This window comes from Lutjanus erythropterus, chromosome 9, assembly GCF_056507025.1.
Source record: "Lutjanus erythropterus isolate fLutEry1 chromosome 9, fLutEry1.hap2, whole genome shotgun sequence".
NCBI classification, from domain to species: Eukaryota; Metazoa; Chordata; class Actinopteri; order Lutjaniformes; family Lutjanidae; genus Lutjanus; species Lutjanus erythropterus.
In genome coordinates, this window is record NC_139325.1 from 33266495 (window position 1) to 33410673 (window position 144179).

General features: G+C 41.7%; 4 protein-coding genes across 5 annotated transcripts in view; 2 read left to right on the forward strand and 2 right to left on the reverse strand.

Annotated features, from left to right (window-relative positions):
* Nucleotides 1-20445: 20445 nt before the first annotated feature.
* Nucleotides 20446-93464, reverse strand: LOC146321896 (poliovirus receptor homolog). Its single transcript, XM_084727199.1, has 7 exons — nt 93060-93464; nt 46117-46226; nt 43883-44132; nt 40232-40525; nt 38553-38670; nt 37741-37889; nt 20446-23713 (listed from the first exon to the last, which is right to left on the reverse strand). Exons 1-7 carry the CDS (start codon nt 93145-93147, stop codon nt 23127-23129), a joined length of 1596 nt encoding a protein of 531 aa, XP_084583325.1. The 5' UTR covers nt 93148-93464; the 3' UTR covers nt 20446-23126.
* Nucleotides 93465-100210: 6746 nt separating this feature from the next.
* Nucleotides 100211-118510, forward strand: g6fl (g6f-like). The gene is made up of 11 exons (XM_084727200.1): nt 100211-100432; nt 102977-103309; nt 103906-104172; nt 104485-104520; nt 104884-105213; nt 110093-110347; nt 115610-115732; nt 115963-116036; nt 117201-117227; nt 117596-117642; nt 117948-118510. Exons 1-11 carry the CDS (start codon nt 100360-100362, stop codon nt 117967-117969), a joined length of 1587 nt encoding a protein of 528 aa, XP_084583326.1. The 5' UTR covers nt 100211-100359; the 3' UTR covers nt 117970-118510.
* A 1575-nt stretch (nt 118511-120085) lies between these two features.
* On the forward strand, nt 120086-134799 carry abhd16a (abhydrolase domain containing 16A, phospholipase). 2 transcript variants are annotated; one of them, XM_084727201.1, is made up of 20 exons: nt 120086-120220; nt 122916-122975; nt 123063-123129; nt 125264-125350; nt 125624-125709; nt 125867-125940; nt 126119-126226; nt 127744-127858; nt 127951-128052; nt 128172-128235; nt 128878-128927; nt 129245-129368; nt 130752-130856; nt 130948-131011; nt 131177-131233; nt 131398-131460; nt 132694-132770; nt 133628-133726; nt 133852-133898; nt 134519-134799. In XM_084727201.1, the coding sequence occupies exons 1-20, from the start codon at nt 120119-120121 to the stop codon at nt 134600-134602; spliced, it is 1635 nt and encodes a 544-aa protein (XP_084583327.1). In that variant the 5' UTR covers nt 120086-120118; the 3' UTR covers nt 134603-134799. The 2 variants fall into 2 exon arrangements, with proteins under 2 accessions (XP_084583327.1, XP_084583328.1); XM_084727202.1 differs by having other exon boundaries at nt 120093-120220; nt 122919-122975.
* A 1510-nt stretch (nt 134800-136309) lies between these two features.
* The window catches only part of vars1 (valyl-tRNA synthetase 1), a 23161-nt gene continuing 15291 nt past the window's right edge, over nt 136310-144179 (reverse strand). Inside the window, exons 20-29 of the mRNA XM_084727203.1 lie at nt 143836-143961; nt 143620-143724; nt 143040-143187; nt 142697-142824; nt 142252-142407; nt 139608-139832; nt 139347-139458; nt 137074-137249; nt 136589-136738; nt 136310-136502 (exon numbers count right to left, since the gene is read on the reverse strand). Coding sequence (XP_084583329.1) covers nt 136434-136502; nt 136589-136738; nt 137074-137249; nt 139347-139458; nt 139608-139832; nt 142252-142407; nt 142697-142824; nt 143040-143187; nt 143620-143724; nt 143836-143961 — 1395 coding nt within the window. The 3' untranslated portion in view covers nt 136310-136433. The remainder of the gene's footprint in view (nt 136503-136588; nt 136739-137073; nt 137250-139346; nt 139459-139607; nt 139833-142251; nt 142408-142696; nt 142825-143039; nt 143188-143619; nt 143725-143835; nt 143962-144179) is intronic.

The following is a 144179-nucleotide window of genomic DNA, read 5'->3' on the forward strand; positions in this document are numbered from 1 at the left end:
ATGTCTTTCACTGTCCTTACCACTACTTTATGATCATTACAGCCAAAGGGAAGAGAAAAATAATATAAGCGCACCCACACATAGACACACAGACGGCCACACACATAGGGAATGTGAGGACAGGAGAAAAAGAGGATGAAGAGAGAAATAAGTAGCCAGTGATGCAGATATACAGCTTTAACTCTTCCTCCAAGGCAGGAGACCACCAGCTGAGCTCCCCAAAATGAAAAACTACACTATTAATATCTATGCAGAGAGCTGGCACCAAGACACACAGAAAGTTGGGCTGTGCATGTGCATACACACACACACACACACACACACACACACACACACACACACACACAGAAAAACTTCGCCAATAAGGCAGCAACAGTTGCATAAAGAAGTTTGATATTCTTTCATTTTAAAGCGCTAAGTTTGTGCTCATGACCTTTAAGGTTGAAGGGGTGAGTAATGAGGAGCGGGGCGGCTCAGCCAGGCCTGCCTGAGAGGCTGCTGAATGAAGGACGGGGATGGAGGGATGAGCGAGAGGAAGAGAAAGCAAGAAAGAAGAAATATGAGGGCACTGTCATCTCATTTTTCCTCCCTCCGGCTCCCCCAGCTGTTGTTCTCTCTCCCTCTCACAATCACTTTTCATTGTCACTCATCCCTCCAATCACCCCTAACCACTCGTGCTGCCCCCCCCCCACCCCCGCCCTCCCCCTCATCCGCTCGCTCTCACCCTGCTCTTCTTCCCCTCTCTTTCTCCATCCACACAAATGACTCAGTGAAACAGGTCAAGTGTTACAAAATTCCCCCTGCAGCTCAACCTGCCTAATACAAGGCCTGGCTCATTGCACCAAGACAAGTAATACGCTGCCTACTCACTGAGAGGGGGACTCACACACACACACACACACACACACACACACACACACACACACACACACACACACACACACACACACACACACACACACACACACACACACAGGGCTACCACCAACACACAATGAACATAAGCCCATAAAATGCCAAAAGAATTTACATACTTATGCATTATGTACATGCACGCCAACTCACATCAATAAACATTAAAAGTCATCGAGTTATAGCCAGATTTTTTTTTTTTTCCTTATCAAATTTGTTTTTGTGTCTCAGTCAAAGGTGTCAAAAACAAATTTCCATAGCTTCTAGCAAAGTCTCTCTGAATCTATTTGGAGAACATGTTTCTTCCTGAACACAAAAACAAACATCACATCCATATCCTGTCAATGGAGCTGAAACGATTTTGCAAGACTTAACCGACAGAAAAATAATCGACATCTATTCTGATAATTGATTAATCGCTTGTCATTTGTTAGACAAAAATGCATGCAAACATTTCCTAGCTCTGTTGTCTGCATTGTGAGGATTTAGAGCTTTTCTTATTCTTATCTTAAGCCATGTTTCCACCGCACAAACCCTCCCCGGGGAACTCTGCACTGCACAGACCAGGGTCTAAATTAGTTTTCAGGGACATTATTTTACACCTCAAAAAGTCCCTGCTTCGGTAGAGCTGGACGATATGATTTTCTCCTGATAAGATACCATCATGGTACTGCTTCACCAGCCCAAAGTGTCGGTATTTGACATCCTGGCATCTTTCTGGTGCGTTTGCAAACAGCTCAGACAAGTCCGACTGATTCTACCTTTAAGTATTGCAATTCATATTACAATTGATTGCAAACTTTTGTTGCTTTGTGGGAAAGTTGAATGAAAACCTTCTAGAGATTGTATATAACGAGTCATATTTCCAAAAACAATGCACATTATGTCATTCACTCTCAGCAAAATAATTTCTATATTGCATAAAAAAGGCAGTAAATAAAATACTTCTTGAAGTAAACTGCGTCATTTGGCTGTTCCTTCTCAGAAAGGTAGTGCCCTAAAAAATAAGATGCTAGGACAAAATAATGGAGCCCCCTGGTTGTATTTTTGAACCCATTTGTAATTTTGAGTTTTAAACCTTTTAGGATGCTGTAGCTCTTCAGTGTGTTAGAAGCCACAGTAAAATAAAATGGATCTGTTTGTTAAGATGATATTACCAAGACAGTGATGCTAATTTCCGTGTAAATGGCAGTTCCCATTATGTGTTAGCATCGAGTTAATGGACTAAGCACTAGTTATTTATTAACATATAAAATTGATTCAGCAATCAAAATCATCATTAAAAAGACAATCAAGATCTTCCTCCCACTGCTGCTCAGGGTGAAGTATTTTTCTAAAGTGCACTGAACATTTCTGATGGTCGAGGAAGCCTTTTATTTCAGCGACCATTTTTAACATTCTGCAGTTGCTAACCAATTTGTTTTTCGTTCATTACGTGCTTCGACACATCAGCATGGAGTTACAGAAGAAAGCCTTTTTTGAGCATTTATTCTGAGAATAAAATCCGGTGAGAATTGGAAACAACAGTGACCCGAAATAATAAGGTCTACGCAAAACTGACGTGTAAAAACTGCCTCTGCAGTTTCGTACGTCAGCGGACTTATTCGGCTAATCTTCACGAGTGTTTAGACTGCAGAGGAAACGCAGACAACAACAAGCTCCTTTTAGGTCCTTGAAAAGTAGTTCCTGGGACTAAATGTTCTGGGTACTTTGAGTGGAAACGCAGCTTCAGTCTCAGTCTGGCAATAAACTGAATATAAAGACAACAAGAGCCAGGAAGTCAAAGTTATGCAGACAACCATGGACCCTGGTGAAGACCTAGAGTTGACATGCGTAGGACTGTTTGTTTGCTTCTGCTCGAAGAATAAATTTAAAATATTATTTCACCAGAAGACAGAGTGCCTTAGTTTTTTTTTCCATGGTTGTCTGCATAACTTTATATTAAGAAAGACTCCCTGGATCTTGTTGTCTTTTTGTAGTTTCACCTGCCTCAATAAAGAGCACCTGTCGGATCAGCCATCAGAGGCATGCAGCAGCTCCCTCTCCCATAATAAACTGAATACATTTGAGTGATTTAAAAAATGTGATGAGCATTTTTTACCGTTTTCCGATTCTTGTTTAATCGACCATATGATAAATAAAAAAGATAATCTGAAGATTATCAGTAATGAGAATAATCATCAGTTGCAGCCATACATATTAATGCTGCAGTAAAGCTGGTATAAAAATGAGGAGGAAGCCACATTAACACACTGCCTCAGTCTCTTTCTACCTCTCCCACCTATCCACACTAATGAATAGCAATTGGGCGAAAGAAAACCCTGAAGCACTGGAGTAAAAGTGGTATTAAGAGGAGGACAGCAGAGTAAAGGGCCTTAAATAGGATAAACGACCAGGAAAAAGTAAAGTCACCGCACACGTTTGCCCTTTAACACACCCGGACACACATCAGGACGAGGCTGGTGCTCGACAGTCCGGTATGCAAGTAAGTGTGTTTGCTGTGCGGGGAGAGTGTTGTCATATAGAAATGTAACAGCTCCATATATCAGCGTGGTGGGGACCTGTGGAGGATAAACGACCTGCGAGCACTACCTGGACAGTGTGTGTAATACACAGATAAATAACTGGGAACTGGGACTCCTGCGATGACACACAGGATCCTGGAGAGAGCATGTAAACCACGACGATAAACACACCAGAAATATGAAGATTGGACCACAGCACGCACTTGTTTATAGGAGGCTTGTTGTTGCCTCAGTCTCCAGGGAAAGGCGGTCGTTTGGGAGGGTAATGACTTAGGAAAACTGAAATGTACTGGAACATAAATTAATCAAAATGTGAGACCTGCTTTCACGCAGCCAGTGAATGCTCAATGTCGTCTTTCTTTTTTGCAGTTTAAAGCCTGTTGTTAGCTCACAACAAAGAAGTTTCAGCTCTGACACACAGCGAACAGAGCGCAAATCTGCATCGATGTGTCCGTTGACGGCAGGCCGGTCAGATTAGAGGTCTGAGGCTGTGGATGAACCAGTTATTACTGTCAAGGTGGCAAAGATCACATCACATCCGCGTTTGTGGAGGCGATAATCGACTCGTGTTTATAAACATTTCACGTAGAGCCCCGGTGATGCCAAAAGCCAAATCTGAATAACATTTAATTTCCTTCTCCGAGATAAGACCTTTTGTCCATTCAAGACTATTTTATTCTATCACTGCCCTAAGCTGACAGTTAAACGCACGGGGGATGGTGCAGCGTGGTTGTGCCTCGCATGGCAATGCCGAGCTATTTTCTAAAGTCTCCCTCCCTCACATTATACACTGTAGTGCACTTCGACTGCGAGCCGGGGCCGTTACCCATGATGCCTCGGCTGTGGGGTGGCTGAGTGACAGCCGACGTTAGATGAAATCACCACCCTGAAGGAGAGGAGGGGTTAACAAGGGGCCAAAGACATACAGGAGACCCCGGCAGGTACTTCGCCGCGGTCGCAGATCCACACAAACACATGTAAACACGAGTAAAAGACGTCGTCTGAGAGCTGTCACTACAAAAGACTTAACAGCTTGAGGCAGCCTGATGTCTTGCATACAGATCTCCGTATCTTGGAGCAATAATTAATGGGTTAAATCAATAATGAATTTCCTTTTTAAAATGATGCCTCTCGCTTCAATAGAGAGTGATTAGAGATGTGTGCTGGAAAAGAGAAAAGACGAAGGCGAACGATTTGAGAGGATTTTACACCCCAGGCCTGGTCGGACAGTCTTGGTGTTGATGTTAACGCCAAAACATTAATCACCGCTAAGAATTTAATCGATTAAATATTCATTTATTCATTTTTCAAATTTACACTTGCAATGTAAGATTTCTTGTCCTTCCTGATTAAAAATTTACCAACCAATAATGCAGCTATGTTTTGTGTATTGTGAGGTTTTCTCTGATCTGATCTGCCTTGTTAGTCTAGAAATGGCAGTAATTGAGCCCCATTTGTTTTGCTGGTGGAGCCATTTGTTGATTATGAACAGGTGGACAAGTTTAGCCATTTTGAGCAAGAGCCATATTGTTTTTATCATTCTGTTGGTTAAAATTGCACATGCACAAAATCTGCAACCCTATCTTGTACAAATCACAAATACTCAACTGTAATTAAGTCGAATTCTGGGGTACTTTTATGAACATATTTTGAAGTCTGTACTTTTACTTCTAAATGATAATTAAGCACTTAGTAGAATTTGAATTAATACCCAAATCTTTCATAACCATATCTTTTTATAACCATGAGATACAGATGAAAAAATAAAAAAGCTGCAGCAGACACAGGTTCGGAGAGGTGAACAGAGCTGCACACGCGCACACACACACACACACACACACACACACACACACACGCAGTTCTTTAAACAGATTCACAATGCTCTAACATTTAGTCCGCAGCAGACGATAAGAAGATAGGCGCGTCAGAGAAGAAGAGGACGGGGCAGAAGAAGTGATTACAGGAAAAGAGATGTCGAGATAAGATGACAGACAGATGAATGGGGAAGAGGCAAGTCTGTGGATGTAAAGGAGGAGCTGACACGTGCACGAGCAGACAATGACACACACACACACAATTTCGTGAGGTTCTGACAGTCCTCTCCTCACTATGGCTGTTATTTAATGTCAAACAAAGAAAACGGAGAAGACTTGAACCCTACAGGGGAAGCGGCCAGTGCAGATAACATCACTCTGGACTACTGATGAAGGCACACAGTCCAGTCGGCTCCATCACTTCACCACTACTGTACTGCATGTACCAGCAGACACAGGAGATGTTCTGTTAGCATTTTTAATTCCTGAAACAATTTTGATACCTGAACTGTATCAGCCAACACTGAGTAACGATCCAGTAACAGGTATGTTAAAGAAAATGTGTATTATTCTTATTTTTTAAGAGCTGTACGCTGCTAACTCTGTACGGACATGATATGACTGGTGTCACTGTTTCACGGCCTGGCTCAGGTTAAAATAAATGGTGAGAAGGCTGCTGGGAAATAGCAGGGTCTAATGTCAGAGGCTGATAAATTACATGATAATGGATCAGGCATAGACTTGTGTACTTCCTTTTTTTCCTCCAAGTGAGGAAATAAAATATTTGCTGTTTGCATAATCTGGTTGAAATTCATATTCATTTTTAAACGCCTGAAAAAATCAATCATCAGTAAAGCGCATATGCCATGCAGGAGAGCCAATAAAACAAATTAATCGTCAATAGGACTGTAATGATACCTAATACTCATTCGGAATGGTGTGATACTACGATAAAAAGTCCACGATACAATATTTATCGAAAATTGCAAATACAAAGTAAAAGGATAACTTGGAAAATGTAATAGCATTTTTTTATCCTTTGAATTTAAAGTGTTTCTGCTTTAATAAAATATAATAAAAGTAGTCAGCCATGACCTCAGCTTGTGCAAAAGATTGGTATGAATTGTCTTTGATAATGAATGCTTGAATTATGTAAATACAATTGGTCAGTAGCAGTTGGTCAGTAGCAGTCCTTTTGAAAAATAAAATGTAAAAATGTTTTTCATTGCAGCATTGCAAAATTCAATATATTGTTTCATCCCTAATGGGCAAAGTTGTCATATTGACATTTAAAGTGTGTTGATTGATTCACGATATCAACTCATGCATGGAGCTACATGCAAGAAAAATTCCACATGGAAAGTAGCCGGTAGCTGCTGTTAGTCTGTGAGCGGCAGAATGAATTAAATTAATTTTTCTCCGGTTAGGAAAAAATGTAGCTAGCTAGTTTTAACTGATAAAGATGAAAAGGCAGTGAAACGTACTTTCATTCATCATTCTGACACTGTCTTTATTTGTGATGCATTGCAAAAAAAACATTACAGAGTCAGCCTGTTAAACTTGGCCAACTTGTGCTGCCTCCACAATGCCTGCAGGATATGAAAGCTTGTTTAGCTACATTTTCATAGATGAGTTTGACTTCTGCCTGAACTGCAGCTTTTCCTCTGAATGGATGTTTTGAATGCTGCTTCATTTGTTCAGCACAAGTAAGTAAATGAAATCATTCAAAACACCAATTACCTACCTACTACATCCATGGTATCTAATACTACTCAGCTAGATGTTCGGCTGACTGCCGCATAATATTCTCAACACGAGTAAACTATTCATTAAGTCTGTAACATCTGATCATGCAGTCAGTTACATTTGACTAATGTGTGCAAACTTCCTCCATGGTAAGAACAGTGGTTACATGACCTACAAAGCTACACATGCATGCACGTCAAAGGTGCAAACAGCACTGCGCCTCCGGCTCTCACTGAAGCCCGATCCAGCTTTTTAGGTATCAAAGGCATTTCCAACACTGGTATAAGAAAAACCCTTAATTCATAAATGTAAATAGATGGTAATGACGGGTGATAATTAAATATGGTCACTTATCAACATTCAGTGGAATCTTCATGGGATTTTACTATTTACTTTCATCCAAATTAAATGTACAAAGCAAATTACAGCAGAACAGAGTTTCCAAGATGTAAGATTATACTACATCTTAACATAGACACACTTTCTGCAGCATTTATTCACAGTAACAGGTACCTCACACTGAACATATATAAAATATGTATAAGCATGAATAAGTACAATATAGATCATGTTAAATTAAAGTATATAGTCTTTTATATGTGTGTGCAGAACAAAAAATACACACACTACTCAATAATCATAGTATAGGGCTGGGAAATATATCAATATTATATCTGTATTGTAATAAGAGACCATCATCTTATATTCTGGATATCATTACAATAAAATCTTGTGATAGCCACTCCTACAATGTTGTCGTAATACTGATAAATATCAATAGCGAAGTGTAAGTATTGTGATATTTGATTTTGTCCGTATCGCCGAGCCCTAAAAACAGAGGCTTTCAACGTGGGAGACGGGCCTCCCCGGAATAGTTTCAGGGGAGGCTCAGTGAAACGAAAATGAAAGTGAAAAACTATTGGTTATCAAAATGAGATAAAAGAGAATATCCTAAATATGTGTGATTTGGTTTTATAGATTCTAAGACACAGTAATTTTGGAGGATTGTTCTATTTTTTCCCCACCGTCCCAGAATCAGAAACGAATAAATGCATTTTGGAACGTGGTCTGAAGTTATGTAAAATAGTAATATTAGGTTATCTTGACTCAATCGTTGGGGGATTATGGGATCATAGAACAATCGTGATCCCATAGACATCCAGGGAAAAAATAAATCATAATTTCTTGTATTAAAATATATTGGAATTTTTTGTTTTTAGTTCTGTGTGCATTGAACAATTACTAATATCTCATTTTGTTTACATTTATATGGTGAAAGCCATCACAAAATATTTAGATTAATATAATGCCAGTGAGTTCAGCCATTTATCGCTCTAATTACATACACAAAATGGTTTTATTATAACAGTATGGGTTATGATATAATTTAATTCAAATGAGATTCCTAAATGTTGGATGAGGAAATACATGAAAGAGCAGCACAAACTGTTGTCGAACAGCATTCAGAAAAACTCCCACACGGAAAAATAAAAAACATACATTTGCATGCACATTCTGTACCATCAGGACAGGCGAACATCTGCACAGCACTTACATGCACAAATGAACATGCACACAATCATCCAGCGATTTACTATGGACTCAGCAGTCCCCAGAAGACCATCTCGAGTCCCTAAGACCAAATATTTGTAGACTTATTTCGTTTTTTTTATCTCCATATTCATCTCCAGTTCGGTATGTTTCTATCTGAGGTTATGCGAACGTGCGTGTGCCAGTGCGTGCATGTACTTTGTAAGAGCTGCCTGTTGAGACGGTGAATTAAACAGCAAGTGCATTTGATCTGCAAAGCACTCCGGGGCAAATACACAAAATGAGACACACACGCACACACACGCACACACACAAAGGCTTGCATACAGCATCAAAATCATTTCCGTCACAGAATCTATTCTTAGGAGCAGCAACAAACCATTCTTTCCCTGATATAAATCTCTTTTATTCATACCCACAGTCACGCACACACACACACACACACACACAGACATACACAGACACGTGCACACTTAGCTCAAAGCTACACTCCCTGGTGGTCATAATGCATTCACATAATGTTCTTTGTTTTTGTATTTTCTACAACAGGATTTGTTCCAGGTAAGTCACAGCATGAAGACCTTTTGGGGCTTATTTAACTCACAAACATGCACGCACACACGCCAGATCTCTCATCTAGTGATGATGGTGGGTGTTTGTGCAGGTGCGTCGAGGTCACCGGTGTTCTGAGAACGTCAAAGGTTCTTTCTCCAACTCTCCATCACACACACACACACACACACACACACACACACACAATCTGATCTGTGAGGAGCTAAATCAACACAGCTGTAACAACTCAGCCCTCGCCGTCCTTCTCCCTTCACTCAGCCGCCGTCTCCACTCCATCTTTAATCAGGCCTCTCCTCCCTTTCTCTCTTCTAGATTTTGCCCTTTTGCTCCCTCCGTCCTCCTTCCCTCCTCCTCTCCTCCTTTCTTCTACTCCTCCTCTTTTATTCAATCTTGCATTAGTCACTGTTAAATTTATATGTCGGCTAGCTCTCTGTAGTTTTTGCCAATACACAGGGCCTCAGATCTCACCCCCTTTACGCCATCAGGCTCTCCCTCCTCTCCATGCTACCTCTCCTCCCTGCCCTTCTCTGCCCTCCCAGCAGTCAGCTGAGCATGTGCTACCCTCAGGGAGACGTGCCTCATCCGCCCAACAATGCACCGCAACCACCCAGTTACCTCCAGCCCTGTCAGCACGGGACAGGAAGAGCGAACGCCCAGCAGCCTCCAGGGGAAACAGGAGCATCCACTTCCCCCTGTCTGTCTGCCTGCCTGCCTGCCTGCCTGCCTGGATGTGTGTGTCTATTTAAATGAGTCTCTGTGTACAAAACTGAATGACCAGAAGCCAAAAGATCAGATGTTATCATCTGCCGCTTGAGGGACAGGAATGATTCAATTTCCAATTTTCTGTGACTATTTACAAACACAACTTCCTCTGCACTTCTGCTTTAACCTCATAACTCTGTTCAAGGAAATACATTTACAAGTCTGGTACTTAAAAAGTGCCCTTTATTGCTTAAAAAGAGACAATGTACATTTAAAGCTATAATCAGTAGGATTTGTCCAAGCTGTTTGCAAAAGCTCCAGAAAGTTAGTTGATTGTTGAGTCTCATTTCCAAATATATATTGATCAAGACTCATCATTCACAGGAGTTTACACTGTTTTTTGCAAACCCTCTACTTAAGCCTCATTTATTCTAAACATTAGATACACATATGGATGTGGAAGGAGCATTCTCAGTATTTCTGCACATTTACTGAAAGCTTGCGGATACAGATGAAACTGAGAAGTACCTCTGGGAGTCATGGGGGGCAGTGCAGCCAATAGTTCATGCCAGACACAATGCCAGGACATGATGAAGTAGTATTGGTAATGACGTTATGTTTGTCATCAACTAGTCAGTGAAAACAATTCTCTGTCCACATGTTGTAAAGTATTTAATGGCTGCACTGACTACTGCCGTCTACAACGGTGCCTCCACTTATGCGTCTTTCTCAAGAGGTACATTATTACAAACTCCTCCAGCGTCGCCATGTTTGTTTTGACAGAAACTTTTGAGGCTTCTTTTTCTTAGTCGTAACTTTTGACTTTGAGCGGCGCCCTCTAGGTGATGCTTAACATCCAAGCCAACATGGAGGACGTTCGAAACAGACATATCCATTTTTGTACGTAAAAAGGGAGAATAAATGAGCCTTTAGTGTTTTCACTTTTGACACTTTTTACGGCTGTAAAAGCACCAGCGAGTGCATTCTTCCTCTTGATCATGATGCCATGATGAGCAGCAGGGCTGCAGTGTACTGACTGCACAATTTGATTAAAAAAAGTCATAGTGCAATTATTTTGACTGAAACTGCAATATGCAATACAATTAATGGAAATGATCGGTTTTGCATTACAATCTTTATGTTCACTGAATTATTTTTTAATATTCACGATGTGACATTTGTTGAGGTCTGCACCAAACATCTGGAGAACAAGATTTTTAGGTCAGGTCATCTCTGCAGCACTACTGTACCTCACTGTAATGATGTTTTCTAACACATTTTTTCCCTTTACCTGGTTCTGCAATTTTGGATCATGCACTTGGCCAAATTGCGATTTTATTGCAGTCGTGATTAATTGTGCGTCCCTTGTACAGCGAAGAGACTCTCAGCCTCTCTGAGCTGCTAGCATTAGCACAGTAAGCATCAACACAGGTACAACACAGAAACGTTTTTCAAAAAGGGCCAAAAATGCTGCTTCTAGTAACTGTCAAAGCTTCAGCCCTTCTCTGTGTCCCCGCCGTTTCTCTGCGGACATGGAGAATGTGACTGTAGCTGCCCACGGTCGGTTAGCTCTGACATGTAGCTGTTACTGCTACACTGAGCGGTGATCAGCGGCGGTTGTCCTGTGCACCACCACACTGAGCCCCTCCTCACTCCCTTTGCCCACTTTTCTTTTTCAAAATCCTGCAGCTCGTGGAGTTGAGCTCAGACCTGGGGGTGCGTTTAATGTGGTCATTACTTTGACAGGAGTTATCTCTTGGGACAGTTTTGTTGAAATTGGTGCTGTCAATCAACCCAGCTCACCATTCTTTGATGCTGCATTTTTAGTAGTAGTAGAAGTAATATTTTGATCTGCATTTTATTAACTTCTTAACATTGTAATAAGGTGAAGCCTATTTCCAGAGTAAACAGTGGATGAATGGATGTTGCCTGAAGCCGCTGTCTTCCCAGAACCCACCAAAAACAAACTCCATAAGTGAAAACTAAGAGCAGACAGTAGATTAGAGCAGACATAATCTCCTTTCCTCAAAACAAACAGAAACACCAGCGGCACTATATCCTGTGGCAGTGGAAAGCACCTAATTTAACCTTCACAAACCGCCATAGTCAGAGACCAAATTGGTCTGTTACATAGTGACTCCAAAATTGTCAACAAGCTCCAATTTGTCACAAACTGGCTCAGACAGTGTGAAATTAAGAACTCCACACCAGAGAATCTAACAAAATATTGATTTAAATTTCATTTCAATAAAACAATAGAGTGTGAAAGTGAGCAATAGCAACAGTGGAGCCAATAAATGGGTGGAATACAGCACAGTCACTATCAGGACGACAGACTGTACGTGATAAGGACGGTGACACAGTGTTCATGTTTAGACTTTGTACAATGACTATGAGTTTCAACTACTGACTCACATATTTTATTGGACGAACAGTGCAGGTACTGTAATGATTTTAGTCATGCTAGCAGCACAGCTCATGAGATATCAAAGACACTGTCCGTCTCTGAAATACAACCTTGTTTCCAAAAAGGTTACAACTCTGTAAAACATACATAAAACAGAATGTGATAATTTGATAATCCTTTTTGACATAAACTCAATAGCAAACAGTACAAAGACTATAAATCTGAGATAAACTGAAGACAGCCCGTGCCCAGCAGTCTGCTTCTCTCCTGGGTGCCAGCTGGTGCATGGCAAACCACAGTAAATCAGGAGGGAGGAAGAAGAAAAAAAAAATCTAAGTTCAAGCACACACAGACAGAGGTTTTCAAAGTGGGAGGCAGGCGAACCCAGGGCTGCAAACAGATTCAGGGGAGGCTCAGTGAATGGAAGTGAATAAATATTACATTAGTTATTACATTACTTTCAAAAGGAGATCACACAGAATAGACCAAATGCGTGTGATTTGGTTAAAGAGATGGTTCAGACATACAGTGTTGGTCAGGTTTCCAGATTTCCGAGAGTCAGAAATAATAAATTCCTTTGGACAGACATTCCTTATGTATTTGGTGTAGTCTGGAGTTATCTAATACAGTAAGATTAAGCTATCTTGACTCAGTTGCCGAGTGTCTATGGGATAAATAAATATATATAATCATGATTCCTAGATATCCAGGAATAAATCTAAACAAATCAAGTAAATGAAGGGGGCGCACCTTTTTCCAAGCTTCGCCTGAGGGGAGGCCCACAGTCTCAGACGTTGAAAGCACTGCATTCAAAAAACAAGAATTCTGAATTTTGCTCTGAATTTGATGTCAGCAACACTTTTAAAATAAAGTGGGACATGCAGGGGTAACATAAGACAAAGTTAACAACATCTCCTTTTCTGCTAGTTTTTCTCTTGTTTTATCCTCACATTTTGTTATGAGTGTCTCAAAAAACTGTAATATTGAATTCTTTTTTAAAGATGAAAGTGTCTCTGCTGAGGGTGGATGCTGCGGTTATGCAGCATGTGCCTTAACCGTTTAAGCTATCAAGGCATTCCCTTAATTTTGGTGATCCCCACTTTTTAATCCAGCACCATCCTGAGGTCAAGACTTGGTTCATGACCAAACACCAGACTAATGACATTTCTGTAAGACTTAGTAAATATTAGCATGCTAACATGCTAAACTAGGGTGACTAGACATTCAGAAAATTCCAGGACAGTCCCAAGTTACGACCATTTATCCGGGTCCTGAAAATGAACAGTTATAGTCATAGTTAATATGAACAAAAGCTAAAATCAGAGTTGTCTGCAACCTTGAGACTTGAAGGCAAAAACGCTGAGCAGACCTGACTTTGTGACACAGTAATATTGAAATACGCTGCACTGAATGCATTTTGGAGCGCTGCCAAATTGTCATGAATAAGTAATAACAGATATGCACAACGAGCTCCTGCTATCACCAGAATAAAGAAGACTCTAAATTCAAATTAGAGAGCCCTTATGACTGAGTACACAGCCACCACAGTGGGAGGAATTGGTGATAAAAAATTTATTTAAAAAAATGCCCTGTCCTGAACTTAACTCATTCTTATCTGGTCATGAGAATGGTGGGATTTCCACTGTGAACATATTAGCATGCTGACATTAGCATTTAGCTCCATGCTCTGCTGTGCCAAAGTACAGCCTTGCAGAACTGCTCGCGTGGCTGTAGACTCTTCATGTTGTTGCACAAGACTTCAGACGTTGATAAGTTAACAAGAACTTTTTAAAAAAAGTCGTGTTAACCCTCAGACACCGCAAAACGCTTCTTATCTGCCTTTGTGATGTGCTGTCAGGCCTGTGCCTCAGCCATCATCGTGTCTTTCTTTTCTCAGGGGCTTTTCGCCTTCAGTCTAGTCTTCTAGAAATGGACCGAGGTCAGATGACTGACTTGGCCAGCGAAGAACATTCCAAAACTCCCTAATTACCTCGTCTCCATGCCGAGGTTCACTGTCCTAAAACTGGAGGACTCAGAGCTATGAGTCAAATCCAATGTGCTGGTGCACAGGACGAAAATAACGAGAAACTTATCACTGTCACTAATGAGCCAGTTAAAGGACAGTGTTTAATATAATTATTCCACTAACAGTGCGATAGACGCAGCCGGTCATTTGATGATTCACCACGGGAAAGAAAGAGAAAAACCAGTCGCTTTAAAGCCAATAAAAATAAGCGGGAACCCTACTTTCATAATTGAGGTCAGAGGCAGACATTTGCTTTAATCCCTGTGAAGGCTCAGGTCACCACATCCGTCACTCAGACACCCATGCAACCGTCCTGGCCATTCATCACTCACTCTGGGATTTATTAGTCAGGTCTGGAGCTCAAGGGGGAGAGGTTAAATGAGGAGCATTGTGCTAGCAGTTATCAGCAGAGAGAGCCCAAACTGGGTCTGTGTGCTAATCCACACACACACACACACACATACATACACACATCAAATGTTTAATCAACACTGTGGCTGTGACCACCAGAGCTGGAAGTTAAATATGCAGCCATGTACAAACATGCACGCGTGAAACAGTACACACACGCATACCAAACAAGCTGATAGCACTCAAGTTCAGAAACAATTGGGTTGCACTTTATTTTGCTGCAGTGAAATATGTTCTTTATCAGACAGTATTTGACCCCTATTGGACTTTATTTGAGGGTAATTTGGGACACATTATAACAGAACCGTAGTGTAAACTGAAGTGTGATATTTCTCATCATTACATCCTTAACTTCTTTCCTATGTTCTTTCCTAAAGTTCTTTAAAAGCATCCACACTTGGAAGATTCTTTCATGCATCCAAGAGTGTAATATAAACGAAAGTGAAATCATACATCTGTTTTTTGAGACACAACTGGCAGAGACCAAGACCGATGTCTACTTCTTTGATCAAATCGCATTATCTGCCTACAGTATTACAGTACGTCTGTGTATTCAGTTACTCATAGACAAAACATTCCTCTACTTCTAGCATTTTGGTCCTTACTTGGCAGATGTGGTTCACATATTGTTTTTAAAAGGGGAAGTAGCAGATATGTGATTTCACTTCAGTTTACAGTACAGTTCTGCTGTAATGTATCTCTAATTACCCTCTAATAAAGTCTAATAATTATCTAACAGTAGGAAATACACTTCAGGTTACTGTACGGTACAGTTCTCTTGTAACGTGTCCCTAATTACCTCTACGAAAGTCTAATAAGAGTCTAATACTGTTTAATAAACAGCATAATTTTTATCTATTTTATTGTCTAATGTGATAAAAAGTACAGCTTGTTACATCTTATTAGAGTACTGTCAAATAAAGTGCGACCAACACTTTCACATACAAGCATCCTGCAGAAATCTGATCAGTCTGCAGCCCAGCAAAGCACTCAGCGGGCGTCTAAACACATGAACATACTTCTTTAGCACGCTGCATGACCAAAGAACACACTCACATGCTCATTCTTTGTCTAATACACGCCTACGCACTCACACACTCACAACTTGGTATAAACAGGGCCACTACCAGCTCGCCGGACAGCCTGGGGGCCCCGCACCATGTCTCATCACTGTAAGCTAATGCTGAACACAGTGGTGGTGGTTGGCGTAGCTGCTGTCACTTTGGCTTCAGATCCAGGTTATTCGCTCGGAGCTCAAACAGGCCAGGTTCTGCGTTACAGGGTCACCGCTTTCACATGAGATGCATACCTTTTTATTCCTGTGACAAACTCAGACAGAAATGCAAGTGTTGCACGAGCTGTTATTACTAGCTGCGGCTTAAAAGCCTTTCTGCCGTGCTCCAGTCTTTTACATTCAGCTTGAAAACTAAAGGGAGTCAAGAGCGCTCGTGTCCGTCTCTGTCTGTCTGTGTGCGAGTGTGAGTGTGTGTCTCTGTGTGTGTGTGTAAGTGCTCTCTATCTCGCCAGCCTCAAATCCAAAGCAATTAGAGAGGCCAGATGGTGGGCTGGACTCACAGTAAATAGCTGTGCATTGACAGAAGAAGCCTGCAACAAAAATGAACTGTGACAAGGAGCCAGGATGACACACAGATACATGACGGCATCAAAGCACCAGGCAAACATCGAGGACATGCTGCCATAACCGCCATAAACCAACTGTCACCATCGTGCGGATGTTGATTATAATCATTTGGTAGAGGGGGTACACAAAGGAGGTACTTGTATGTAAACCGAATACAGCAGGTGCACACATACACACACATGCATGAACACACACATATATAAGCTTGTGCACGCACTCGCACAGCCCTCTACGTGCCCTTCTGCTAAAATTTGACCAAACCAGTTTGGTTTAGTCAGAGTTCAAACAATGCAGCCTTTGAGAGGCGCTCCATTCACCGGGTTTCAGCTTGGCCTGCACATTCCCCAACTGAAAACACAAACTGCCTCCCTCCAGGAAAACCACTGAAGCTACAGCACCACATTCCTCAACTCCATCCTTTTCTCTCTCGGCGTGTGTACAGTGTTTGCCTGAGAGGTGTTGGGCCCTGCTGAATATAATGATTATATATATACGCATCTTGAAATAAGAGAGTGCATGTCTGCTTTGTATCATCACTCTTCATTATCTGCATCGCTCAGGTGAAAAACCTAAAGAAAAAATTTGCCCTTTAAACAACTCCAGCAGTCTCCTACATACCTGTTACCAAGGCAGCAAGTTTACATCAGCCAACCAGGACACATATACAAATAAGACAGACTGGGAGGAGGTGGAGCTTCAGTTCAGGGCAATTGTAATCCACAAAATGGCTTCTCCCATTCCTGTGCTCAGTTTCCCATAAGCCTGTTATCACACCTCTGTTGACACACACACACAGATTTATCAAAACCGAAACAGCCAGACCAGGAAATGAGAGTGAAAAAACAAACAAACACGGGGAGGAGGAGTGGTGGTGGTGTGTCTGGAGTGTGAAGGATGGGTGACAAGGGACAGAGAGGCCACTTCATATCCCGATCAATTAATCTATAAATCTAATCAGTGAGAATCAATGACTGGCACTTCTATTCAATCTGGCTCCTCTGTCATCCTGCCCCAACCTCAAGTGTTAAAGAGACAGAAGGGAGAAAAAGGAGAAACGGACGCAGCAACACTGGAACATTTCAAAAATCAAGAAATCTTTAATAGCAACCAAATACGAAAAAAAAAATATATAGAAAGACACGACAAAAATGGTGACAACAATTCTAATTCAGTTTTTTCTTTTCTTTTTTTTTTTAAAAGACCCAAAATGAATTTAAAATTAAAAAATACAAAAAGAAAAACTTTTACACAGAGCAGTCAATAATGAAAAGCACATTTTGGGGGTAAGACTGTTTTGTTGTGTGTGTGTGTACAGTTCATTTGTATAGAAGAAGCACATTTGCCAGTTTTGGCAGCAATCACAGCGCAGCAGTCAAGAATAAAGCACTCAGAAAACATAAATTATAAAGCACTGCAAAATAACAGAAAAGAGGAGAAACTGTAATAGGAGAAAATAAATCCTTCATGCTTGCTGTCACTGAGAAATACACAAACGTGACACCATAAATTAGTAATTCTTTTTCTCTGCTACATATTTATATATTTATACTATGTACACACAGGAAGGTTTTCGCTTTTTTTCTTCTTTTATGCGAGGGAGATGGGAGATGTTAAGGCTTTTTATTAGTCATCAGATGTTTGGAGCCGAAGAAATAGCAACAGTATGCGGCTTTCTGGAAGAAAAATATCGGGTTATTTTGACTATCTAACCTTGTGCTAGACCCGGGCCAGGATCGTGGATTTCTCTAAAAGCATCTTGTCTGACAAGCCTTACTTGGGCGCTGAGGTGGGTGGAAACGGTGTGTGTGTGTGTCTGTGGAGGCGGTCATGGTGGTGGCTGAAGTGTGAGAGAAGTCGAAAAAAAAAAAAAAAAAAACATTTTGGAGATGAGTAGGAAGTTGCGACTCTCTAAAAGCATTCAACAGGAACCCGAGGAGGGGGAGGAGGTCAGCGCGGTGGCATTTTTATGAAGGCTAGATTTCCCCCGCTCAGAAACAAAAGCAGAACAGACAAACAGTTTCCTAAAAAGCCCGGTTTCTCTGACACTGTGGGTGAAAAGGTGTGTGTAGTTGTCTCTGCTCTACATGGTCATTGATTCGGGAACGGGTTGGACTGTTCGGGGAATAGAAAGCAGTGGAGCAGGGGACACATCACGCTGCGGCTCCTTCCACAGTAACAGGACACGGTATATGTCCTGACAGAGCCACTGAGCAAGAAGAGGAGAAAGAAGAAGAAGTGTTTTCATGTGTGAGAGAGTGTGTGTGTGTGTGTGTTTGTGTGCTGCGTTTGTGTGGGCTCATGTCAGGCGATGGCAGAGTTGTCAGGTATGAGGTGTCTTCTGCACAGTTTGGCTGTGGGAGTGAGCATAATGAGAGTGACTGAGGGGTGTTTGTGTGTGGGCGAATGTTTCTCTGCATTCTGCGTATATATGTACAGTATGTGTGTGTGTGTGTGTCTGTGTGTCTTCGAAAAGCACAATAATATCTTTAGTTTGCGAGTTTTCCATGGTGACAAAGGGTGGCTACTCAGGTTACAACCCCAATGGCAGTGAGAGATGTGCCAAAGCCCCCAGAGCATCACGAAAGTACACACCGACACTCGACAATACACACAGACACACACACACATACGCGCGCGCGGAGCTGAGTCAGACACTACACAGACCATCGCTTGTGTGAATACGCTCTACCTGATAAATTATGAGAATTGTGGGTATTTTTTGCATTGTGCAGGGTGTCTGTCAAGGAGGAGGAGAAGCCAATTGTGCAAAAAATGTTGTGTGCTTATTATGTGGAAATGCAGGCAATGCTAACTTCAACAAAAGAAAAATTATATAAGCATATACGGCCTCAATTCCAAAAAATGTTGGGACTTTGTGTAAAATGTAAATAAAAACATAATGCAGTGTTATGCAAATCATTTTTGCATAAGGATTTAGATTTTTAATGTTCAAACAGTTTTTTTGTAAATATGCATTCATTCTGAATTTGATGCCTCAGTTTCAAAAAAGTTGGGACAGGGGCAACAAGAGACTGTGAAAGTCATGGAATGATGCGTTTAAGGACGTTTCTCAGTGCAAAACTGCAAGGAATTTAGGGATTTCACCATCTCTAATCTATAATATCATTAAAAGATTCAGAGAATCCGAGAAATCTCTGTAAGTAAGGGGCAAGACTGAAAACCAACTCTGAAGGCCTGTGACCTTTGACCTCTCAGGCAGCGCCACATTAAAAACTGCATTAAAAACCCACATAATTGTATAAAGGATACTAAATTGGCTCAGAAACATTTGTTGTTGATTACTGAAAACAGCCGTCTGTAAACACAGTTCGTCGCTGCATTTATGAATGCAAGTTAAGACTCAACCATTCTTCTCTGGGGCCCGAGCTCATCTGAGATGGACTGATGCAAAATGGAAAAGTGTGCTGTGGCCTGAGGAGTTCAATTTTCAGATTATCAGAAATCATCAAGGTCATGACTGCTGGGCTAAAATGTAAAAGGACCTTCAAGATTGTTATCAGTGCTGTGATGGCATGAAGGTGTGTTAGTGCCAATGGCATCATGGGTAACTGTCACATCTGTCACATCTGTGAAGGTCCCATTAATGCTGAGAGGTACATACAGGTTTTGGAGCAACATATGCTGCCATCCAGACAACGGCAAGACACATTCTACACGTGCCACAACGGCGGGGCTTCGTACTAAAAAAAGTTTAGTACTAGACTGACATACCTGCAGTCCAGATCTGTCTGGTGTGGGAATGGGAAAGAATTTCACTTTCAAAACTTCAACCATTAGCGTTCTCGGTTCTCAAACACTTACTCAGTGTTGTTCAAAGAACAGATGATGTGTCACAGTGGCAAACATGCTCATGTCTCACCTTTTTTTTTTGAACGTGTTGCAGGCATCAGACTCAGAATGATGTATTTACAAAATATACACTACAGGTCTAAAGGTTTTTAAAATATCTGCATTATGTTATTCACATTTTAAACAGAATTTCTTTTTTTTTTTTTTTTGGAATTAGGGTAGTTTAATCCCCCCCCCCCCAAATATAAATCTATTCTTAGGTTTTAGGTAAACTCAGCTCGGTCAGTTCAGTGTGTCATAACACCAGAACCACCGAGGTATTCATGACATTAAAAATTACATTCTGAATGCCCTCTGAGATATTTGAATTTCCGGCTTTGCCAACCCAGAACGCCTTCCTCTTTTACTTCCACAACACTGGCAACACTGGCTCCATCGATCTGATATTTACATTTTCATAAATATCCACATTTTCACAAGAAAAATAAAGATGCTTACATATATAGTACACAGATACCTCACACCAAAATGTACATACAACAGTTTTTGTCCCTTATCGCTATTATTTTTTACCCCAAAGACCAAGTATTACACTCATATTTCTCTTTGTAGCGGTGACACACACAAGTGCAAAAATAAGTAATACATTTTTATCTTGAGTGGTTGTGACAAATCAGCTGTGTTCAGTAAATTTACTGTACCCCAGGTTGACAGGAGTTGCATTTATGTAGAGGAAGCTAAGGCCATTAGACGATAATCCTATTGAACACACTGGCTTACAATATGCTAGACGGTGCTCAAACACTGAAAGCTGTCTCCTGCGTCTCTCTGCTGTGCTCTCTCCGCCTCTCTGAAGGTTAACAGCCGTCGCTGCTGTGTGGCGAACAAGGTCTGTCGCAACCTATACACATACTTGTATTGTACGTGTTTCTCACATCTTTAAGTTCAAGGTTAAAAGCCGCTATGATAAGAAAACACAGGCGTGCGCAGTCACCCTCGCCCTTGGCGATGGGTCACCCTGCATTTGCCCTCATGACCTGCAGCGAACTGCAGCCCAAGATCTTGGCTGGACCTTACAGGAGGTCAGTACAGTCATCGAGAGCCACACTCGCCAGACTCCCCAGTGGGGTCAAAGGGGAGTTCATTAGAAGGCCAGGAAAAGCATGATTAGAGGAAATGCAGCTCTTTCCAAGATTGTCCATCACAGTCATCCAGTGGCTACGCAGATACAGCGATGCATTAAAATACACACACACACACGCTGAGCCTCACAGACAGCCGCGTACAGTAGCCACGAGTGATATTTGCCTGAGCAGGCCTCCGGTGGCTCGTTAGAAGGATAAATTAACAGTCAGGAGACAATCAGCCCTGAAGCTGCATCATAAAGGGCCATTTCGCCGCTTGTTGCCTGTTAGTCAATATGACTCCCATAGCTTTGCCGCGGACCTTTTATGTCTCCCGATCAATTTCACTACATTTAACAACATCCGCTAATGGAAAGAAATATTAGATGAAATTATTGAAAATCTATCTAAACTAACGCGGTATACTTTAGAGGTGGGGTTCTGTTACATCTGGCCATTTACTAAAGTATGGGTGCGCGCATGCGGTGGGGTGAACATGGCCACTCCAGGTGGATTAGTAGGTTCTGGCATGTCAGGGCAGGAATAGAGTAAGTGGGGCGTTTGACACACCGGGAGCAGTAAAATACTCTCCTGCTCTCTGTGGCCCTGACCTCGACACCGACCTGGATAAATCATAAACTCCCCATAAACACTGGGAGTGAGGGATGAAGAGACGGAGAGGGGGTGATGGAGAGGCAGAGGTGGCGAGGGGAGGGGGAGGGGGAAGGGAGGGATTCGCCACGTCATAAGCGATAAGTGGTGGCAATCTGTTGGTCCCGGCTAAGCGAGCGACTTCACGGCTCATTACCAATCAAGCTCCTCCTGTCAGGAGCGCTCTGAAGAGACGGGGGACGAGGAGGGAAGAGAAAAGAAGAGACGTGCTCCTCTTCAGTCCCCCCCCCCCCCCCCCCCCCGCCTCCTGCATCCCTCCTTCTCCTCATCCCTTGACCCTGTCAGATCAGCTACACCTCATTCCCTCATCTCTTGTTTACCGTCTCTTACCTCCAGGCACAGTACGAAAGTTTGCATGTGAGTACTTTGTTAAGAAGTTAAATTCAAACTCTCCACAAACTTACTTTGTTCAATTCTGCTGCTGTATTTGTGCAGTATATAAGGACCTAATGTTCTTTTGTACATTTTTTAAATTTAAGAGTGTTTGTGAGTTTCAGAGTGATGTTTTTTGTTTTAAGTTTGAGGAAGGCAGAGAGAGCAGAAATAAAAAAAAACAGCAGACATGAGCAAATAGTTTTCGTCTCTAAATCACCTGATGGTTACTGTCTGCACCTTCAAACGTTTTCATCCACCAGCTACTAACTACCCACCAGCTGTCACAGCACAACGCGTTACCAAAACAAAAGGTTTCCCCACAGGATGACTGAGAAGAGCAAGCAACACGTAACTGCTTGACAACCCCTTTCCACTTCTGCTGTTTTGGTGAAGATAAGAGTGAATATGCGAGTGAGAGTTGCCTCTATAAGCCGAGCTTGTATCATGATTCCATTATCCAACTCCCACACTACATAGTTTCTCTCTTTTAGTCTGTCTGTCAAGAGTCCTTGTCAAGGTCCCAGTGATAACGATAGCATGAGCAGAAGCGGTGGGAGACAGGTTGTTTGATTTTTCAGTTCTCAGGGACCAGATAACAGTGGCGATGCTCCTCTCAGAATATCCCACCACACCCTCCTGCTCCTTCAGTCCGTTCTGGGGCTGCACTGTGATTAATAATAGGCTATATTTAAAATCAATTTTCAAAAATAAAAGTGGTATTATTTTCTCTTCTCTATCAGACAGGGACAAGACCCCTGGAACCACAAAATCCTTGGGAGGAATCCTCCACCCCTTCCTTTTTTTTTTTCTCCTCCTCCTCTCCTCTCCATCCTCCTCTATACGTAGACAGCAGTCCGTGAAATGACGGAGCCATCCCGCTGGGACTCCATGTCATCATCCAGGTAATCTCCAATAATATCGTCCTGGTCGTGCGATGGACGGAGCTGAAGGATGGGCGCCCCTCCGGAGAAGTGGTCATACCTCTCCTCCTCCTCCAGCTCATCAAACTTCCTCCTCTCCGCGTCGTCTAACTCGTTGCTCAGCAGGATGTCTTGGGCGGTGGGCGTAGTGGCGACGACTTCAGGCCGACCCCCAATGGTGAGCGGCTGGTGGTGGTTGTTCTTCTCTCCGAGGCCCTGGTGGGATGAGCTCTCGTTGTAAACGTAGATGGGGCCGTTGTTGTTGCCGCCCCCGACGCCACCGCTGCCCGCGCCCCCACCTGTGCCATTCTTGCTGGCCTTCTTGCCGCCGCCGAATATGCGTGTCTTCATGTCGCTGCCGCCATTGGCGCGGTAACCCTGCTGCTGCCTGCGGCTACGGGTGACGAGCACAGCGATGAGAGCGGCAACCAAAAGGAGGGCCAGCAGGGAGCCAATCACAGCTCCTGCCACCACGCCAGCATTGGATGGGTTCACTGAGGGCTCTGCAGGAGGGAGGAGAGGCAGGGAGGGAGAAAAAGGAAGAAAAGGGGAAAAAAAGAGAGCAGTGTGAAACATGAAGGGGAAATAGGGACAGCATAAAAAGGAGGGTAAGAGCAGGAAAAAAAGAGAGGAACACAGAAAGGTAGGAGTTGGATGATGTCAGTGGTCTGAACTGTATCCAGTGAAGTGTGTAAGAGTGCTGAGGTGTCAGTACAGTCAAGTGTGTGTGTGTGTGTGTGTGTGCTGAGCCTCTTTTCTACGCTGACATTTCCTCCTCTCCCTCAGAGCTGCTCTTGTCCCCATTCCCACAGCCACGTCACAACAACGCCACAGCAATGTTTCCCCCCGTGTCGCCCTTCAACGGCGAGGGTCCATCCAAGGCCCACCACAAATCACAAGGCGAGGCGTCCGGGGGGGGGAAAGAAAAAACGCAAGCCACATACACACACTTTCTGGAGGAACAGAGGGGAACGGCGTGTGCAGGGCAGAGCAGGTGGAGGCCATGCAGAGGAGGAGGTAATGATGGATGGAGGAGTGGAGGGTGGAAATTAGATGAAGAGGAGGAGAAGGAGGAGGAGGAGGAGGTGGAGGAAGGGGTGGCGGCGTGAGTGAGTGACAAAGTGACACAGCGGAATGACAACTCTTCCTGGAAGCCATGAACGTGGAGCAGGGGGACAGATTGGCACCCCTCTCTGCCTCTGTAAACCACAGGCACTGCTCGAGTGAGTGTCCATTTTTACTCCAACACTACTGGTTTAGTCACATCTGCCATGCACACACACACACACACACACACACACACACACACACACACACACACACACACACACACATACACAAGTAGCCAGGGCTGACAGATATCGCAATTGTGATATGAGTCACAATTCTAGAGGTCATTTTGCATTTGATTTTCAGTAATACTACAATCACCACCTCGCAGTTGTACGTCTCTGCTAACCAGTCAAACTGCAGTTTACATCCATGTCTGTACACTCTCATATAATATACTGTATGTAGTGAAGACTTTGAAGAAATGTAATAAAAGGTCAATCAAAATCTAATCGGTTAATCCAAGTAGACGTTTGTGCCAGATGCAATGAAATTCCTTTCAAATCTTCCTGAGAAACTGCGTTCACAAGAACGGGACAGGCTTGAGGTCACAGTGACCTCGTACTTTGACCACCAGTTTATCCTTGTGTCCAAGTGGATGTCTGTAGCAAATTTTAAGAAACCGCCGCCAAGGTGTTCCTGAGACATCATGGTCACGAGAGTGGGAAGGATGTGAGGTCGCAATGACCACAGAGATCTAATCAGTACATCTTTGAGTCCAAGTGGACATTTGTGCCAAGTACAAAGAAATTCCCTCAAGGCCTTCAACAAATATCGCATTCAGGAGAACGGGACATGCAGCACAGACAACATGAAAACATCATAACCCCGGTCACATCAGTCGCTGGCACCAAGGAATAAAAAGTATAAAAATAGTGATGTGATTTTTGCTAGGATCCGTATCAAACAAGAATGCCCCCTCACCAGAATATGATTAGAAATAGGCCCGGGCATCCCTGCAGCGCTGCAATGCTTCATCTTTATCTTGTGACACATTATACATTTATCAAAAACTTGCAGCTCTTTGTATTTGAATATTGCTTTGGCTTCTTTGCAGTTTTGATAATATTTTTTGAATAACTGCCCAGCCATTTTAACTTTTTTTGAAATTAAACAAAGACATTCGTAGAGTTCAGCCCAGCTAAGGTGGATATAAATTAAAAGTAGGGCTCCACCATCCAAAACACAGTATTTCTTGTTTGTGTACCAAAACTCCAGAGAGACGTAGTGGTGTCTAAATCAGGGCTGTGAAGACGTCCCATATGATTTGTCAGCCACATAGTGCTCGTTCTCTGAACTCGCACTTCTCACTCCCTCGACATCCCTCTGCAGTGAGATTAGTACAATATTTTAAGGCAGGTGTTTGAGCAGCAACAGATGCAACTGCTTTTGCAGAGAAGGAGCTAAGATAAAGGTGGGGTTCTGTTTGAATTCGTTTAGATTTACGGTGGCAATAACAAACCTAAGTTTCAGTACCCATACCATCAATACCAAAGCTTCTTTATTCCTTACTTTGAGGAATATATTTCTTTCTAGATGAACCTTTTCTTCTATTACTCAAAATTAGACAATTTAAAGGTATAGTTTGGATTATTTGACAAGGGGATGTGTGACGTACTTATCAATAGTATTACAGCTTAGAGAAGCAGAGAGGAGGACCAGCACAGGAGCTAAGCAACATTTAAAAAAAAAAAAAAAAAAGCAATTTAGGTGTGTGCTATATTTAAAATGTACAATGCATTTCTTAACTCTGATGGAAAATTGCCAAATATCACTCTCTACAAGCCAACCAAACTCCATAGATGAAATCAGTGATTTTACCTCACAGAACACCGGGTTCCTAAACTACCACTGTCTAAATTTGTTAGATTGATTGTGCTCAATCAAACAAACTAATCGATCAGGGAGTCGGTAGACCAGCAACTCCTGTGTTCTGGGAAGTAAAATGACTAATTTCGCCTGGTTGGTTTGGAGGCAGCGGTTTCCTGTCAGAAAAGGTTGTCTGAATTAAGCTGTAGAGTAAAGTAAAGCTGTGAAAATATCCTAAATATAATGCACACTTAAACTGATATTGAGTTTCCTTTTAGGTGGAACGTTTTTAAGTGGCTAAAATACTTTTCGTCGCTGACATTGTCCACAGCAGTACATCGCTGTGCTGCTTCTCCTGACTGTGGGTGTGCCGACCAGCGTCTAGAGCGTGTAATACACTGACTAAACTGAATAAAAAACAGTCCAAAATCAGCAAAATTATGATTCAGATCAGGAAATATCTGATTAAATATAGAAAACCACACCAAGATTCTGATCAAACATTCCACGCCAGCTTTCAGTAATTGGCGCCATGGACACATTTCAGTCCGTTCATGGAGGTTTGAAACCAGGCCTAAGTTAAGACACTCCAGGCGAGCAAAGCCTGTAGGAGAACTATGACAGTTTTACTGCTTTGCATAGGCTTGGCTTGTCGGGGCCATGAGTTCAGGGCTCTAAGTGCTTTCTGGGAGGATGACAACTCCCCACAGTCTCTGTGACTGTTTTCCCCATGTGGTCATCATCTAGAGCTCAGTGGGCAGGGAGTGTGGCACTAACACTGCCCTGAGTTAAGGGTCAGCTCCACCCACGCTGTTTGTATTCACTGTGCTGTGAAGCACTTTGACTACAAAATGACAAAAGAAAATATGTAAAACACAACAAGTATAATAGCTTCTATAGGAGGGAGGAGACACACTTTGCTACGATGGATATATACTTTATTCCACAAGCTGTTTTCTTCAGAGCTTAAAAGAGTAAGCCTGTCAGGATGTATATTATTCTAACTTTTCCTTACCCTCAAAGCAGTCAAGATTGGTGCTTATGATGTATTTTGTATGAATACATTTATTTTTTTCTTATTCTCATTTACTGTAGCTGTTTATTCTGTTTGGATAATTCTGAAGCCCCAGAAGCAATAAACAAAATGCATCCGTGTTACTCTTACAATCCCTGAAGGAGGCACAAACATTATCTTACAGAATGAAGTCTGTTTTCTGGTCAGGGATGCACAAAATATTGGAGGGCACGTTCAATACGAGAACACTTTACCAGCTTAAAACTTTTATTTTTAGGGAAAGTTGACCTTCGCAAAGGGCACTTCAACAAATACTTATTTGGTGTTGTTATATCTGCTGTTAAGAAAACTACTACTTGGCACTGGATGCTTCCTGACTCCCCCACAGAAGAAGAATGGACAGATATCAATAATGACATACATATAATGTAAAATAGTTTTTCACTTCGCCTACAAATGAATAGATTTATAAAGTTATGGTGAATTTAAGGAGTTAACAAATCAATCAGAAAAAGACTGCATGGCCTCCAAACCAATTTTTAGTTATAAAACTTACATGTTTATGCACATCTTTGTTACTAGCCCCTCTTGACACTCCTCTTTCAGAGTGTAAAATAAAAACTGAAAATCTTCTAAGATGCATAGTGCTTAAAAACAAGGATAACAAGAGGTAAAGGTTCACACTTGTAATGCTCTCTGTAACTACAAGGATATTTCTGTGGTTGGTGAAATGTTCTTAACTGTCCTTTGAATAAAGAATTGCAAAAAGAGCACAGTTTGTTTATTATCCATCTTTCTAAAGTGCTGCTTCCTTCAAGTTTGAGCACTACACAATAAAACCAAACAAGCAGTGGTGAGCAAATGAATTTTTAATTTTAGTCCCTGGTTGAAAGTGATCAAGAATCCTTAGCTAAGCTGAACATCCTTTCTGCTTTCGTTTCCACTCTTTGCACTTTCACCAGCCGCTGCGGAGGATTAACCAGTAGACGCTGCTGTTGAAATCCCTGCCTAAATTTGAAAGTGGCGAATCAGCCTGATTCTTATTGTCATTCCCGTTTGAAAGCCAACAGGAGCCAACCCCTCTTGTTAAGTGTACAGAGAGCTGACAGAATTACTCTTGTAACACTGATTCTTGTCAAGAGAGAAAATGGTAGTCTACTGCTGTCTACACCTATGCTTCCACTCTTCTCGTCCTCTTTATTTCTGCCTCTCCTCTCCTCTCCTCTCCTCTACAACTCTTTTCTCCATCTCTGTCACCACTTCACCAGCTGTCTCCTGCGTGCACTCATTTCCGTCCCCTCTAAATCCATTTTCCCTGCCATCTCTCCAATTTACCTTTGTATTTCTGTCATATCTTACTTTTCTCCTTCTCAGTACTTCATTTTCAACACATGCCTAGGGAAAAAAAATCATAATTTCTTCTGGGTATATCTTCTTTTCCTTTCTTTCAATTTTTCCCACCATCCTCCCCGAGAACACAGTCTCCTAGTCTCCCCCGAGCAGTGCTAAACATTCCTGTTCACACACATGAGAGTGAGAGGCAGCCCTCAGTGTCCACTTGTAACAGGAACACAAGAAATGCATTATCACCTCGGGCTCCGTGGAGCTCCGGCACATGCAACCGGGGCAACAATCTCTGTGCAAACTGTGTGGGGGGGGGCTGCCACACGTTGCCGTCACATCAAAGGGAATTAGGCTAAGGAATTTAAAATGCAAAGTCTCCCTAAATTCCACTCATCCAATTATTTTTAATGCGTCGCTCAAGTCAGTTTCACAAGTGTTTCGTCTTCAGTCAAAGTCTACGCTGGTGAATCCTTTTGTGGGTGATAAGTCATGTTTTATTCTGCCCATCTGGAGAAAACACTTGAAAGATTCAAGAGAAAGATGTAAAGGAGCCACCCCAGGCTCCCAGTACAGGCCCACTACAGACCCAGACACATCCTAACAAAGCACCACTGGAATCTATTTAAAGTGGGTGAGGAGAGGACATCATATAAACACATGCTGTTGGATGAGCCAGCAGAAAAACTGCAATATGCATGCTGTGTGGATAACAAGAGAGGGGGGGAAAAAAAGAAAATCAAACATGCAGAACTACAGTAACTGCACCCCACACACCCCTCTCCCCTCCTCAAAACACACACACACACACACACACACACAGCATGCTGTGCAAGCCAAAAAACAGCTTCTTATGAAGTCATGTCCAGCACGACCGTAAGCTCCAAGTGACCGCAAGTAATGGGGGAGATGGAGCGGAAGTAACGTCTGCTGCAGCCTCCCCAAAAACATGCATGGTCACATACACACAGTCACACACACACGCCATGGTCATCAGTGGTCTGACGCTGGGCTGGGCTGCACCTAGAGCGTTGCTTCATAGTATTCTCTGTCAGCATGTTAACTTATTGAACAGAGCTGTGCGTGTGTGTGTGTGTGCGTGCGTGTGTGTGTGTGTGTGGTAATGAGGGGTGGGCAGGGGGCCAGTTGCAGGCTGGAGGGAGACTTGGCTCCATCAGACCTGTTCTCTGGCTGTTTTCGCATGGCCGGAGACACACACTGACAGACACAGACAGATACAGGCAGACGCGCACACACCCGAACCCAATGGAGGAAAATGGCCAAGGCTCTTGCCCTTGAACTGTCTCCTTAGATGAGTCTGAAAATGGGAAAGAATGCACCGAATTGAGAGGAACTGAACTGAAGAGCCCCTTGGACAATGTAGGGGGGATTCATCCGGGGACATTTAACTTTTTGAGGTTCAGCTGAGCCACCCCTGTAAGGAACAACGGGGGGGGGAGAAAAAACGAGACAGAAGATGGAGGGAATCTGGGTTAGCCACACAAGAACCCCCGAGAGAGGAAGCCTGGAATGGATAGAGGGATGGATGGATGGAGGGATGGAGGGATGGAGACTACTAAGCTGTGATTAAAGAAGGGCTACTGGTATTTAAGAGTTAAGCTTTTGAGGGAGAGGGAGATAGCAAAGGCCTGAGCTGGAGAGAGGGAGAAAGAATGCTGGGGGCAGGAGTCTCTACTCTGAGCAGGGAGATCAGCGCCAGACTTGCGGAGGCTGAAAGACAACCTGAGAGAGATAAGGAGGATGAGTAGAGAGCATATGCTAACCGAGAAGGATGAGAGATGCAATGAAAAGAGCAAACCGCATCGGAAAGAGATAGCGAGGGGGAGATAAATCGAAAGAAAGACGAGGGGAGAGCAGGGTAGGATGTGTGTGTGACTAAGCAGCAGGATCGAAGATGAGAGGAGGAGAGGCAAGGAGAAGAGAGGACATCCATCCCTCTCTCACTGCCTCCGGGAGCACAGGACAAGACTGAGGGCAGAGGACACAGGCAGGCACCCCCACACACACACACGCATACGCGCGCACACTCACACACACACACACACACACACTTGTGCTCTCAAAAAGAGGTCTGTGTCACTCTGGCAGGGGGTCTGTGAAAAGTTTTCAGTTTCATTCATTTAAATTATCATGGCTTATTACATTATCACAAATACTCAATTCTGATTGGTCAGTTATGGGATTCTAAGGTCTATTATTTCTATTTAGCAGAGCATTGCTATGAATAAAAGACCATTAGCATGGATACAGTTCTGATCATAGACTCTGGAGGAGCAATAAAATAATTTTTTAATCGATGAAACTTTTCAAAATTGATATTGTGTCCGATTATTCGTAAGTAGCTGTGTAATAAGCTGAATAATGTACAGTGAGAGGGTCATTATTGTGAAACAAACCTTGTCTGGGATTATCTTGCAATAATTACTTTCTCACTGTACATTATCCCTTACATATTATAGTTTCATAATCTAAAATACTTCATAGATTACATCCTAATCTAACAATTGTACCTCTTCATAAATATATACAGTATGCAGGTTTGTGTGTTTATTAATTGTTTGTGCTGCTACTCCTTCCTCATTTCAATCTGGAGCCGTTGTAGTGGTGTTGGCAGTATTGATATTATAACTGAATTTCTGTGTGGCTAACATTAGCTGCAGGTCTGACCTGTAAATATTTATCTAATTTACATGTTGAGTTTTTGGATGAAGACAGTATTTTCACAGCTGAAGGTAGAACTGTCACTCTACACTGTAATAATCTTAAATTTCTACCCAGTGTGCACTGCTCGTAGCAATATATCATTCTTTGTTCTAAAATGTACTTTTTTTGTCTTTTTACTGAATGTGTCTGTAATCTGGTTACAACTTTTTTAATTTAACTGAAATGGACACTGAAAAGTTGCATTCTTTTTGTATCCTAATTACAGAATCCTGTTAAATGTAATCTGTTACATCACAAACCTGTTAGGGGAAAAAATTGCACTCGTGTTCAGATTCGTGTGTGTGTCTGTGTCATGCAGCTGTGGGGTTGAGAGCAGTGGGGGGGTGGGACCTGCGATGTAGCAGGTGCTGGCCATTTCACGCCTGTCGGCCCCTCTTAGCCCTGTTTGTCTACACGCATTCACATTAGCCTCCACAGGTCTGCTCCGCATCCCCATCTGGAGTCATTCCACATCTTTATCTCGCTCTGCTTCAAACATCATCAACTCTTTCATTTCACTTCAACCAATACTGACTCAATCTTTCTTTTCTGAACACTTCTCGCCACCTCGCTGCCTTCTACCAACCTGCTTCGCTCTGACACTTGCCGGTTGCCTCAGTCACCTCTTAACTGCCGGCGAATTTAGCTCGCATCTTATCCTCCTCCTCTTCTTCTGCCAGTGAGTAAGAGTGGAGTGGGAAGGAGGGAGGAGGTGGTCGGGCCGCGAGAGAGCAAGATGAGATGGAGGAGGGCGATGACAAGAAAGAACAAGAAAAATGTGGGAAGTTCAACACTGGAAGAGACCAGAAAGAAGAAGAAAAAAAAAACAAGCAGAAGAGGGGAATAAAGGAGAAAGTGGGAAGAAGAATGGTAGAGGAAATGTAGGATAAAAAAGACCGAGCGAGAAAAGGCACGGATGGTGGAATGAGGAGAGAAGCAGCCAGGAGCTGAAGCAGCAAAGGGTGACTGATCCGCTCTGAGAGGCTTGGAGACAGGCAGACACACACGCTATGCTGAGAGATAGTGGAGGCCAATAGCAGTGGAGATAGGATGCGGTGGCACAAGATTCCCATGGGAGTTTTAAATGCCGTCAGCATCCGCTCTCTCCCTCCATCCCTCATGCCTTTGCTCTCTGCCTCTCTTAGTGTTGAGGATTGCACGCTGGCACTGATTTATCCTGGTGCACGTTCCCTGGCTTTTTAGTCTAAAAGCAGCAGCCTCCATCTCCCCCCCCCCTCCGCTCCCTGGATCTTTGTATCTTTCTTGCTTGTTGCTTGTAATACACAGCAGGAGATGGTGACATCCTTTGTGCTACAGACGGCAGTTACACTACTATGCAGCGGTACAGAATGGCCCCAGAGGAGTGGTGACGCATGCTGTGGCACCATAAGGAGCCAAGGGACTTGAAGAAAGATGGGGTGGGGGGGTGAGACTGAGCAAGAGGACAAGTAAAAAAAGAGCAAAGAAAATGAGGGCATGAAGTAGCTGGGTTGCTCTTAAAATGTAGCCACCAGAGAGGGATGCACTTTTTCCCCATTACTGACGAGGTTTACCCCCATGTCAGCAGGAAATAACTTCCGGTAAAGTGCAGGCACACGGCGAAAAGAGTGGAGGTGGATGTATTTTGTATGAGGTGAAATGCAGGAGTGAACCTTGTTGTGGGGTGCAGCTAAAATCTATTTAGGAACAGAGGGCAATGGAAGGGTGGATGTTTTCCATCTTAGCCATTCTGGATGGTTTCACTCCAAAACTTGAGTTGGTATACAAAGTTTCAAACAGATGCATGGAGACAGTAAAAATGTTAGAGAAAGTGCACCCAGTATTTCCCCTAGTGTACTGCAAGCCAAGTGACCCAACAGGCCTAAGTTGCCCCCCTCAGCATGGGGCAGTTTTAGCTTTCCACGACTGCACATTGTCAGATTCTTCATAAAACTCTTCTATAGTTGATGTTTTTAAAATGTGTGTTGAATAATTTAAGTATGAAAAACATAACAAATCTTTCAAATCTCCAGTCAGCTTTTATCGCCAACTTAATGAACCTATAAAATGTGTCATGACTTTTTTTTTTAAATTCTCAATTCCATGATTCTAGCTGTGATTATTATCACAGAAACTATAGGGTCCAACCTAAACGCTGCCACCAGTCTGTCTGAATTTTGACTATACCGTGCTGACCAGTAAAGCCTTTCTCTTTGCTTGATGTGAGAGCCCAAGCTGCTTTGTTTTGAAATTAAGAAATGTCTGAAAGCACCGCACAGTCAAGCTGCCGTGCTGTGCTTGTGTGAGACATAACAGCAGTGGATGAAAGGCTGCAGACGGAGCAGATTAAAAATGTCTTTCTTTCTTTTTCCCAACATAGAGAGCAGGAGAGAGAGAGAGACTGCAGCGAGATAATAAGCGATACCAAAACCTTAAAAGTATAGATAAAAGAACTGATAATGTCAGAGTTTTGCCAAATTTTATAATATGTGGCAAACTAGGCTTAACAGTTAGACAACATACAGGCAGCTGTCATTTTAGCTTTTTTATAAAAATTTACTATAGCACACACAACTGAGACGGGGAGGAGTTGCTAAAAACTGAGCACCTTAAACGTTCTTAAAACGTTTGGTGCAATGTGAAACATGTCCTAGTAGTGCATTTAAGAGTATAGCAAGAGCTGCCCTGCAGTCACAATATCAGTGTTTTACCTGCTTAGAAGCATTTATATTAGAATTTTAAGAAAAATAAATATACCTTGATATACAACATTACCATCTGTGAAAATTATATCACCATTTACATTCTAGGCCATACCACCAAGCCCTAGAGTCAGGACAATGGAAAGCAGCTGTCAAAACTTCTAGAATCACATCTAACCTGGCGAGAGACCTGGTCAAACACAAAATACATCTACAAGTTGAAGAGTGTCCCATATTCGATGGCATGAAGTCGCCCACAGCAGCTGCAGCTAATACTAGCATGCCTGCAGCTAGCTCCTAAAAAGTTTGCCTTAACCCTCCATGAACTATAAGCATATATGGATAAGGCATCGACAACTTCAGGTGATTAATTAGCACATTGGATAAGTTGCTGTTGGAGATAATTTTCCTTGTTGAGATTGGTTTGGCATTTTTGCTACTGTATTCATCGCTCTGCCTTACGAACACACTATTTAATAACATTAGTAGGGTTGTTCCAATACTGATCCCAGTATCGGTAAATGCCTTCAATACTGCCTAACGTGCTGGAATTGGTGAGTATATGAATCTAAGCACTTATCCAGTACACACAAACTAATTACCCCAAAAATGAACCCTGCTACTTTTCAGCAGCGTGCGCCTTTTTATTTTTCCAGGACAGCAAAGTTGTGTTTGTCATTCTGATCCATGTTATATTAAGGGGTTAACCTGAGCCAGGCCATACAACAATGACAGCAATCAGATCACAGGGTTGGTAGTATACAAACCTTAAAAATAATTAATTATATTGTTTTTTTTAATCAGTACTGGGATTCAGATGATATGCAAAGTTCAGGTATCCGTTCAGGCGTCAGAACATTTATTACCATGTCTGAAACTTTATAATGAGACCAATAGTGCGTGAACTGCACACCACTTACGGGGAAATATTACAGTAACTAAGCACTGTGGTGACAACAACAGAAACATAACAGAAGGGATAACACATGTGTTTGTGCATGGCTGACAGACTGCAGGTTGTAGGAAAGGAAGAGGGAGGTAGGGAGGGATTTCATTTTGTGTGGTGTGTAAAATGTTCTAAATAAATAACAAAACGTTGTAAATTAATAATAAAATTAAAATTGAGATGTGTAGACTTGTTTTCAACAAAGTGAAATTATATTTTGGTCACTACAGAGAGAGTAAAGTACAGAAAAGGGCACTAAATTCCAGGTACTAGTACAGTATCAGAGCAAATGTAAATGGTAGCCACCCCTACAGACAGATGCTGAACACATACATTGATATCACAAATACGAACCAGCAGCCACACAGACTGACAGACACACACACAGACAGTGTATCAGCACAAGTCTAGCCTCAGCTAAACCCAAGGCAACACTGACATCCACTTCAATTCAAAGTCAACAGCGTTGCTGTGAGTCAAATGTATCACTTTTAGTGATTGCGGCTTTATCTTCAAGACAGCGACTCTAATGAACCCTGCTCATTTGCTTTGCTTTAGTCTCTCCTGTCATTACTGATGGCCAAGGGTACCACTGAGAAGCCACTCAGTCGCTTTTGTGATCATGACTTTTGGGGGGCAGGCCGCTCTCTCGCTCACTCTCATTTTAGAAAAAATAGGAAGAAAAGAGAAAATATCAGCGAGAAGGGCCATCTTGTCTATGTGCATTGTGCACATTGTGAACCACCATTAAGAACCCTGTGAAAAAAATGCTTTGTAAACGCCATGTGATGTATGGAGTGGATAGACAGACCTTGGGTACCACAAAGGCTTAGACACTTTCATAATACAGTGTTATTGAGTGCATGCAAAGAAAAATAGAAAAGGTGACATGCATTCTTAATGGGGAAACAGAGAAAGAAGGACGTGAAAAGTTTAACCCGAAAGCCCAAAATGCACTCACACACACACTCCCTGAAACAGTCGCACACACATACATACATACACACCACGGACAGAGCAGCTGGACCCTCTAGCCCTACACTACACACCCAAGACAGTCCTCAGCACAGAGAATGCGTGTGTGCGTGTGTGTGTTCATGAGACTTGTGAGGCGGAACAAGGTGCATCCCTGGGGAGGACATGAGAGCGTCGAACACCAGGAAATGTGCAGCATGTGTGATGAAAGTGCACTTGGCTCCAGTTCATCAGTTCAGACGATATAAATGTTTTCATATACAAGGCAGGGGAGGGTTTAGGTGATGAACGAGACCCAAGTGAGCCACAAATGTGTTTTTCATTTCATATCTGAAATGTTCACTGCTTCCCTGATGCATTAACGGTGCACAATTTATCCGTGTTTTAGGACATTTGCGACTTGTGCAAATTACACTTCATTTTGGTTTTAACCTACTTAGAGCAGCAGATGGGTGGATTTGTGATGACAGGAACAATTCTAATGCTAATTCATCACATCACAAAAAAGAACATTTCTGTTACTCATTTCTTGTGGCAAAACACCAAACACGTTGTACTCCAAGCAGGTTAGATCAGGTTAGACAGTTCACCCCCAAAATCAAACACACGTATTCTTCCTCTCGCTTGTAGTGCTATGTATCCATCTAGATTGTTTTATTATGAGTTGCCGAGTTACTGAGACATCAGCAGTAGAGATGTCTGCTTACTCTCAAATATAATGTAACTAGATGGCACTCTTGTGGTGCTCAAAGTGCCAAAAAAATACATTTGAAAAAAGTCAACAGCAATGTCTCTTTTCAGAAATCATGACCTGGTTTCTCAAGGTAATCCACAGATTCTTGTGAGAACTATTTTCTTTCTGCCAAACCTGCACCTGCAAACCGCATCACTGTGAAGAATGAAGTAGAGCAGAACAATGAATCGAAATTCTATCAAAACTGCATGGCCTACTGCACTTTTCAAATCGCAGGAGACACAATATTTGTTAAAGGAATACCATTTTTAATTAAATATTGTCGAGCTGCAGAGATGTTCTGGCCTACACATTATAGTCTGCAGACAAACATATTTGTTTAGAACAGTTCCTAGTAAAATTCATAATTCACAATCATTTTAATGTTTTTCAGTGATAATGAGAATCATGATATAAAATTATCATTTCCTCTAACATTGCAAATCATGTTGCAATTGCAATATATGTCAAAATAATTGCATTTTTTTCCCCCAAGGAAAAGCTTGCATCTTTTCATGGACAAGAACCTTGTGCTTGTAATGTTAGCCGCACTGAATTAGCGACAGGGTTTCCATCAGTTGAATTTGGGACTTTTTGATCTTTAAGACCTTTATAAGCATAACTTAGGATCTATTTCATATTGGCAGAGTATGGACGGGTACAAAGGTTTTAGGTTTTAGTGATGCCTGAATTAGGGGGCTTTTATATAACTGTTGTTTAGCTTCCGTGTGTCAAGTCCACTATGTGGGTGAAGTAACGGTAATCAAAATTATATTTAAGACATTTTAAGACATTTTAAGCCCTAAACTCAGATTTTTGTACGTTAGACATTTTAATATCCCGCAGACACCATGTAACTAGCTCAGTGTAATCAGGTCATGATTTCTGGAAAGAGACATTGCTTTTTCAAATAAATGTTTTGGGCAGTTTGAGCACCACAAGCCACGTGCCATCTAGTTCCATTATATTTAAGAAGAGGTTGATATCTCCAAAAACTCACACCAAAGCCATCTTAATAGATAAATAGTACTACAGGCCAGAGAAAAATGTGTATTTTTGGGGTGAACTGTCCCTTTAAGTTGTGTTTTTAAGCATTATCTGACCTACATCTTGAGGACCGTGTGCTTGTGCACATGCTGTGTATATGCACATGTATTGGGGGAGGGGTGTGTGCTTGTTTGTGTCCTTGAACTCACCTCTGACCATGGCTGTGACCTGATCCCTGCCAACGCCAATGCGGTTCTTGACCTCACAGACAAAAGTGGTGTTGACGGCGTCGTCCACCTTCAGGACCTTCAGCTCGTTGCCTGTGATCTGCACCGTGTCGGGCATCTCTCCTGACATACTGCAGGGACGGGACATGAGCATATTGGCATGAGAAGGAAGAAAAATGAGAACAGAGTTGTGTGCGTGTGTGTTTTTTTTACTTTGGACACAATGAGAGCATTGAGACAGATGTGCATTTACAGAAATGTGTTGTATTGTGCAGTGTCATCAAATTCCACTAATCTTGATGGGCAGTGCAAAACCAATCAGTTTCCCTGTTCCTCAAAATCCATTATTACACATTGGAGGAAAATACGATGGGGAAAGGACGAAAATCAAAACTGCTGGATCCACGCCCAAAATCTCATCTCTCCCATTTTAAAGTTCCAGATTTTCTCTTTTTTTCAAATTTTGTCACAGTTATGTTAATAGCTGATAATACAAAAAGAGGGAGAGAGGGAGTCATATTGTATTTCTCATTATGCAAGGGTTAAATCTCGAGTCACAGAGTCCATTATGAGAAATTATACGGCTATCTCCATAATCAGAGCGCAGAGCTGTAGTGGCAATAATAAAAGCGCTGATTACAGCTCTGTGGACCCGGGACTGAAGGGTAAAGGAGAGAAAATGAGAGAAAAAGAGATAAGACAAAGAGAAAGCAAGAGACGCTGGGAAAGAGAGACGGAGCAAGAGATATGAGGGGGAAAAAAAAAGAAAAGATGCTGAATGTGCGGTTACTCACGTCTTCCACTGGACGGAGACTGGGACAGGGTTTCCAGTAGCCTGGCAGGTGAGCACCACGTTTGTCCGACCCACGTACCAATTATTGTCATAACCTACTATTGTCACCTGAGGGGCGTCTGGGGGAAGGACAGATGAACGGCAGGAAGGAGGAGGAAAAAATAGCAATGAGTTCAATTAATCACCTCAATCATGTTAGAGAGTGAACAGCAAAGGAATCTCAATTACAACTGAGACCTGAGTACAGAGCAAAAATTAGGATAATATAATAAAATATTAATAAATGGAATGACGTAGAGATATAACATAAAAAATAACAACGATTGGAATATATATTCAACAAATAATGCATTTTAAAATATCCTTGGCAACCATATGAAAAGAATAAAAAATAAATTTAAATAAATAATCTTATCTAAGAGAGTCACAGCTAAAAATCAATAAAACCTCTGTCCAAATTATTGAATTGCCCTTTCGGTATCAGTGTGATGAATTTCACTCCATTTTGTAAATTGCTTTAGACAAATGGAGCAAAATATCTAAAAGCTGTCTTTCCAAAAATGGCCATTTACTGTGCGCACATACAGCCAGCCAATCCTGAGAATGTGTATTACAAGAAAAATCTCTGAGGCACAGTAAAAATTACAAAAAAAGTTGGAGCAGTAAATATATAAAGGTGGTGATCTCGCCTGACAGGTGGGGCAGGTCGACCTTCTCATACAAAACGCACTGATGGTCGCCATATGACTCATCTGTGATAAATCTAAGAGCTGTGTGATAGTCAGCTTTAAGATATTTAACGGTCAAGAGCAGGAGCATATCTATACACAATACCACTATAGTCTAATACAGAGAAAAAAGTTCAACGTTCTACAACCCTAAGTCCAAAAAAGTTGAGAAGTTGTGTAAAATGTACATAAACACAGAATGCAATTGTCTGTAAAATATTTTCAGCTTGTATTCAACTGAATACAGTACAAAGACAATATTGTTGCAAAGACTGAATTGGGAGTTTAGGGATTTCACCTTCTACAGTTAAATCCAGAGAAATCCCTGCACGTAATGCACTGCATTAAAAATCCACACACTTGTATGAAGGACACTACATGGGCTCAGGGACACTTTGGAAAACTGTTGTCAGTGAACACAGTTTATTGCTGCGCCTACAAATCCAAGTTAAGACTCTTTCAACATGCAAAGTGAAAGACATATCAACAACGCTGACGACTTCTCTGGGGCCGAGCTCGTCTGAGATCGACTGCCGCAAAGTGGAAAAATGTGTTGTGTTCTGATTTTTATCAGCGCTAACTTCAAAAGCCAGCGTCCAGCGATGGTATGGGGGTGTGTTAGTGCGAATGGCATCAGGGGTAACTTGCACATCTGTGAAGGCCCCGGTTTTGGAGCGACATACGCCGCCATCCGGACAACTTCTTTTTCAGAGACGTCCCTGCTTATTTCAGCAACGGATCAAATTAAGAATGAGTTAATATTCAAAAAAATAATGAAGTTAATTGGTTTGGACATCAAGTGTCTTTCGTACTGATTTCAGTTGCATATAAGTTGAGGTGTTTTCGCAAATTTTATAGTTTTTTTAAGAGGATGGAAAATTAAATGGTTCCTATACAAAAAAAAACAAAAAAACAAGTTGCATATGTGTTTTGTGTGCGTGTGGTGTCTTACACTGAACTGCCAGCTTCAATGGGAAGCTCTCTGGTTTGACCTGGGTCCTGTGGGACACCACACAGCTGATGTCTTTCCCGTTGTCTGCTGCTGTGGGAACCATTTCGTACTGGCTGGTCATGGTCACGGTGTTGTCGGCGCCTGCCTTAGACGTCGTCGTCGCGTTGCCATTGGCTGTGGTCACCCAGGAGATCTGAGCAGCGGGGCGGCCATCCACAGACTCACAGCGTGCCACAACGACCGGCTTAGTGCCCGCGTCCACCGTCACGACAGAGGCCGAGTTCTGAGGCTTAGCTGATGGATAGATTGATGTGGGGTCGGAGGAAGAAACACAGAGAGGGAGAGAGAGAAGATTAAAGGATGTAGAAACAGATAAAAATGGAAATAAGACAGCTGAGGGAAAAGATAATGTGTACCATTATTGATAAACAATTTGAGTCACCACCAGCATGGCAGCAGCAAATCCAAAATCTCCAAACATCCTCTGTCCCCTCCTCACCCCTTCTCTCCCTCCTCTCCAGAGCCTACATTGATAAACAATTACGAGCAGCAGTGCAAACACACCCAAACCCTAAATCTTCTTCTACTCTCCCTCCATTTCTTTAATCTATCCCCTCTCTATCCCCCATCACCAGCCATTGATAAACAATTTCCCTGACTACTCTGGTGCATTTCCATACACTAATTCTCAATCACTGCATGCTCTCCGTCATCCCCCGCCCTGTTCTTCCCTTCTCTACCTCAGCCCTCCCCGATTGCCCTCTCTGATACTCGTGTGGGATCAGAGGCGAGCAGGCAGGACAGGAGCTGACAGCAGGCATGACAAGCAGCCAGATCAATACAGTGCCCGAGGGGAGGCAGGGAGGCATGATGCGTTGGAGGGGAGAAGAGAGGAACGGAGCAGAGGCACTGGTGCCGGGCCAAGGTTAGACCAATGGTTCCATTGCATTAACAAGAACACAATTGATCTGACAATACCACTTATAATAGCAATTAAGCCCAGCTGGACATGCTTTTAACCTGCGCGCTACCTTTGGGGGAGGGAGAGAGCTGGAGAGACAGACGGAGAGGGAAGTAGGCGGAGGGTAATTTGCATTAACATATATATATGTATTAGTAAGCAAGGTAAATATGCACTCTCTCACTATAGACAGATGGGTGACATACGGAAAAAATAACGAAGAGCAGCTTCACGTGTACCTTGGCATGGATTCAACAAGTCTCTGGAAATTGTACAGGAGAGACAAACACCAGCGAACACAGAACTAGGTTTCTGGCAAGAAAAACTAATTGAAGTGATAAAGCTACTTTAAGACAGTTGGCCTGTTCTCTTGTTAAACATCGATTTCACCGCTCACTCCATTCATGCAATAAATGTATGGGATAAACTCTATTCTACAGATCTTTCAGAAGAGATGAGTCGGAGTTGTGTTGGGTTGGATTTACTCTGGGTCTGACAAAGAGCCGGTTTGGACTTGAAAAGTGGTACTTTTCCTATAGTGTCTGGCTATGGCTTGTAAATAATAGCAATATTTTTTAGCCTATACTGCAATACAATACACACATCATGATAAACACATTATCTCTGAAATAACAAACTGTAAATTCTCAAACAGTGTAAACATATGATGATCTGAGCGGTAATATTAATGCAAAACCATCAAATATAATAATAAAACACTGACAGAGACAATTTGACTGCACAGTGACTACTTAAAGTAAATTTTGCTATGATAGCTGCATATGTTTACCTTAGTGAGGTTGCAGTGGAGTATTTTTCATAATTGGGTTGTTCTTAGGACTGGGTGATATGGACTTTGAAAACTATCACTTTGAAAAATATCCACGTGATGAGACGAAGACAGCACTGTGAGAGGGGGAGGGACTATGTGGGCACTGTAGCTATGTGGGTCAACTCACTGTCGAAGAGTAAACTAGAGCACAAAAGTGCACCTGGTACCGGGGTATCGAGACTGTGAATAAAGAGTACTGAATATCGAAACGGAAGCAAATAATAGAACAGCTGGAACAGTCTGATAAGTTCTGAAAACTGCATCACTTTACTGTAATGCAGCCTTTGAAATCAGGAAAAGACAACACATATGCATTTAACAATATGCATCACAATTTAACAATATATCTCAAATTTACCTCACTTTACAGGGAGCATTTAACAAGGCAGAATTCTGCGATGGATTTGAACTTAATAGCAAAAGTTGGTAAACAACAAAACTAAAAGCTTGGGTGACACGACCATATAACCACATTCTGATGTAGTGCATGATATTGAAAACCACAGAGGTCCTGCGAAACTCTAGGGCCCACTTTCATAGGTTTGAGGAGGACTTAATGCGTGCCAGGCTAGACCTAGTATTGTATATTATTAATACCAACATGAGCATTTCTTGTTTAAGTTCTCTGCTGCCAGATATTTGAATAAGTTATCTTGGCACATTAAAAAATAATCAGCTACCAGAGTTTTCAAAAGAAGATTAAATTATGGCTCATGGGAAGCTTGAATGTGTAATTTTAAGTTATCATTTGTATGTCATTTTAGATATTTAACATTTTAGATGTTTGACATTGAGTGATTTTATTGATGAAATGATACTAGGACCATATTACAGAAATCTTAGGGGGAGTGTAGGATAGGAATTTTCCCACTTATGAATCCTATGTTATTTTACTTCACTCTATTTTATAATCAGGTTGGGAAGTCCTACATACTCAACCTAACACTGTTTATCAACTTAAAGGTCTGTTATTAAGCAAGTAATGCTACTTTTCTCCTCATGCTGAGCTAAACAACTTTGTAACTGTTGTTTTTTCTTATTAAAACATATTCAAACACCGCGAATAAAACCTGTTACCTCTGTTAGCAAACGCCACTGTTATCTACTACAAGCGAACACTACCCATTAATACTGTTAGCAAACACTAGCTACCGCTAGCGAACAATGCCTCTTAGTACTGTTACCAAACACTACTTGTTAGCACTGTTAGCATACACTATTTTCAGCAACCGCTAGCAAAGACGATTATTAGCTATTGTAAGCAAACACTATCATCTGCTAGCCACTAGCTAAGACTATCATTAGCTACTGTAAATGAACACTACCATTAGCTAGCATTAGTGAACACTACCATTAGCTACTGTTGGCTAACACTTCCACCTACAGTTGGAAAACACTACCTTTAGCTGACGGCAAATACTTTTGTTAGCTATGATAAGTTAGCATCTACTACAGGGGGGAAATTGAAAATTAGGACATCTTAACTGTTATCCTAAAATTAAGAGATTTTATTTAAGATTTTAGGAAGTTAGGATGCTTGTGTAAAATAATTTTATGATTTTAAGGTTGGATAGGAACATTGGCTACTTTTTCCTAGTTACTTGGACATCTACGTCTTTTCCATCTTTAAATCAAAGACATGACTTTGATGAATGCTTTTTGATTTTGTCAAGTCTAAAGTCATCAAATTTCCAAGTCATGTACTTCAGTCAAGAATATCCCACAGGTGTTCAGTGAGGTTGAGACTGGGAGCATGCGAAGGCCACAGCACATTCATCCACAAACTATTCACAACGCCTCATGGACTGTAGGGAAACATCTGCATCCACTGTGTTTCTTAGATATGTTAGTGACCCACCCAGCATGACCAGGTATGTGATGCCTTGCTCGTTGCCGCTGGGGTAGGTTGCATACTCGCAGATGTATTTCCCCTCATCGGTCATCCTGACATTGCTGATCTGGATGGAGGGACTGGCCAGGTTTGGGGGACTGGGCGTGAAGCTGACTCTGCCCTTCACAGGCGAGTCGGGGTAGTTGGGGTCAAAGTTGGGGTGAAACACCGCGATGTTCAGCCTTTCTCCATCCTTGGGCTCGTAGATCCACGTGACCTGTGGGGGAGGCACGGGGTCAGTGGAATCAGGATGCATACAATGAGTGAGGGAAAAAAAAAAAAAAAAGGTCCTCGTTCATCATGGCATCGACAAGCGACGCTGGAAAGCATTTTAAGACATCCACATTTCGGTGTAAACTCCACGGGGCAGCGTACACAGCATCACAATCAAATAAGTGGAACAGGTATGAATATGTATGTGGAGTTTTTCGGGAGCTGTATTCTCCCTCTCTCTCTCTCTCTCAGTGGCTCTTAGCGGAACCAAGCAGAGTTGTGCACTTCCCACTTCATTGAGATGCGACTAAGAAGTGCTTCCATTACCATATTCAATCCCCTAAAGCAAAATGAAGCTTAGTATTGTTTGTTTGGAGTAATAAAACATTAAGCCTAAATGTGATAAAAACTTATTACTAGCCTTAGGATTATTTCTGCAGGCTATGATTTGTTAGATTAACATTTAATGTGGAAGATAAACAAGGCACATGCAACTGTATTATCATTTTATGTTTATTTCGCTTACAATGAATTGCTCTTGTCCACCTGTGCGACTGACTTTCACACACCTGCAAAATGTGCTTGATACATAATTGACAAATACTTTATTTCACTGGGAAAGAGCCACATGTTTAGTCAAATATTAAATTGTTTATTTGCTAAATGTCCCGACGTCTGTTCGCTTGGGTTGTGAAAGAAAATTATAGTCCCAAGCAATTTGAACAAATTGTAATGTGTCAACTCAGCACAATGAGGTGCAATTTCAGGACGAAACAGACATTTTTATTAGAATTTCAGACCACAAACCAAGTTAAGGGCTGATGTGACTGTGGTGAGATGCAGAGGTAATCAAGACGGGATATTTCATTTCATTGTCGGGGGTGACAACAAACAGAGACATTTCTCAAGAGCAATTCCTGAAGGGGACAAGTGCTTTCCATAATATCATTGTATTAATCTACATAGAGAAAACCCTTATTTCTACAATATACTGGAGAAGTGATAGGAGTCATACCAGCATGTTCAAATGTTTTAAATTATTATATTAATAGTCATGGTGTGATCCCATCTAACAAAGTCTCCATCAAAGGGATAATGTCAGTATGAATTTTTCTCTTAATCATATTTTTCTTACAAACATTTATGTAGTCATTAAATACGTGTCACTGGTCTAATCTCAGTAGCTTTATAAGAGCATTAAGCTCAAAGTAAGCACAGTTCCAGAAATTCAATATTTTAACATAGTGTTTGTTGTAATGATCTTTTTTAAGAATGAAGTCTTCACTTACTTTCAAAATTACACACAAAATGACACAACATCCATTTTACATGCAGTAAGAAAAATAATATACATGGGTGAGTTAATGTTAAACATCATATTATAGAAAAGTTAAGTTTTTAGGTATGAAAACCAAGTATCCTGTATCATAAAAGCATGTCTGAAATTTGTAACAAAGTAAAAACTACTTGAAAATTAGTCAAAAATTCAACGAGTAATGATGATTTTTTTTTTAAACCCTAACCTCCTGCTTCCATCGGCATGCACGCATGCGTTAGGAGATTCAGCTGCCCCGTACCAATATGGTAGCCACGTTTGATGCACTAGATTCAACCATAAAGTGATATTTTAGTCTATTGAGCAGTAGGAGTAAATAAGAACATCTGACATGTCCTCTGTCTTAAGTTAGTCTTTAGAAAGTAGTAACTTACTTGAGGTGAGCCACCACACACTCCCACAGACACTTGTCTCATAATGAGGAATAATGTGTGTGGACGGCAGACAGTGGACAAAACCACAGTCTAGTGTTTCCAGAGCATATTGTTATATTATGTTAAGTTATATAGATGTTTACAATGAGACAACTGACTGTTTTTAACCAGAAATGGGAGATCTTCACCTGTCTCTCCTGTAATTTTCACCCGTAGAAGTAATAAAATCAGTAACTAGAAAAAAGAGAACAATTGTATCATGCTAGTGTGTTTCTGACCATTGTGAGCTGAATCCCAGTGGCATCAGTGAAGGCACAGCGCAAGTTGACCGTCTGGCCGGGATACGACAGCACCTCCGGCTCCACCTTCACCCGCTGACCCGAGGCTCCTGGGAGAAACAGAGAACGAGAGAAACATTAACATTAACGTTTCCTTATTTCCTTCCCGAACCAGGAGAGCAGACGAGGAAAGGCAGCAGAGGAAGGGACCGTGTTGGTACAGAGCCTCCTGATGATAAATGAGGACGGTGTGGAAGTGTCTGGTACAACAGAGGACAGCATTAGTGAACCCAGGCAAGTAGGCCAGGAGTCTGGTATCTCTCTATGACTGTGCGTGTGTGGACGGAGGGGCCGTTTAAAAAAAGAAAAAAAAAAAAAAATCGGATGTGCGCTGGAGAAAGAAGAGGAGGAAAGCCAGTTCTCTTTTGCACATAGGTCATAAATCATCTGGATGGGCTATGCTTTTCTGTAGCCTGCCATTTGCTGTGCCGACACATTCCTCTGTAACAGCAAAGAGTCAAAATAAATATGCTTTTCTTGGTGTTTGTGTCAGTGGGCGTGTGAGAAACAGTAAGAGCGAGGGAGCTTTAGAACGACAATCTGTCCGTGGATACGTGTGTGTATTTGTGTGTGTGTGTGTAATCCAGGTCTCTGTGAAAATGTAATTACTTGTATGAGTAAGCGCGCATTAGTGTATGTCAGCAAGATGGCACCTGTTTTAAGTAAGAGTGGATTACCTGCGGATACACAACTTCAAATGTCTGCAGCCAGGGCTACGTGTGCGAAATGCGTGTGTGCGCTCACAATGTGTTTACCAGAAAGCTACACGCATACAACAGCACCACTGAAACACAATTTCCCCTAAAGACAAACAATTACTTGCAGAACTAGTTCCACCAGTTTGTGCTGAGCCAAAGCTATTGTGTTGAAACTAATATGATCTGCAGGGCTGATGGAAAACACACATACGCACACACGTACACACAAACACGAAGCCCATAGGCTAGGAGATAAGAGGAAAGGGCAGTGCTGTCTTTCTTTTTTGACGAGCAATAAACACCACACCTTCTCTTCTCCTGGGAGATCTGAGATATCAATACTGAGGAGGAGAAGAGGAGAGAAGGGAGCGACAGACTGAGTGGGAAAGTGGAGGAAAACAAGCCTTTCCTAGAATAACACCAGCTCTCCCAGGACCAGCCCAATTTGCAACCACAAAACAACCCCGTTGTAGCCACAGAGGAACCTCTGGACGACCACTAAGCAACCCATGGGAGCAGCAGAGAGCCTTATTGGGCTGGAAAGAGGAACAGCTCGCTCTTTTTTTTTTTCCCTGCCCTGGTCACACATACACAAGCTTATCTTACACACACAAGCATGTGCACACACATGCATACGTCTCATGACAGCTTTATTGTCGAGCTCTTGGCCTGTGATCTTTCAAATGTCTACAGCATTTAGTGAAGATCAGGCTACAACCCTTTGTCAAACTACCTGAGCCAGTCTGAGTTACGACAGATTAGCTTTGAGGCTGTACTCTGGTTACCAAATGATGTAGCAGGGCAAGAGAACAGGAGGAGGATGAAGATGAAGGGTTATTGAAACCCTTGATTACAACTCTTGATTGGGTTGTACGGACCAAGTCAGCTCAACATGCCAGAGGCCAGTACACAACATGGCACCGAAAATAAGTTACTCTGCCTCAGGGCTGGGCGATATGACTTCTAAATAATATAGATATTTTTTATTTTAATAATTTATCTCTTAAAGAGGCAAAACCGGAGGCGGTATTGTAGACCGCGGTGGTGGTCTGTGTGGCCATTAAATGCAGTGTGACATGTGGACAGAGAATTGTTTTCAGTAATTTACTAATCACTAATCTGTTTGTGTATCTGACGGCTTGATTCCACAAGGCATGGCCGCGTCCCAATACTGCTGCGCCATGTCCACCCGAGTGGATCCCGACCATTCTACACGATGCTTGTGATTCCACCAGCAGTGCTAGTGTGTCCCGAAAGCGGCCCTCTGTTCTGCTCTGCTTCAAATACACGCCAAGTCCAATTTTGACAAAAAGCAAATTGAGCTGGCAGGAAGTCAGAAACAGAAACGGCACAGAGAATCTCGTCAATTTTCAAAATAAAACACCCCGTGCAGACTCGCGATCATGAAAACAGACGAAAAATAAACTCCTCAACAATGAAACCCACTTATCCATTGTAGCAGCACAAAAATCAAGGGAGGAGGACCAAATCAAAAAAATCTGAGCAAGTCAACATAATCAGATGGGAAAAACGCTTCGCTTCTGAAACGCTGCTGGTGGAGGAAGTAGCTGTGTGCACGACAGATCAAAACTATTGTGCAGACGCGATATGCTCAGTGGATTCAAAGGATAATGTTTAGCATGAAGGAACCTTAAAATGGTAAATGCAAATAAGTTGTAAGTAAACTTAGATCACTTTACTGTAGCCTTCAAAAACAGGAAAAGACAACACTTGAGCCATATCCAAAATCTAAGACAATATCTAGTCTCATGTATTAGCCGGGCGTACTCCACCTCAGGTTTTGCTTGTGCACACATGTGCAGCTTCTCACACAAACACATGCACAGCTGTTGTGTCCTCACATAATGTGGGGGCAGAGCCGAGTTGGACCTGTTGTCTGTCATTCGGAGGCAATAAGAGGAGAGCCAACACAGGTCAACCCCTGCCAGAGCTCAGATGAGAGACAGCCTGGCCTTATGAGACTCTATCCAGCCCGGGGGAAATGAATATTACACACAAGACATACAAAGTCTCACACGCCCTCATCTACCATGATGGTCCCCAAACCCCAGCTCTGAAGACTCAGAGAGACTGTGTCATTACAACAGCAGACACACAGAAGAAGAAGTCGGCGTGCGCGCGTGTGTGCACGTACACGGACACAACAGAGTTTTAGAAATCCTGAGGCGAGGCAGCATTTGAAATAGTAATTGTCAGTATAAATATTTAGAGAGCATTGGTCATATTAAAAAGAAAAGAGAGAGCGGCAGGAGGCGGGGGGGAGAAAGGAACTAAGGGAATTAGAGAATAAAAGACGGTTCAAGGGTAAGACAGAGGAAAGGAGGAGCGACAGAGACGGAGGGAGAGAAAGAGAGGGTTGGAGGGGAAGAGAGTGAGAACAGAAGCCTTGTGTCACCGCTGCTCCACTTTACAGTAGCTCCGCTGCCTGCAGGTGACATACAAGGAAACGCCACCAAACCAAACAAATGCATGCACACGCGAGCCACTGCCCCCTTCAACATCCTCCAAGTAGTCAGATGTCAACAATGAGCACTGTCACCTATCATTACGTCTTTAACACCCACACACACACACATTATGCTGATGGCGCTGCGACAACCCTGCCATATTAACGTCGTACTCTCTGATCCCCCTGTCTGGTCATGCTGACATTTCCATATTTCCCACCATTCTGTGTGTGTGAAGATGAAAACGTATCAAGAAGGAAAGAAAGGAGAGGAGAGGAAGTACGCGAGGAGGATGGAAGGATGAAAGGAGGAGATGAGGGAGACAGCCTGGGAATGCCAAAGTGATGGAGGATGAGAGCAGAGGAGAGGAGGAGGAGGAGGAGGGGGAGTGTAAAGGAAAGTGGGGATGAAAGTGTGTGAAGAGAAAGCGGTGCCAGGAATAGAGAATGAAAGGAGAAAGTGGTGAGAGAAGAGGAGAGGAGGAGGTTCTCGAAGGGGGAGACGGTGTGAGCTATAAACAAGGTTAATAGGAGACAGCTGAGGGACAAAAGAGAGAGACATTTAGACGAGAGAAATAAGAGGAAGTAGGTGAATAAGAGACTAAAAATGGAGAGGTGGAGAGGAGGAGGAGGGGGGGTGATACAGGTAGAAACAGGAGAAACAGAGCGGGGAAGAGGTGTGGAGCAGTGAGAAGCAGGATAGACTCCACACCTGACCTTGTGAGAAACACTGTGGCTGTGAATAGAGAGATAGAGGAGGGAAAAAAAAAAAAAAACGCAGAGAAACAGAGTGAGTGAGCCAGAGGAGCCGAGAGCGCGTCAAAAAATACTCAAAATCCTAATTTTCTCTGCAGCCCATTTGAGCCAGCCGTGGCTTATAAAACGAACATACGCTTATCAGCCTGTGTCCGCCTGCCTTCGCTGCCTGGCTGGCTGACTGCGACGCCTAATGGCATTCATGTCCTCTGCCTGATCCCCGGCTATAGTGGAGAAAAGCGCGACGTCAGGGGGACAGGGAGTGCAGGCCATCACCTAAAATATCTAATGGCCTTCAGAGCTCACTGACTCGCTGCCATTTCATCAAGCTAGTGGCTATGCACTGTCAGGTGGGCTTGAATGAAGCTTTCCCATTCTCCATGTTCTTCAAGATTGCTTCCTAGCACATATTGTGTGTGCGTGTGCGGAGATAGAGAAAATGTGGGTGTGTTTTCCTTTGGCCTCTCTGGCGCGCTGCTGTCTCAATAAGCATTCTGGGCTTTCATTATTCTTGCAGGTCTGTGTGAATTTCTCCATTTCCATTATTCTCTTGTTGTTGTTATTGTTGTGCCCACCCTCTCCACTCCTGAAGAATAATAGCTTTGATACAAGCAGTGTATGGAGCGCCAGGGTGGAGCGTCACTACTCTCCGTCCTGATGGAATCTGTCTCTGTCTTTTCTTTTTCGAGCGTAATCTTTTCTCTTACAGGAGGGTGGGGGGGAGTAAGAATGATTCCCAGCCCACCTTTCAAATTTGATGACTGGACATGCTGAGTTTTGGACCCGAGGGTGGCTCTTGATTTAATGAAATGAGTTTTTCTGATACTGCAAGAGCCAATTTGGTCAGACTTCACAATACAAAGAATGTGTGTGTGTGTGTGTGTGAGGTAAATAGCCACCTCTCCTCTGCAGGCTTTGTGGCTCAATTTCTGCTTGCTTAGGACCAAAATAATGGAAACACCCGGCCACCAGTGCACCACTTGCATTTACAAACAGCTCCAATCCTCTTCTGAGTTAATGCACAGGGGTGAATTATCTTTGAGCTTAAGGCTGAATAAATAATAAATAACGTCAATTAAAAAAGGCACAGGGATGTTTAGATCTTGTGTTTACAAAGGCCAAGTTTTACATCACTTATTTATAAGGCTGCTATCTGAACGTTGAAGATTCGAATCAGGGTCTGAGACCCCCCAGTCTACTGGGACTCTTCTAGTTGAGCAGTTTGGTTTTTCCTTTGTTAATCAGGGCACATTACAATCATAGGATAAAACAGATAGAAGCTCAGAAACCTGCACAAGGATAACATCTTAATGAGGATTTATGAATAAGGGGAATTATGAATATAGCTTTATATAAGCTAGCGCAAATCCTTGTGACAACATGAGCTGGTGAAGGTGAATCCAGTGGTTGATAAAAACAAGTTTGAGTGCTTGTTTTTCAGCGGCATCATTCTACACAGAGCAATGCAACATTGAACTTTACAAACCGAGTCTCAAAATCACCATCAAAGTCAGCTACATCAGCCACCTCGATGCACCACAGCATGTGCAGGGCAGGTGACGCACTGCAGCAGCCCAAGAGAGAAGCTCCACCGTGCACTGGGATTTATACCTGACCTACGAGCAGCAGGATGTGCATTTTTACTTCGTCTGTGTGGAAATCAGATGTTTTCCCATCGCAGATGACGAAGAAAAGTTTTAAATGTGAGTCTTACTGGTAAAACCCACTCATGTAGGCTGATATAGGAGTTTAGTATGGCACTGAAGCAGGAAAAAATGGAATGTATCGTTGAATCTTCGTATTGAACGGCCAAATCTGATTTGACTGACAAAATTCTGAGTTGGCTACAGCCCGACTTATTTATGACAGCCCTCGAAACTGTTCAGCTCCATCTGTCAGCCAACAACACTGTACCTTGGACTACAAGATGCCATAAATTCCTCACTCATAATAAATGCATGTTGAGTGTCCATGTTATTACATATTCACCACTACATTTAACAGTCACCAGAAGACGATGCAGGTTTAAGTCATCCTTGAACTTCATTGAGACAAGACCCCGAGTGTTAAATGGTTAAGGATTATCTACCGGATCATGTTGCTTTTTCATTGTTCAGTTGTCTAGGTTTTATTCTCAGCACAACAGTGTCTGCATGTTTGTGCACTGGCCTTGGATACAAGTAGTTTCTCAATGAAAGCTCTGCCAAATACCAGCTTTGTGAGGCTCCCGATGTGCAATTTTGGTTTTTTTTTTCTTGTTCAGACATTGGCACAAAGGCACCGATTCAATTCCACAATTATTACTAGGGTTGTAGTTTTGTACAGGGCAGCTTGTAAGTATTGGGACAGTGACATATTTTTCTGTTGTTTTGGCTCTGTTCTCCAGCAAATAGACTTGAAATGGAAAAAACAACTGAGATTAAAGTGCTGACTTTCAGCTTTGAGAGGGTTTTCTTCCATACTGTTTACCTCCCGTATGGTAGTCCTATCCTTTTTGTGCATAGTCCAGCTTTTGAATAGTGAATGTGACTGTCCCATTCTGTCTGTCCCTCATGTGGAGCAGCTTGTGGCCACTGTTCCTCCTCACTAAACCCTCAGTACTGTTCCCCTTATCACTTTTGATACTGTAATATTGTGGGTTTTTTGGACTGATGCGACTGCAATTTGGCTGCTGAAGGTTTATCTCTTTACAGCTCTGTTAGCTCCTTTGTGAAGCTTTGAAAACTCATAAGCAGAGTCGGTCAAACATGTATTAAAGAGATAGTTCGGATTATTTGAAGTGGGGTTGTATGAGGTACTTATCCAGTAAGTGCATTGCCTATAATAGACTGACGTTGACACGCCCCCAGTCTGGAGAAGCAGAGAGGAGTACCTGCACAGGAGCAATGCACTACTCTGGACTGGGTAGCCAGGATTTTGGTTGCCTATTGTACATTACAATGAGAATATTTTCACTGCTCCATGTTGCCATTTGACAGCCTTCCAGACGTCCCAGAGGCATCTTTGCTCCCCCTCAAAAACACACCGAGTCTATTTTTGACTGCTTCAATCTGCTCAGAGCAGATCAATCAGATTGGAAGTCAGACATGGAAACACCAGAGAGAATCCGGTCATGTTTTAAAATAAAAGATCCTATGCAGACACACAATCATAAGAACTGCAAAGTCAACATAATCAGGCGGGCAAAATATTCTGCTCCTAAATCGCTTCTGAAACCCTGCTTGCAGTAATTTTGCCAATGAAGTCTGGTTGGTTTGGAGGGAGAGATAAGTGGCTTAAATAATGGTGGCTTCCCCAAGTGAGGGAGCTCAAGTATTTCAAGGCTTTGTTCTCAAGTGAGGGGACAATGGAGCATGAGATGGGCCGGAGAAACTGAGCCAGAAGGCAAAGCTCTCGATCTGCTGGTCAGTCTTCTTTCCTGCTCTGACCTATGGCCAAGACTGGGTCATGACCAAAAGAACAAGATCGTGGAAACAAGGGGATGAGATGGGTTTTCTCAGGAGGGTGGCTGGCATATCCCTTAGGGATAAGGTGAGAGGCTCAGTTATCAGTGAGGGTGTAGAGGTTTGGGCATCTTGTAAGGATGCCACCTGGCTGCCTTCCTAGGGAGGTGTTCGAGGCAAGTCCAGCTGGGAGGATGTCACTGGGCAGACCGAGGACTAGGTGGAGTGATTATATCTCTATCCTGGCCCGGGACCACCTCTGGATCCCCCAGTCAGAGCTGGATAATGTGGCCAGGGAAAGGGAAGTCTGGAGTCCCCTGCTGGAACTGTTACCTCCACAACCCGATTTTAGATAAGCGGTTGAAGACGGATGGATGGAAAAGCCTGCCTGATGGCAAAGTAAAGCAATGAAATATTCAAAATATAGTGTACACTTGGAAACTGGGGGTGTACCGGCAAACATCTACTGTAGTACACACACTCACTCATACGACCCCACTTCAAATAATCCAAAATCTCCCTTTAAAGCTTAGCTGACACACTATCTGACATTCCATCTAAAATGGCCTGCCTGTGAAGCTGCCCTTATAACTGTGACTTCTGTGCGATGTTGCCGTTATTGTGTCCAAACTGAATCAGCGACACTGCTGCTGTGGCTACGTGTCATGTCCAAACTGCTGCTGGTATGTACTAATAGCCGTTATCAGCTGGAGTCTGGAGCAGCACCAACCTCAACCTGCTGTCTGCTGCTGCTACCCGACACTTGCAGCTCTGGATCCTCTGACCTTCACACACACACATGCGAGCACACACACCCGGCCACACAAACCTACAATAAACGTGCATACACTGTGCGGGCGCGCACACACATTCAGATGTGGATACTTTGGTATGCAGGGTGCAGAGTGGGAATGCAGCTTAGCTTTGACAGGCGAGGCAGTTTGACAAGCCAAGAATAAAACTAGGAAATGAAGACTTGAGATGTGTCTCGTCTTCTCATTGACCTTTCCACTGGGCTCTCTATAAGGGCCTGATCGATAGCACATGGGAAAGCTACATTTAGAAGTAGCTACTGCTCATTTGGACTTCTCCAATGACATCCTATTATAATACATTCATGCTGTAAGCTTTACTACTGAGATCAATTGAGTTGAAAGCACCTTGGTTTGATAAAGAAACACACTTCAAAGACTTCAAGGCTATCGCCTGCAATCTGCGCTCAAAAATCAGCATGGATGTTCAATTAAGTTGGAAATGTAACAAAGAAAACCTGTTGTAAAAGGGATGTGGTGTTACAGCGAGGTTGCATGCAGGAGACAGGAGGTAAAAACCAACCACTGTGATGCAACAGGAGCCGAGGAAAAAAGGTGCGAGAAGAAGGGAGTGCTACATTTCACTTTGTTCACAGTGATATGATGAAATATTTGATAACTGACTCTGTGGAAAGAGAAGGGGAGTCAAACGCACAGGCAGAAATGAGGAAGGGAGGCAGAAGCGCATGAAATGTAGCAGAAGGGGAGCGAAGGAGAAATAGGGGTTTGGAGGGAGGGACACAGGGAGACATGAACAGGCTTCAAAGTGCCAAGGAGAAATGAACAGCTGGAGGAGAAATCTGCACTGGGAGGTGTGTGTGTGTGTGTGTGTGTGTGTGTGTGTGTGTGTGTGTGTGTGTGTGTGTGTGTGTGTGTGTGTGTATGTGTGTGTGTACACAGGCATCTGTATACTGATGCATATTCCTATTTGGTTGCCTGTTTATAACAAACATGCCCTAGGACTTGAGCGAATATCATTTGCAAAAATAAGCATTTGCCAATTCAATTAAGTGTATCTTCTTAATGAAAAATGACCCAGCAGGGAAGTTTAAAAACCTTTAGAAAAGACAGTTTCATACTCTCGAAAGCAGCTTGAAATACCAAAACTTAGGGCTGTGACGATAACCGCAATACCCGATGTGATGCCTACTGCGGGGTTCAGCACATTACCATCATCAACACACATTTTATTTTGAAGGGTAAATCTCATGTTGAGATCAGAGCATTGATTTATTAATACATCTATGGATCAGCGCGGTCACACTCAAGTAAGGAACCAAGCCTCTGAATGGTCGAAAAACTCAACCCTTGGGCATCTTGGGATTGCCAGTGGGTGACTAACAACAACAACTGTTCTCATGATGAAAAATGGACAAATAACTACATAAGACTTTTTGTGTTGTATGTATCATGGATTTATTTTACTGCAGCTCCAAAAAAGGATGCTGCTACCCCTGTCACTTTGACATTAACCTATACACTGAAACCTCTACTGTACATTTACTGCCACATCGACAATTTATTGCAAAGTTTCTTCTCCCCTATAAGCAGCAGCAGCTCACCCTCCTTCACATGCACACCAAACACACTTACGCACTGCCTTAAAGGAGCTATGCTATACTTAGGATAGCATGCTTCAATAAAGTCCAATAAGAAAAAATATTACGCCACCATCCTACTGGAATATGTCGCTTTGTCACCAGGGTAAGAAAAAGTCCATACTGTCACAACCCTGCCAAAACATCCTCCATCCAAAGCTGGACGATGACCTCAGTCTTGCTGTGAGTCTATACAGTATGCATGAGATGAGCAAGAGGAAACTGGAAAAGTAGAGTAATTCACAAAGGGATCTCCCTGCCATTTAACTGCAGGGGCCCTGACATGAAATTACATACACCATAGTCATGCATACATCTCTCTCTGTGGTGCTCCCTCACCCCTTCGTCTTCTTTCTGCAGTTCTCAGTTACGTACAAACCACAAACAGAATATTTCTGGTCCAGGAAGCTCTACAGGCCTGAAATGGGAATTGTGTTTGTTTGAATGAAATTGGAAAAGCAGGAGTGATCCATCAGCCATACATGGCGGTTTCTTTTGTTTTACTGCGGCGTATCGCACTGAAACTTACAACCAGCAACATACATAACACGCTTAATCATTTAGCATCTGCCAGGCTAAGGGAAAACCATGCATACGAGATAAAAGTGATTTGCAAAGTAGTCAAAATGGTGTGTGTGGTCGCAGCGAGACAAAAACACATTTCCACAACTGCTAGGTAAAGCATAACCACATTTAGACAGGCAGTGACAGAAGTGCACACGATCGTACACACACAGGGTGGAGAGGCACTCTTCAACCGGGTGAATAATTCATCCCTGGGTAAGAAGGAAAGCAGTGTGCTCTCCTCCTCCTCCTCTTATCTCTTCATTATTGATAAACACCAACATCTACACTGTACCTGACCCAGGAGAGAGAGGGAGGGGGGAGGAGAGCGAATGAAGGAAAAAGGAGTGAGATGGTCAAAACAGAAAAAGGCCGCAATAAAGAATGACTCTGGGACATGAGGAAATACAGCAGCTGTTCATCCCAGCAACTAAAAGCTCCATGCCAGGATGAACAGGGAAGGCCAGGGTATGCTTGAGGCCAGGAAGGAGAAACTCAACAGAGCTAGTAACAAATAAATGCTCAGTTTTATTCTGTCTTTTATTTACTATCCACACATAGTGAAGGAGAAGGTCAGGGTTACCAAACAATAAAAGTGCAGATGCATGTAGGGCTGCAATTCAGGCTGGGTGCCAAACTTAATTATACACAATCGATCAAATAGCTACAATAGTATAGAGTGTCAAAAAATGCCTCGTCATTCATATATTTCTGTATTTAAGGAGTTTTACCAGTTATTTATATATTTTTTTGTCCAACACTCCATCAGTTTCTTCATCTTAGTTCAGTCATTCAGGCTGAATAAAGTGTGCAGAGTAAAATCAGTTTCTCCAGCTGCTCTCAGGTCTTTGAACAGCTTCCTCCTTTAAAGTGAGTAATCGCACCATAATGCGTAATGTAATTTTCTTTTTGTTAAAATGGATTATATTATAAAATTGCTATCAAGAAAAGTAATGTTCGGGAACCGGTGACTAAGCCAAGGTATCGATACTGTTGTCAAAAATGTCTGAAGCCCTAGCTGCAACTAAAGTTTATTTTCATTGTTGATTAATCTTTCGGTTATTTTCTTGATTAATCGTTTAGCGGTTGGGTCAGAAAATGGTGAAAAATGTCGATCGATGTTTCCCAAAGCCCAAGATGACGTCCTCAATTCAACAACTCAAGATATTCCATAAATTCTTCAGAATTTTGACTTTTTCCCTAAAAAGATTACTCAAATCCATTAATTGCTTATAAAAATAGTTGGTGATTAATTTAATAATCTATTGATAATCTATTGATCGGATCAAGCTGTTGCACTTGACAGGCCAGTTCTGAGCTGACAAGATGCAGCAGGATGAAGGAAAGAGGACTCATCCATGATGCTTCATGCACAAACGTTTTATGTGAAGATGTTGACCATATCATCATCATCCTCTTGTTGCTTCCTGTTTAGATTCAATCTGATGCAAATTTTAAAAATGCACAACAGAATTATTTCCTGGGTGCACATGTATATATGTAAATAACTGTACATATTGTTTTGTATTTTATCCTATTCCACTCTGAATTTAATTATCTGGATGGTGTATTTTGTGTTTAGCATGAAGAAGCTACATTTGTAATCTTGTTGTTCAACCCAGTGTTGTGCAAAGATAATAAGTGATTGATTAATCATTGCAGCTCTGGGTGTACGCTTTGTGTACTGTGTCCCATACTGTTTTATTTCTCATATATTAGTCTTCTCTGTCATATTAGTATGGTATTATTAGTATTAGTATATTCTTATTTGCGTTATGTTATTGACAGACTTTGTTGATGTACACTTGCAAACCTTGTGGAAAATAAAACACGGCAACAAAAAAGAAATACAGCAACTGTGTAAAAGCAGAGGTGTATAAAGCTTTAACACACAAAAAAGAAAATGACCAAGGCCATAAGACACGAGCGCAGTTTTATGGCGTTGCATGTTTTCATCTGGCGCTGGGCCCGTTTAGGGTCAGTAAAGTCTCGCTTGTAACACCCAGTTTACTGTGGACAGAAAGGACACGGCTCTCCTGAGCCAAACAAATAACTGCTGCCTCTATACTGCTGTGGTACTGCTATCGCTCCAACCCACTGAATAAGTGACTGAATAACTTACTGGCTGGGTGGCTGACAGACACCCAGCTCCCCTGCGGCTCCCGGCTCTGCTTTGTCTGCTCGGGCCCCGCGCATCATTCTACCTCCACCACTCTCGCCTTCTCTCAGCATCGCTCACTTTCTCTTTTTTCCCCCCTCTGTGCCAGAGCCCTGTCCTGTCTTTTCATTTTGGAATAAATCCTTTTCATCCCTCTGGCTCATTCTCCTCTTCCTTGACTACTCTTTTTTTTTTTTTTTTTAACTCAGAGTTCTTTTTCTGTCTGACTTCTTCATTCGAGCCCTGTGTACCATCGCTCCTCATGGTAATTGTACTGGGCATGTTATTTTAGCCCTGCATGTAATTTGAGGTTTTACTGCTGGGTGACCATAGTGACAGATCTGCAGTCAGTGCGCAGGCATAAAATGTAAATCTGAGGCTTTAGGAAAACATTTTTCAGATGGGTCTAGGGTCAGTGTCTGGGAAATATCTTGATCTATTCTCCATTATGCATGCAGAGGCCTTGCACCTCTTTATCAGGTATAGCAGTAAGCTCGCCAAAAAATCCTTCAGACGTCACTCTCTGAATGACTTTGGAAGTGTGTGTGTGCTTGTGCGCGTGTGTGTGTACACATCCAGAGTCTGGCGGCATCTCACTTCGGAAATAGCCATGAATTAAAGGATTAGGTGAAGTCAGAAGTGCACAGCTGGAGTAAAGTGCCAGGTACTTCTACAAACGTCCAAGGCACGATGCATGTGTGTGTGTGTGTCTGTGTGTGTGTTAGAGCTGTCACGGTACCAGAATTTTAAACTTCGACACAATTCTAGTATTTAAAAAAAAGAAAAAGAAAAAAAAAGTCCAAGGCACACACAAAATAGGATTTTTTAATTAAGAACCTGCTCACAGTGCTGGCTCAGAAAAAGTCACAGAGCGCTGTCTGGCTTTGCTGCAAGCCAACGTTCAGGCAGGACAATAAAGAACGAACTGATGCCTTGAATGAGCACCTTTGATACAATGAAATGTTAGTGACACTGTTTTAAGACACATGATACTGAAAAACTATACTTTTATACCTTTGACAACATTAACATCTCTCAGCAATTAACTTGTTACAGTAATATTACTTTTTTCAGTATGTGTAATGTAAGGGATTACAATTTAAGACAGTAAATATATTACAGTTACCGATTCAAGTAACTACGTGTTACTGCGTTACATGATGGGATTATTTTCTCCAATTTAGAGACCCGCACCCTCACCTCTATCCATCTCTGTGGGCTGTATTACCTTTTAAATGAGGTCGAGCAGTGCAAGCTTTCCAGGTAATTTATTTATTCTGTGTTGTTTGATGAATGAGTGTTTTCTCCAAAGACTTTGTAAAGCATTAAATAATATTTTTTCCTGTTATCACACCACAGAAATGTATGCTATTAACCAGCCAGCCAAATCTGAATTATTAAAGTAAAAAATAAATAAAAAAAATTAGTCAGTATGTAAAATTAGGTCTCAAAATCATGAAAAAATGAGCAGTTCTCTTTGCTCTGAAATGCTGGCAGCGCGCTCGCTCCACTATCTCAGTGTCAAACGCCACTACGACCTGAAAGACTGACGCTCCATCTGCCAGGTTTACTGTTCTTGTACAGGCATGTTTGAGCGACCAGAGCCGGAGGACCGAGACCTATCAACTCATTCGGGAATCATCTTGTTTCTCTCCATCTGCAACAGGATGGTAGATTTTTTTTCAGTGCCTGGTTGTTAGAACTGAAGAGAGCAGTAACTGCCGGGCTGGACTGAAAAGAGTCGCTGACGGTACATTCATGACCATTGGGGAGTGGGTGGTGTCATTCATGAGTCAGGTCACAGGGCTTATATAGTGTTAGACTGTGGCTCTCACATGTCACCGAGCCACAGGTCCATCCAAAAAATCCTGAACACAGAATTCGTGAGCAGTTTAGAGGTCTAGCACCTCAATTCAGTACAACGTAATTCTCATAGAATAGAAAGTGAAAACGAGAAAAGACTAACGTATAGTGGGTTAAAAAGAAAAGCTCTGAACTTCCTTCACTTTAATGATTAGAGAGGCTGCTTTCAATTTCATTTTTATGCATGCAGTAATGTCACTGCAGCAAATATCCTGGGACATTCAAGCAGCAAAACTAAAAAAAACTGTAGTCATAAACTTAACATGACAGAGAAAACTCCAGAGGAAACAGAAAATATAATAAAATAAATAATCAAAGAAGTTATGTTGCTGTCTTGTCTTGCTTCAAGGCGCACACAGCCCCCCTCTCTCTCATCTGCACACACACACACACACACTCACACACCATTTCCCACCTGTGACCCATCCACTATTAAGCAGAATGTTAATTTTTATGACCTGGTTGGGTCTGAGGTTGTAACTGCAGTCGGCACATCACTAAGAGTTAGACTTTTTAGTTTCCACTAACTCAGACATCTGGACAGCTAACAACAAAAGCTTTCAGTCCGCTGGATCAGCAGTTCAGCAAGGTCCAAAAGTAATATAACGAGTGATAAAACGTATTACTTTTTATACCAAGTAAAGCAATATTAGAAGTATTCAGTAAAATGTAACTTATTACACTTCATGAGTTACCCACACTGATCTCTTCATCCATTATTTCCTGTATGCGAGTGTGTGTGGGTGTATACATCCTTCCCTCGGTATGTCAGTTGTTAACATAATGTGATTATGCGTCCTATTTTCGCCTCCCTAACAACACTTGGATGTGAGAGTCTACCGAGGTGTCAGAGAGGATATTTCAGGCTGGGTGTGATCCTTTACCCGAATTAAAAACCGAGCCGCCTGTTAAAGTGAGAGGAATTCCATGACAACCCCGCCCCCGGACCCAAACACAGCTGTGTTTCCAGGTTTTTTCGTCGTCGGCAACGTTCACCTTTACTTCACCTTGGGTGGGTGGGTGTGGGGGGGGGGGGCTTCATTTCCCAGCTGCTCTTCTCACAGTGTCAGAGCTGCCACTCATCCAGCTCCCGACGAGCCCATTGGTCAACAACGCTGTCAGCGCGCAGCTCATTCATAGTTGAGGGGGTGAGAGACCAATCCAATTTATACCACACATTAAAGGATTAAAATGCAGTAGGGTGATATGAAGGGAGACGGTTATTAGCACAGTCAATCTGTCAGGAGGATCACACAGCATGTTACCAAATCAATGCCGGCCATATGGAAGACAGAAGGTCAGGCACCGCAAGCAAACAAACAAGGAGGTGCGTACCAATATTATGATAAACTGATGACTGTGTCCACAACAACCAGCTGGATTGAATTACTGACGGTCTGTGTAGGAGCAAAAGAAGTCTGCAGGGAAATATTTGAGAGGACAGGCACGTTATGTTCCAAAATATCACACCCACCACTTTAAAAAAACACCACTCTTCCGAAAGTACTGCTAACACCGGAGCAAAAGTTAAGATTCATTATGATTATGACTCATTACTGGAACTCTGCAGTTTATTTACTTCAGTGTTAGAGGATTTGAAAAATATATGCCACATCTTTTAAGCAATACGTGGTAATTGCACGTCCAAAAATGATTGTATATTCTATGTAATATACAGTCGTTGGTTGAAGTGACTTGTCCCTCCCCCTCCCTTGACTCAAGGAAGCTCTAGCAGGCTGCAGGAACGCTGCAGGAGCACAAGATGAGCCAAGCATTTTAATTCGACAATAACAAGCAACGACTCCTACACTGTAAGTTGATCTGCTGTTTATGACTGTCAATTGTCTGTCGATGTAAAGCTAAGCCTGTTATCCTGAAAACACAAGGCCACAGGAGACTGCCTGCCAAACCCCATTTACATATTGCTCAATTTAATTTGTTATGACTTATAAACAGACACATTCGGCATTAATCTGAACTCCAATTAACGTGAAACGCGCAAATAATAGCACGCGTCACGGAACGTGGAAAGGAGAATGTGACTGTTGAACTGTTGTCAAAGAAGCCAGCATTTCAACTTGGCATGTTTCCTTAATCTCATATCATGATTTATTACAGTAAATATTACAGATTTCTCTTTTAAATAGGGCTGCACAATATGTTATAAAAAAAAATATTATGATTATTTCACTCATAACTATTAGAATCATGATGATGTGACGTTTGTGCCAAACAAACGTGTTTTCCTACATCTGGAGAACAAGACCTGCAGGCCTGGTCATTTCTGCAGCACTCCAGTACTTCATTGTAATGCTGCTTTGTCACACATTTTACCTTCATCAGCTTCTGTGACTTTGCCAAACTGTGATTTCAATAGTATTTTGATTAATTGTGCAGCCCTCCTTTAAATGAGATCTTTTATTGCATGAGGACAAATGAGGAATATGGTAACAATTAGTAAACATCAGGCAGGAGGTAGGATGTGGGAAAACAGAACAAAAAGATATGGGTGGAGGACAATAGATAACTGAAGCAATTAAAAGCAGAAAGCACGCTTTGTGTATCCGAGCAGCTGCATTGTTTGAGTCAAAGTTTCCTTCCCGCAGGTCTGCAGAGAGCTGTGAGGGCGGAGGTGAACGGCCCATTGTCTTCAAGTCTCAATAGGAGGCAGGTAAGATGAAACTCTGCACTCTTCGACACACACCTCCTATCAATTCTCCCATAAAGGAGGAGGGGAAAGGTGATACCAAGGAGGGAGGGGATGAAACGGAGATAGAAAGGAAAAGAGAGGAAAGGTTTTTGACTGTAGTTTCTAAAAGGTACAATGGAGCAGAGGAGTAATAAAGAGCAACGATGTATGAGGAGGTTGAGCTTCCCTTTGTGCTGAATGTTAAGATCAACTTTGATTATTCTCCGAAGGACGGCCACAATGTCAACTTGCCTTAGGAACATAGCGTATTGTTTTGATGTTGACGGATGGATGGATGAATGAACAACTAATAGACAGACAGACGTACAGCTCAAGGAGAGAGATCAAAGAGGAAGGAGCGCCTAACCTGATATTTCCTCTCAAGTCAATCTGCTGAATAAAATTAAACAAAATAGATGGATAAGGTGTGTCTGGCTGTATGGCCACAGTCAAGTTAAAACTATGAGGGAGGGTATCTTTGAAGACCTTTACAGTACAACACAAAACTACTTTAGTTATCTTTAAAAAGGCAACCTCTTCATGCAACTCAAATAATAAACATAATCAAAACTACCCAAAAAAGCAATAATGATCATTAAAGCAGTAAAACAAGAACTAACTACCATTAAAGGTATAGTTCAGATTATTTTATATGGGGTTGTATGAGGTACCTATCAATAGTCAGTGCATTACTTACAGTAGATGAGATCAACAAGCCCCCAGTTAGGAGGAGTACCAGCTCAGAGGCTAACCAGTGTACTACTGTGGGAGTCCACCTGAAAAAACTTTATGCTAGATTTAGGATATTTTCACCACTTAACCTTGCCATCAGCCGGCCTTTTTTCAGATGGGAAACTGCCGTTATTAAAGCCAAATATTGCTCTCTCTAAACCAACCAAACTCCATGGGGAAAATAAGAAATTCTAACTCACAGGTCCTGAGATGTTGGTCTACAGCTGCTTCGATCAGTTAGTTTGTTTCTGTCATTGTGTAAATCTGGCAAATCCGAACAAACCTTTTAAAACACCTAAGTCACACAATAACACAAGCAAACTAACAGAACAGGGCAGTGGTCAGCCAATAACTCCTGTGCTCTGTGATGTAAAATTGCTGATTTCGCCCATGGAGTTTGGTTGGTTTGGAGAGAGCAACATTTAGCATATGTAACAGCGGTTTCCCATCAGAAAAGGCTGTCTGACAGCAAAGTAAAGCGGTAAAAATATTCTAAATATAGTGCATGCTTAAACTGATGCTGATTTCTGTTTTTTTTCAGATCTTATTGTTGACCGTGTCCACAACAGTACGTTGCTTAGCTTCTGTGTTGGTGCTCCTCTCTGCTTCTCCTAACTGGGGGCGTGCACACCGCCATCTACTGCAGGCAATACCCTGACTAGTACCTCATACAACCCCACATCAAATAATCCAAACCATCCCCTTTAAACAGCCAGAGGAGATAAAGGACTTTCTAAGAAGCAGGTAAAGCATAACAATAACCTGATGACAGCAGCAAAAATTATGTCTCGGTATGCGCATCACTTTGCTTGGATTTGCTGGTCACAAAGGAATCCAAGTCCGCGTTTCATTCCAATAAACTTCAAAACAGTGTGAACAATACTCAGGCCGCTTATGTCCTTTAGCGATAAGCTATGAAAGCTGCAGATAAAGGAGAAGGTCAAAAGACTCAATAAAAGATTGCTAAAAGTGACAAGCAGCGCTGACTCATTTTCACTGAAGACAGTCCTTGCTGGCAACATTTAACCATTACTGTGTTTACATCCCACCTTAAGTGATTGATTGAACACTTTACTGAATTAATTTGTTGATAAAGTCAGCCTTATGCTGTACTGCTATGTTTGTTGAATCTAAAATGAGATTGTGATCTTTGGATAGATTAGTAGGTAGTATTTTGATGAACTATTAATTATTTACTGTATTTACCACAGACAAATTGGATTTGGTTCTTTTCTCTGTTTTATTTTAAAGGTACAGTGTGTAGGATTTAGTAGCATCTAGCAGTGAGATTGCAGTTTCTGAACACCTCATCACAATCTCCTCTGTGTAGGAATACAGTGTGTATTAAACGCCTGCAAAACGCAAAAAAAAACATGCTGTGTTTGCTTCATCACTTCTGAACTGCAGTAGAAACATGGCGGTTCAACATCACGACTTCTGTGAAAGAGGACCTGCACTTTGTAGATATAAACAGCTCATTCTCAGGCAACAAAAACACATCTATTCTTATTTTGAGGTGATTATATACTAATGAAAACATACTTATGAATATTATATTCAGTCTCAGCCATATTCTGCCAATAGATTCATATAAATATTACACACCGGGCCATTAATTGGATGTGATCTGGTGTGTTTTGGGATGAAAATTCAATTTTAAGTCAGCTTTGATGGACTATTTTCACTATAAAAATAAATAATCAACAGTTTACTCAATAATAAAAATAATGGTTGATCCAACTCTATAAATTATTTAAAAAGACAACGCTCCAATGGACCAAAAAGAACCAGGGTTTTGTGTTTTGTGCCCTCAAGGCAAGACAACAAAGCTGTATTGACAAAGAAAAAGAAAAATACAAGATCACAGCTTCTGCGGTTGTCAGAATACATGATGAAAAGTAAAAGGAGGTCAACCAATCACATGCCATTCTTAGGAAAGCTCTGCTGTCTGCCAGTCATAAAAATAAATAGAATACATCTACAATGAGGTTAATTAATGAGGTTAATTAAAATCAAAACCCAATCAAAAACCAATTTTTCTATTTAAAGACACAGTTGGATCATGATAAGAGCAGGAGGGGGAAAAGTTTGCGATCAGGAACTTCTCCAGACTTCAGTATTGAGGATAAACAGCTCGGCGTACTCGCCAGCTTTACCTGTCTGAGAGGCGACCAGCAGCAGATCGACTTTCCCCCTCGATAACAGTACGAACCCTGGTTTTAGCCTGTAATGGCTCGGCAGTCACAATGATGCTACAATTGATCGCACTCTCAGAAGATTGAAGTCACTTCCAAGAGATCATAAAGAGGAGCAGAACAACACACACACACACACACACACACACACACTCACACACAGAGGAGCTGCTGGTGCTGTCCCCTGTCAGGTCATCATTACATTGGGTTGGAGCTGCCTTTGTTTACCATCTCCCCCCTTAAGGCAGAGTGACAGATAAAGGATTGAAAAGTGAGGAGCAGATAGACGGGGGTACGAGCAGACAGAGATGGCCCCGCCATGCTCCAGTGGCCAGCTTCAAGGACAGACGGGGCCTTCAATATCACAGCCTCGGTGTAATTAGACAGTGCTCTGTCACGCACCGAAGAATTGCTCCTATTTGTGTCATATTAAACGCAGCATGGATATCCCCTACTGTGCTTTGCCATTGAGACCTAATGCAAAAAGGGGAGCAAGGGGGGATTTGTACAAATTTAATTACATTCATAATTCGCCCATCTTTAGCTGTAATCACTCGGGGTTAAGTTAAGTAAATCCACTGCTCTGCTAGTAGCCACCCACGCCCTGTGCTGCCATGTAAGCGGTGCAGCGTAACGTCAGGTTTTTCAGGGGAATTTCATTGACAGGCTGAAACTCGCTAAGTGAAAGTAAACATAGTTCTTGGTATGCAGTAGTGAAATATTAACAGCTGTACTCTTTCTACTGCATGCTTTGGTTTGGAGCACTGCAGCTTCTCACGTGTGTTTGTTTGTGTGTGTGTGTGTGTGTGTGTGGCTGTCTGCTGGTGTGTGATACTGTGTCTCTGAGGCCACCTGCAGTGTCTCCAAAAGGCAGGGAAAAATCTGCCGCTGTGTGCATCTTTGTGAGCATGTTTTTGTGTCTGCTTGTGTGTGTTTGGTGCACCTCACAGCCAAAAATCGCGGCACAGGCAGCCTTTTTTTTTTTTTTTTTCGACAGAGAGGGAGAGAGGAGTGAAGCAGATCAAACACAACTAATCACAGACGCTGGCTAATTAGCGCAGTCCTCAAAGGGGAACCGGGAATGAGTGATGATTCCCTCTTCTGAATTTCCCAATGACGCTGCAGCGTATGCCACTGCAAATCCTCACCGGTCACAGAGAGGAGAGACCGGAGAGGGTAAAGTGCATTGGTGAGCTGGCCTTGTTGTAATCTTATCATCTGAGAGCGTAGAGGGGCAAAGTGGCGCTCAATATCTCTTATCAGCGTTTCAATCATGTGCACAGGACACACACATACATACACACACACACACACACACACTCGCTGTCACAAGCTCACGAAAGTTTTATCACCACATCCTCAAATTAGGCTGCATGCAACGTTTCCCATTAGGGGATTTCTGGAACGATTAAATCCCGAGTGCGGTGATATTCCAGCCTCCAGAGCAGCAGAGCGCAGGTTGATATTCCTGAGCGTGGCTTCTGAGTGCTGATTAGCAGGCGGATCTGCCACGCTGATCCCAGATTTCCACAAGATCAGAGGCCGGGCTGTGAGCACGACGGCGGGAGCCAATTACAGATGTGACTCGCACATGCATGCTTATGCACACACATGCGCCCTGCCACACACACACACACACACACATGCAAACGCCTGTCCAGAAATGGATTTCTCCAGGCTGAAGTCATCAAAGTGACGTGACCCCCCACCACCACCACCACCACCCTCCTCCTCCTCCTCTAACTCTTCTCCCTCTTCTCTTCTCATCTCAGACAAGAGGGCACCTGTCAGAGGATGCTCAGTTCAGCAGCCAGCCAATCCTTGCTGAGACGGAGATGGAGAGAGGACAAATGAACACAGAAAGGGAGCCAATAAAGATTCTAATAAGTCTATCTGAAGGAGCAAAGCCACTGATGGGAGTTAGCCTAAATAAAACCCACTTCATCATTTTCTTCAATTGTCCAAGTCCCATTTCGTCGTCGTCTCTATGCATCTTAACATCAAGCTAAACAGAGATTGTCTAACTCTAGCTCAGGGCCTGGCTTTGAACAGCAACACTGTGTCACTGGGTGGATACACAACAACACAAACACACACCCACTCTGACAAACCCACAGTCATTCACATCTTTCTCATTTCGGCAGATTTATGGAGGAACAATACCCTCCCTCTGCCCTCTGTAATGCCGCCATCAATGGCCGGCATTTGTCTCACATGATTACAGTGTGACAGTTGGCATTCATGTGGCAGACAAACACACAGAGATTCCAGACTTATTGTTATACAAAAATCCTAATATGCTTTGAACGTTAACGGCGGCATCAGGGGGAGGCTGGAAAGTGAGACGAATTGGTGAGGCTGGCCAGAGAAGACAAAACGGATCTGAGGCTCAAATATAAAGTGAAGCTCGCCAATTTACAGTTGAGCAACGGCATCGCAGGGAACAAAAAGACATGTAGATAAGAACATAAGAGACTGTGGAGGGAGAGAGCGATATGGAGGGGGTGGGTGTAGAGGGGGTAGTGGTGTGGTGGGGGGTGATGCTCAGAGCAGAGCAACAGCTGCTGAGCATCACATCTGCTCCAAGTGGAGTCATCAGCAAACAGACAGACTGGAACCGACCCACTGAGGCAAGCCCCAGGGAGAGCGAGGGATGGACAGAGGAAGAGTGGAACAGAGGGGGGGGGGAGTGAAGCGAGGCAACGAGAGGATGAGATGAGAAGGATACAATTAAAAAGATGGAGGGTTGAGAAAGATGAAAAGTGCACGGAAGCCGAGGGAGCTTCTGCAACCTGTTACTCTTTCCCCGAGTGGACGTGCGGGGGTTTGAAGTATGAAGAGCTGGCCGCCGTCTACCAAACTGCAAAATGACGATGTCCGCAGTCAAACATGTTTTGGGGGTTTGGCTGTCCCATAGCAGAAAAGCGGACTTGCTCATCAGCTCACCGCCGCTTTCCACGGCCGCTTTGACAGCAACCTCCAGCTGTCTCACTCGAGAAAACTCTGGCCCCTACCACCAGTGAAGGGAGCAGGCAGATTAACTCTCCGCTGGCTGAGCGTCCGACGTACATCCCTGTGCCGGGTTTAAAAGGGTCATCGTCTCTGCACCATATGTCTGTAACTTAGTTGTGTACAGCCTCTGAAGCTTGAAACAAAGTTAGCTATACTGAGAAAGCTAAGCTAAGAAAATAGCACAAATACCAACAGCACAACTGACAAGAATCACACTAACACACTACAGAAAAGAATCACCACTGCCATCAATATAAGTATGCAACTGGTATGCAACTCACTTGCAGGTAAATCTGTATAGATGTGTAGGTGCATTGCATTATTAAAAAAGAATTACTATACTACTTTTCCAGCCTCTTAAATATAGAGATTTCCTGCTTTTCTGGGTTTCCTATCATTGAACTGAACATTTTTTGGTATTTGGACAAAACAGACATTTAAAGATCTCACCTTAAAAAAAGCTTGGACTTTTTAGGGATGAGACTGATGCATTTTTTTCACTATTGTTGCAGCTCCTGATTAAACATGAAAATTGACTTTTGTCTTTGTTTTATTCATTAGCGGTTATCAAACAATAACAATTTGTACAAGGCCAAGTGAAAAATTGACTGCATATAAAACTGAACATATGTTTTAAATAGCCACATAATAAGCTCATTTCTTTGTCCTTCGCTCATCCGGACACATGGGAGATACGATCATATAAAGCAGAAGGTTAAAGGCTGACTTAACATACCAGAATTAAATCCCCCAAAACTCCTTTCAGTACTGTGGAAAGCACCGCTCACCCAGACTTACCAATTAATGTCATTTTTGCAAGTCACTGTTAAATTCAGCTCTGATGTGCTGCACACAGCAAAATTCGATATAGAAAAGAAGCATAAGTAATTCATATTTTTGTCTTTTCTCATGTTTCTTTTAAATTTAGTATTTTTATTTTAGATATTTTATATGGTCTGTTCCCAACTGGCCATTTTGGCTGCTGATATTTTCATGTGTTGGACAACATGTGATACCAGCAACTGAGCAGGTTTAGTAGGAAAGTAATAAAAGGGACATGGCGAGGTAGTGCAATGACCTGCAGCAACAGCTTCTGTTTTTTACATTTTCTCCCACAGGTCAACACAGAACTTTGCCAACAACCGCGGCCTTACGGCAACTCTGAGGGGACAAACGACCTCAAATACAGAAAGCTTTAAATCACGATGTTAGGATGGAAAGATGGTAGAGGGCTACCAGTGGTCGATCACTGTCAGCCACTAGTCCTGGATGGAGGAGGGTGGGGCAGGTTGGTAGGTAACTCGACTTGTTGCCCTTCTCCTTCTCCCCCCTTTTACCCGCCACATTATCACCCCTTCCCTGACATCCTTCCTCCATCTCTCTCCCCCTCGCTCTTGCCTTCTTTCTCTTCAGCGAGACTGACAGAACAAGAGAAGCCTGTGAGAGTAAAGATGAAAGGCCTGTGAGGGAGGTGTGTGTGTGCATTAAGGGTGTGTGTGTGAGATGAATGAATGACCCCTCTTATCCCTCATCCCCCACTGGAGCCGCGTTGCCTGAACACAATAGCAAAAAAAAAAAAAAAATACATACAACACTACAGGGGCAGCGCCGAGGTCACACAGCGTTGTGCGTGAACATGTGCTTCATATGTTTGTTCTTCCTCACACGCTGTGTTCCCACAGTAGAAAATGAGACACATCAAACATCGCTCTAACAAGGCCGCCTCAGCATGAATATCATCTTATGTTGAGCTTCATGTCCTGTAGTGTACACCTTCAGCCTGTAGAGAAGCACCCTGAGGAGAGGTAGGGACCCTGAGAAGTACACATTGTTCATTCATGATAGCAGCCGCTGGCAGCGAGGGCAACCCCGTAGCAGAGTAAGCGATGTCATTTGGCAGCAAATGAAGGGGAAAGAGCAAAGCAGTTTTTGCTAGCCTCTCACAGCTAGCTCTAACATTAAGTTAGCCTGGGCGCGGGACAAAGCTCAGTTTGTGTCCACGTCTCTGTGTGGTGGAATAAACATAGCTGCTGCTTCACAGTTTTCCTTCAGCTCGCCGTCTCCTTTCCTCTCATCTCTGCCTCCTCCGTCGTCACCCCCACTGCCTAAAAGAACAATCTACCAACGCAGCATGCCCTTCCAAAATATTTACTCACTCTGTATTGGCTGAACACAAAGGCCATTCTCTTCCCCGCTCTGATGTCTAACATTCAAACAAACCACGCGCCCACATGCACTCTCTGACCGCACCTGCTCTGGATCGCACTCTCCCTCATGCATGCCCACACACACTTGTTTACTGTGGGGATTCCTCCCTTCCTAAAGCTTCCATCTGGTTCATGCCTTTGACTGATCTCAAAGTTGGTGAAGAAAAACAAGCATAGCAGCAACGGTAGTCAGTCACCCCACCTTGCCTGCGGCGCGGAGTGTGTATCTGCTCCTCACATCCTCGCACACACCCCTCTGATTCAATACCCCTGAGTCTGACACTGTCTTAACACCTTTTCCTGCGCAGCTTGTGCCCTTCTTCCCTCTGTTCCTCTTCCTCTCCTATCTCAATCTGTCACCTTACATTCTCCCCTCGGTCCTCCTTAATCTTTTTTCTCATTGCATCTGCTAACCATTTTTTTTTTCCTCCGAAGCAGCTTTTCCAACATTTTCTGTTTTTAGCAAGCAAAACCCAAATATAAGTTCATTAACAATCAAGTGCTGAAATCAGTGGCAGCGTTGCAAACGCTCTGGCTTTTCCTAGCTCCTCGTTCATTAGCATATGTTTGAAAACCAAGTCTAAATGAAATGATCAGAGCGTATGATGAGCTACAAACAAAGACCCAGAATTAGTCCTATGATGTGGCTGCATGTCATGCTTGTTTTTAATGTGTTGCACTTATGATTTTTTAACTAGGCGCTCAAAATAGATGCAAATGAATGGAGAGTTAGAGAAAGCCTGGGCGCCTAGAGTAATGACACGTCCCCAGGGTGCCTACTGTTTTCGGGTGATTGTTCAAGAACTCCTACGGGGTTGCGCATGCTAATAAGTAATAATGTTCTATCAAAGTGAAATGTTGCATCGAGTCTTCTGTCTTGTAGCTCTGTGGTATCTCTGACTGCTTCCCCAGCCTTCCCATCCGCCTCTCTGATAGAGGATGTGGTTCCATGGGCTGCACCTGTGTCTCATTACCACCACTGATGGTTCAGTAACAGGCTCCTCTCTCCTCTCACCATTGTGCTCTCACTCTTTTCCTCCCTTTAGCTACTGCCAACATACATTTACCTCTAACAGCGTGGCCCGCGCTCGCCTCTTCCCCTTGCTCATCTCGCTGCATGCCATTCACATGATCTCTGCAGCTCTGTTTCTCCTGTCATTGCAGACTCGGCAGAAGTGGGGTTTCGAGTTTGATCTAATGATTTTGTGCTAGTCTGGCCTATGCCTCCAATTTGTCAGGAAGCCCTCCAAGCAGGCTTCACTTGAATGGCTCCATTTTTAGCACTTATGTCCCTGTAAATACCGGGTACCCCTGGTATCTGTACTGATGTGATTCCTGTACCTTTCTAATGAAAACTATTATCTTTCTAGCGCACAACTGCAACAATTAGGCTATTAATCAAACAGTTAACTGTTTTAGTCACTTTTCAGGCAAATACATCAAACATTTAGTGGTTCCAGCTCCTTAAATGTGAGGATTTGCTGCTTTTCTTTGTCATTTATGATAGTAAATTAAGAATCTTTGGGTTTTGGACTGCTGGTTGGACAAAACAAGCAAACTGAAGATGTCATTTGTGGCTCTGGGAAATTTTGATGAACATTTTTGACATTTTATTCAAGCTGGGTCATATGGCTTTTAATATCTTGATATTTTTGGCTATTCTGCAATATACAGTATATATCTCAGTATATGCATAATCTCTAAAATAACATGGTACCGTAAAATAATCAAAAAGGGCTGGGAAATAATTTATGGGTGAGTATCAGGTCTTTCAAAAAATATTATGGCAATAAGGTTTTTGATAAATAATCATCAGTAATGTGGATATAATGACTAAGTGGCTAAACACAAATAATAGAACAGCTAGAACATTTTTGAAAATGTCAGAAAATAGTAAAAAATGTTGCAACTTCCTAAATTCCAAAGCGATGTCTTCAAATCACTTGTTGTGTACCATTAACAATCAATTACCCACAAACATTCCCTTTACCATCATGTGAGACGCAGAAAAGCAGAAAATCCTCACAGCTGAGAGGCTGAAACTAAAAAATATTTGCTTGAAATCAACTAATCATTTCAGCTCCACATATTTCTGACACATACTGAGTTTACTGATATGGCACAGTTATTATACAGCTTAGTGCATGACTGCTCTTTTTACTTCTCCAATAGACAATAAAACCGAGACGGAGAAAAAATGCGTGTGATTCCAGCGAGTCGCTAAAGATTATCAAAGCATCAAGTGTTTACTGGCTGAAGCTGAGATAATCATGTGTGAAAAATGCAGAAGCAAAGTCAAACAGCACTTAAGTTCACTTCTGTCGACAGTTTGTCACCTCAGCTGGTCAGAGTGCTGCTGTAATATTTCAAGCTGTATGTTCTGCAACATCTCAGGTTGCAGACTTACTGCACTGACCTGTGCTTGGTATTGTGATATATGGTACAGGAGGCAGCTGCACTGCTGGACTCCAACTTCACTGTCTCCTCTGGTACTATGAACTCTTGTTCTGTACAGGGCTGACTCATGTGCTTTGCTTCTACCTAATCAGTGTGCAAACAGTATTCAAATTAGGCTTGGGCAGTACCTTCATACCCTCCTAACATTTTATTGTGGTATATAGTATTATGACATTATTTGTGCCCAACTACACTGTACTCTTCTGTGCTTAAATCTCCCACAACGTAGGTGCGGCTGATCATCATAGCGGCGCTATTCCCACAGCTGGTTAAACAACCCATGCGCACGCAGGAGGTCCGCTTCGGTCTCAAGAAGATGCAGCCTCTAGTCGCTGACAAACTCAAACCTAAATTGTAAATTCACAGCGCCGTCACTGGCATACTCTGCCAGAATGACAACTTCGCTGCTCACTTTTCCCTCCGCTGAGCACGCGTTCACCGTAGCCAGTAATTAGTCTGCCCCTCACCTTCTGTAAGGCTCGCTTAAGCGACAAAACTCAACTCTGACCAGTCAGTACTCCGCATTCTGCAATCAACATCCAAATCAGTATTCAAATGCTTCAGGTTTTTTTTTTGTTAAAGAGAGAAATGAGGTGTTGAGTCAGCTGCACCGTAAAAAAGGCTAAAGGCTAATCAAGAGTGAGAAATGGAGTTCTTTATGGTGTTTAATTAGCCTCAAATCCTGTGCACATGAAAACCAAACACGTCCACATTATAGCAAAGTATATGAGTAAATAATCCCCTGAAGTGTCAAATATTCGTAGGGTAACTCTCACTTAAGCTTCAAAGCCCCAAAAATGGTATTAGGGACAAGCAGGGGTTTTCAAAGTCTGACACTGTGGGCGTCCCCTCATTTTAGTTTTGCTCAGTTACTAGATGCCTACATATATTCATGATTATATTATTTGACCCCATACATGCTTAACAACTGAGCCAATATAACTTAACATTGCTGTTTTACATAACTTCATACAACACCAAATAAGACACAATATAGTACTCTGAGAAAGTGGGAAAACAGTAATATTCCCCAAAACTACTGTATCTCTTTAACCACATCACACACATTTAGGCTGTGTGATCTGTGGATAATGTAACGGCTAATGTTATATCTTCTCATTTCCAATTACTGAGCCTGTCCTGAAACTGTCTGAAGCCCCCCCTTGGGAGGCCTCCCTCCCACTTTAACAAACCTCTGCTGTAAAGTATTACTGCTACTGAACAAATTTACTGGAATTAAGAGTTTTTTAAACTGTTTTAACCAGCCTTTATCTGGTTATGAAACAGTCTCGGTTTAATACCGATGCCTCTATATGACCTACATAAGCAGACAAGACCATCAGAGAGAAGATCAGCTATTTCTATTTAGTTATTCTTACTGCCTGCCACCGAGGTGGATTCTACTTTAAAATCAGATGAAAGGAGCCTGTGTTTACATTTCCACAGACAAAGTTACACTGAGCAGTATGTGAGCCAGTTAAGAAGACGCAGGAGGAGAATTTTCTTTAGATACTTTTATTTTTTATGTTGAGACTTTGTGGTTATGCCAGAGAAAACACAACCACTTTTGTCCAAATGAAGCTCCAAAATCAATACAATATGAAAGTTCTTTGTATTAGCTTAAAGAGGTTTTGCATTTTGTGCTGTATGTCAAAGACAGTTTTCTAAGAAACATTTTCAATCAATAGTTCCTAGCAGGATCAAAAGTTTCTAAAATAACGTGGATAATACACAGAACAATAAGGATCATAAACAATAAAGTGCGTATTCAGCTGGAGCTGAACCAAAGTGTCACATTAAAATAAAAAAATCAGATTCAGCTTTAAGCCTTCTAGTCTAATATTGAATTATGTATGAATATGCAATCAGACGGGCCTAACTATGATATCATAGCCTATATCTGATTCTTTTAAGCCAATTAACCCCGGTGTCACCATTAAATGGCCAAGCAAAAACTCAAGTGCATTCATTATACTTGACAAATGAATGCAATACCGATGGAGATTATATGAGTCCTACAACCAACCACTGTGGGGGGGGGGGAGCCAGTCGAACATTAGCCTTGATGGCTTCAGAGATAACTTGCTGGAGAATGTGATGGCTTTCCAAGACGAGCGGAGCGGAGTGAGTGGCTATAAGCATTAGAAGATCATGGACAGGCTCCCTCCTACGCTGTGCATATTAATTCTTCTAATGCAGCTAAGCTCAGCTTGTCACACGTTGACACTGCATAATTATGTCATCTACAAGGGACGAGCTTTTTAAAGGGCAGACGTGCAGCGCGGCGGAGCGTTCCTGTTGATGGAAAGGTTCTAGGTTCTAAAATGTCAATATACATCTAAAGAATGGTTCACTTTGAGCTCATTAGGGCCTTTAAGGCTACATTATGGAAATAGTCTTAGATCTGTGGTGACCAGAGGAACACCAGCGCTGAGAAGAATGAGCTCTCAGAGGTGAATATCTTAATATAGCCGCTGCAGAAGGACCTTTTTACAATAACGAACGAGCCAATTCTTTAAGTAGTATCCTGACTGACAGGAGCGTCCATCAAACGCCCAGATCCCCTCACCCGTGGCCTCATGCCATCCATCAATCCATCCTGACAGCTTACCTAGCTTACCTCCATCCCCTCTCTATGTAAATAAACAAGAGAAAGAGAGAGAGAGAGGAGGGGAGGAGCAAAGAGCAAGAGGAGGAAGAGGGAGGGAGAGGAAATCAAAGTAGGACACTCAAACCTAAGACAAACAGGCCGAGTCAAGTTCAGAGAGGAAAAGGGAAAAGGAAGAGTGACGTGTGGGGGGTGACAGTTTAAAAAAAAAAAAGAGATGGAGGATGAGGAGGGGGGAGCGAGGCAGGAAGCAAACTCACAAAGGGTGAGACAGGAGGAGGAGAGTCATCTGGAAGGAATGAGGAGGGGAGATTAATTGGAAGAGGAGGAAGGGAACTGACTGGCACAGGGATGACGGCCAAATGAGCGGACACAGGAGACGAGAGGGAGCCGCGTAAAAGAATGCAGAGGAGAAGGATGGAGGAGGAAAAAACATCTATGGAGGACATCAATAATCTATGCCGGATAAAGCAATTCTGTGTCAAAAGTCCAGAACAAAACGGAGAGTGAGACAGAGGAGAGAAAAAGAGAGACAAACAAACGAACAAGGAAAAGTTGGTAGGAGGAGCCTGAGGGACGTTTTTTGTTTTTTAAACCACAACAATAGAGAACACTTGTGTTAGTTTACACAAGCAGAGAGGAACCACATCCTCTTCCTCATCTCACCCCCCTCCCCATCTTCCTGAGGCTGTGTCTATTTAAATGTGTGTTTAAACAGCGAGTGCTACTGCTCTAATCACGGCTGGCATCACAGCACAGTCCTTCTCCCTCTCTACCTTTCTCTTCACCCTCCAGCATGCAGCCTTCTTCTGTCGCTCAGGCCCTGCTGGCGCACACACTCCGCGCACACATCCATGTGTGCACTCGGCATGACTGTGCCGTGCCAGAGATAAATTCATGAATCACTGGTGCACGAATCAGCCGCGAGCTTGTTGCAAGCAGAGGAAAAGTGGGAGAGAGGGGAAAAAGGACAGAAGTGAGCAGTTAAAGTGTTTCCTTTAAAAAGCTTTTAAAAAAGGAAAGCGGGGTTCAGGAGATGGCTCCCAGCAACATGAGAGAGGTAGCGAGCAGCACACACCCAGAGGGCCTCGGTGACAAGTGCTAGTCAGCAGAGAAGATACCGTCTCTCTTGCTCTCGACGTCTCTTTCCATCCCTTCCCCTCCCGGCTCTTCCTAAAGAGGCCAAGATAGAAAGCCAAAACAGCCACGTAACGAGCGACTGTGTGATACATGCACGGCGTAAACATGCAAGCCGCACAGGAACTGGCAAATATCTGACTTTCTGCATACAAATGTCCTTTGAGGAGCATATCAAAGCCAAGAAACCCTGTTAAAAAGAAGGCACCGCAGTGGTCCAACAAAATAAGCCCCTCCATCAGCTTCCATTTCACCAGAAACTACCCAATCATCTCTTGTTACAGAGCCACTTTCCCTCTAGGGCCACCACTCAAAGGCAGGCCTGTCCATTGATACAGGTGTGGTGCAGAGGGAGGAGAGGGAAGAGGGAGGGAGGACAATAGATGGCCTTTTCAATGGTCTCCCTCGGCTCACCTGGATTAGAGGGTAGAGTCTGAGGGGAAGGGAGAGGAGGAGGAGGAGGAGGAGGAGGGTCTTGGGCCGAGAACAATACTGTCTCTGTTTTCAGTAACACCAAGTGCATCATTTTGTCTGGCAGCAGCCGGCTGACTGACCTAACTAAAAAACAACATCTCAAGGTTGCTACTGTTGAACGTCGAACTCTTATTGTGCAAATCTATGTTAAACATTAAGCTCAAAATGCATGATGGCAGGATTAATGAAGACTTCTAACCCAAAGTAAGTGTAACTGTGTCCAAATACTTCTGCAAATTGACTGACAGTACAGAAAGAAACAAAGCTGTGCTTTATTTCAGGGTTTAATTAATCCTTCCACCTCATCTGAAAATTGTGGAAAAGTTTCATCACAATTCCCCAAAACCCCTAATGATATCTTCAAATCACTTGTTTTGCCTGATCAAAAGTCCAAAACTAAGAAAACACCTCAAACTGTAGCACTAATTAATTAATCAGGTGTTAAATAGTTCTATGTCTCCCAGAACTCTGTGTTAGACGTAGAATATAACATGAGACAGACAGTCTGCAACTGAGTGAGTTATAAACAGCTGGATAACTGAATGTCTTTAGTTTGAAACACAGACAAGCAAGACAGCCACATGTAATGTGTTGTGGTATCAGTAGATATCCAAAATCAGATATTAGAATTTGACCAAATCTGAAAAAAGTGGATCTGTGCATCTCCATAATGCAGAGAGCCACATTTAAGAAACTAGTACCAGAAAATGTTTGGCATTTTTGCTTGAAAAGTGCAATCAATCTACCAATTATAAAAATAGTTTCCCATTGAGTTTCTGTTCAAAGACTAATAGATGAAACCACTTATCATTTAGTCTTTTATGTCGATCCAGCTGATATCTTATGTTATGAATATCAAGTGTAACATTTTCTACTTTGAAACAAATTTCTATTCATCAATGAATTGGTAGTGACATTGGTTTGACGGTGTAGGTAGAGATCATTCACAGTGACCCTGTTCTCAGATGAATGTGGTTTCAATTGGTCTTATTTCCCTGTCGCTGACATCATTGTCATGGCGACGGTAACTGCAGGAGACAGTATCTTGTGTTGTCTCTGCTGAGTTCATGCCTTAACTTTCCGCCGGAGAATCTCTAATCAGCTCCTAAATCAAAGTTTCGCCCACTAGACTGTAAAGTATTTTGACTACGACTGTCTTGAACTTGTACGTGTTTATTTTGTTATCACCAATCATTCTGACCTTGAATAAAAATCAGATGTGGACCTTTGAGTGGTAAGTTTGAGAGTCCCTGTTATACGGGAATGACTGTTATTTGCATTGTAGAATTTTTCAAGGTGATTATGGACACTGGAGACACGACATATCTGGGCGTGCATAGACAAATATTTGCTACTATGGCACGATTGTTGTTAGTTTGTTATTCAGGACATGTTTACGGTATCTCTCAGACACAGCCTCACCAAAAAAATTAACATTAAGCGCCACAAAGCCCGTTTTCTGCTGCAGTATTAAATTGTACAACACTGTATGATAGGAATTAACTCTTCAAATGTAACCCTCTTTCAACTTCAGTGTGAGATTCTTGTTAGATGAGTCAAGCTCCATTACTGGCCTTGTAACTGCCTGCGGGGGAGATGAGGATGTGACAGCATCTAGCAGCAGGGGAGTGGACATTGTCAGCCTGATCCCGGCACTGCACGACAGGTTAGCTCTTGTGAAATGAAATAAAATCCTGCATGTGTTTCCATTTCCCCGCCTTACCTCTCATGCTCAGCTCACTCGCTCGACTTTGTTCTGTCACTTCCCCTTTCTTGTCCTCTGTATGGCAATCAAGTGATTCAACCATCAAATCAGAAATGTGCGCACATGTCCGCAAAGTATGCGCTGTCTGCGTTGTGCGTGTAAGGAGGTGGTGGTGACGAGTGTCGTTCCGCAGCCGGGGCGAGGGAGGACAGAGGGAGAGGAGGGTGAGATAATCGGGGGAGGTGGGGTGGGGTGACACACTGTAAAAGTGTCACAGCAACTTAACCTTCAAAAAATGCCCACCAGGGTGGAGTGGGAGGAGGTGTTCTTGGCCATTAGGAGAAAGAAAGAGGGAGAAGAGGAGGAGGAGGAGAAGTGTGTAAGAGGGAGAGAGGAAGAATGATTGATGTGTAGAAAGAAAAAGGAACAGAAGACCTTGTTAGGGGAGGTAGGAAGGTACAGATGCCTGCAATACAAATATCTGTACGGGGGGAGGGGGGTTGTTAAAGGAGCAATATGTAACAGTTGCGCATCCAAAAACGAGTACTGCCGTCCAAATAGTGAGTTGGAGCCATAGCTGGTATATTAAAAAGGTCTGAATCCTATTTAATACACCATCTATGGTTGAAGCGAGTTGTCTCCCCCCGTCCTCTCCTCCAAAGACTCGTGGAAGCTCAGGCAGGCTGCAGGAACGTGGCAGGAGCACAAGACAAGCGCAACATTGTAATTTGACAACAACAAGCAACGATGAGTCCTCCACTGCAAGTTGATCAGCTGTTTGTAACTGTCAGTCGTCTGTCAGTGTAAAGTTAAGCCCAAAATCCTGACGACAAAAGCCCACCGATCCAAAAGTTCACACTCTAGAATTGGAGTTCAGTGACTGCCTGCCTTACTGCCTGCCAAACTCCATTAATATTTTGCTTGATTTAACCGTTATAAACATCTACTCCATTTAAAAGATTATTCATGATTTCTTATGACTCATAAATAGGCACTAACTCATTTGGCGTCATTAATTTTAATTCTAATTAATGTGAAACGGGCAAATAAAAACATTAATTTGAGCCCGGGAATGGAAATCTCAAAGGAGGACACTGCGGCTCCTGTTGTCAGAGAAGTGAGCGTTTCAATTTAGCATTTTCCCTTAATTTCTGATGACATATCTATATATTTATTACAGTAACTATATTACAGATTTCATTTTTAATAAAGCATAAGAGGAAAGAATAGCCAGGGACAGACGGTGTGGCGGAGATTGTTTGGTGTGGGAAAGGAGAGGAAAAGTAGCAAAGGCAGTTAGGATAGGCTTAAAAAGAAAGTCTGGGGCTGACATAGGTGGAAGAGACAACTGGGGAATTGGACAGTGGGACAGGGAGTGGAAGAAAAGCTCCAGAAGAGAAGAGATTAAGGGGGAAAGAGAGAGTAAGAGGATAGAGGAAAAGTAACAGACATTCCAATTACAGAAGCAGAAACGAGGGATTGATGACTAAGAACGGAGAGAGAGGAGAACAAAGAACAGGACGAGGAGGAGGAGGAGGAGAAGAGATACAGTAAGAGACAGCAGTTTACTGAACAGATGGATCAATTATGCGGACCAAATTACAGAAGAGAAGGAAGTTGGGAGCATTAGGGGAGGACGTAAACAGAGAGACAAGAGAGGACGGAGAAAGAATGAATCAAGATGGAGGAGTGGAAGTAAAAAGCCGCAAATGAGACGTGGAGACAAAGTGGCAGAGGGGGAGCAAGTGGCTGATTTGAGGAGTAGCCAATCAGCTGAGATGAATGAGACAAATCGCTCCAACGAAAGAAGAATCTGCTCTCCCGAAGGAGCCACACCAAACAATCTCCGGCACACCCTGTTGGCAAAACACAGGCCTGATAACTGAATAAACCTGCTGCCTCTATTTGACCTTAATGTGCAGTTTGCTTCAGGGGAGGATTTAAATGCTCCTGCCATTTCAAGGCTCTGGGGACCAGTGACGACTTCGCTGCTTGTTTATCAGTGTAGCATGGTGGCGTATTTTTAAACCAACAAGTGAAACAATAGATGGTGCTGATATGAAGATAGAGTTGTAGCACTGTGAAACAAAAGAACGCTCTCCACATGCTTTCATGAAAAATAAACCCGTTGTGCATTATCTCTTTTCAGTTTTCTAATCTCATATTTCTGAGATGATATCTGGGCAAGAATACTACATTTTCTGTATATTACAGTGTGTAATTCTCCCCCTGTTCCTCTGATAAATCTGCGGGGATCGAGAGGAAAGCGGTCTGAATCCAAAGCAGTTGGCGTGCTGAAGGTTTTTGGGGAGCGTGCCTTTATATCCAGCTCCCAGAGCCCTGACAAGACCCTGTCACACCGAATTCAATTTCCTCCTGTAGCCAGGCTGTCCACCACCTCTGATAAGTGTGAATTTGACATGACCTTGTCAAAGTCAGATGTGATGAAGATGCAGCACGTCTGTGTCTGTGTGCATGAGTGTATCTGTGATAATTACAGTGCAAAATGTGTGCAGAAAGGAAACAAAACAGACAAAGCAGCTGTGGTTTTCCTGGTAACACATGTTGATAAGAAGCAAAAATGGTTGAAAATACCCAACATACCATACCATACCAAAGCTAGGTTCACTTCTATGAAAAGTGCACTGTTTCAATACTTCGTGCCAGAGTATCTGTGGAATGAAGAATATCTCGTGACCGAAGCTTCAGACGTCTCCGATGCGTGTGAAAACGCTTCATTCGGTTTTACAGTTTTTAAAAATTTACAGCTGAACCATCGTTGGCACATGGCAAGAGAATAATTGAGAAATGTGGCGATGCACTGTACATTAAAAAGACATATTTATAAGTCTGAGAACATTTCCTTGTGACACCGAGTAATGATATAATAAAAGCTAATTTACTGAATATCGTGCTTCAATCACACCACACTGCACCTTATATGAAATTTCACACAAATATCAACCATGGAGCTTGAAAACATGAGCCCACAGCGTCACTCCCCTCCTACCTACACTAAGAAGGTATATTAATGTTTTGTATCAGCAAAAGTCCTTTACATCTAGGCATTTTTGACATTTTTACTGTGTTTATTTAATGCAGGATTTAACAACACGCAGGCTTTTGGAGTTTTACTGCACACATGAGTCTAAATCTTCATATCAGCGAGGTGTGGTGGTGCTTCAGCCCAAGTCTTGAAGGGCTGCCATTACTTCTACAAACCACCAGGTGTCACTGTGTTTGCGTTGCTTGAAACCCCAAAACTTCGACTTTTTTGTTGGCACAAATTTAAAGAAATCCCCAAAGCTTCATAAGGCTTCATACCCCAATATCGGGGCTGGATATCGATGTAAGGCATTCATCAGGTATCACACTCACAATACCAATCCCCCTCCGATCTTAATTCCTCAAAACTGCACAGCGCCACTGATCTGAATTCTGATCTAAATTCCACGATGCTATGATTTTGCTATTTGCTGTAAACATGTTTTCTAACTGTTAACACTACACAAAGCAGTACAACCTGAGAGCAGAATGATTCTTTTCACTTCTACACTGCATTTGCATGTAATGTAAGGGAAATGCATTCCAAGTTAGTGAGAAACAACACAGCTGGAGTGAAGAAATGTACTATCCATCTTACTCATGGTGCAACAATAAACCAGAACAAAAATGGCAAAAACATAAACCACCATGTACTGAACAAATACATAAACATAACAAAGGCATGACAAACAGCAACATTTGCATTTTGGAACATAAAATAGCAAAGTTAAATTCTCAACAATGCATCATGAGAAGTTATGCAAATAAGGTCCCTGTCATATCAGCTGCATGTCCCAAGCTAGGGTCCTACAGTGCCCCACAGTGGACACCACAACACAAGTTAGAGTATACAAACTACACAAGCTTTCCAGACTGAAATTCAGTTTCGTCCCATCCTTTCCATTACAGCATTTTTAGACTATCAAGTCTTGATTTGTAAAAAAAAAAAAAAAATAGCAGATCATTGTTTTTATGCCCTGAGAAATGCCATTTACATTTTTGTATTCTGTTCAAAAAATATAGTCCATATGGTATCAAATGTGATATAACAGCCGGTATGCCACACCGTGCCGTCTTTGAAGTGTCTTTTTCTTCAGACGCATGCTGGATTCCTCAAGTATGCAGGGTTGGAGAGAAAAAAAATATACTGGGAGCATCACTGATTCTGCCTTTTCGATTCGATTAATGAAACTGAAAGCTCATTTCGATCTACTTTCGATAATGTGACACCCCCAGCAAATACCCAATTTCAGATACCAGATCAGAACTGAGTAAAAAGTGGATCGGTACATATGTGGTGAAAAAAGACACAGAGGAGGTCGTACCAGCAAAAGCGGCTCAACATCTCTCAAACTGGGGGGCAGAGAGGACGCTGGGAGGGATTAGCAGAGGAGGAGGGGAGAGAGAGATGTTTCATGGCACTGTCACACCGACAGAGCGAGCCCTAAATGTTTTCAATATCACATAAGGGCACTGCATCATCCACCATTCAATACTGGATCAATAACGCAAACCACCTTCCACCTCGCAAACTACATTTAGACACATTAAGGTGACTGCTAATGAGCTGCCGTGTGCATGTGTGTGTGCATATGAGGAGGACACAGTCAAGGGCCTCAGTGCTGAGTTGCACACAGAGATCTGCTGAGTGCACTACGGGGAGGATTTCAGAAATAAAAGCATGTGGCAAAGACAGAAGAAAGAGGAGAAAGATGACAAAGAGAGGGTACAGGTCAGGTAATAACAATAAAAAAGAGAAAGGTTAGTGCAAGCAGTTCTTTTCTGTCCACAATGAGAGGCTGTTAAATATGTGTCTCAAGCTTTAAGAGCAGGAGAAGAAGAGGGGAGGGAGGTGCGACTAAATTACAAATGAGCTGATAATTCTTGGCCTCCCTGGTTCACTCCCTCACACGGTTTTTTGAAATCCTCCTCCAGCCCCTCTGCCAAGACGCTGCGGTGCGGAATTCGAAAATGTCGACATCCTCAACCCCCACTCGCCGCTCTGCTCCTCCTTCGCTGCTCCTCCTCGGTGATTTTACTACAGCGGGGTCACGGAGACACCCATCTCCCAAGTCTAGTTAATTAAGGGGATTTTATTTTAAAGAGTTTGGCTGCCTTTCAATGGATCTTCAATTGGAATTACGGCTCATTCTCCACATTGGCTGCGCTGGAATGGGTTTGACCTGCATCTCCCTAAATTCCATCTGGGGTTTGTTAGGCATAGGGAAAATGCAGATTTGGCAGAAGGTATCTTGACTAATGGTGTGGAAATGCGTGTGTGACTGAGAAATAAAGTAAGCCACATGCCTTAGAGCATTTTTATACAAGATAAGCTGCTGGCATGCTACTTCTGCAAATAGTACAGTCTAAAAACTCTCCATTATCTAGAAACATGTGGGTGGTTCGAGCACATTATGAAATGGTCCCTTGCAGTGAACTCATGTCAGTGTGTGAGCTAATGCACGCAGATTTCATGTAGAAAGTAGTTTAACCTAGCATCTCTGCCAAGAACACCACTGACCCCTGCACAGTCATGTTTTTGGAAACCTCAGCTGCCTCTATTCAAATTAATGACTTTTGGCATTCCTTCTTAAGATGAGGATTCCTGCTTATTTTCCTTTGGATCAGATGGGAACGACTCCAGCAGTCTGGCAACCCTGGGAGCCAAACACAAACATCCCTGTGGGGGGCTCTCAAACAGCGTGACGCAAGACAGGCCACCAACTAGGGCTACCCCCTGACTACAGATTTTTCTTGTCAACCAGGAGTCGTTAGTACATTCATTATATTAAATGAACTATTTACATATATTTTTAGGTGCACAAACCTGTTAAATGCAAGTGGCAAAAGCAGTAATGAGTCAGAACAGCCAGCAAGGAGTCTGAACATTTTTTTAATTTATTTCAACACAGCATAACTTCAAACAAGCCTTGTTGCTCAAAATACGGGAATAAATAGCTTCCAACTTCGCAAATACCAAATATTCACTGAGTTGTCAACATGATGGATGATGTATACTTACTGTGGATGTTTCAGGCTAAGAAAAAACGCCAATATTACCTGCATTAAAAGCCATTTGAAGCCATTAATCATGTTCTTCAACATCCACTTTCTATTTTAAATGCTGCTGAAATCTGTAGCGGTTTGCACTGTGCATTATGAGCATATTGTACATTATACTAGAAAACATGACACCTCCTTCTTAAACGTGCTTTCTTGTCTGACCGAGCAGAATCACAGCTGCTGTGGGTAAATGATGCTTGTTATAACTTTAGGTGCCACACTGCATGGCTAATGTTGGCACCAGGAGCACAATCTCCTTGCAGGTTAACATCCACATCCCTGTGCTAAATGTGGTTATGCTTTGCTTTGGTCGAGTGGCCAGTTTCTTCTGACATAGCCTACATTCGTAAATACATTTGTTTTATGAGATGTTATCTGTCCCACTTTCCACCTCACTGGTTTACATCCATATTCTAAAATATTAGCCTAATTAATGGTCTGATCAGCAAGTATATCTGGTGCCAACTTAGTCATTTAGTCAAATAATCACGTACATCCCTAATACTTACAAATTAACTCACTTAGAGCTGCAAAGAATTATTAAATTTATCACCATCTGTTTTGATACTTGTTTAATCGTTCACAGTAATTTTTTGGTTAAAAATATCCAAATGCTCTGATTTCAGCTTCTCAAATGTGAATATTTTCTGGTTTCTTTAGTCCTCTTATGAGTGTTAGACTTAATATCTTTGTGTTTTGGACGTGAAGTTGGGCTTTGGAAAACAGCCATCAGCATTTTTCACCATTGTCTGACATTGTTTTAACGGACCAAACCACTGATTTATTAATCAAGAAAATTAGACAGATTAATCAATTATTTAAATAATCATTAGTTGCAGCCATAAACTCACAATAGACTTGTTGCTGTAAAGTTAAATCACTTCAGTACTGTATCCCCCATCATCAAACGGGCTTCAGTCAGTCTCAGAGGCTGTGTCCCCGTCTGATAGGACAAGCTAACTGAAATAACTAGCTAATGACAGCATAGGTAGCAGCAGTGTGCTGGTGACATCAGTGTAACAAGAGAGTCCCTGATATTTTCTTCCTTGGCAAGATGCAACTCCTGGAAGGAGTTTGAGGGGGTTTTTTCCCCTGAAACTAACAAATGAATCAAAACATGGCCAAATAAGACTCTCATCACTGACTAAAAGTTTAGTCGACTATAAAAGGGCAACCCTAGCACCGGCCGCCCTGCATTAACACGTAGGCGGAAGGCGACAGTGGGGACTTCCGACACTGAGACGGAGCCATCACACAGCTCCTGGTTTTGGCTCTCGTGTTGCAGGAAAGCCACTATCATTACTTACAAGTTGGAGGAAAATCGGCCTCAAAGAGAGTCAGTTAAATGAGCAGGGAGCGATAAAAACAGGATGTCCTCAGATCTGATGTCTGTGGAAGATAACAGGGTTGCTGATGAGGATGATACACTACTTCCTGAAGGAAACAGTAACGCACACATGCACTGTCATTCTGTGATGTGACGGCTCCTCCCTATTATCGGAATGTCATCTGACTCGCAGCGCAGCCTCAGGTTACTGTCCTTATTCATCACCAGCTGTATGCGCGCGTGTGTGCGTGTGCGCTCAATTGTGTTTGTGGTCCAGTACCGCAGCTTAAAATGCAACAAGATGCAGTGACTCGTGCTCATCGACCTCCCTCTCTTCAGATCCATTCGTCCTGTCTAATAATATTTGCCAAGTCAACAATAAACCTGATGGATCCTTTGTGTTTCTGGTCACTGGTAATGAAAAGTCTACAGAGCAAAGTAATTTCGCTGAAACTCATTTATCAAAATAGCTGGGTATCTAAAACCATGTAAGATGTTGAGAATCAACATCATTTTAATCAATACAGCTTCCATATAAAAAGGTTTTTAAAAATGAAAAGTGCCTGCTGCTAAAATGTTCTCAATACATCTATTAAAAAGCTTTCCATCCGTCGCTGCTTTATTGTTGGATAAGAGGTACTTCATTTCTAGGCATCCATTAAATATCACCACTAAGCTGAAATCACTTTTTTCCTGTACCTGGTGAAACAACAAGTAATAACAGGAAGAAGTCTAAATCATTTGGCTCATTTGGCAAAATGCCAAATATTTGCTTCAGTCTTTCTAAAAATTTAGCTATTTAAAATTAATGGGACCACATTTACCACAAAGTATTCATGTAGATAGACAGACACACTTGCTTGGTATCACTCTCACATTTCCATTAAGCTGTAAATTCAAGCACACTTTTATGTCTGAATCAACTCTTAATGGTGATTATAAGGAGGAGAAGGCGGTTATTGATGTGTCATTTAAACAGAAAAGGCCCCTTAGTAAGTGTGTGTGTTCGTACAGGCACACAACCAGTAACGAGACTTTCTTACACACATATAGACACGCACACCTGACCTTTTCAAAATCCTCCTGACATTTACAGGGCCGGTGCGAAGGGGCGAGGACAGCTCATCTACATAATGATGGGACCTAACTGCGACAGCCATTAACACAAAAACCAAACCAAGGCCGGAGCCCCTCGCTCCAGTGGGACTAATGAGATACTAAGGACTTACTTCTTCCCTTCTTTTATTAGGGAGGGAGAAAAAAAATAAACTCTAGTCATGATCCATCAACTACATTTCTCTTAATAGGCAAGAGTGTAATGCTCTCTCTCTGTTGTAATGATGAATGGTCCCAGACTTGGCAGGAGTGCACTGTTCACACAGGATCTCACCGTGTGGCGGGCGAAAGTTAGAGCTAATACTTTGAGCTATTGCACAAGTAGGACTGCCAAGAGAAACATCACTTCATCAGAGTTACTGATGGTCTCAATGTGTGTGTGTGTTTGTGGGAGGGCAGGGTGTAGTGAAATACTGGAAATTTTCCAGCATTTTCACGAGTCATTGCAAGATTAGCTGGTATGACTATGCAGGATGAACTTTGTAAACATAAAACATCCCAAACCAAACAAAAAAGTGGAGTAAAAACACTGATAGGCACTTAACTTCAAGACAAAAAGATTAACATGTGTAGGATTTTTTTTTTTGAGAAATAAAAACAATACAATAAATAAGTTTGCTAATATTATCCACTGTTAGCGAACACCACAATTAGCTACTATTAGCAAAGACTACTATTATCTACTGTTAGCAGACTCTACCATTAGCTACTGTTAGCAAAGACTACCATTGGCTACTGTTTGCAAACACTATTGTTAGCAAACACTAGCATTAGCAACAGTTAACAAACACTCCTTTTAGCTACTGTCAGCTAACACTCCCTTTAGCTGCTGTTCGCAAACACTACCAAACATTAGCTATGTTGACAAAAAATTATGAGCCTAGCAGTTATCCTGAAGTTTAGAGAGTTTATTTAAGATATTGTAAAGTTAGGATCCTTGTATTGACTCAGAAACTGTTAAAGTGTAACATGTTTTTTCCTGAATTAGGTCCTAACCCTAATTACAATGGTAACCAAACAGGATCTGCAAGTTAGGAAGTTTCAGTATTACAGCCCCTGGACAAGAGCCACATGGTATGCAAGGTGTGTCTGAATAAACTCACAAATAGCAAACACTATGCAGCCAGTAGTCACAGTGAGAAAAAATAAAATTATATACACAAATCAAAAAGTTTGATTCATCAAAATGCATTGATACTCGTTTTATAATCACACTGTAGCCTTCATAATGGAATCAAACCATGAGGTGCCAAGAAATTCTCACCCTATAAAAACAAACAACTTTTGAGGGACTAATGCAGCTCTGGCCGACAAGAAATCCTCCAGCCACAGTGACAGACCACGGTGAGGTCAGATGTGGTTTATTTTCCTGTCTGTCTGCATGTTGTTCCTGTCATAAACAGCATGGCCTTCAGTCCAAACAGAGCTGGGAGACGGGGGTGGGAGGCCATTCGGATAAAGCAATGACTACCGTCACTCAAACAAAAGCACTGGACAGGAAAGAATGACAGATAGCTGAAAATAAAAAGAGACGAGAACAAGGCCCCTGTATGTACTCAACGGCAGGCAGGGGTGGGGGAGGGAGCGAGGGATGGCGGGAGAGAGGAAAGGTTTCAAGTGGCGGATGGGAAAGAGGGGAGGTGTGGGGCGTCGCCTGTCTTAATCAGTCGTTGCCCGTTCAGTTTTCCAGCCAATCCTGAAACTCAGCTACAACCCTGCGCAGTGCAGCAGGCTGCCGAAAAGCCACCTGTTTCCTCGAAGAGCCATCAAGAGTAGCTTTGCATCTGAATTAGCTTTGCTGGAAGCTTTCAGGTACGCACAGACAAACATTGGTTTATTTGTGAGTAGAGAGGGAAGCGGCCTCCTCCCCCGGCCCTGACCCTGCATGCCCACCAGTTTCTCAGGCATCCAGCCAGCCAGCCACCCCCTGCACGCACGCAGCTTACTCAGCCATAAAGACAATGCTGCTGCAGCCTCATACCCCCACCCAAAACTCCCCCTCACATAAGCTCACCCCTCTTCCAATAAAAACATCTCCATGGTAATGGGCCAAGCCTTTCTGACCCACATCCGTGATCCCTCGCAACCTTGACTTGGGGGGGTGGGGGTGGTATTATAGCGTAATTTCGGAGCTCAAACCGGACCCCCAGCTGCAAGCTTCTATTAAGTTTTGTATATATGTGTAACTAAAGAAGTCTGCCTTAATTAAAAAACCATCAAACTCAATGTTGAATATCCTCATTACAGCTTGGCGACACATTAAACCGAAAACTTTGCAGAGAATTAAATCACTTCTCTCACTCTCAGACACAGGATGGGAAAGGTGGAGGTAAGTGGTTGCTGTCACAGCTTGAGAGGAAATGGGAGACTAAAAAATGCAAAGTAGACAAGTGAAAAGTTTCTGCGCAGTTGCAGCTTAAGTTGCAGAGCTTAACTGTTACCCAAAAGGAGGTCAGAGGTTCACTTTGGAAAAAAAATGACTTAAATGAACGAAAACTAAAAAAGCAGTGTTTTTGCTTGTCCTGGTTAAGCCTTGCGTTTTTCCTCGCTCATAAATATGTAAAACCTTTTGTTTTGTTTTCCCCCCACTTTTCTCCCTCCCCTAAGAGCACTTCATGTTCTGTAAAATGAAATTGGACAAAAAAGGTCCACTGCATGAATAAGTCAAAAGAGTGCGTGTGCTTAAGAGTCGTGATTAAAACAACACCACAATCAGCTGCATTACTGTACACCAATGAAAATGTATATCGCTGTAGCTGTGCCAGATCTAGTCCTACATTCTTGCCCCAATTATGGCACAAAACAAATAGCTGGCCCAGCAAGGAAGCAGAGAAAATGTTGAACTGGTTTCATGCCACACACATTCATATGTTAATGGGTTAACTGCATGCCAGGAATGTTTTCTCTCATGTTTGCACCCAGGCACAGTAGTACCTGTAAGCCAGTGATTTTAAAACTTGGCTCTGGAGACCAGCTGGGCTCTTTGAGTGGGTTGTAGAAGGTCCCCCCAAAAAAGGAGGGATAGAGTAATTTAACTTCTATCACATCTTTTGGAAGTTAGAACAGGGGAAAAAATAAAAGTTGGCCATTTTTATGGGGGCTGTGAGGAATGATTGTCATTTTCTGGGCTCAACAACGAGGACTGCCCGCTTGCCTGGGGCTAGTCAAATGCCACGTTGGACTAGTAAATCTGGCAACTCACTTGCCCAACCAGGCAAGAATTAAACTATTGATATTTTGATAACCCATTAATCGTGAAAGCAATTTTTCATGCTAAGTGGCAGAAAATGCTGTTTTCAACCTCTCAAACTGTGGAGATTTCCTGCTTTTCTTTGTTTATTATCATATTAAACTGAGTATTTTTAGATTTTAGACTGATAAAAGAAGACACTTGGATTCTGAAAACCTACTATTTTCTGACATTTTCTAGGTGTTGCAGCCTTAGATTAACCATGACAATTAACTTCAGCTGTTGGTGTTATTGGATAACAGCTAATAAATGAGTCAGCTAAACAAGTGGAAACAAAATTAAAGTTGAACCCTGGTTTAGCCCAGAAAATGTCTAATTGTGTGTCCTAAAGGCCAAGAGAACATCCTCAAATGTCTTGTTTTGTCCAAAGATATTAAGTTTTCTGTCACAGACGAGTAAAGAAACCATAAATATTTACATTCAAGAGGGTGTAGTCAGATAATTGACTTAAAGTACTTAATCCATTATCAAAATTTAATATATGAGAACTAACTGATCAATTGTTGCAGCTCTAGTTTTGATTGATTGTAAATTATAGTGATCCTAGTCTGATCATGATTGATTTTTTAATCACTTGGAGGAGATTCCTTAAAACAGACCCTCTGAAATTAGGGGTCTGTAGTCTGGCGTGGATCTTTTGTGGGTGTCCTTGGCATTAAAAAGTTTGAAACCCCTCTGCTGCAGGCTACTTCAGCCGAAGTGGACTGGAAAATAGCTGAATAATTAACCTGTAAACAGGTTGCCAGGAAGGCAGGAGTGTCCTGTTTAAAGTAAAAGCAACTCTTACAATGGAGGCCTGCATGGGAGTGGTTCCCAGAAAGGAAACAACAAGAAGTAACAACCAAAAATGAACGCCCGCCATAGGTTAAACGATTTAACAGCAGTGCAAATGGCAGGTTTCGGTTGTTGTACCCCTCCTCCCCTTCTGTTGCTCTCTGTGTACATTAAGAGCTGTTTCCAGTCCCATTTTTCTCAACTGAACTGTAACTAATAGAGGATGATGTGCGGACAGAGGGAAGAAAAAGGAGGAGAAGGGTGGCTTTAGGGGAAAGAGTACCAAGGGCAGACTGGTACAGTGTCTCAGTTTAAAGAGAGGAGGACAACACTGTGGAGAGTCACACACCTGAGGACAAACAACACCTTGCTCCACACAGAGCCACACCTTAGAAAACTAAACATGGCGTTGAGTCACCGACCGAAACTCGGGTCAAAGAGCCATTCGGATGATTCACGGACGAAAACACGGGAAGAATGAGGGAAGTGAAAGAGAAATGAGTTTTAGCATCGGTAACTCCAAGACATTTTAATGCTGAAACGCAGAAAACCTCGCCAGTAAAGCGAGAACGGGAATCACCTGCTCCTGTCACCGCCCTGACAGGTGGTAGTCAGGTTTAAATTTATCTCCTCTTAAATTATGAATAAAAGAAGAAATGGAAGGCAGTGAGCTGCTGGCGACAACCAGCTGGACATTATTGTGAATAAGTTTTTATAAGTGTTAATTTCTTACCGTGTTGAGGAAGTATAGACGCGACCAAGCAGAGCAGTCCGATCATTTTTGAGCAGTCATGCCAATTTCGGGCGTCATGTCTCGCCATGGTTGATTACGGTCCTCTTTATGAAATCAGGCGCGTCTCTCTCTCTCTCTCTCTTTCTCTCTCCGAAAATTAAATGTAAAATCGAAGCAGCCTTCGGGAGCGGGTCAGTTTCTGTGTAAAATCTCACTCAGTCAAGCCAGAAAAAAAACTTGTGAGGCTGCAGGACAAGAACCAGGGGTCCGACACAGATTGCCTGTTTGCGTCCCTCTCTGCGCCCTTAAGACGGAGTCTTGCTCAAAATGAATGAAAAAAATCCGTGGGAATTCGTCCTGGCAGCGCACACAGGTGAATATTTCCCTCAGCTGGTGCTCTCTCTCTCTCTCTCTCTCTCTCAGGATGTACTGAAGTGCTGCCGCCCGTCCCCTCTCTCTCTCCACACCAACTAGTTCCTCTGAGCGCGCGGCTGTCCGACTGTGTGTGACTGACTGGGTGATGTCATCAGGCTGAGAGGCGTCACAGCCCAAAAACCCAATTAGGACCAGCGATGGCAGGAGGAGGGAGGGGGGGGGGGGGGGCGACTCTGGGTGCAACTTGTTGAAATCGCCAAAAGCGTTTTTCCTTGGAAAACGCAACGTGCACCTTGATGGCCCCCGAGGTGCGCAGCAGGATTTCTACTTTGGAAAGCACAAATGATCTAAAAGCGTCAGTTTTATCGCCAGGAATATTCCCACATACAAGCAACACAAGCCGAGAAGTATCGGCTTCTTTTATTGCCTCAAAGTAGGGGAGACCTGGGGCAATTGACCCATCATAAAACCCTTCCCTTTCTGCTCTGTGCACCGATAACAGTTTGGCAAGCTTCTCAGCAGAACCTTTAATGTTTCCTGTACTGTGTTTTACATGCTATGTGTTAGGTTTTTCTATGTAGAAAAGAAAGCCACATTTTGTAGAATGTTTACAGATGGTGCTCGGGGACCTGTAAACTTCTTTCTATTCTTACAGATGCTAGCAAAAGACAAGCTAGCTCATGATCGATATGGAGCTAGCCAGTTAGCTAGTGTTTTGCTAACAATTGATAGATTATTTAGTTAGTAAGCTAGCTAGCTAGCAAAAGGAGAAAGGTTCCAAAAGAGATGGGACTTAGGAATTGTAACACACTCACTTCCTCCAATCAGAAACAAGCAAGAGTGATGACACTTAACTCTGCACATGCTCAGTAAGATTCTCTCTGCCTGTGAACGGGAGCAGGATCGTTTTACCTCAGAAGACGTTTTTCAGGTATGAAAGTTACTTTTTCAGTGTAGAGTATTTTTCTTCTGCTGCCTAAAGTTTAGATGACTGTGAATTTAAATCCATTTTTTTTTCTAGGATATTGCTATGGAGTAACTATGCTAATATAGCTAGGTGTTGCTAGCTAGCATATGTGATTTTGTCATGGCTTTAATTGTGTTACAATTGTGTCACTTTACAAGCCACATGGCCCTATCAAGATAACCTGAGGAATGTCACTGTGCTGAAACATTGTCTCAAGTGTAGAAATAATTCACTAATAATCAAATAAGTAAAATTTTGTTTCCACTACAATAATTGCCAAGCCATCTGCAAAACTAAACAGTCTTTTCCTTTGAACGCAGACAATATCTGACATCTAAAAGAATTTTAACCACATGCAAAAAGTGCCATTATCAGATACTACAGAAGTACTGTGATTTATTTGAGCTGTGCTTCTATCTGAGATACAATGGGTCAATATGACTTGTTTTTTCAGTGTTACAATTGCCCCCAGTCACTGTTACAGTTACCTCCACCAAAGGGGCAATTTCTTGCATTCAATTTAATTTTATACTGTTAAATTAAGGAAAATGTAAAAAAAAAAAAATGCAATTGTCCACAGTACCCCCCATTCTTGGTTAATAGACCTTTTTTCATGGCAGAAATATTTATATGAGATAGTAGAGTAAACACAGCTGTAGCAATAGCAGCATCTTGACTCTGTTTGACCTGAATAGAACAGATTTTAGTGTCACTGGTAACACCTGTGTTTACCCTACTATTTCATATCAGAATGGCTGTTGTTAAAAAAAAGGCTATTTGCATCTACTGCTCTAAATGTCTAAAATTAAATTACCAGCACTCTATGTAAATATTATCTATCTATCGGAAAATAGCTTTTAAGCTTAAAAAAACAACATAAATTTACTACAAAATGTATCCAAGCCAGACAGTGTTGATGTAGTGGTGAGGTACGTGGAAACAGATGATTCTTGCGCCCTCTGCTGTTTGTTTCTGCACACAGAATTGAGATTAGCTCAAACAAACTCAAGCACAGCAGATGCCAAAATCAATAAACATTCATTAATGAATGGCAAAATACAAATCCAGTTGCAGTCAGCAAAATCAAATCAAGAGGAAGCAGCTTCTCATGTATCTATTTGCAGACTCCAGCAGACTCTCTGTTGATGAGATTTTTTTTCTCATCTTCATCCACAGAATAACTTCCAATTCATTTTGCCCTATTTTTCCTCTGGAGCAGGGAGCATACTAGCATAGCGAAGGCATTATCTGGTTTAGGTCTAATCCCTATACCCAAGTGTTTTACAGCCAATGTAATTACATCTTCATAAGTCCCACAGTTTAAACGCTGCTGCTTGGTTCCTCCTGTGCTGTTCCATTTCCAAGTTCCCTCGCAGTGTCACCTGCTTATTTTCTGCTGTCTGCAAGGTGCAAACTCTGAAGACGCTGATAATGATCAAAGGTCAAATAGTACTCTGCATAACAGGAAAAAAAAAATAACTGTTTGAATATACTCAGCAAAAATATAAATGCAACACTCTTGTTATTGCTCCCATTTTTCATGAATTGAAGTAAAAGATCCAAACAATCTTCTTCTAAGCATGCAAAAGATTTCTATCTTTAAAACAGGATGGGGGTGAGGGGGGTGCACCTTTAATCAATAGGACAGCTGAAAATATGATAGGGATGGGGGAGAGAGTAGGCATCCAGCAAAGGGCCATAGACAAGAGTCAAACCCACAGCCACTGCAGAGGACTCACTGCTTCAGCATGTGGGGCAAAAGTTTATTTCTCTCAAATTTTGTTCACAGCTTTGTTAAAATCCGTGTAAGTGATCACTTCTCCTTTGCCAAGATAATCCATCCATCTGACAGGTGTGGCAGATAGAGATACTGATTAATTTGCATGAGTATTGCGCAGGTGTGCCTGACTAAAATTAGCAGTTTTAGCCTGAAAGACTACACTAATTAGATACTGAACTATGGCCGTTTCACATAGGGCTACAGATACCTTTTTTACACCCCAGGAAGGCAAAGTCATGACCCACCATACTCTCCCACTGTTTGGCTAGAACTTGTTGCCTTTGTTGGTTGGGTTAGTTAAGTTCAGGCTTGAAGAGTGACTGGTAAGGGTTAGGGTGAGATCATTAGGGTGAGCCAATCAGAGACAGAGCAGGGCAGGTCATGACTTTGCCCTCCTGAGAACAAAACTGTTATTGGTAGCTTAACACAGGTGTGCATTGGACTGGTCACAATAAAATACCACTCTAAAATGTGCAGTTTTATCTTGAAAAAAGGTATTTATGAGACAGTGAAGTATAGCTATTTCACATCGAGCTACAGATACCATCTCTTTTCCCCAGGAGGGCAAAGTCATGAGTCACCCTACTCTGCCTCTCATTGGTTAGTACTCGTTGCTTTGTTGGTTGGGTTGGTTAAGTTTAGGCATGAGGAATGATTAGGTAAGAAAATGACAGTAAACCAATCAGAGGTAGAATGGGTGGGTCATGACTCTGCCCTCCTGGGAAATAAAATGGTCTGTGTGAAAACCAAAAAAATATGTTTTTCCCAGGAGGGCAAAGTGTTACCGTAACCCTAGTCCCTCATCAACCCAACCACTAGGGGCCACAGGTACTAGCCTATCAGAGGCAGAGTAAAGCGAGTCGCAACTCTGCCCTCCTGGGAAAAAAAAATGGTATTTGTAGTCCTATAACCATAGTTCATAAATGTCTTTTTTCAAGATCAAACTGCACTTTTTATCGTGCCTTTTTATTGTGACCAGTCCAAGGAACACCTGTGTCATAATCCTGCTGTTTAATCAGCATCTCTACATGCCACACCTATCAGGTGGGTGGATTATCTCACCAACAAATGTGTAAACACAGTTTGAGAGAAATGAACATTTTGTATGTGTAGAAGAACTTCAACCCATGAAAAATGGGAGCAAAAACAAAAGAGCAGCATTTACAATTCTGTTGAGCATTTATTCTTCTTTTGGAGATTTATGTCTTCAAAGAGACAGGAGAGTTTCTCTCCACTTCTTGCCCACTGTAAATCCAGAGACTGTGAAAGCATCTGCTATGCAAAGCACAAAGCAGCTGTGGGTTTTAAATGCCATTTGTACTGTGCCATGTTTTAATTTGCAATTTGCAGCCGTCTTTAGGCCCTCCATAGCTGAATGTTTGAGCAGTGGCACAGTCACAGAAAGTGTGCAGGGAGGGACCACCCATCTGAACCCATGCTACCACTAAATTGTATGCATTGAATTGATGGAATAGAATAAGGAGATTTAAAGAAAGTGGCCACCAAATGGAGGATTCCATTCCTATTCCTTCCTATGCTCATCCATTTTTCATGCCCATACCAAATCGACCTTCACACCTTCCACTTTTCAGTTACCACCCACTTTACTTATACAGTTCCTCACCACATTTTTTTTTCTATCATCTCACACCCCTTACACCTTCTCTTCATTTACACGTCACTTTCCTCTCATTCTCCTCCTTTCTCTCCCTCTTTCTCTCCCTCTTCCCGTGTCATTCGATTTCCTTTGTCCACTCGTCCTTCACTTCTTGCTGCTATTCATCACGTCCTCCATCCTTGTTCTCTCCGGGGGTCTGTGGCAGTGATAATGAAGCGCGTAGTTAACAGATATTAGCTCATTGGCAGTGGATTCATTAGACAGAGCCAAGGCTTATGGTGATTATTTACCCATAGAGGAGGGGCCACAGGATCAGTACCACGCTCTGTGTCAGCAGCCACAGGCTTCTTTGAAGTCGCACACTGTCTCTTTTCCCTTGCAACACTCTCTCACACTTCTCCTCTCACAGGATTTTTTTTCTCATTCTGTCTGAGCACCTCTCCCCCTCCACATTTTTCCCTCATGCCGCTCTCCCGTTTTTTTTTCTCTTTCCCTGTCATTAGACACCCACAATACATATCTGCTTTCTCTCCTTCTCCCCTCTCTTTCTCTATCTCTCTTCACCGCCCCCATTCACCCAATGGTAATTATGGAAAAATCTGTAATAGTGCTCAGAGGAGCTGATAATACCTTTAGCTTAATTAAAGACATTTACGGGATGTAAAGACATGTAGCCTAGGGGTTGCTGTGCACCCACACTAACCCAAACTCTTTATTTCTCGCTTTTTCATCTCTCTCAATCCCTTGCTTTCTGCTATTCTTATCATTTTCTCCGTTTCACACACACATTGTGATGCACACGAGTACATGCTCATTACTTTTGTCAAACTGAATGTTAAGGTCAGAACTAATTGTCCAGAAGATCTACTCTGTAATGTTACAGGCATGCATTAAGGCCAAGGTCGAGTAACAGGGTCACATAATTAGGATACAAAAAAGGTAACTATATTCCATTACAGTTACAGAGAAAATGACATAATCAGATTACAGTTACATTTAGTGAAAATGGGGATTATTGGCAGGATTACAATTTTACAATACATTTTCAGATAAAGAACAATATTCTACCATGCACACTACAACACTTAGAGAGTCTCACATCACCACTCTAGTCTCACTAAAACCAGCTAATCTTACAACCCATTCATTATCATGGCCTGTAGTGAAAACATGTTTTGTCTCTAAATCAGAAAAGAGGAACCACATCACAGTGGAGTGACAGTTCTGCCTTCAGCTGTGAAAACACTGTCATCATCCAAGAACTCAACATCTAATTTAAAGGGACATTTACAGGTAGGACCAACAGCTAACTTTAGCTACACAGACCAATCACTTACTTTAACAGCACAAAACAGTTGCTAATGTTAGCCACACAGACCAACAGCTGATATTACCCACACAAACAAACCTCTAACATTAGCAGCACAGACCAACCGTTTATGTTAGTTACACAGACCAACCACTAACATTAACTACACAAAACAAATGCTAATGTTAGCTACACAGACCAATCGCTAACATTAATTGCACAAAACAACTGGTAATGTTAGGTAGACAGACCAACTACCACTGTAGCCTCACAGAGAAACCACTGTTAGCTACACAGAACAACTGCTAACATTACTTAGACAGAACAACCATTAATGTTAGCTACACAGAAAAACCGCTAATGTTTGCTACCCAGAGCAACTGCTAACATTAGCCCCACAGAAGCACTGCTAACATTATGTACACAGAATAACCATTAATGTTAGCTACACAGACTGACTGCTAATGTCAGCTACACAGATTAACCACTAACATTTGCTATACAGAACAACTGCTAACACAAAACAACCATGAATGTTAGCTACAAAAAATACAGCTAGCTAAGTATAAACTAACCTATCAATACTACTGCTACTACTTTTTGGGACAGTAGGTGGTGATATTGGTGACCAGGACGCTCAGTGGGTAAAAGTACTTGAATACTTTTTTACTTAAGGTTTTAATGATAAGTGTGACCTTGACGTTACTTTAAATAGTACATTTAAATGTGAATTAGCGCTATTAATCTAAACATGGATTTGCAAGCAATTAAGGAAAGAATATCTGGACAAACATAAAACAATTTGTTAGGCTAAACTATTTCACTAGTTTGTATTGAGGTAATTCAAAAGTTATTTTAATATTTTGATGACTGGTTTAGTTAGACTACCTATTTTAACAGGTAATTAGTAATCTTAACAGGATAAATGTTTGAAGTAACCCCTCCCACCCTGATTAAGGCTCATGTGGGGTTATGGTAATATGAGTAAATGCATTTTATCAGCCTCAACACACACACACATGTGATGGCAATAATGACAGTCTTTTCCTGCTGATTATTCCACTGCTGGTCGTGTCACATCCTGTCAGGCTGAGAGATGCACAGCAAACTTGTTAACATGTCAGTCAGGGACAGCCATAATATTGCAGGAAAAGTGAACAATACTGGGTGTTCTGGAACGTACTTAGAAAGGTCACACCGTTGGAGCGACAGCTGGTGCAGTGAGAGTGTTTTTTTTTCTTTTAATGTGTGATGGAGTCTGGTTTTCTCACCTTTATTCTTGTTTCTTCCTCTGCAGTATTTTCCTCTCATGCTGCCATCACAGGTATGAAATACTTTGTGTGAATTTTAGAAATGTATTTTTACTTCACTTGAAACTGGTTTTACTTGTGAGGAAGCCTGCATTCCCCAGCTAATATTGAGTCCAAATAGGAATTAACTTCTTTCCTTGAAGGTAAATGGTGAGTCATATCCCCAGTGGTCAGTTTGAGAAGTTTAACTTTGTTACATCAAGTTCAGGAAAAGGACAGTTTGTAATTTCTTTTTGTTCTTGTTCCTCTTGTATCATCTGGTACAATTTATTGACTTTAATCTGATCAAACAGACTTTAAAGAACAGGTGCACATTTACAAGTCTTGTCAGCGCTCACATGCCCGTATATAAATCGAGAGAGTCATCGATCATTGTAATTGTTCCCTCTGTCCGGCTGCAAAGAGATCTCTTTCCTAAAGTGATTTCAGTGCAAGTTGAAATCCATAGTATTTCTTCCGTGTAAAAAAGCAATTAAGATGCATCTGAAGCACCGGCAGACTGTTTGAGGGGCAGGGGCAGGAAAAATAAAGGGCATCAGCACCAGTGTGCAAGAAGTCGTGATGAAGTTACAACCTCTGGATAAGATTTAAATTGCTTTATTGTTTAAGCATAACTACAGCTCCTCTTTGATAAACCAGAAGGGGAACTATTAACATGTAATTAACATACATTCACAAAGACACACGATGATGATGTCAACAAGAATGAGCTGTGTATTGAGGAACTTAGATGGCGTTCATATTCAGGCAGAATCAGGCATTGCTGCGAAAAAGAAAAAAAAAAATGCAGCACCAGAAAACATTGAAACAGTGCCAGCTTTTTGGAAAAACACAACCCAATGTCACACTGTGGTGGTCAACCACGTAAGCTGGTAATCAGACTGCTGCCACAGTTAGCCAGAAATATCTCTGCAACTGGGCGCAATCCAGGCGAAGTTCATGGACTAAACAATGATATTCTCCCAGTTGAGACCTCGTAGCCAGCTTCGACTTCTTGGTCTAGCTGCAGTTTATGCTTAAAAATTGTGAAGAAGAAGCTTCCTTTGGTTTGGGTCAATTTGTCTGAGACAGAGTGTGTAGCAGTGGTGATGCAAGGTAGAGATTTAATAAAGAGAGGGGCCACTGGAAGTGAAAAAGCCAGTGATTCAATAGTTTCTGATTGTTTCATAATAATTGTGCTGTAAGGACGCCTGATTCTGTCTGAATGTGGCTCAATTCACAATAAGACTTATCAATATATTCTGAGAGGAGTTCATTTGTGTGTAAATTAACATTCCTGACCATTTTTATTGCCATTTCTGCATAAGACTATATTACCTTGATGCTTTATGCTTTAGGACATTTTAGCCTAAATGAGACAATTACATTTAATTAATAAGCTTTTGTTTTTTCCTATTTTCCTGTTGTGTAATATATACACAACAATATGCACATTTTAACTTCTTTATAAAAGGTGCATTGCAGATATAAATATTTAATTTTCAGAATTTTCTTCATAGTCTTTTATTTATTTGGAGACCCAAATAAAATCTCCTGTGACCCACTTGTGGTTCCCAACCTAGTCTTTGGGAACAACTGCTCTACAGGGGCACAGGGACATCTTTTTTTTTTTTTTTTGTCCACTGGAGGGGCGCTCTAGAGCAGTAGTTCTTAAACAGGGGTCTGTGGCACTCTGCCAGGTTGTCCATGAAAAGTTTTCAGATTCTTTCATTTAAATAATCATGATATAAAAATGCATTTAATTCTTTAATTCTTTAATTTGTAAATCTAAAATAGTTAATAGTACATTCAAATCTAACAATTAACTAACTCTTAATAAATATATATAAATATTTTCCTCCTGCCTTTCAAGCACACGTCAACCTTTAATGGTGGAAACCAGCTCTCTCTAAACCGAAGGACGTATATGTGGGGATCATTGGTATATTTTTTATTTTGTGAGGGAAGCTTGGCTGAGAAAAAAAATAAGAACCTCTGGCCTAGAATGCATTTTATCACAGGACAGCCCAGAGGGCACTCTATCTATCATAAGGGCATCCAAGAGGGCAGTTTTGCCAGGTTTTTTATAACATGGGGGCACCACAGGGGGCAATTGCCCTGAGTCCACTAGTGATTTGAAGCTAATGTGTTGCTTTTGTAGTCTGTGTTAGATGAATCATTTGGTCATCATCCAAAGTTCCAGCCTTTTTAGAACAAAACTCTCTCTTTTTGTAACAATCCAACCGCTGCAGCTCAGCAGTGAAACACTGTCCGGGGACACAGAAAAAGGGTATTTGGCACTAAAAAGAGTCTAACTTTGGAAGATATCCATTTTATTTGACCGACTCAACTGCTGAAGCCTCATATTTGCTTTAGCAAAACTCCAGAACTAATTTTCACACGGAAATACTCATAGAAGGGATCTCTTTGGAACCATTATATGAAGACGGAACAATTGCAACTATTTCAATATAGCAAAAAACAGACAACAGCACTGAAGTAAAATTGCAGAATTTGAAAGCATTCTCAACTGTTTCATTGGTTATAAAATGCTTAACTGTTTGTCTTCTCGTCCTCAGACTGGGATGATGTTGTGGTGGCCAGAGAGGGCATGCCTACCACACTGATCTGTACTGATTCAACAGTGAGGGGTGTCATAGCCATCAACTGGATGATGAAGTCACTCAGTGCGGATGAATGGAACCTGGTTCTCTCAGCCAGCAAAGGGAATAAGTTCTCTGGTGTTGCCTCGAAGGCATCCATGCAACTGACTGACCCTAACTTTCAAAACACCGGGAATTTCTCTCTATTTTTTCTTCCCAAAATGGAAGACAGCGGCCACTACTCATGCTTGATAAAGCAAGAAGCGAGGAAACTGAAGGAGAGGATTATCCTCTTAGCTATCCTCGCAGGTACAAAAATCAACATTTGTGTGATTTGTACACCAGTACAAGGTGACTAAGTGCATCTACCCATGTAGTGCACTTAAGTGCAATTTTGTGGTACTTGCACTTTACGTATTTGTATTTAATGCTACTTCATACTTCTACATCACTACATTTCAGATAAAAATAATTTTTAATCTACTACTTTTATCGAAAGTTGTTTATTATGTGGTCTATTAATATTTTATGCAAATTACACGATCAGCTTATAAAAGATTTGTATTTTCATAGATTAGAGCTGAAATGATTAGTCAGTTAATCTTTAATTTATTTTTTTAAATAAAAGGATTTAGAATTTCTTGCTTTTTTCTTTAAACTAAATATCCTTGGGTTTTGGACTACTTATTGGATTCAACAAAACATTTGAAGATGTTGCCTTGATGAAGCATTTTTTTTTACTGTTAAATTATAAGTGATTAATCAAATTTCCTTTATAATAAGAATGGTAATATAAGGTTAAACTACCCATAAATATTGACATTGAGATATTGCAACTTTTACTCGAGTAAAACATTTAAATACCTCTTCCACCCCTGATTTCCTTTGTTTTCCCCAATCTCCAGTCACTGTTGTTCCCAACCCACCCATTTCTCAGCACAGCACCCTGCGGCTGATCGCCAACGTTAAACCTGACTTCGCCATCACCAAGATCACCTGGGAAGCACCTGGCGGCATTTCCATGAAGAGCGAGACAAAGCCAAACACGGGCACGGTGGCCAAACTGCCACGAGTGCAGAACAGTGACAACGGGACTTACGTCTGCATTGTTCACTCTTGGGGCAACAGCAGCAAAGCTCTGTTCAACTTCAATGTGGACGTGGCTGTTGATGGTGAGACTGATTTGAGAGAGAACAGTAACAGCATTGAGGGAGAAAATACATTTGTTTTTGCTTCTGTTGATGGTTTGAGTGGGCATCAGTGCCAGAAACTCCAGCAGCAGCAGCATTATTTATTTAAGCATCCTGTAGCTACAGTTCTTCAAAGTATTTACTTTCATAGACCAGTTTCAAAAAGTCTACAGCAGATCTGTGCTAAAATTCATCCAGTGCTCCTGTGAATATTAGAGCTGCTGCATTTATGTATTATTCATTACTTGCTTTTTTTTATTGCAAATAAAGGTCTTGCTTCCTTTCTCTCCACAGCTGACAATGTGGCCTCATTCACCAATATAACACATGGTGAGTGACTTTGTAACACAAGCAGTCTGAAAGTCCTGTGTCAGCAGCTTGCTAATCAGGCAGAGCAGAATGCACGACCAACTGGAGAAGTAACTCTCAGCATATAAGAACGTAATCCCTATTGTTGTAGGAATTTTCCCGCTATCTCCATTCCCTACTCCCTTACTATTCTGTTTGCTCTCTCTGTCTCCACCTCACTCCTCATTCAGCCTCTCTTTATTCTGAATTCCCGGTCGATATGTTTGCTTGCACTGTTATGTCTTCATATCTGTCTCTACTCCGTCTTCCTCTCGTGTACAAACTGTCTCATCTATTCTAACATCCAGCTTTCTTTTGTCTTTCCTCCTCCCTCCGTGCTTGCAGACCCTCTGATCTCCACCGCCACTCAGGCTCACACATCTTTCACCCTGACCTGTCCTGGTGTCCGGGGGGACTACGTCCTGCTGTACTGGCAACCTCCAGACACCAGGAAACAGAATGACATGTATAAGTTGGTCTACCAGTACGACCGCTGGAGGGGTTTCACCGAGCATAGCAAGAGATTCCAGCTCGCCGGTCTACCCTACAACGCCGAGGCTGGGAGCTTCTCCTTTCTGCTCACACCGGGGTTGAAAGATGGAGGCCTCTATATCTGTGACGTGTTCCTCAATGACAACGCCTTCAGCCGGAAGACCCGTCTGAGCGTGATGAAAGGTACAGGTCAGGGTGAGGAGAAGGAGAAGTACGAGGAGGTGGACCAGTAGGACTAAAAACAAGGGGCAGGGATGGATTTATGACTGAAGTAGTGTCACTTTAATAATTGGCTTGTGAGTTTGTGTGATATAACACATTTGTGACTGTAACCAAGAAAACAGAGAGTGGATCTAAAATTCAGACTAGAGGCTAAGAGTGCAGGATTCGAATATAATAAATAACATTCAATGGCAAAAATGAGAACACAAAAAAGCTTAAAGGCTTATTTGAATGGTTCGGTCAGCACAGGTCTAAACCAAAGAAATCAGTCCAGTTCAGGCAAACGGTTCCAACAGAGCAGGCAAAATACAAATTCCAGACAAACAGGCAAGGTCCAAGAAACAAAGCAATAAACCAAAACACTAAAAGGGAGTAAACATTGGGAGATGGCTTGAGCGCTTGACACAAAAGATGAAGACAAACTAGCAACTAAAGAGAGAACAAACACAAGACTAAATACACGGGGAGAAATAAAGCAACAGAAACTTCAAAATAAAACAAGACACAAATAAACTGAAAGAGAGGAAAAAAGACATGGATGACAAATTAATGGAAAAACTAAAGGAATAACATGAAACATGTTATCTTTCTGGCATCACGTATGACCAGTGTTGGGCAAGTCACTCAGAAAGTGTCATAATTTACTTTTTACTTATTATCACTCCTTTAAAAAGTAAGAAAATTACTTTTCTTACCACTTGGTATCAAAAGTAATTGGTTCACTGCTTGATATGCTACTATGTTACTTTTGTACCTTCTCAGTGGCCTTGTTGCGCTCCAAAGTTGAACTGCTGATTCAGTGAACTTTTAACACCCAGAAAGTTTTAGATAGTTTTAGATTACATCAGCACAGATTCTCTCCAAAGGAGCCAAAAAAACCTCAAAATAATAGCAATACTTCGACCTATGGAAAGTCTGCCTCTCTCCCTCTCCCTCATCCTCCATCCTCTGTTGAGTTTTTTGGCTTTCAGCCGACATGACCTGCCCTGACTGCACGTACACATCATCATAAGACAGCATAGAGAGGTCAAAAAGTAACTCTGAGTTACTGGGATTAGTAAATGCGATATTATTACGGTTTACTGGGTAAAGTAATAATGTTACAGTAATATATTACTGCCCAGCGCTGCCTATGACCCACCAGAAGTGTACAGTGGAGGCTGTATCTGCAGACACCCTGCCCTCTGCCTGTATTTCTCATTATTTTGCTGTGCTCGAGACACTTTACAAACCAGGAATTTGAAACAGGTATTTGATTGCATGAGAATGAGATAGAACAATGAACTTAATAAATCTTTTTGGTGCGTTTACGAACAGCTCGGAAAAATCATACCGATTCTGTCTTAAGGCAGTGAGGTCTAGACTGGCAATTAAATCTGCACTATCCCATAGGTGTTCAACTGGGTTGAGCTCTGGTGATGGTCAAAATACATGACTCACAGCAATATCATTATTCATCAGCTCATTTAGTGGCCCCTGGTTGGAGCAACACGCATTTCTTGACATTTAGTGAAATATGCTTATTTGCTTTCTTGCCGGGAGTTAGATGAGCAGACTGATGCAATTTTCTGTGTTCTGTGTACCATGTCTGTGCTTTAAAATTTGGAACTGGAGCCAGGAGGCAATTAGTTTTGTTTAGCATAAGGACCAGATTATGCCCAGACAGGATTACTTTGCACAACATGTTATCCAACCATATTATAGTTGTTTCCGCACACTATATTTATTGACATTTTAATATACATAATAACAATAACCTACACAGTAACAGACACATTAATTATAGAAAGAAAAGAAAAAAGAAAGGAAAAAATGCTCATCAGACAACAACAAATAAATCAAGTCAAGCAAGAAGACAAAGCAAGCAACGATAATATATTTAAAAAAAAAATGAGCAAGAATAAATTATTATACAGATCAACAAAAACACATCTGTTGTTGTTTGATCCATCATTTACAGTTTATTCATTCAGGTATCCTCCAAGAATTAACAAAAGAGTAAAATTAATTAAATTAACAGTTGTTTCAAATGTCACAGGGATGGGGATATTGTTTAAATATATGGATAATAGCACATTTTAAGACATTTTCAGCCTTTTCTGGAAGGGTTTCACAGTGTTGAATTCACTTGTGTGAAATAAATAGCTGTGCCAAGATAAATGATAAAAGACGAATAACTAATTTTAACCTTATATTATATATTCTGTTTTTAGGGTGACTTTGTAACATCTGTCCAGATGAAAAATAGCCTCTTGGCTAACTCCGGTGCATTTACAGTAATGTTTATTAATGTGCACATCAATAAAATAAATAAAAGAATGAAAAAAGAGTGAAGTACAAATCCTGGCTCCCCTCTCACCTCTGAACAGCTGGCCAGTCACACCAGTGGGTTCAAGTGTCACAAAGTTTCAGAAATCCAACAATCTGACTTCCAACTCGCACTTTAAAAGACAGAAGCACCTCTACAGGTTGTTAATTAACAGGTTGTGTCTTGTGTGTTTAATTGGTACACAATTAGACATGTAAAAAATGAAAAAACTTGCTAATAGTTTTTTGGTGGGGGGTGCATGGTGGAACTATTTCCTTGACAAACAACAGTTGCCTCTCCATCCAGCACTTTTGTGCAGCATCTCCACTGGTTGCTTGGCAACCACACTGGGATGACAAAACTCTGGGAAGGACCTTCAGTACATAAATCCTCTTAAAACCACAAGTTGTCATTTTTACTTTTCTGTTTGTGTATGGATTAAACAAATGAGACACAACAAGTTGATTAGTCAACTTTAAATACTTTTAAATTGGACAAAGCCAGGCAAAACTGTTTTCCCCTGCTTTCGTTCTTTATGCTAAGCTAAGCTAATTACCTTCTGGCTTGAGCTCCATACTTAGCAGACAAATATGAGAGTGATAACAATATTCTCATCTAACACTTGGGAACAAGACAAATACGTTTATTGTGTTAGGTATAAATGTTGAATTACTTATTTAAAGGACCAGTGTAGGCTTTAGAGACATCTGCTGGTGACCAGACTGTAAAAACCCAGTGTCACTGTCCCCTTCTGAGGCCTCTATGGTTATCCCAGACAGATGTGTACTCAGACAGCTACGGTTATACTACTTGGGGGGAAGTACTTCACAAATACTCAGTAGACCAAAATCTGTGGTGGCGGCATGGAAAGTTGTACAGACAGATCTGCATGGTCCCAACAGATGGGCGCGTACAGGGATGTTCACACAGAGCGTGCACCCTCTGATGATGATATTTTACGACACACGGACCTCAGCAGACCCTTGTGCAATCGTGAAAGCATAATACCGGCTTAAGCATGTATCTTGGAGAAAACTGTTTGGCTCAAAACTTGCACAAAACACCAAAGGCAGTTTTTTGGTCTGTCCATTCTGGCCTGCTGTAGAAATATGGTTTTGCAACATGGCAACCTCCTTGAAGGGAGCTCCAGACCTGTAAGAGAAGTAAATAGAGCTGTCTTTTATTTTTAGACATTTTAATGCAGAAATGTTACATATTAGCTATATCTTTAAGACCTGGTTATATTTAGAGACAGACAACATCTCATTAGGGGTAGGGAAAGGTAAATAAATCATATTAGTCATTCTGGTCATGACCGAGGAAGGGGAACCACATCTTCTGTAGATAGGTAATTATACACTAATGAAAACATACTTATGAATATCATACTCAATTGTTGTCATGTTCTGCTGCCAATACCCCCCTCCCCTTAAACCGTACACACTAGACCTTTAATCTAGACACTGCACAAGACAGTTGCAAAATAAGCAGCAGTGGGTGACACAGTGACTAATAAAAGACACTGAGTTCTCACTTCCTCCCAGTGCATTGTTCTCACTCACAAATCACAGACTGCGGAGCACAAAGAGAGTTTCCTACAGCTACTGGTAAAATGTCACATTATTAAATGAATACATTTACAGTATTGCTCATGAAAAGGAACATTTGCTCGATCCATATATTTAAAGAAAACAAATGAGCAGATCACCTGTTGATTTTTTATGAGTAAGCCTTAGGCAGGTTTCACCCTTTGCAGCAACACGCACCCACACCCACACACACGCACACGCACAAGACCCAACGTATACACATACACGTAAGATGCCCTGTCATGGCGGCCTTGGAAGGCTTTACTAATCACAGTCCCACTGGCATCCATCACAGCTGCCCAGACATGACCAGACGATCCGTCACTGTCACTGTCACCCTCACTTCACACATCTGCATCCCTCGTTCACACACGCACACACACATACACATCCACCCACACACCAATCTTGTGACGCATATATTTTTACCCCACCTCATTATAAGTATCATTATGTATGATTATACCTGCTGCCCTCCCACTAAGGCTGTAGGTGGCCCACACTGATCACACTAATCAAGGCTGAAATGTGTGTGTTTTTATGTGTGTGTGTTGGGGGGTCTGTGGAGCTTGATTACACCCAGATGGATTCTCATTTCAGTTTGATGAGACACTAAGCATCAGTCACAGTCAACCAATGCATTAGCAGCAAATCACTTTAATGAATATATATTATTTTGACCCCTCTCTGAATTGCTCTTTGTTTTTCATATCACTTTCCCTTTACCCCATTACTCTCTATCTGTCCTTGGCCTTTTCTATATTCACACACTACCCTTTAACTCACTTTCTCATCCCGTCGTGCTCCTTTCTCCTCCCCTCACGCCTGTCTTTTTCACTTACTCATTTTTCCTTCTGTTTCTCTTCGTTTGTCTCGTCCCTCGTTAACATTTTCCCTCCCTTGTCCTCCCGTGCCCCCCCCCCCCCGCACTGCTCTGCCACAGTTAAAACCAGCAGCTATGCCTCCAAGTTGGAGTTGGGGTGCATGTACTCAGAGCGTTCCCAGGTCCAAAGTGCCAAATGGAGATTCCAGAATAGCAGTCGCAAGCTGCGGTTCTCAAGCAGCGTCCCTGGCAGCATCAGCACCACTCTGCCCGTACCCATCACCTCGGACACGGCCGGGAACTACACCTGCATCCTGCAGCTGAAAAACGGGCAGACCGTCTGGGTGACGCAGGCTGTGACACTGCCCCAGGAAGGTGGGATGGCACGGTACCATAAAGACTGGTCTGTTTCTTGATTTCCTTCATCAACGCTGTGTTATATTACTTGCATGAGAGTCCTGGCAGACTTCCTGTCAAGTCAGTGGAGATAATGAACCATGAATGTGGATGATTCTTGGATATGTGCTCCATGAAGCGTTCCACTGTGCATTCAAGCCAACCATAGATCAATTCATGTGCCAGAAGGCCCGTGGTTTACGGAGGAAAAACCTCCTGACAGATATCATATGTTCTGCTCCCTTAATGTAGATAAAGAGGTCACAGGTCAAGACTTCTACTCTTTTAGAAATAAAGATGCTGACTAGAACCATGATGGGTTTTTTGGCTTGTCCCCATAGGAGAACCCTTTTGGTTCCTGGTAGACGTTTTTATAAGGGCTCCACTTGGAACCCTTTCCGAGATTTCCTAGAACCCAACATAAAGAGTTATACCAAGAACCATCTACAAAAGGTTTCACCCAGAACCCCCTGTTTGAGGTTCTACAGAGAACTCTTCTATGGTGCAATGGTACCACCCAGAACCCTATCTGGGGGTTTTATCTGGGACATTTCCTCCTGCTAAGGGTGCTAGCAAGAACCCACCCAATTGGTTCAACTGAGAACTCTTTTCTATTCCAAGAGTTTATCTAAAACCCACCCAGGGGGTTCTCTTGAGAACCCTCATCTGAGAACCTTTCATATTCTCAGGGTTTTATCTAGAACCCGCCAAGGGGGTTCAACCAACAATCCTTTTACATTCCAAGGGTTTTATCTAGAAACCACTTAGAGTATTATAACAAGAACCCTTTTATATTCCAAGGGTTTTATCTGGTACCCAGCCCTTGGGTTGGGTACCCTTTTTGTATTCTGAGGGTTTTAACACTTAGAGGGTTAAATTCCAAAGGCTTTATGTAGAACTTTCCCAGTGGGTTCTGCCAAGAGCCCTTTTATATTATGGTGCAAAGAACTCTTGGAGAACTCTTCCCTCCAAAAAGAAGGGGGCAGAAACTCAGCCCTTTTTGGGAAGAACACTTTTGGAACCCTTATTTCTGAGAGTGTATGTAACAAGAAGTGGTGATTTTCAGATGATTTCCAGCAGAATGGCTCATTTCCATGCCCACGTTTCATAAAGACCCACCATCTGCTTAGCTGCTTCTTCTCCTGCGATAAAAAATAAAACATAAAGGCTATCGTTTTTCTCATCACCCTCATCCAGCTGATATGCGGATATAAGAAGACAGGACCTTAGGACATCTCTCCCCACAAAATCTAAATTATTCAGGCTTATTGTATTGGTGGCTGTGGGGGAGCACAGGAGGATGTGACAGTTGAATGGATCCCTCAGCAGCGATGAGTTCACTCCCCGTACCCCGATACATCACTCGAGCTGAGGGGCCCAGAGCTCATCGTGATGCACGTTGATGGTACAGCCATAAGAGTAATGGACATGGAGGAAAGACAGAGAGGGTGATAGAGACAGGAGTGGAAAAGAGGCAACAAGATTGGAGAAGTTCGATTAGATAAAAACATATATACTTCAAAATATATATACATATGTAGTTTATATTTATACTTCAAGTGTCCAGTGTGTCATGAGGAGTTTGAGCAGCATGAGAAGTTCAGATCATGATGACCAAGATTCACACTGCTGAGAACTGACAGGGTGTATAAACACGCCAATAGTTCAGGATCGTTCAAGCGTTCTTAGCTAATAATTAATACACTCACAGTTAATAGAAATATAGATGTTAACTGGAACCATGAAGTGTGTAGGAGAACTATGTTGGTTCTTTGTAAAACCTTTTATGAAGGTTCCACTAGAGCTCAACATAAAGTGGTTATACCTAGAACCATCTGCAAAAGGTTTCACATAGAAACCCCTATGAGAGGTTCTACAGAGAACCCTTCGATGGTGTAATGGTTCCACCCAGAATCCTTTCTAGGGGTTCTATTCAGAATCATTCCACCTTCTCAGGGTGTTAACAAGAACCCACCCAGGGGGTTTTACCAAGAACCCATTTATATTCTGAGGTTTTTATTTAGAACCCACCCAGGGGTTTCTACTGAGAAATCTTTCATTTTATGGTACAAAGAACCCCTGGTGAACCCTTGACAAGAGTTCTTCCATGATTTCAACAATTTTTGATGAACTCTGGAACTCTTTGTTCCAAAAAGGGTTCTTTGGATGAAAACAGAGAACTTTTCTATGATGTCATGGTTCCACACAGAACACTCTTTGGGATTTCTATCCAGAACCTTTCCGCCTTCTAAGGGTGCTAACAAGAATCCACCCAGAGGGATCTAGCAAGAACCCTTGTGTATTCCAAGGGTTTCATCCAGAACCCACCCAGGGATATTCTATCAAGAACCCTTTTATATTCCAAGGGTCTTATCTAGAACTCAGCCAGGTGGTTCTACCAAGAACACTTATATATTTCAATTGTTTCATCAAAAACACACCCAGGAATGTTTTGTGGAGAATCCTTTTATAATTCAAGGGTTTTATCTAGAACCCACTTATATCCAAAGGGTTTTGAGTAGAACCCACCCAGGGGGGTCTAGTGAGAACCCTTATGCATTTCAAGGCTTTTATCAAGAACCCGCCTCTACCTTTAATATTATGGTACAAAGAACCCTTGATGAACCCTTGACAAAGGAGGTTTTTTTTAGGGAAGACTTCACCTCACTCCTTCAGGAAGAACCATTTTAGAACCCTTACTTCTACAAATGACAAGAAGCAGTGACAGTTAAAGGTTTTTAAATAGTTGTTCAGGGTGGCAAGAGGCATCCAGGGACAGGAGGATTTTGCACACAGTTTGCCCTAAGAATGAACTAAAACAACTTTTTAGCTCACAGGAAACAACCAAATAACCAATACAAAAAGTCATATAAGTAATTTTGGGATATCTAATGTGCTGTAATCTAAAATTATAGTGCTGGATGTTAAAGTAAAAAAAAAACACTGTATAATAAAATTCCTTTCACCGGTGGCACAGTTCAGAAAATGCAAAATTGAAGCAATCATTGTGTTCCGCAGCACATAAAATACTTCAAATGTCAGGGATGTTCTCCAATCATTTTATATCCTAAGTTGGCCCATCATTTGCAAAGCATTCGAGCAGTTCTTTGGTCTGCCTCCTATCAGCTACCCTCTTCTACAATCGCACTGATATAATTCACCTCCTACCTCATTTGAGATGAAATAGGAGCGGTAGGGAGGAAGTGCCAATAGAGGAAAGGAAAAGGTGAGATAGAAGAAGATGAGAGAGAGGTGGGGAGAGAAACAGAGAAAGTAGAGATGTGGTAGTGAGAAACTGGGAGCATTTATGCCTCACTTCAGTGCACTCAATTACCATAAATCATGCGTTAAAGCTGGCATGGAGAACAGTGCGGGTCAATCTTGGGGTCAGCACTCACCACAATATTCCATTAGCAACCTGTACACATACTCACCAATCAATTACACCTCGCACAGCACACAACGATTGATTATTTTGAAGCCGGCTAAAGGCTGTGACACCAGGGCTAAGGTGAAACCCGAGGGCCAATCCTTTCGCAAACAAAATTTGCGGAAAGTTGATGAGTCGTCTGATGAGTGGACAATACTTTTGCCAGGTTTCTGTCTGTCAGGTAACCGCCAAAGCCACAGGAAGACACAATATTAATTGTTTAGAAATTATGCTGATTTGGACGCACTTCATTTTACTGTACACTAATAAGAAGTAACAAGCTGCACTTTGTATTAAATTAAACAAACTAGAAATAATATATTCTCTATTAGACAGTAGTTATACCCTAATTAGACACTGTAAACCTAACACTATTAAGATGCAACAAGCAGTGCTTTGTATCAAATTAATCAAAAAATAAAAATTATCTATTCTTTATAAGACAGTATTTGATCCTTTATTAGACTTAAACAGATGTGGACTATAAACTAAAGTTTGCCAAATATAAAAATATAAATGAAAGAATTCATTACAGCAATTTACTGTACATTTCTGTTGTAATGTGTCCCAAACTACCCTTTAGGAAAGTATAATAAGGGTCTAAGAGTGAGTAATAATGCACTTCAGCTTACAGTACAGATCTATTGAAATGTGTCCCAAATTACCCTCTAATAAAGTCTAATAAAGGGATGTAACTACAGTTTAATAAAGAACATATAATTTATATTTTTGTCTAATTGATGCAAAGTACAGCTTGTTCCGTGTGGCCGCTGATTCCATAAAAAATCCAGTAACTTTCTGTTTGATCAGCTCCCCTTCTCTAATCCAAAGACGTCTGACAGATCTGATTTCCTTGTGCTCCATGAGCAGCGAGCAGGCGGCGACAGAACACGTGTTCAGGTACACCAAATTACAGCAGTCTCTGTGGAAACAAGTACCTCCCTCGTGCTTCTCGTGTCGCCCCGTGGCTGTGTTTTTGCAAGACTGATGTCATCTTCATTATGCAAACAAACCTGACAAGTTTGATCGCACGTGTGAGCTCTTCCCACAAAATTTGACTGGTGCCACAGTGAACAAATGGTTTGCTTATGTAATGCTTGTGATGATCATGCCTACGCTTTCAATCCACCTGTTTTTCCAATGCTGCATCGACAGGGTTTGGCTGAAGGACATGCTATGTACATAGTATGTGTTTTGAAGTTTGCCTAGAGGCAGTTTGTTGCCAGGATTAGATGTCAAGGGAGTATTGCATGGAAGAGACTCACATGCATATTTTGATAATGAGACAGGGAATAGATACTTTGGATTTGCAGAAACTTATATGAAACTACTCTGCGTTGAAGTGGCATTTGCTGAGTTTTTGTGCAAATGATCTGACAGCATCTGGTCTCTTTGATACTTTTCTTCATCTCTTCCACATTTCAAATTGACAGCGTTTGCTGTCCATACTGAGGGTCTGTCAGATCGATGTCAACTGAGCTGTCACACAGACTATTCACTCTGTCTGACAGTGCCTGAATTTCCCCGCCTTCTTCCACTGCACCCATTGTCTGTGACTGACAGCAGCATGATGCAAATGCATGTAACATGTTGAGGAAATCTTAACTTCAGCGTGTATTTAAAATCAATTGCTCCAAGTGTTCACGTACAGAGAAGGTTGTCCCCTCTTGACTTGAAATAGGAGAACAAACAGGAATAACTTCTCTTCACGTCAGTCACACTCATAGCTCTACAAGTTTTACATTAGCACTGTTCTTGGAAACATTCATGCTTTTTTCTCTCTGTCTCACGTTTTTTTTCTCCTTTTGTAGAGAGTGTCAGTGTGACCACCCCCTCCCTGCTCCCTTCTCTCTCCGCTTTATTACTCCTGGTGCCCCTGGTTGCTGCGGCTGTCTGTGTGTTGCTATGGAGACAGAAACACATTTCTGATCGCGGTGAGTCTTCCGGCGTTTTCTTTTCTGACAGCTTTTCCTGTTCCGTCCATCTTCGGCCCCTGTCGGCTGCCACTGAGTGATGCGGGCCGTGACATCCTCCTGGGGTTGTTGTAATGAATCTGCCCCCACCTCCTCCTCCTCCTCCTCGTCCTCCTCCTCCCTGTGCATTTGAGTGTGTATCTGTGTGTGTGTGTGTGACAGTGCATTGGTAACTCTCTCTCTGTCCTTAGGTATTGAACAGTCTCTGTCGGTCTACTCGGGTGAAACGGAGAACATCTATGAGAATCCTGAGGATATGCGACAGGTGATGAATTCAGACATTTTTAAAAACTAAATATCCTCTGATGAATTTCTCTTCCTCATTTTGCCCTCACACTCTGAGAAATAAAGATTCCAGAAAGGTTTCTCCTGAAAGGCTGCAGTTCTACCAGAACTTTTTCCTTCAGAGGAAGCCTGGTCTCTTTCCAAACTTAGACATAGATGATTTGTCACCACCCCTCTGTGACTCATGCAGACACAGATGGTATGTGTTTGTAGCTGAAAGTGATGTACCGGGCTTTTCAGAGGACTTCAGTGCAAACCCATCCATAGCTCTATAAGACAGCTTAGGCTGTTGACATAGTAGAAAGGGGGATAAAGTCCATACATGGAGGACGTGGAGTGAAGGGACGGCTCAAACAAACAGGACCTTTATCCAGGAGACCAGGTTTCATGTCCTGTATGAAACCAAAACATTATGAAAAGTTATAAGGTACAATACATTATGTAAGTCATATGACTTTTGACATGTGACTTTTATGTTGCAAGTAGCTTCAGTGACATGTGACTTATGTATGTCATGTAACTTTTGCTTTAGTGGCATCATGTGATGTAACATAATGTGACGTAAAGTGATGTAGTGCAACATAATACAACGCAACCTAACACAACCCAACATAATACAATGCAGTGTAATACAACACAACGTAACACATTGTAACGCAACATAACGCAACATAACACAAACGTAACATAATGCAACATAATGCAATGTAACAGCGCAATAAAATGTGCATATCATATTCTAGAGGTTGTTGAACACTCCAGCGCCTTCTGTCGATGACATTCCTGATCACAATGGTTCCACTCAAAACTGATAGAAACAAGTTCTGGTTTACCAGATAGCACCAAGGTTTCAAGAACCTTGAAGGGAACCAATTCAAGAACCAGAGCGTATTCGGTGGAGAAAGATTCTCCTATGCAGACAAGCCAAGGAACCCTTTATGGTTCTAGCTAGCACCTTTATTTCTAAGAGTGCACCTTCCCCTCTCCCTCTGATGTTTAGCACTCTTCCTCCTCACTTTTTGTTAGTCTCACCCTCCCCTCCCCTCTTGTCTCTAATGTACACTTTCTCTGTTCTGATTTCCACCCTCTCTGTCACTTGTTGTTCATTAAACCTGTTTTCTCCGCTCTCCTCCCTTCCCAACAGGCTCCTCCCGAGGGCTCGGTCTACATGGTGAGTTATTGTGTCGTCCCCCTGCGCACACACACGCACACACACCAATGTGTGCATGTGAGGAGTTGTGATACACACATCCAGAAATGCATACAGACTCTTATTGCTGCCTCCCTAAGCTGTCAGCAGATATGTCTTCCCTCACACTCGCAGTCCTCTCCTCCAATCTGTCAGCCTTCTCTCAGATAAACCCATTGCCTATCAGCTGTCACCCTTACATTAGTGGTATTAACAAATCAATCTCATTACACGGGGTGCACAGGGGCATAAATCTGGCCACAGTAGCATGGATCTCAATCTTTATCATCCTCTTCACTGTGCCACTCTTTCCCCTGCCTCCCTTCCCCCCTTTTTCTTCTTTATGCCAGGATTTGAAGCCAAGAGGAGAGGATGATGTCTATAAGGAACTGGAGCGGTAAGCAGAAACCCCTTGCATCACCTGTGTGTGTATGTTAAGCTGCATGTGTGTGTGTGTGTGTGTGTGTGTGTTTGCACTGTCACTCATCTGCCCCTCACATTCCTCTCACACTCACCAATCACGCTGGCCTGAACATCACTGTGACACAGTGGCATAATATCACGCCATGCGCTGACAGGCAGCGCTCCTTCGCCCGTGTGTTGTTGTTGCGTGGGCTGTCTGTGTTTGTGTTTAAGGAAGAATAAAAGAGACTGGGGGACGGGAGAATTTTGCGCGAGTTTGTCTTTGTGCTCTGTTTTCAGATACGAACAGTGTCAGAGCTGATCACCTACCCACATCTCATCCTCATCCAGCTGTCATATCCGCTCAGTTCCCCGCTGCAGCAGAAAGCCTTGATAAACAAAAGTAACAACTGAGTGTCAGAGTTAGGATGTGAAGAAAAACTTCAGTGCTTCAGGGAAATGTAACTCAGTTGTTTGTGCATTCTAAACTATTGCTCTTTATAAGTACATTAATAATGATTTGCTTTAATGTCATGTTTTGGGGCGGTACATAGAGTAGAAGAGGAAAGATCTTCACTTAAATTTCTAAACTTTGTCCCAAATGTATTGAAATGTATTACGGCCAGGCTTAAGGGAAACATTTTGAGAATAAAGTCAAAACGTTGAGAATAAAGTCATAGTTTCAGTATCAGTTCCAGGCATTAGAAAAATAAATCAAAGGAGGAAGGATTTTTTGGTTCCACTTTACCCTTATCCTAGACTACCCTTATAAATGATTTATGAATGATTCATAATTAGTTTGTAAAGACTTAATAAATCATCAATAAGCTGTTACAACACATCAGATGAAAAGGGCAACAGTGACCTGCCAATTAATGAGCCCACATTTATCTGTACTGTTAAGCCTCAGATCTCATTGCTTACTTTGTGTTCTCCATCAGCAGCATTTATATGTTCAGCTTCATCAGATATTTGTTAATAAGTTACTAGCATTTAACCATCTTCATCATATCTTAAATTATCAAAAAGTTTAATTTGGCATATGAAATTAACATATCAGATTACCAGATGGTTGTTATCTTCCTCAGGACTGAATTCCTTGCCGGAGTCCAGAATTTCAAATTCATCCACTCCTCTGAGTGGACTAATTTGAATAATGAATTTGCATTTGAATTATTTTATGAATTGGAAATGGGCTTTTTTTTATAAGGCTACCTTGTGCCAATTATGAATGGTATTAATTTATTGGTAAGATTAATTAATAATAAAAGTAACTGAGTCTTGGCACATAGTAAGTCCACATTCATGTCTGATAACTGTGTTTATAATTGCTTGTAAATTATTTATAAAGTGCTTATAACCTAATTAATAACTGAATTATAAACCATTTAAAATCATTTATATGGGGTAGTCTTATTGTAAAGCGGTACAGATTTTTTTTATTGTGCATTTTGAGAATAAAATCAAAATGTTGATAATAAAGTTGAAATACCATTTCAACTTTCTTCTCGACATTTTGACTTAATATTCAAAATGCAAAATCAATTTTAAAAAAATCTTCCTCTTCTCTTTTTCCCTGAATGTAGCTCTAATACTCTGTTGTACAAATGTGTAGAGCCTAACTAATATATCAGCTGACCGATATTATTGTCGTGACATTAGTCTATCACAGCAATATCATCTGTATTGGTATCAACACATATGCTGTCCTATATGTACCAATATAAGAATTTACAGAATATAATGCATTGTTTTTAATTTATTTTTTAGCTTTATACGCAGCGTTTTATGTATATCATTCATTTTTCTTAAATCAAGTTTAATATACACATAGGCCAATACTGTATATATTTTGTTCTATTTGTGTGTTGTTATTGTTTTAATAGTTGTTTATAATTATTAAAAATTCCTGGTAGGTACTGTCTTGGTGTCCTGATGTCTGTTTGTACAATGAAGTTTATTGTTGAACTGTAAAATATCCTGCCTCTATTACATATATTTATTTGCAATATACATATATATTTTTAGTCCATCTCCAGTTAATGTTATAATTTTTTTTTTTTTTTTTTTTGCAAATACCTTGTTGAAATGGTTTATATATAGTTCTACACCTTGCCTTCATTAAGCATTCAAGGATTCATCAATATGCAAATAGATTCCGTCCTCTCCACACAATGTGTATTTATGTATATATTGTACAGTATGCTCTGTTTAAACAATATCGGCTGATATATCATATCCACTTTTTTAACCCCATCAAGTTTGGCAACGGCCCCGAAAAAAACAGTATCAGTTGGCTGGGAAGGTTAATATTTTCTTTTTCACTGGTTCTCTTCCCATTTTACAAATAAACATTGTTCTCAGTAATGTTGCTTGTCTCCAACATTTTTTTCAACAACTTTATCAGCGCTTTCGCCTTTCTTTAGACAATTCTGGTCGGTGCAGGCTTCCGTAGTCGTCGCAGTGGAAGAATGGCCGGCTGGATGTGGCTCCGCTGTGTTTTAGGGCCTCATTTACACAGAATTCACCGGTCAACGGACCAGTCTCGGCCCGAAGGCAGGACCGGGAGGAGGGTAGGCATATCTGTAAAGTTTTGCATATGTTTGGGTGCAGCCGACTGTTAAAATTCAGCAGTATTTCACCTGTTAGCATCCATGTAGCTCCGGCTACCTCCAGGAAGTGTCAGGTGTTTGTTATTGAAACCCCGCTGTGTTCTGTACAGCCGCCCTGACAGCGTGTAAATGAATGAAATGACAGGCGAACATCAATCGTTTCGTGTCGTTTCGTGGTCAATATCGACAAATTAACAGGCAGTCTAACTGAAGTACACGGTACACGGTTTTCCTCAATGACATTCGCCATGCTAACGCTAGTTAGGTGAGAGAAAACTTTGCTAAGTATGGAAGGGGAAAAGATAGAGACTAAAAAGAAAAAGAAGAGTGTTAATATAAAAGAGGCATGTATGTTAACTTTAACAGAGACACTTTTAAGGCACCGTGTAGTCGGAATATCTGTCACCCTCTGCTTTTAAAAGGCCACAGTGAGTGCTACTAGCTGGCTAACGCTAGCTAGCTATCTGAGAGGCAAATGTTAGCAGCATTTCTCATGATACCAGAGTTAAAATAAGCTTTTATTTTCCCCAAATACGTTTACACATACGACAGATTTGATTCTGGCTGTCCATTGCTCTCAATGAGTTACACAGTAGATCTAGAATATTCACAAGAGCCAGGAACAAGGCAACAACTGTTTTAATTGCCTTAAGGCAGGAACAAGGCTAGGCAGATGAATGTGAAGAGAAGACATTAGACAGGACTGTTTTATATTCAAGATAGTGGATATATGAGAAACTCCAACAACACAAACTCTGTTTCTACTTTATTGTAAGGGGTTTGAGTAAGACTGACATAACCACGGCATCACACCTGTCATGAATATGAAGGAGTCTTTATGAATGTCTTATTGACATTGCTAAATGTCATTAGGTCAGTTAAGACATTTTTAATGCAACGTTAAAGTCAGTGTTCCCAAACAATGTCAACGCGTTAAAAATGACATAATTAACTAAATTACAATCAGTGACAACATTCACAAAGGTTCCATTGTATTCATTACAGGTGTCATAATATATTTATTAATATTTTCTGTTTGTTTTATATTAACACTTATTTTTTCGGTTACCAAAAGTCTACATAGAAGTTAAGTATTTCTAAGTTTTAAACAGTCAAATGTGTAGCATTCATCAAAAATACAGAAATATTGAACAGATATCCTTGAACAGATTGTGTGGTTGCAGCAAAAAAACAAAAACAAAAGGCTATTTATAAAAAAAAAATCTCTAGCTTTCACTAAATACAGCCTTAAGACTTGTTCTTCTTTGCTCTTTTGGTACTTCTGTATCAAATCATGGTCACATCATCATACTTCATGGTTGACCAGAGAAGTAAACATCCACTCTTCCTGATATTTGCTAGAAATGCAGTCATAGATGGTAACCCAGACGTCTTTACAGACCAACTTGTACAGACAGATCTGAAATATAATCATCATATTAGAAGGGTTACCATGGGTCATCTTGAACTTCCAAAGTCAAAAACAAATTAACTTAAAAACTCAGTACTGGGCTCAACAGAAGGGCTTGTCCCCTTGCCCAGGGCAAGTAAATCTGGCAACTCGGTTCAGGCAAGTGGTAAAAAAGAACATAACAATTACACTGCTTTAATAATTGATTAATCTTTCATGCAAAATGAGAGAAAATGCTATTTTCAGCCTCTCAAATATGAAGATTTCCTGCTTTTCTCTGTTTATTATCATATTAAATCAAATATATTTGGGTTTGAGACTGACAAAACATGACATTTAAAAACATCACCTTAGACTTTGAAAAACTGGGATTGACATTTAATACTATTAATGCTATTTTGCTATTTAATAGACGTTGCAACCCCAGATTAAACATGACAATTAAACTTAAATCTTTGTTGTTCATTATTAACCACTGATAAAACAGTTAAAAGTAAAAATTTATTCCTGGAAATTGGATTCCTGCCCCATTTGCCGACCAGGCAAGTGAAAAACACATATTAATGTTGAACCCTGACCTTCATATTATGAACAAATCGGAAGCAAATATTTATTTTAATAAAAATCACGTAAACATAAAGTATTGTCAGAGATCACAAAACAGGAATAATTCTGCCTACTATGATATTTTGTCTGTTGTGTTTGGGATTTAACTAACCATCTTGTTTGGTAACTTCTGTACAAGCATTGTTTAATTTATCTGCTATTTTATTTTGATTGCTTTGACTTTAACATGTATTTGCAGGCCAGATTGACTGTTGTCAGTCATTGTTTGTATGTCTGTTGTTATGTCTGCGTGCTGTCAATGTTTGTACAATATTATACGTAATTTTGTGTGGATCCCAGGAAGATTAGCAACTGCTGTGCAAGAGCTAAATAGGCATCCAAAACAGAGCGTGGAGTAGATGATTATGTACATGTATACATGTCTATATAGTATACTGTCTGCAGGATTTATTTTGGCTGTAAAAGTGATATTGCACGATGATATGTAGCCTACAACTTAAAAACAGGACGGTGCATTTAAACTTCTCAATCAGTCTTTAAAAATATAATCTATAATGCAAGTAAGTGGATCTTTGGAGTTAGAGGGTTATTGATGCAGCGTGACTGGTTTAACTGTTCATCAGAGTGATGGCCAACAATTAAAAAAAATAAAAAATAAAAAATTTCTCTCACTGTTAGCAGGGATGGACCTACCAACCCAAGAGTCTGGAGAAACACACTGACAGCATCCTTGGCTGGGTCAGTACAGTTGTATGATTTTCAATACTGTATGGAGAGAATTTTAGAAGTTTTGTCAAGTAAAGTTTGTTTGGTTTCTCGCTCCAGGCTTCAGCACTGTGGTCTCTGTCCTACTACAGCTCTCCTCTTCTCCTCTGCTATCTGTACAGGAAAGGTGGGTGGAATGAATTAGTTTTGGTTGGAAACAGAGGCTCATCTCTTCTCCACTATTCCAAAAGTATTAGTAATATTAGATGATTTGAACAGCACCAATTTTGATTAGCCACTTATCACAGAGAAACAGCAAATGCTCTTTGGCTCCAGCTTCTCCAATGTGAGGGTTTCTTGTCTTTTTTTGTATTTTATATTTTTGTAAATTGAATATTTTGGTAATTAGACTGTTGGTTGGACAAAACAAGACATTTGAAGATTTCACCTTGGGCTCTGGGAAACTGTGTTTGACTTTTCTGATGTTTAATAGACCAAAGAGACAGTCAATTAATTGAGGGAATAATTGTCAGACTAATTAAAAATGAAAATGATCAATCATACAATCATGAGTTGATGCTCCAAAGAGGGACAGACTTCAGAATTCATAAGGAGACCATGTTGATAAAGGCTGGGTGAAAATTCAACATTATCCATAGTATTTTTATTTTATTTTATGATGTGCTAACCATAGGTAAATTGAATAGTATAGTTAAATTGTTATACACATATAAAGAATTTGGTTTCAAGTAATGTATAACAGTGGGACGCAGTAAATAGTTTTGAACACCAGTGCTATTCAGCTATATCTACAAATGGGTATTGGTGTGTATTGGCTGCTAAACATCAGCTACACTAATATTTAATATGATAGATTGTCAAAGTATTTGATTCGAATTCTTAGGCAAAATTCTCAGTCATGCTTCAATTACCAGGTCCCATAATTTCATGGTAAATAAGTGGTAATTACCAAGTAATATATGTGAAATTTCTTAGAAATCACCACAAATGTACCCTAAATTTTTCAGTTAATTATGTGATAACAAGTAACAAGCAACAAATAACATAGTTGGTGGTAATTTGGTGTGAATTTGCAGTTAATTTCAAAGAAAGTTCAAATATGTGAAATTTCAATTACTACTTGCATGAAAACAATACTTGCGAATTATCACATACTTAGCATGAAATTTGGGGTTAATTTGCAGGTAAATTGAGAGAAATTTCAAATATGTTGCTTTGAAATTACCACCAACTACATCAAAGTAGTACTTGCTAATTATCACATATTTAACCATGAAATTTGTGGGTAATTTCTAAGAATTTCAGATATCTTACTTGGTAATTACCACTTATTTACCATGAAATTATGGGACTTGGAAATTGAAGTGCTACCAAATTCTCTACAAAAGCCAAGGTATTTTTTTACCCAGTGAACTTTACCAGAAAAAAATGAATATTTGAAGAGGCAGAACTGTTCTTTTTTGTAACAGTGATATCAGTTAGACTTGGTTCAGTCAGAGCTGTGGAATATTAAATCATCCATCTTGGCTCACTACATCTTAGCCTGTCTTACCCTCAGGTGTGGTTAAACTACAGGTCACGTGAACTACTTTTTAAAAACCAAAATGTGAAATGATGAGTTATCCTATCTGTATCGGCCGTGACCAAGCAGGTAATGTTGGTTATCAGTACTGGCTGAAAAAATCCACATCATGCGTCCCTAATCTTGCATTCATTTGGCATATTATGGTATATTATTGACTGTGTATCAGGAAATATCCAGAGTGATATCATGTAAATGCCCTGCCATACTCCCATGTAAACAATCACAGCTTTGGAAGAATAGAAAATTGTAAAAACACAATGACACTAATTTTTTTTTCCTCACGGTATATTGTGTCTTTGTACTCTTTAAATGTGAGCTTGACATGTTTCAGTGGAAAGTCTTTCCTCAGACGGTTTGGCAGTGACATATGTCAAAATATGTATTTCTTTCCGGATGACATTTCTCCTTCCATTAAGGAAGAAAAATTGCCATTGCAGGGATGTTCTTGGGAGTTGCTTTTCTCCTACAACTGGGATTAATATGAAGTTAATCAACTGAATCATCCAGCAAGACTATGCATCAATAGAAATTAATTGCTTGAGGTTGTTTGCTACCCCTTAGTGTATAATTGAGCTTCTGATATTGATTTATGCATATGGCTGTAGGGTAGTTGTCAGACTGTGAATGTTTGTATTGGTGCCTGTTAATGAGAAGTCTGGCAGAGCAACAGAGGGGGTTATGTGGCTGTCTGTGACATTGTTTTGTGTATTTTTAGGTTACATCTGCAGCAGTAAGCTGGTCCCAGTGAGTCAGTACTTGGGAACAGTGCTCGTGTGTCTTCTAGGAGTGGCCTGTCTTCGAGGTGAGGCTACAGATTTCAACTGACAGGCCAACGATGACTAATTCAATTCATTCATCTTTTGATATCACAACATATGCTGTATATGCTGCATGCCAATAAGATTTCATTAACATTGAGACAGTTGCACAAGGTCTACACCTACAAAGCATACTAAACGCACCCTTGAGGCTTTGCAGCAAAATGCTTTTTTATGTCTTATGTGCACTCTACTTATATCCCTCTCTGTTTTTGCTCTCTTCCTGCATCCTTTCCCTCTTCCCTTCTCTCCCCAAGGATGGGGGAGATGGAAAAACTCAGAGTATCTTCAGTTTATCACCATTCTTGAAGAAACCAAGAAGGATCACACACCAGCCAACAAGGTGAGGTCGTGGCAACTTGATACAAGTACTGAACATCATGATTTGTCATTGGTATCTGTACAATGCTTTTGGCAAGAAGGAGACAAAAGAATAATTGCGATGCATTAGAAATTAACTCAGGAGACAACTTCTTTATGTGTTTGTGCTTTCTGTGTAGAAAAAAGTGAGGTGCTATGACTTTGACTTCTCATACTGGCCTTCGGATTTCAGCTGGACGGAAGTCAACAGTCCGTAAGTTTTTGCTCTTATATTTTATTGACATTTGAAAAGGCTATGTGTGGGCTGCAATTCTGTTCCCATCAGGGTCAGCCTTTATAAATACGTGCATTCAAAGCACTGTGAAGTACACTGGTCTAAATGCATCCGCTGAATCTCTTTGATTGTAAGCCTTTGACTCTGTGTGTGACAGCAAACTATCCAAGGCTGGCGTTTCTCTGCTAAAGCCTGAGCCCAGATTAAGAGGAGCAGCAGACAGTGTCCTCAACTCAGTGCGCACTCTACCATGCCACATCATCAGGTAAATGCAGTTTTCTTCAGCACAATGCAAAAGTAAAGACTGTGCTCGACTGCAGACGAAAACTGCGGATTTGCTACCAGTAAGGCTGTGCCGAATAGTTTGAAGCTTTATTCAAAATGTTGACATTCAAATACTAAACCAACATTTGAATTCTTTGCAGCTTTTTTGCATGTGTATTTGTTCTGTTTAAACCCAGTATATCTGCGCAGATGCTGGTAAAGATTAGGCTCCACAAATATATAATTATACACTGTTTGTAGAATTACAACCCTAATTCCAAAAAATAGCTGCGACATTGTGTAAAATATAAAGAAAAACAGACTGCAATTATCTGAAAATCCTTTTTGACTTGTATTCAATTGAGTCTGGTACAAAGACAAGACATTTAATGCTCAAACTTTATTGCTTTTTTGTAAATATGCAGTCATTCTGAATTAAATGCTTGCAACATGTTTCCAAAAAGTTGGGACGGGGGAACAAAAGACTGGTAAAATTGTGGAATGCACAAAAAAACACCTGTTTGGAACATTGGACAGGTTAATTGGTAGCAGGTGATCCCATCATGACTGGGTATAAAAGGGACATCCTCGGAAAGCTCAGTTATTCACAAGCAAGGACAGAGCGGGAATCATTACCAGCAGTAACTTCAAAAGCCGGCGTCTGTGATGGTATGGGTGTGTGTTAGTGCCCATGGCATCATGGGTAACATCTGTGAGGGCCTCATGAATACTGAAAGGTACACACAGATTTTAGAGCGACATATGCTGCCATCCGGAAGACGTCTTTTTCTGGGACGTTCCTTCTTATTTCAGCACGACAGTTTCAAGACACATTCTGCAGCTGTTATTATAAAGCACAAAATAAAAATGGGGACTGTGGACTGGGCTTTTTATTTATGTTTTATACAACGTCCCAACTTTTTTTCAATTTGTTTAGTAGATGCCAGTGGTGGCTGTTTAGGATTGTCTCTGACTCTTGTGATTCAAACATTTCCAATAACTCCAGAGTGCTGTCAAGTCCAAAAGTCAAAATTCATTAAAAGAAGATAGATGTAATCAATTCTGAATCTCAGCAGGTTTTTACATAACAAAATATTCTGCTTGAATCCATATTTGTTGCTGTTTAGCCTTTTAAAAACAATATTTTTACTGCAGCCAAAAAAACTGTCAGCCTTCCTGCTTGTCTCGCACAAAGGGAGACACACTTATGTTCATTATAGAAAGCTGAATTAATGAGAAAAAGACTAACTCATTTAATATGATGATTTTTTAGAGTGATTGTGTGAAAATATTATATCAGCTTCATTCAAAAATCTCAATAGAAGTTTCAGATGTAAAACAAAAAGACATTTGCAGGCAGCTGTAGTTACCAGCATCACAATAAGAAGATTGATACAGTTTGCTTTATAGTAGGTTTGCATCTTATTTCACCTTGATTCAGTCTAGTTTTCCAAGAAAATATGACGTATTTGTCTAGTTTTGTGACAGTCTCATTACATCTAATTCCTTCCTCTCCAGCTTTCTTATTGCCCACTCATTTGGGCGGAGGATGCTGTATCCCGGCTCTGTAGGTCTCCTGCAGAAAGCCATGAGGCCGATGCTCCAGCAAGGCCAAGCTAGGTTAATAGAAGAGGTAAACGAAAACACATACTCACTCTCTGTCTATACTCACTTCAGTAAATACCAATCAACAGTCTCTGTCAATGTCCCACAATGTCTTCACAGCATGATGGCCAAAGGAACAAGCTTGTGGCCTGCGATGGTAATGAGATCGACACAATGTTTGTGGATCGAAGGAGAGATGGGGGACCGAACGGCCAGACTCTGGTAAATGCCCGCAACGACTTGTTGTTTTTGTGCCTTGGGCTTGTTCCAGGGTCTAGCAAAACTCGTGTTACATCAGTCACTTTGCATCTGGGTGTTGAAACGAATCAATTCTGCCACAGGTCATCTGCTGTGAGGGGAACGCAGGCTTCTATGAGGTGGGCTGCATGAACACTCCCCTGGAGGGTGAGGAGTCCTCTACATCACAAGAGTCATATTTTGTTGAAAAGCACAATTTTTTAAATTTTATTTTACTGCTGTATTTCCATTATAGTTACAGGGAGAGTTTGGTTTATTTGATGTGGGATTGTATGAGATACTTATTGAAAGTGTGTTTACCTACAGTAGATGTTAGTTAGCATGCCCCTGGTTTGGAGAAGTACCAGCATGGAAGCAAAGCAATGTACTGCTGTGGACAGAGAGACAGAGAGAGAGAGTGTTTTAAAAGGCTAGCCGAAATCATACACACAAATAAACTAACAAATCAAGGCAGCGATGGAGCAGCAGCTTCTGTGTCCTCCAAAGTAAAATGGAGGAATAACAGTTTCCCGTCAGATAAAGCTGTCTGACAGCAAGGTAAAGCTGTAAAAAATATGCTAAGTATAGCATACATGTAAAAAACGGTTCACCTAAAAAAATCTTTCAGTTTGGGCAGCTAAAATCCGTTTTGTTGTTGACCTTGTCCACAGCAGTGCATTGTTTAGCTCCCTTGCTGATACTGCTCTGTTTCCCCAAACTGGGGGCATGCCAGCTGCCCTCTACTGTAAGTAACAGACTGATAAATAATCCGAACTGTTCCTTTAAATCTTGTGTTGATGTCCACTGCAGGTGGCTACTCTGTGCTGGGCTGGAACCACCCTGGCTTTGGAGGCAGTACGGTAAGCAACGTCGGCAGATTTGGTGCTACGTTTAATCCTTTAACCAGCATTAGTTTACAGTGTCTGCCTTTGCTTCACACAGTCTTCACAAACAACACAGAGGGAAAAGAACGGCATGTTGAAATTCTGGTTTCAGTTTGGCAATGTTGCACAGGAGAGAAAGTACACTCCCATGGTCGATATCATCAGTGGAGTGGAATGAAACATTGTAAATCTGTTAACTCTGTGGAAGAGCGTGGTTTTGTAGGTGGGTGGAGTGTTACTGTTATGTTTAATAATGCATGGATATTGCTTTTTGACTTGTATCTTTCTGCCAGGGAGTGCCATTCCCCCAGAATGAGGCCAACGCCATGGATGTAGTGATCCAGTTTGCAATACACAAGCTGGGCTTCCAGCTCAGCGACATTGTCGTATATGCCTGGTCCATAGGGGGATTCACAGGTACACAAAGACAAGAATAATACATGATGGGTACATTTTTTTATGGTATAAATCTGCAGTGGTGGAAAGAGAACTGAAAATCTGTGCTCAGGAAGAAGTACTGTTACATTACTGACAGGTTGCTCAACTACAGTTAAAACTACTGATGTTAAAAATTCTTTATTATTCTTCACAAAAACTACTCAGATATTAGTTACTTCTTGATGTTTAATGCATCATCAATAGCAGGCATTCAATTGAAAGAAGTTTCTGTTTCTCCAAGTTCTCTCAGTCGAAACTGTAGATGACAGGTTTGGATATTAATTCAAATTGTAGGTCTACCCTGTAGTGAAGTAGATTACATAGTGTAATGCACTTAGGAGTAAATTACAGAGTTAAAAAAATACTCATAAAAATACAAATACCCCCAAAAAATGACTTGAAGTGTAACTGCACCAGCAGGTCTGAGCCTAACTACCCACTGCATAAATGTGAAAAATGCTAAAAGTAGCAAAGAGACTGGGGAAGCGTGGCAGGGTGGGGTGCACAGGACAACAACTGTAGGGGTGTGGCCTTGCAGGCACGCTGATAGCCACTCATTGTAGCAGCAACACCACAAGTCAGAGCTAACTAACCATGAGCAGCTGCTGGGGAAACACTGGGAACACAGTCTGCTGGAGCTTTAACAGTCACTAGAAGTTTCTGTGCAGTAGCTAGCTGAGCTAATGCTAGTGTGTTTGTGTGTCTGTGTGTGTCTACGGGGGAGGGTCAGTACAGCTGTAGCCCTGCTGTTAATCACAGGATCATCATCAAGGGAAAGAATGCAGTCTGATGGTGCTCGACAGCCATCAAAAGCAGCAAAATGTAAAAATACTAAGTAGAGGGAGCAAAAAAAACAGTGTGAACTCATGTGAATAATGAGTCTCTGTCAGCACATATTTGAAAATGAGTGCTGTTTTACACAGACTCCCACTCAAGAGCAGGGGAAGTGGGCCACCCAACTCTGATTAAAGGTCGTTAACCTGATGTTTTTTGTTTTTTTGGTTTTAAATATAACTCTCATGGGATAGTGCAGTCGCAAAAGGTCAACTCTGCAAGTTCCAGGATGATTTACAGCAGTGGGTGGCATTTTGAGCATTATTCAACCCATGAAATGTGGATTTTTTAAAATAAATCTATCAACATTAACATTGGGATTTAAGTGTTTCATAACAGAACAGGAATATAATTTAGTTTACACCTCAAAAAACATGTTTAGGTGTGCAGCACTGTAGAATTAGCAGTTCTGATTTGTTACTTCTACCTCTGTACATGTGAATCATTTTATCAAATCCTTCCTTTATAATTCTGTTTAACTCTGTTTTGTCATATCATGTCCTGCCATCCCTCCATTTCCTTTTTTAGCCAGTTGGGCAGTGATGTCATATCCAGAGATCCAATCAGTAGTGTTAGATGCCTCCTTCGATGACCTCCTGCCTCTGGCCCTCAAAGTCATGCCTGACAGTTGGAGTAAGTCCAAGGAGTTAAAAATCATACACTCTGTTGGTTGTTTGAAGCTGCTGTGTTTGTTTAACCAGCTGAATTATCTGTTCTCCCTCAGGACCGTTGGTGCAGCACACAGTAAGGCAGTACATGAACCTCAACAATGCTGAGCAGCTTCTCAAGTGAGTGGGACAGTCTATTTATAGTGACACTAATCACAAGAGTCAACGTCTGCATCATTGAACATTATGCAACATATTGGGGTGTAATTGCGGAACTAAGTTCTTTGTTGGCGCAGCTCGCAGTGATGCAGCTGATGATTAAAACGACTCCTCCTCTTCCTCCAGATATCAGGGACCAGTCCTGCTGATCAGGAGAACCAGAGATGAGATCATCACAACAACGTAAGTCTCCCACAGTCCGTCTTAAAATGTCTCAATATATAGGACAGGTTATTAAGTATAGATGCTTTCCCTTGCGGTGGTAGGAGGAAGCATTCACTTTCCTAGTCAGTGAGGTGGTCACCAGACTACTGACACTATATGATAATATGTTGTACATTTTACAGGGGTCCAGAGGACGTCATGTCCAACAGAGGCAACGACCTCCTACTCAAACTGCTACAGTTCAGGTCAGTCTCCTGGAGGGTGTACTGTAGTACGAAGTAAATTTGACATAGCAAGGTTTTCTTTGCCTTCGCTGGCTGGGAAAAAAAACTAAACCCCCAGTCAGAGATGAAATAGGTATCACAACGGTGGTTATCAACTTTGCCTGTTAAAGCCAGGGTTTCTTCATCAGGCTCCCCTAAATGCTTCATTTGACTCTTCTTCTGCATGAAATGAAGTGTTGCACGCCACCTACTTCAGTCAAGAGGAACAGGTTGTTATAATGGAGAGGCAAACAGCAACACCGTTGCGGCAAGAAAATTTTTAATCGTGTGTATTTGTAATTTCACCGCTCAGTGCACTCTCAATGCATGCCGTTTTTTGTAACGTGACAGCTGCACATTGGAGCTCTTGGTACAGTAACATGAATCAGAATAGTTAAACATTATTCTCAAGAAGTGCATTTAGGCCTGCAGCTGTCCCCTGATGAAGGAGACGTGGAAGTCATTTTAGATTTTGGCCAAATCAGAAGTGAAATGAATTTTATTGATTAAATATTCTCTGTGATAAATACCAATAGTCTAATCAATTTTGTAATCAGTGTTCTGAGCTGCAGTGCCAGCAATGTAAAGAAGACCTGGCAGCAAATCAACATCTAGCATTAAAAAAAAAATCATCCACAGTGGTCGGAAGATGCTTCATGATTCATTTAGTGTGTGGATGATCTGCTGCGTTAAATTTAAAGTGTAAATATGATCTGAAGCAAACAGGGAAAAAATGGTTTTCTGCATCACCCACTGAATGCATACAGGTTCCTGTGGCAACGCAGTGCAGACAGTTTGTGCTGCTATAATTACAAAGCTTTGTTTGGTGAAATCACTAACATGTGGCTCAACAGGTTTGCAGCTGAAACATCTCCTCTCAGATGAGACTATATCTCTCCTAGTGTATATTGTCAGGAAAAGATTCAGCGACAGGGCGGGTCTTTTTACAGCCGATTTAATCAGAAACTGCACGTAACCTGCTCTGGAGCAGGTTAGGTGAGCACTGCAAGTCGCAGTGGCGATCGAATCCGATTAAAAGAGAGCCACTGTCTTGACACCGAAAACTGGCTTTATACTCAACAACCTCGCTTAACCATTGATCTCGCTTCGTAGTACACCCCTCTGATTTTTCAAACATCTAATCTCAATAGTCTCGCCACTGGACACTCAGTGTATGTATGTTAATAAGTGGTGATGTCATTTTCCTGCCCACAGGTACCCAAAAATAATGACAGATGAAGGAGTGAGAGTTGTCAGACAGTGGCTGGGATCCTCCAGTCACTTAGAAGAAGGTACGTGTGCCCATGTGTTCACACCACCATCTCACTACGTGGTGTGCTTAAAATTGCCTTTAACCTCTACTTAAACTTCTGTAAATTAAAATTAAACTCACAGTATTAAACTGAAGAAAAATGTGTATGCAGGGCTCTACAGGTTACTATTGGCAACCAATTCTTCTTTAATACATAACAAACAGGGACAGCAAACAGCGAATTGTTCATCCCAAAATAAACACTTTTAATGTCTGTATTAGTGAAAAGTAGAGATGATGGACAGACTGATGTCGGTGTCACTTGAGGGACCCACAGTCCAAAACTTCAAAGCTGAAGGGCCGATGGATCTGTGGTGGGGCATTACGGCTTATAAATAATATCTGATGTTTTTAGGCTTTTTTTTTCGTGATATGATATATATCTCTAGATACACATATTCTCCAAAATAACATGAAATAAATGCATGAAAAGTGTAGTCATGATAGAGTAGTAACCTAAACATCTACAGCAATAAACATTAACGCAATATTAATATTAACCCAAAAACGTCATATATATAACACTAACAGTAGAGCAGGGTGATATGGACAAATATCACAATATTTTTTACTTAATACCTGGATATAAATATCAGCTTTTATTAAATAATCAAGCAGAATGTGCTGCTACATCAGTCTTCAGTTCACAAAAATACATCACTTTAATGCAGCTTTTAAAAACCACGAAAACAAAACTTATTTCAAGGAACAGTATCCAAAATCTAAGATGATTGCCGAGCCCCCAAAGAAAAAAAATCTTATAAAAGTATTGAGGACTTTAAGAGTTACTGAATAAGTATTATAACAGCGTATGTGTTGCTCACTCTTGCTCTGCAGCGTCAGTGTACAGTGGCTACGAGGTGGACGATGACTGGTGTGTGTCTGTGCTGCAGTCTTATCAGGCAGAACGAGATGTTTTGTTTCCATGGAGTGTCGGTAAGCCCTGGGCCCTTTCACATTTATTAGCCAAATAAATTGCACACAGCGCTCCCCTCATACATACATGTATCACCTCACAGCACGCTTACCTACACACACTCACGCGCTCTCATTGTTGCCAGGTGAGGACATGACTCTAGAGGGAAGGCGGCAGCTGGCTCTTTTCCTGGTAAGTCAATAATCTATTGTTATCTATGCACTCAATCTCAGCGTGTACAGTTGTTTCTCCTGTCTGGTATAAAGGGAAGCCACCTGTTGTCTTTGTCTCGTGTCTCTCAAGTTGGGTTAAAAAAAAAAAGTCTAATTTCCGTTTCTTTAATAATCCCCATTTTCTTGTTAAAATTTGGCTCACCTCTCCTTCTCTCACACTCGGCCCAAAAAAAAAAAAAGAAACCCCACATCACAGCTATTCACAGACATCATTACCACTGAGGAACACTTTCCTGGTCGCCATAGTAACCAGCTCACCTGTGCTCTCAGGTTGACTGGTGTAATATATTTCACCGCACTCAGCTTATTGAAGTCATTTAACATCAAACAAGAGGAGTGCCATCAATTACAGCTAATGCTATGCTTTCCCTCCCTCGGTAATGCCTTCTGAATTAGGCTTTATTCACCTCCTGTGTAAACCCTTAAGAGATGGGAGAGATTTGTATGGCACCGAGCCAGACAGACCGGAGCTAATATAATCAAGTTCTGCACTTTTTGTTCATTGCCCTCCCACACCTCTCATTCTCCATTCCTCCTCCATCCCCGCTGTCTTTTTTTTTTTTTTCTGGTCTCTCCAAGGCGCGGAAGTACATGCGAAACTTTGAAACAACACACTGCACTCCTCTCCCCGCCTCCGAGTTCCACTCGCCCTGGAGACTGTAAAGAAAAAGAGAGGAAGAAGGACGGATGGATGCATGGATGGATGAGAGGAAATGAGCAGCGGAGGATTTGGACGGCCTGTGGTCAGAGTCTGTTCCTGGCATGGTGTGAGTGTATTACTGTGATTTTGTTCCAGATTCTTTCCAAGACAGTTTGTTGTTATGTATAGTGTTGCTGTGATGGCATCTGGAAAGATCTGGTCTACTATCGCTCCCACCTTCCTCCCCTCCACCCAAAACCTTGTAATATAGGGTACACCTTTTTTTTTTTTTTTTTTTGAGGTTAGTGTTTGGTCATACTTATCAGTTTTTGTCCCTTAAAGAAAAAGGAAAAAATGTGCATTACATGTAAATGCATAAGCCATCTCTCACTCCTTCCATTGTTCCATCTTTGGCTGTGTTTCAAAAGAAGGAATTATAATTCATTACTGTAACTTAAATAATACAAAATATCTTAAAAGTTTGGATTTTTGAAGTGGGGTTGTATGAGGTACTTATTGATAGTCACTGTATTACCTACAATAGATGGCAGTTGCCGCAACCCCATGTTTTACCTGCCTATCAAAAAAAAAAAAAAATCAGTATCAGTTTTGTGTACACTATATGTAGAATATTCTCCACTTTACTTTGTCAACAGACAGCCTTTTTTTTTTAAACAGGAAGCCACCATTATATAAGCTAAATATCAATATTGCTCTTTGCAAACCAACCGAAACTCCATAGGGAAAGTCATTAATTTTACCTTGCAGAACATGCGAGTTGCTTGTCTGCCGCTGCATCATTCAGTTAGTTTGTTTGTGTTATTTTGTGACTTTGGTGAATTCAAAAACACCAAAGTGACACAATAACACAAACTAACAGGATCTAACAGCAGGAAGATGAGCAGCTCCCATGTTCTGTGAGGTAAAATTAATGATTTTGTCAATGGAGTTTGGTTGGTTTGGAGAGAGAAATATTTAGCTTATGTAACGGTGGTTTGCACTTTTTGCACTTGGGTTGTAATAGCCAATGTGGCCATTTACAACCTAGTTTATTTGGCTTTATATGACAGAGACAGGCACTCTGTCTCAGGTGTCTGTTGCCATTGCAGCTATTTACACCCACGATGATCTTTCCTTTAACCTAATCAAAGTATTTTTGCTGCCTGGACTTAACCAAACTGTGATTCTCCTCAGGCAGGAGTTGACTCTTGTGCAGGAAAGGCTTCTGTTTAACCCATTCTTCCATCACAGGCTCTTAAAAACAGAGCATTTGTCACTCTTATAGACACTCTGATTAAAATACGTTTTGCTGCTGACCCTGTCCACAGCAGTACGTTGCTTAGCGTCCACGCTGGTGACCCTCCGCTTCTCCAAACTGGGGTCGTGCCGACTGCCAACTACTGTACGTAATACAGCAGATAAGTACCTGACACAACCTCGCTTTAAAAAATCCGAACTATTCCCTCAATGGTGTCAGGTCAGAGGAATTTTAATCTTTACAAATGCAGCCAAAGCGTTAAAAGCTTTTCAGGTTTATTTCTTTTCTGTGGACACCGTCTCTACGAACAAAGCTGTATGTTCTGCTTACATGTTCTATTAAATATGCTGAATAAAATGTTTGACATAAACTGAATTCATTTGTTCATTACTTGATAAGAGGTAATCAAAACAGAGATTCAAGAGACCTGGATGAATAGACTGCCGCAGAACAATACGCTGCTGAAATCAGCTGTCTGTCATAAGAGCTTTATTGAATTCCCTCCACACTACCATCAAATATGAATAAGAAAATTAACACACCGACATGAAAAAGTGGAATTAAGTCCTGATTTACATTAATCCTAAAGGGGAACGTTACATCATTTTCCTGAAGTTGTCCATGGCTTCTGTCACTTTTTCAAGTTCGGTTTGGCTCTGTCGTAGCTGTGGAGAAAAGGAAGCAATTATTTATGAAGAATTCATGTCAGAGCACCTAAAGAAAACGCCGCAAACCAATTTCTTTTTCCCACCTTCTCGGCGTCCTGCTCCTGCACCTTCGCTGGCACTTTCTCCTTGTAGTCACTCTTTGCCATTTTCTCTCTCAGTTTCTCCATCTGCTTCTCCAAGTCACCTTTCTTTGTCATCAGCTTAGCCACTTCCTTCTCCACGTCGATCAGACCCTGGGGGAATTGAAGGGAAGTAAAAGATGGGGACGACAGTTGTAAATTAAGATCTTGTTATTTCAGGTCAGTAAAGGAGGAACACCAAACTCAATTTCAGTAGTGTTCGTAGCATCTTTACCTGCCTTGATTACCAAGTAGGTGAGCTGCACTTATGTTCTCAGGTAGTCATGTAACTTGTCAGAACAAAACCAATTAATTTAACTGATTTAGAGCCTTAAAAACAAGTGGTTTATGGCTACTAACACCTCATCTTGTGACTACGGACACTAAAACAAACCGGAATTAATGTAGAAGAGAGAACAAACAAAATTTAGGAGAATAACCATCCTCACCTTGAGCATAAGGTTGACGGTACATCTGTCAGAGGCGATGGCGACAGCACAGCCTTCTGGGATCGGCTGGTTGGCTGTCAGAGGAATGACGGCCTGAGAATAAGACAAGGTCTGAATCTGCAGGCTGTACTTCTGCACCAGGGACACAGTCGCAGAGTCGATGCACTGGAGGTAACCTGGGAGAGAAATGGAAAAGCTTTAGTTCAGATAACCTGTTGACAAGATACGGTCATATGTACTGGTTTAAGGCAAATTCAGACCTGGGTTCAGATTGTTACCATTGATGCTAATTAAGGTTCTGTTCCATTCTGCGTTTGTGCATGTTGGCTCACTGGAAAGGTTCTGCTACACTAAATGGAACAGGTCCTTAATTAGCATCATTGTGTCTACAGTAGCCATGTTGATATGAAATAGTAAACAGCTGTTATCGATAAGTATTCAGGGGCTTATTAAAAAGTAAGAACATCACAATGTAAAAATAAAAATTACCAATAAAAGTCCAGCATTCAAAACTTATTCAAGTTAATGCACTGCAGTACTGTCAGACAAATGAGCTTACATTCTCAAAAATAAAAGTACTCCTTATACAGAAAAATCATATTATTCTAAATAGTACCAGTCAAAAGTTTTGGACACATCTTCTTGCTCGGTGTTTTTGGAGATGAACACTAGAGACAGCAAGACTGTAATATAAGGAAGAATGCAGGTGTTTTATATTTTATATTTTTCAAAAGCAAAAAAGACTTGCACACCATCTTCTGCACTCGTAATCAAAGATTTAATCTATTTTCTGCATTTATAATCAAAGACTTAATCTTTGATTGTAAATTCAGACCAGTGTGTGTGTCTTTTTGCTTTTCATTGTCTGCTCATTGTCTTACACATCTGTCGACCTACAGATGTGTAAAAGTTCTTTTCCTCTTAAATGTTTCAGATTCTTCAAAGTAGCCACCTTTTTGCTTTGATGACAGCTGTTCAGACTGCTGGTAGAATCTGAACCGTTTCTTATATAACAAACAAAAATTAAAAAACATTGAACGAGAAGTGTGTCCAAACTTTGACTGGTGCTGAATGTTATATCTCTTGATTGTTATTGCTAATGATTTAATGTGGAAGCAGGACTAAAGCTGTAGCTGGCTGAGGTGGAGTCAATTTTAAATACTCTGTATACTGCTGTGTGGTTTAATCTACTACAATCCAATATTATTGCATTAGCTCATCTTATATCTTGAATGTAAAATCTTTATCGATCATTATCATAGATCATAGTAACTAAGGTACACAAATAAACTATGGGCATTACACCCAGATTTAAGGCCTTTGCACACCAACAGGTGGCCCACAGGTTAGAGGACCCACAGGATCAATCTGGGTGGGGAAACTGAAAGAGCAGCGATTGCCCCTCCCTCACTACCACCACTGAGGCGCCCTTCTTAACCCCAGCTGCTTCAGTGTAGCTGCCCAGACTGTGGCTGTACTTGGCATCTTACAGGTGTGAATGCGTAACTATGAATGTGATCAGGGTGTTCCTGAAAGAGAAAGCATTGCTCTCAATGAAACTCCGCTGAATAAACAAAGGTTTAAAAAAACAAAACAAAAAAGAAGTGTTTTTCATCTTTTCATGTTTAAAAATAAAAAATGACCTCAAGTTGTGCCAATCACTTTCATCCATCATAAACGTTTTCGGAAAACTTTCTCGCATCTAGTGAATGATGATGATTATAGGAGGAGGCTGAAACAAAGGATGTGGACAGCACACGGTCGCTGAGGCAACAGCCTCGGGAGGAACCTCCAGTGGAGAGAAGTCAGGGACCAAAGGAGAGAGAGCGAGAAAGAGACAGAGCTACAGCAGCGTCGGGCCTCGCAGAGGAGCTGCAGACAGATGAGATGTTCACCTTTCTCTCCAGCTTGGCCCCCAGCATGAGGGGACTCACCCCGGGGGAAACTGTCCAAGAAGTGCAAGCTAGGACCACAAAATCATCCTCACTGCTCGACAACTTCATTCTGTCTCACGTGAATTTTTGCAACAAATGTAATAATAAAATGCTGAACTTCAATGTTCAGTTCAGTTCAAGGTTTCTGTGCCTAACAATTTTTATTTTATTGGATGATGCATTTAAAAAAAAAAACCCACATAAAAAGTACGGACTTGGTGTGCACAGGCCTAAATAAGCACTGGAATTTCCCTCTGTAACCGAGTTGATGAATAGTTGTTCTTAAACCAGGATTTATTTTAGAGTTAGAGATGTAATTTAGTTTGTGTGTCATCTTACAGTCAGCCCTGGTCTTGGTCAGGTTATAGTCGGCCCTCAGTGACCGGATGGTCTTGACCACAGTCATCGTGAACTCCATGTCACGGTCGACCTCCTCACTGTGCCAGCAGAACTGCAACAAAGCACAGAAAAACTTGTTAGACCTTCAGTGACCAGCATGGAGTTCATGCTCTCAAAGTATGTAGAACTGCAACTTTATGAAAAGAAAAAATCAATGAGCCTTCTTTTGACAACCCTCATTTTACCCCATCTTTATCTCACCTCCTCGGTGTCAGGGTAGGACGTGACGCTGATGCTCGGGGGATCACTCTGGGGTCGTCGTCGTGGTAACCTCTGGTAGAGCTCCTCGGTGACGAAGGGCATCAGCGGAGACAGAAGGCGCAGACCGACTTCTAAGCAGGTGTAAAGGGTCTGTCTGCACACCAGGGCCTGTCTCTGACTGGCGCTGTCCTCCTCCGCCTTACTGAACACCGGCTTCACACTTTCCTGCGGGACACGAGGAGGGGAGAGATGAGGACTTAGTCTTCTGTAAATTCACTGACCCCCTCCACATCTTGCATTAAAATGTGTTTTGGGTGATTGGATTGTAATTCATGTGACCACACGAACATAGACGACAGATTGTGATCCAATTGGACAAAACGCCTCCAGAAGTGGCCGGGTATGTGTTGTGATCAGGGACTTCTTCTCCTCTGGCGCCATGTGTAGGCAGTCAGGAGGACGCTGCTCGCTGCAGGAGGGAGGAGTTCAGTTGTGGTGAGTTTCTATAGTTACGCTCTCAATCTGAAATTTTCTCTGGATTGCAACTTCTCCAAGTGCGAGTGAGCTCCCCTCACTCTTTCTCCCAAGAGTAGGATGTTCCTACAAACCTCCCCTTTGTTTTTGGTAAACATGATGGTTTTGTGGGCGGAGCTTAGGTGGAGGCAAAACAGTCCTCTCAACTCATTAGCTTACACAAGCTAGCAAGTTTTGCTAGCTTGTTTCTTAATTATGGCTTCTGAAAGTGTGCAGTTACTCTCCAGGACTGTGAGTGTTACTTAAAAAAGTTACATTAACCAATGGAAGCAAAGTGGGCGACCCTCACACCAACTCAATGGATAGACGCGCTTTCTACACCCAAAGGGTTGGATGATTGGACGCCGAAATCACCAGCTGTTTTTTGGTCGCTTTTTGTTTTATTTTGCTAATTTAATGGTTTGCACAAGCGACAGGTGCTGCTCTGCAACCCACTTTCATTCAGCGGCACAATACACACCCACAGAGCCAGAGGGTGAGTAAAAGTAAAACAGCCCGTAGAGCAACAATTTTCACAACTAATGCGGTGAATTAAGGATTTATTTGGACAAAACCAGAGTTGGTGATTGCTGTTTTACAATGAAATAACAAGATAATTACAGCTCGTTGCTTTGGTAAAAGAGAAACTTGAATTCAAAAGGTGATTGGTTGTATTTTTCTATTTAATAAGGAAAATAGGTGTGAAAATGTTTCCTTTCTCGACATTTTATGAGTTCTTTTTTTTTTGTGCTGCAGCTCACACACATCTCCCAGCTTTGGTCTTATTGTATTTAATCATAGTTTTTTTTGACTGGCAGTGGCAGCTGGTTTGCGATAAAACTTCAATTTTGAGCCATTACTACTTAGATTCTGGCACCAACAACTGAGCAGGACGACATTTTCTCTTTCCATTTGCGGCCAGCTAACACCATGACGTAATCATGACATCAGCACTAAAAGGGCTTGCAAATATGCAAACAGCTCATTTGATCTTATAAATATTTTAATAGTTCGTCTGAGTTTCTCTGTCACTCTGTCTCTGCAGTTCCTGTATGGTCACAGAAGTGTCATAAAAGAGAATAAATCTGTAAAAGACTAAGACGGCTAATGTGGAAATGAAACATTAAATATTCTGATCTTGAAAATATTTAATAGTTTGTTTGATCTCCTCCTTCCTTTCATAGATTTAAAAACTCTTTTACTTCAAATGTACGATGTCCTTGAAGTGAGTTAGTGATTATCAGGAGTCCTCTCTCTACCTTCTGTGTGGACGCTGATCTCTCCCTCGCTACAACCTACACAGCCACATGCTTTATGCAAATGAATGTGCGATGACTTCATAAACATGCAAATGAGCGTATGACATCAGCTCGTAACTTTTGGAGGCAGTGCTACGGCTCACTGCAACAGACTGACCCCAGATCAGATCTCAGTGTGGACAGTTTAAGACCCTTTTATTGGTGTATAAAACTCTGAACAGTGTTGGTCCTGGCTATGGATCAGATTTGCTTTTATCCTTTGAACCCTGTTTTTTATGGTCTATTTATTAATTATTTATTTATTTATATGCCTTCTCCTTTTATTTGATTTATTATCATTTATCTTTTATTCTCTAGACAATTTTCTTTTTAAACTCTACCTCATCTTTTTCTTTGTTTTGCTGGTTTTTATACATATCCTCTCTTTTAGTAGTTTATTATTGCATGTTGTGTAACTTTTCACTTTATCTTCTGTTATTAATTGATCGATTTTTTTTATTTTGAGCTTTTATCCTGCCTCTGGTGTTTCCTCAATTATCAGAGCGTTTCCTCAGTTCCTGTTTTTAATGAGTCCTCTTCGTATTTTTAGGGCTTCATCAATTACAAAGTCATTGCTGTGGGTGTGTGTGGATGAGTAGGTGGGGGGTGTTTTATTGTTTTAAGCGCTTTGTGTTGCATTTTGTCTGAATAAAAAAGTGCGCTATAAATAAAGCCTGATGGATTGATTGATTGGAGACACATTAATATCAGATTAATTACAATCTGGATACAAGACGCGTTTCAGTGCAAGGTGAAAAGGAGGTGATAAACTTTTTACGTGGCTTCACATTATCTATTTAAAGTGAATGCATTTGAGCTCCTCAGTTTCTTACCAGATAGACGTCGCAGAGCTCGTACAGCCAGAAGTTGTAGATGGCGGTGGTGATGCCGGGGAAGTCGTAGGCCTTGAAGCTGGCGTCACAGAGACCGACAGCCGCGCTCAGTCGAGACAGGATCCACCTGTCTGATACGCTCTCCTCTCCACACAGCTGAGAGGGGTGAATGAAGTGAAAAGAGGAAACATTTCAGATTCAGTTAACTCCTGTACCGGGTGCCTCCCGAGTGTCAACGTGTAGAAGTTGATGAATATAAAACAGGGCTGCTTGTGGGGAAACTAAAACCCCCAGACGAGCAACGGTAACAAGAAGACAGTTTTACTAAACATTTTCTTGGTCAAAAATATGATAGGTGTGTCACTGGATGAATATAAATAAGCATGGAGCAGTCTTTGTTTATGTTTTCAGAGTGTCCTTCATCTTCTCCCATGGCTGGTCTCACCTGGGCTTTCTCTGACGGTACAAAGTTGTCTCCCAGCGTCTTCATGGCGAACTTCACAGCGTTCCACAGCTTGTTGCAGAAGTGACGGTAGCCCAGGATACGGTTGACATCCAGGTTGATATCCCTACCTGAGAGACACACACAGGAATAAATGATCACTTCAGTATATATTAAAATAGATTTGTAACAGCTGACCTTGCACTGACAGGATGGTAAAGCCGTTTTTCTTTTGCGGTGTTTTGATTTATTTTATGAAATCAAGGTTGAGATCCAGGCTGTGGGCCAAAGGAGGCGCAACAAGAGAGAGAGAGTTAAGAAAAACAAAAAAGACAAATGAGTTCACCTTGGCTGGTGTAGGCACACAGGGCGAACCGGAGAGCATCTGTGCCACACTCTGGGATGCCATTTGGGTAGTCTGACTTCTGGCCCTGCTTCGCCTTCTCCACCTCCAGAGGATCCAAGTTGCTGTCCGTCAACTGGGCATGAAGACCCTGGAGGGTAGAAGAAGATGGGGCATAAGTCACCGTTTGAAAAACGACATAATCTTCTTTCTTCATCTTGAAAATGAGAACCCCCTTTCAACTGCTTGACGATTTAATTAAACAGACAGAAAAAAGGACTCTTAAAGGGAAGCATTAAGGGTAAAGTGCACTTCACTACAAGTCCTTCAGTGCCCTCTAGAGGACAGGTCTGCTTCCTCCTGCGGAGCAGTTTCCCCCTGGCTGCTGAAGAGATTGATGGCCTCAATAAAAGCTTGTTGGAAGTGGAAAAGGGTGCTTAATAAAGCTTACATAAGAATATTGGCCTCAGGGGAGCAATGAGTGCGTGGTGACCATGTAAAAGACAACCCAAACAGGAGAGAGGAAAGACTTTATGTATGCGTATATGTGGACATGCATCAAAGCGTGATTAAGGAGACCTGCCTCCAGGGAGATCCCTGTGATGACATCCAGGGGGTCAATGACATTGCCCAGAGATTTGCTCATCTTTCTTCCGTGGGCGTCCCGCACCACTGCATGAAGATAAACCTGGGAAAGCAAAAAAAAAAAAAAAAAAAGCGTCATCATTACTTAGTCCTGCTAATAACACCAACATCACATCCTGTTGTTTTTAGTTTTGGCAGTTTTTATTGTTCCCACCTCTTTGAAGGGGAGTTTGCCAGTCAGTTTGAGGCCCATCATCACCATACGAGCGACCCAGAAGAACAGGATGTCGTGGCCCGTCTCCAGCAAGGTGCCGGGGTAGAACACATTCAGGTCCTGAGTCTGAAGGAAAACCGTAAATATGAACATTTATGATAAACACTCATAAACACACTGAGAAAACAAAGAAACCTTATCATATTTTTCTTATTAAAGAGACACTGAGAAGCACAGTGACATGGGCGTGTCTCAGATTAATATATTAAAGGACCAGGTTTCCAGGTTTTTCAAATGGAAACTCATCTGTCAGCAAAAAATGTGACATACACCCTATTTACAGC

What these genes read in the sequence shown, in the direction of transcription:
- abhd16a (XM_084727201.1), top strand. Translation starts at nt 120,119, where the DNA reads ATGGCCGGCTGGATGTGGCTCCGCTGTGTTTTAGGGCCTCATTTACAC. An exon ending in TGGACGGAAGTCAACAGTCC is followed by an intron (nt 125,941 to 126,118) that starts GTAAGTTTTTGC and finishes TGTGTGTGACAG; the next exon opens with CAAACTATCCAAGGCTGGCG. An exon ending in CTACCATGCCACATCATCAG is followed by an intron (nt 126,227 to 127,743) that starts GTAAATGCAGTT and finishes CTTCCTCTCCAG; the next exon opens with CTTTCTTATTGCCCACTCAT.
- LOC146321896 (XM_084727199.1), bottom strand. Translation starts at nt 93,147, where the DNA reads ATGGCGAGACATGACGCCCGAAATTGGCATGACTGCTCAAAAATGATC. An exon ending in CTGGGATTCAGCTCACAATG is followed by an intron (nt 44,133 to 46,116) that starts GTCAGAAACACA and finishes CCTCCCCCACAG; the next exon opens with GTCACGTGGATCTACGAGCC. An exon ending in GGTCACAGCCATGGTCAGAG is followed by an intron (nt 23,714 to 37,740) that starts GTGAGTTCAAGG and finishes TCCCTCCTGCAG; the next exon opens with AGCCCTCAGTGAACCCATCC.
- g6fl (XM_084727200.1), top strand. Translation starts at nt 100,360, where the DNA reads ATGGAGTCTGGTTTTCTCACCTTTATTCTTGTTTCTTCCTCTGCAGTA. An exon ending in CTCTCATGCTGCCATCACAG is followed by an intron (nt 100,433 to 102,976) that starts GTATGAAATACT and finishes TCTCGTCCTCAG; the next exon opens with ACTGGGATGATGTTGTGGTG. An exon ending in CCGTCTGAGCGTGATGAAAG is followed by an intron (nt 105,214 to 110,092) that starts GTACAGGTCAGG and finishes GCTCTGCCACAG; the next exon opens with TTAAAACCAGCAGCTATGCC.